The sequence below is a fragment of the Neoarius graeffei genome, chromosome 8 (assembly GCF_027579695.1).
Source record: "Neoarius graeffei isolate fNeoGra1 chromosome 8, fNeoGra1.pri, whole genome shotgun sequence".
Taxonomy (NCBI): domain Eukaryota; kingdom Metazoa; phylum Chordata; class Actinopteri; order Siluriformes; family Ariidae; genus Neoarius; species Neoarius graeffei.
In genome coordinates, this window is record NC_083576.1 from 9,695,008 (window position 1) to 9,811,817 (window position 116,810).

The 116,810-nt window shown below is 42.6% G+C and overlaps 3 protein-coding genes across 7 annotated transcripts; 1 reads left to right on the forward strand and 2 right to left on the reverse strand.

Moving 5' to 3' along the window:
- The first annotated feature begins 3,427 nt into the window (after positions 1–3,427).
- Positions 3,428–19,108, forward strand: nocta (nocturnin a). 3 transcript variants are annotated; one of them, XM_060927264.1, is made up of 3 exons: positions 3,428–3,785; positions 16,445–16,708; positions 17,960–19,108. In XM_060927264.1, the coding sequence occupies exons 1-3, from the start codon at positions 3,578–3,580 to the stop codon at positions 18,802–18,804; spliced, it is 1,317 nt and encodes a 438-aa protein (XP_060783247.1). In that variant the 5' UTR covers positions 3,428–3,577; the 3' UTR covers positions 18,805–19,108. The 3 variants fall into 3 exon arrangements, with proteins under 3 accessions (XP_060783247.1, XP_060783249.1, XP_060783248.1); XM_060927266.1 differs by lacking the exon at positions 3,428–3,785 and adding an exon at positions 9,531–9,705; XM_060927265.1 differs by lacking the exon at positions 3,428–3,785 and adding an exon at positions 9,702–9,778.
- Positions 19,109–21,450: 2,342 nt separating this feature from the next.
- elf2a (E74-like factor 2a (ets domain transcription factor)) lies at positions 21,451–48,294 on the reverse strand. Of its 3 annotated transcripts, XM_060927261.1 has the most exons (9): positions 47,915–48,294; positions 42,547–42,677; positions 39,856–40,054; positions 31,412–31,504; positions 30,094–30,204; positions 29,820–29,900; positions 27,516–27,708; positions 27,131–27,415; positions 21,451–24,619 (listed from the first exon to the last, which is right to left on the reverse strand). In XM_060927261.1, the coding sequence occupies exons 2-9, from the start codon at positions 42,619–42,621 to the stop codon at positions 24,166–24,168; spliced, it is 1,491 nt and encodes a 496-aa protein (XP_060783244.1). In that variant the 5' UTR covers positions 42,622–42,677; positions 47,915–48,294; the 3' UTR covers positions 21,451–24,165. The 3 variants fall into 3 exon arrangements, with proteins under 3 accessions (XP_060783244.1, XP_060783245.1, XP_060783246.1); XM_060927262.1 differs by lacking the exons at positions 39,856–40,054; positions 42,547–42,677; positions 47,915–48,294 and adding an exon at positions 33,789–33,893; XM_060927263.1 differs by lacking the exons at positions 39,856–40,054; positions 42,547–42,677; positions 47,915–48,294 and adding an exon at positions 32,756–32,949.
- Positions 48,295–66,755: 18,461 nt separating this feature from the next.
- On the reverse strand, positions 66,756–107,615 carry mgarpa (mitochondria localized glutamic acid rich protein a). Its single transcript, XM_060926833.1, has 4 exons — positions 107,434–107,615; positions 95,104–95,204; positions 94,917–95,022; positions 66,756–68,108 (listed from the first exon to the last, which is right to left on the reverse strand). The coding sequence occupies exons 1-4, from the start codon at positions 107,516–107,518 to the stop codon at positions 67,756–67,758; spliced, it is 645 nt and encodes a 214-aa protein (XP_060782816.1). The 5' UTR covers positions 107,519–107,615; the 3' UTR covers positions 66,756–67,755.
- Between the last annotated feature and the right edge of the window lie 9,195 nt (positions 107,616–116,810).

Below are 116,810 nucleotides of genomic sequence, written 5' to 3' on the forward strand. Positions count from 1 at the left end.
CTCGTTTTCTCTTTCTCTTTTTCTGTCTGCAACAAGTCAAGACAAGCTGTACTTTTTATGTGTATCCTGTCTTTTAACAATATCTAAAATGAATAAAAAAAAGGGAAAAGTAAATGAAAATGAAACACAAAACTCTGCAAAACATTACAACTTGGCAAGTGAAAATATCTTCAGTCTGAGGAAATATGTTTCTTATTTTTCATTATTAGATTATTGGGAAGATCCCTGCAAATTCACAAAAAACACAGACTGTGCTTTTTCCCCTCCTTAACACTTTCCAGTTTAGACATGTGGTCACATGTGGAGGCCTTGAGAAAGACAGTCACAAATATGATCATGCGAACACAGCCGTTCACACACACACACACACACACAGGTTTTTGGTTTACTGTAAGTTCAAACAAACTGCACAGGATGGAGTTTTTCAGGGAAGGTTACGAATCACAGCTCTGAACTGATGCCAGTGATGCTGTGATGTATTTTTAATACTGTCCACCTACAATAACATGGTGGAAACATATATAGCACACATACTATGTGATAGAAAATTATAGAGGCTGATGGCAAATGAAGAGGAATGAAGGGGAATTGTGAAGAATGATGGGGAATGTTGGGGGAATGATGGGGAATGTAGGGGGAATGATGGGGAATGACGGGGAATATATGAGAAATGTAGGGGGAATGTCAGGGGAATGATGGGGAATGTAGGGTGAATGATGGGGAATGTATGAGGAATGTAGGGCGAATGATGGGGAATGTATGAGAAATGTAGGGGGAATGTCAGGGGAATGATGGGGAATGTAGGGTGAATGATGGGGAATGTATGAGGAATGTAGGGCGAATGATGGGGAATGTATAAGGAATCTAGGGGGAATGATGGGGAATGTATAAGGAATCTAGGGGGAATGATGGGGAATATAGGGGGAATGTGGTGGGAATGATTAGGACTGTACACAGCAAAATCCCCAGTGTTAACACTCAGAGTGTTTTATTTAACACCCTACTGTGTTTATATATGTCCAGTTAGACACAAATGAACTCTGAAAGTGTTAATTCAACACTGGGGAATTCGCTGCAGGGGGAATGATGCAGAATGTACAGGGATGTAGGGGGAATGATGGGGAATGTAGGTGGAATGAAGGAGAATGATGAGGAATATAGAGGGAATGATGGGGAATGAAAGTGGAATAATGAGGAATGATGGGGAATGTAGGGGGAATGATGGGGAATGAAGGTGGAATGATGGGGAATATAGGTGGAATGAAGGAGAATGATGAGGAATGTAGGGGGAATGATGAGGAATGATGGGGAATGTAGGGGGAATGATGAGGAATGATGGGGAATGTAGGGGGAATGATGAGGAATGATGGGGAATGTAGGGGGAATGATGAGGAATGATGGGGAATGTAGGAGGAATGATGGGGAATGTAGGGGGAATGATGAGGAATGATGGGGAATGTAGGTGGAATGATGAGGATTGATGGGGAATGTAGGTGGAATGAAGGACAATGATGAGGAATGTAGGGGGAATGATGGGGAATGTAGGTGGAATGAAGGAGAATGATGAGGAATGTAGGGGGAATGATGGGGAATGTAGGTGGAATGAAGGAGAATCATGAGGAATGGAGGGGAAATGATGTGGAATGAAGAGGACTGGAGGTGAGTGCAGTGGGAATGAAGGAGAATTATGAAGAAAGATGAGAATGAAAGGGAGCACAGGGAGAATGATCAGGAATGATGGGGATGGGATTTGTGGACTATAGAGCAACATGGTAAAGAAAACAAAAACTGAAACATAGCTATTTATACTGCATATGATTACCTAGTTTTATTATTTACAGTAATTATGTTACTCTGGGGGCAGCACGGTGGTGTAGTGGTTAGCGCTGTCACCTCACAGCAAGAAGGTCCAGGTTCGAGCCCCGTGGCCGGCGAGGGCCTTTCTGTGTGGAGTTTGCATGTTCTCCCCGTGTCCACGTGGGTTTCCTCCGGGTGCTCCGGTTTCCCCCACAGTCCAAAGACATACAGGTTAGGTTAACTAAAAAATAATAATAATTGGTCATTACAGCACAAATGTATTACGCATGTATCCAAAATACTCAGTTGCGCAAATCCCAAGAAGCTTTCATACACTCATACAGGTCTATGGTAAGCACTTTGCTGTGCATACAGTCAATTTATATATAATTTCACTGGCCTGTCTTCTTGTGATGGGTTGAAATGATTGACAGCTTGCTCAGACATGCTTTATTTTCATTTCCTGAAATAAAATCCACATCGGTGCCCTTTAAAAGTTCTTTGACGTTGTTTCACAGAGAAGTGCTACTTTTCTAGAAAGCAGTATTTCCCTACAACACTTCCCCACCTTCTATTCTTAGTGACTTCATTACCACACACTGCGTATACAAGGATGGATGAGTAAATCATGGCTGCTTTTATTCCACATTTTGTGTGAGCTCTATTAACTCCCTGGTGTTGACGGGTGTTCAGACTGAATGCTATTGGGGTTTGAAAAAGGTCAGTGTCAGAACTGAGTCAGGAAATGACACTGATAAAGAGTAGAGCAGGGGTCTTCAATCCTATCCGCAAAGGGCCGGTGTAGCTGCAGGCTTTCATTACAGCCAAATTGGAGGCTCACTTGAATGTTGACTGGAGACGAGGGTGAAATGATTAAACAAGTGAAATCAGGTGTAGCTCCTGCTTGGTTGGAATGAAAGCCTGCAGCCACACTGGCCCTTTGTGGATAGGATTGAAGACCCCTGGAGTAGAGGATGATTTACAGATGGGGTTTAGTCTATAAATGTACGTACAAATACAAGGTGTCTAAAAAAAAATAAGAGTGGTATAGAAGGCACTAAGTGTTTATGGCAGTGTTTAAAACCCTGTGATGGGGGGCAAGATAAATAATTTCACTGATATATTTATCATAAACAGTTGATCCTAGGATTAATCTCTCTCACACACACACACACACACACAACACAAATTGTTTTATAATAGGTATATATTCCTTATTATAATAATAATACATCTATCTATTATTTATTTGATATTTATTTGATATTTATTGCTTTCCTGTGACGAAATCAGAAAAGAGAAACGGAAGCGGAATTTCCTTTGCATAATCAGTGACGTAGCCCCCGCCCCTCCCCTCTCCTTTCCCAGAAAGTGCACGGTGTCTTCCGGACTGAACCATTTTGCTCCTGTATAAGGGGGGGAATCCTTGAAAATGGCGACTTTCCTCTTTTAAAAACTTTTAACGCGATTGTATGGTAGCTAAAATGCACCGACTAAGTTTGAGAATATATATACATATTTTATGACAATATTTACAAAACTTAAACCGTGTTTTAATGGGATTTATTTGTAAAAGTGGTTTTGCGCGTCCCCCCCCTTGTCAGATGAATGGAGTGTCTGAGAAGCTGATGAAACAGGGTGGTGGCGGTATACCGGTTTATCACGCGCGGTCCGAGTTTGAGTTTCGGTATTTTAATGGTTGTAGGCGGTGGGTTTTGTTGTTTAGTGGACATTTAACTGTATGGTGAGGCGGTATTGAGTGGTGTGTGGTCGCTGAGTGATGATGTATCCGGTGCGGCGCTGCTCTCCGCTCATACAGAAGGACCTGGCCGCGCTTTGCCGCTCAGCACTGGGAGCCGCTCCGAGACCTGCCGCGGGCGGGAAGCACGCGCTCCCGGTACCCGGTGTGAGGCGCTGTGGAGAGTCCTGTACCGGGCCCAGGCCGCTGAGAACCAGCCGCTCATCTCCATCACTACAGGGGGGGAAAGGTGAGAGTCCACAGCCAGGGTGGCGAGCAGGGAGCTTCCATCCTGAGCTTCCATCCTGAGCTTCCACTCCACACGGAGCAGGAAATGAGATCAGTCTGATGATGATGATGATGAAGGTAGATTTTGACCGACACGTGGTGGCTCTCAGTGATGGAAGCGCCGGGGCGCGTGGCCGAGCAGGTGCGCGTTCTCGGGCACCCTTTTCTTCCATGAGGCTTCCTGGTCACGTGATCAGTTGTAATTTTAAAAAAGTAATAATAATTTTATAGCACTTTTTCACACAAACTGCAGCTCAAAGTGCTTTACATTAAAGGATGAGACAAAAATAGATTTTAATACTTCATTTAAACTTGTTAGCTCGTTTTCTTTATGAACCCAGTATTCAATGCTCTCTCTGTCTGTCTGTCTGTCTGGTTAGCTAGCTGTCTGTCTATCTTCATATCATTCTGTATATCTAGCCATCTACATGTCTGTTTCTCTACATCAGTTTATGTATCTTATTGTCTATTTGTCTGTCTGTCTACATGTCTGTTTCTCTACATCAGTTTATGTATCTTATTGTCTATTTGTCTGTCTGTCTACATGTCTGTTTCTCTACGTATCAGTTGATAGATCTTATTGTTTGTCTGTGTATTTAATTCTCTGTCTGTCTCGCTGTCTCATTCTTGGTTTCTCTCTGTTTCTGGCTGTCCGGCTGTCAGTTTCTCTCTGTCGCTGTCCGGCTGTCTCGTTCTCTGGCTGTCTAGCTCTCGGTTTCTCAATGTCGCTGTCCGGCTGTCTCGTTCTCTGGATGTCCCGCTCTCAGTTTCTCTCTGTCGCTGTCCGGCTGACTCGTTCTCTGTCGCTGTCCGGCTGTCGGTTTCTCATCTGTCGCTGTCTGGCTGTCTCGTTCTCTGGCTGTCGGTTTCTCTCTGTCGCTGTCCGGCTGTCGGTTTCTCATCTGTCGCTGTCTGGCTGTCTCGTTCTCTGGCTGTCGGTTTCTCTCTGTCGCTGTCCGGCTGACTGGTTCTCTGGCTGTCCGGCTGTCGGTTTCTCTCTGTCGCTGTCCGGCTGACTGGTTCTCTGGCTGTCCGGCTGTCGGTTTCTCTCTGTCGCTGTCCGGCTGACTTGTTCTCTGGCTGTTGGTTTCTCTCTGTCGCTGTCCAGCTGTCTCGTTGTCTGGCTGTCCGGCTGCCTCATTGTCTGGCTGTCCGGCTCTCAGTTTCTCGTTGTCCGGCTGTCTCGTTGTCCGGCTGTCGGTTTCTGTCTGTTGCTGTCCGGCTGTCTCGTTCTCTGGCTGTCCGGCTCTCGGTTTCTCTCTGTCGCTGTCTGGCTGTCTCGTTCTCTGGCTGTCCGGCTCTCGGTTTCTCTCTGTCACTGTCCGGCTGACTAGTTCTCTGGCTGTCCGGCTCTCAGTTTCTCTCTGTCGCTGTCTCGTTGTCTGGCTGTCCGGCTCTCAGTTTCGCTGTCTCGTTGTCCGGCTGTCTCGCTCTCTGGCTGTCCGGCTGTCTCGTTCTCTGGCTGTCCGGCTGTCGGTTTCTCTCTGTCGCTGTCCGGCTGTCTCGTTCTCTGGCTGTCCGGCTGTCTCGTTCTCTGGCTGTCCGGCTGTCTCGTTCTCTGGCTGTCCGGCTCTCAGTTTCTCTCTGTCGCTGTCCGGCTGTCTCGTTCTCTGGCTGTCCGGCTCTCAGTTTCTCTCTGTCGCTGTCCCGCTCACAGTTTCTCTCTGTCGCTGTCCAGCTGTCTCGTTGTCTGGCTGTCTCGTTGTCTGGCTGTCCGGCTGTCTCATTGTCTGGCTGTCCGGCTCTCGGTTTCTCTCTGTCGCTGTCTGGCTGTCTTGTTGTCTGGCTGTCCTGCTGTCTGGCTGTCCCGCTCTCGGTTTCTCTCTGTCGCTGTCCGGCTGTCTCGTTCTCTGGCTGTCCGGCTGTCTCGTTCTCTGGCTGTCTCGTTCTCTGGCGGTCCCGCTCTCAGTTTCTCTCTGTCGCTGTCCGGCTGTCTCGTTCTCTGGCTGTCCCGCTCTCAGTTTCTCTCTGTCGCTGTCCGGCTGACTCGTTCTCTGTCGCTGTCCGGCTGACTCGTTCTCTGTCGCTGTCCGGCTGTCGGTTTCTCATCTGTCGCTGTCCGGCTGTCTCGTTCTCTGGCTGTCGGTTTCTCTCTGTCGCTGTCCGGCTGTCTGGTTCTCTGGCTGTCCGGCTGACTAGTTCTCTGGCTGTCCGGCTCTGTTTCTCTCTGTCGCTGTCCCGCTCTCAGTTTCTCTCTGTCACTGTCCGGCTGTCTCGTTGTCTGGCTGTCCGGCTGTCTTGTTGTCTGGCTGTCCGGCTCTCAGTTTCTCTCTGTCGCTGTCTCGTTGTCCAGCTGTCTCGTTGTCCGGCTGTCGGTTTCTCTCTGTCGCTGTCCGGCTGTCTCGTTCTCTGGCTGTCCGGCTGTCTCGTTCTCTGGCTGTCCGGCCGTCGGTTTCTCTCTGTCGCTGTCCGGCTGTCTCGTTCTCTGGCTGTCCGGCTCTCGTTTTCTCTCTGTCACTGTCCGGCTGACTAGTTCTCTGGCTGTCCGGCTCTCAGTTTCTCTCTGTCACTGTCCGGCTGTCTCGTTCTCTGGCTGTCCGGCTGTCTCGTTCTCTGGCTGTCCGGCCGTCGGTTTCTCTCTGTCGCTGTCCGGCTGTCTCGTTCTCTGGCTGTCCGGCTCTCGTTTTCTCTCTGTCACTGTCCGGCTGACTAGTTCTCTGGCTGTCCGGCTCTCAGTTTCTCTCTGTCGCTGTCCGGCTGTCTCATTGTCTGGCTGTCCAGCTCTCAGTTTCGCGGTCTCGCTGTCCGGCGGTCTCGCTGTCCGGCGGTCTCGCTGTCCGGCGGTCTCGCTGTCCGGCGGTCTCGCTGTCTCGCTCTCTGGCTGTCCGGCTGTCTCGCTCTCTGGCTGTCCGGCTGTCGGTTTCTCTCTGTCGCTGTCCGGCTGTCGGTTTCTCTCTGTCGCTGTCCGACTGTCTCGTTCTCTGGCTGTCCGGCTGACTAGTTCTCTGGCTGTCCTGCTCTGTTTCTCTCTGTCGCTGTCCCGCTCTCAGTTTCTCTCTGTCGCCGTCCAGCTGTCTCGTTGTCTGGCTGTCCGGCTGTCTCGTTGTCTGGCTGTCCGGCTCTCAGTTTCTCTCTGTCGTTGTCTGGCTGTCTCGTTGTCTGGCTGTCTCATTCTCTGGCTGTCCGGCTGTCGGTTTCTTTCTGTCACTGTCCGGCTGTCTCGTTCTCTGGCTGTCCGGCTGTCTCGTTCTCTGGCTGTCTGGCTCTCGGTTTCTCTCCATCGCTGTCCGGCTGTCTCGTTCTCTGGCTGTCCGGCTCTTGGTTTCTCTCCATCGCTGTCCGCAGCGCTCGAAACTAACGGTGTCCCGATGTCCCGGGGACCATAAAAAATGTCATCGGGACACAAAATTATCATATCTGGGACAATCCCGGGACAATGGAAAAAAAATAGATCTAGAAAAAAAGTTCTACATTAATATTATTTACAAAGCCGTAACACATACGTAGACATTCACCTAATTTGTCAATTTTAATTTTAAAACGTTAACAGCGAAAAATACATAGTAGCTACACTTTCGATGCACCTGCATCCGTAGGCTACAGAGCAGCGCATTCTGTTCTAGAATCTTCGGCCGGAGTCCGCATTATATGGACTTGGAATGGAATTGCTACCGCACACGCTGCGCCGACTCTCGCCAGAACAAAAATGCTGAAGTGGTTGAAGCGGACCGACCGCGGGGAAGAAACTGAAAGCCCAGACATAACGTCTCCGGGACCTTCAGGATCCAAAGTGTCATCGCCTGGTCTGCAGGCAACGCGAGCAACTGAATGAACTTAATGAACACTGTTAGACACGTTATAAAATACAACAGGAATGATGTGGCTGATATTGACGGAAGATACTGTTCAACAGAATAAGTGAGTTTTCTTGGTGTCTTTCTAGTTCAGAAAGTTTAATCAGTCAGCAGCACAGCTAGGCTCGGACCTGGCAGGTCCGTGTATCATCGTTTTCCAGATTAAATGGAATACTTGAATGATCAGATGATACACGGACCCTGGCACTATGCTGATGTTGCTAACGTTTGCACCCGGCAGCGAAAGTTCATAAAATGGATAACGGAAAGTTCATAAAAATGGATAACGGAAAGTTCATAAAAATGGATAACGGTAATGGATAACGGAAAGTTCATAAAAATGGATAACGGTAATGGATAACGGTAATGGTGAAAATTACAAGTTGGCCTTATAAGTGCCAACAGATATTCAAGGTATAAGTAGATGAAATGAACATAAAAGGGGTCTTATTTTCAACTAAAGTGTACTGCAGATGTAGGGAGTTGAAACATTTTCTGAATGAGCTAGTTGGCCCCTTTAAATAAACGGGTATCTATTCATACAGTGAGATCGCCAAAGTTTAATAAACTGAAAATGCAATAACTGTAATTTTGAAGTAGATGATGTATTGGACATGTGTCGCTTGTGTCTTGTGACTTATTGTAAAAATGATATAAAGGGTTCAAAATCGCATAGTTACAAATATAATAGTAACTTCATATGATAATATTAACCACTGGTTATTTCAGAGAGGAAAAAAATGGGGACACTATTGCTTCCATTCGGGACAATACAACACAGAATTCGGGACCACTGGGGGACACAAAGAAAAAAAGTTAATTTCGAGCCCTGGCTGTCCGGCTGTCTCGTTCTCTGGCTGTCCGGCTCTCGGTTTCTCTCCGTCGCTGTCCTGCTCTCAGTTTCTCTCTGTCGCTGTCTGGCTGTCTCGTTCTCTCGCGCTCTCAATCTTGGTTTCTCTCTGTCGCTGTCTGTCTCGCTCGCTCATGCTCACTCTCTGTCTGTCTGCCTCTCTCTGTCTGTGTCTGTCTGTTTGCATATCCTTCTATCTCTTATTGTCTTATGTCTTTCTATCGGAGTCAATAAATCGTAGACAAATCAGTATACAATAAATCTGATATCTGGGGGGTGCAGGGGTGATAGCGTTCCGGCGCCGCGCCGGATTTCCGGCGTACCGTGGCTGGGGGAAAAAAAAAAATCTAGTTCGCCCATTGTCCTGTGTCATTCTGAGATGCGCAGATAGACAGTAAAGGGAATTCGGAATTCCCTTTACTGTCTATCTGCGCATCTCAGAATGACACAGGACAATGGGCGAACTAGATTTTTTTTTTTTTTTCCCCCCAGCCACGGTACGCCGGAAATCCGGCGCGGCGCCGGAACGCTATCACCCCTGGGGGTGTGATGAAGAATCCATGCAGAAACTGCATTGTATTTCAGAAATGGAAGAAGTATAAAAGTTGAGTGTGGCACTCTGTTACGTTTCCAGAGAAGCAGGACTTTTTCAGGACATAATCATTTTTCTTACGCAGCTGACAAAGGTCTTTTCTCCTTCCTCTCTGATCAAAGTCCTGTTTTTCTAGAAACTGTGTACCAAGCTTCTTTTCTTTTTTTTAAATACTGTGTGTGTTTTTAAACCCATGTCACGTGTGTAGACAGAGTTCTCAGTGTTCACTGGAATATAATATGAGCCAAGTGTTTCTGCGAAATTCAAGCTTAGCATGAAGGCCGCCATCAGAGTCCATAAAATCTGAAATGGACACCTTTGACCTTTTCTCCATAAAGTTGCACTGAATTCTGAGGAGGGCAAAAGATCTCCAATCACCTTTAGAGCCTTTCAGTTTTATTTAGAAACACTTTCACTTTAAGTGTGTAGATCGCCAACTTCCCCTCACAGCCTGATTTAGCTGAACCGTTTAGGACCAAGCAGAACCCGGATGAATTTTGGTGCTTATCTGTGTAGGCAGAATCGTAAGTCTTCGACATTCAGTGTTAAAATGTGCGTCTGCTTTGAGATTTTAGCTCACCACAGTACACACAGGTTTATGTGTTGACCTTAAAGGAGCCATAAATGACTGGGCAGACACTGTGAGGTAAGACGGCGCAGTGACTACGCGGGTGTTTGTCAAAAAATAAACGTCAGTGAAGGTCGCCAGCTCAGCTGTCGTAAGTAAACATGCCGTAGATATCAGTTTTGTGAGTTTGTGTTTGCTTGTAGGTGGTTATTTGAATGCTGTGAGAGCTCCTAGATCAGCTAAGTAAAGTATAAATAAAGCATGTTGTAGGAAACTAATCAACAACAGCGGGCTAACATGGAGCGGAGTTACCATTGTCATGCTTAAGTGAATTATTTTCCTACATCTTAAAGTTCAGGCTCACCACTGAGGCTCTGCTGCGTACAGAAGTGTTTTGGTGTGAAGTACACAGGTTAGACGTTTATTCATCACAGAAAGTAGAGAAATTCCTCCATGTGTGTACGTATGAATTTAACAATCAGTAGTTATGAGGTTACGCTTATTTATTACACAACATCCTGGTTCTTCAACATAAAACCAGAGTCTGGCGTTACGTTTATTGTTGTGGAACGTCCATTAAAAAGTTTCGGTGTTCCAGTACTTATGAAGTCTTTCTCTCACCACCTTCTCTGTTTATCGCTCAAGAAAACATTAATAAGGAAAATATATAGCGTGTCATGTTATCGAGAAACCACAAAGTTGTTGCCATGTCCAATGGACTCGGTCGCAATTTATAATGCACCTTGTCAACTTGAAATCCTCCCTCCTACTCCTAAACCTCATGCCAGCATGGCGTTGAGCCCACCAGTGCTACCAAATTCCACCATCTCTCACGGTCTTGGCTGAGTTCCGGACCATCCTCCTGGCACAAATTAACCTGCTGGAGGTCTTGATGAACGACATCGTTCCAGTGGGTGCGTGGTCGGCCACGAGGGCGTAGATCAAACTTGTAAATGGGTCTTGTGGGGTCATCTGTGCAGCGCAAGATGTGTCCAAGCCAACGAACACAGCGATGGTGCGAAGGATATTTGGTTGGTTAGTCCTCTGGCGGAGCTCCTCATTGGAGACACAGTCCTAGCAACACACCCTCTCATCAGTGGTCCTGAAGGTACAGGTCTCGAAGCCGGGAACACAAGTGGCCAAGGTCTTGCTGAGAGGCCAGGTCTCTGCGCCATAGACAAAACCGCAGCATTGTAGACCCGTAGCTTGGTGCGTCAGGAGATGGCACGTCATCTCCAGAGTGGCCTCCAAAGGCTTCTCATGATGCCTGCTACCAGTCCATGTCACCTATGGGTCATTCCGTGCCAACTCACCTAAGGGTCCCCACATCACCGTCTCAGATTTTGCTCAAAAAATTCTATAATCAAGAATCATATGTTTGTACCACACATGCAAAATATTAGCTCCCAATTCATTGTAGTTTTGGAACTACTGGCCTTTGAAATTTTGATGTCAAAATACCACATGACGAAATGGCTCTTTCCCCAACTTCAGAGACCCATAACTTTTTATTGCAGCTATCTAGACAGTTGTGTTTGCAGATTCTTACTGAATGATACCCACTCTTTTCAAATCTGTTGTCAGAAAGCCTCTGAAGGACATACGTTTTGCATAATGGGAAGCCAAAAATGACATTTTGGCCAAAATCACATAAAATTCATTAAAACTCTAGGGGGCATAGTAGAAATATGAAGCTAGTTAGATTTTTTTCCTCACTACATAGTATTTGTAGGGTTGTTATCTGTTCACAGAAACATATTTTGCCATGAAATTTCAATTCCTGAATTTACAAAAAAATTTTTAACATCTTACGTCCTTTCCGAGGGGGCTAAAATAGGGCATTTTCGCCATCTTATTTGGTCATGTGGCTAGGGGTTTAGGATCTTCAAATTTTTTGTGAAGATGCTCTCATATAAGATGTAACTACTCCCTGATTTTTTTTAACAAACGCCCCTTGCTTCATATTTTAATAATTTTTTTTGTACATGGACAGTTTCATCATTTTTCACTTTTTTCCACATTCAGAACTCTGTAACTCTAAATTGGAAGATTCCTACTAGCAGCTATTTCAGATTTACATACACTGACACACAAATTTTCATATTTTAGTAGTTGTATGCCCAAGAAATTCATATTTTTCTTTCTATTGGGACCTAAAAACAGCTATTTGGCCAAAAATGACAAAAACGCTGGGCAGCTTTTAATAAACAAGGGAATAATAAAGGGGTGTTTTGCACACAAATTAAGGCTTATAAGAACCTAATCTAGGCATACACATTTCCTGAACAACTTTTTCTGTATTGTATATTATTTTTTGCAATTAGAAAATTTTAGGTATAATTGCAATTTTTGTTGAATATCCTTGGAAAATATAGAAAAATAACAACAAAATTCTGGAGTAGTATTTTTTATATACTTCAAGGTTGTGTAAGCACAAAACATTTAGCAATGAGGTTTTATTTACATATTAACACATTCAATGATCCATGATCATGATGTTGAAAAACATCACAAGATTTGTACATAATTTAAAGTCAAATATGGGCATCCGTGATAATGGGTAATTCATTCACAGGCAGTACAGTTTCATGTGATGTGCTAAGACACTCATAAACTGTCATCTAGTAGTACATAAGTTAAAACTTAAGTCTTTCACAAGTTTGAAGTCATCCTCTGTTAGTTGGTAATGGCGTCCCCCACTTTTTATGTTTGGGGCCTCTACCACACAAAGGACATGAAGCAAAGGCACCCAACATTCATCTTTCCTGCTTTGTGGTGGCCATGAGAATGTGTTGCCTCGTCCTTGTCTCATGAAATTGACATACACATCATTTTCTTCTTCATTTCTGGTGACAATATTTCCAATGTACCATTTTCTGTCATAAACACAGGCAATATATTTGCCTGGCTGGTACATATTTGGTGCAGATTGGGACATTTGGCTTGGGGCCTGTAACTGGGACTGTAAAACTGGTGTGGTTTCAGGTCCTATGTCCACTACCGATGATGGTACCACATCAGAAGAAACCCTTCTCATCTCCAGCTGAGTGGGTGCAATTGGGCAGAAGCTGTGATGAGATCTTGTTCCAGGATAGAAAAAGTCACCACATCTTTAATTTATGAGGAAAATAGCCCATTCCCTCCAGAACTTGAAAAATATCGTCAACATTTTTGTCATTTTTGGCCAAATAGCTGTTTTTAGGTCCCAATAGAAAGAAAAATATGAATTTCTTGGGCATACTACTACTAAAATATGAAAATTTGTATGTCAGTGTATGTAAATCTGAAATAGCTGCTAGTAGGAATTTTCCAATGTAGAGTTACAGAGTTCTGAATGTGGAAAAAAGTGAAAAATGATGAAACTGTCCATGTACAAAAAAAATTATTAAAATATGAAGCAAGGGGCGTTTGTTAAAAAAAATCAGGGAGTAGTTACATCTTATATGAGAGCATCTTCACAAAAAACTAGAAGATCCTAAACCCCTAGCCACATTAACAAATAAGATGGCAAAAATGCCCTATTTTAGCCCCCTCGGAAAGGACGTAAGATGTTAAAAAAAATTTTTAAAAATTCAGGAATATAATTTTCATCGCAAAATATGTTTCTGTGAACAGATAACAACCCTACAATTACTATGTAATGAGGAAAAAAATCTAACTAGTTTCATATTTCTACTAGGCCCCTTTGAGTTTTAATGAATTTTAAGCGATTTTGGCCAAAATGCCATTTTTGGCTTCCTATTATGCAAAAAGTATGTCCTTCAGAGGCTTTCTGGCAACAGATTTGAAAAGAGTGGGTATCATTCCTCCCTACACTACGCAGGACAGACACGACCCGGGCTACTGAATTTAGACGCTGGTGTTCTGGGGAAGTTGTGCAAGTCTATTGGAAGTACATTTTGTCCACTGTTCAGGGGTCGTTCCTTTCATTCGAGCTGTTCTCTTTTTAGCGTTACAGTTTTATGTCAGTAATTTAGTCTTATTGAATTACACTGAATTACATTCCAGACCGATGAGGCACACTTTCCTCTGCATGGAGGACATTAGGACAGTTCAGTTATTGCAATTGTCTTGTTATATCCATCTCGTGACTTTCAGAGTGAGCCATTGTGTGCTTATAGATGCTCACACACAGTGGACTATTGAAGAAACCTCTGAGGACACACACACACACCTATAAACTGGACAGTGAAGCTTAGCAGGACTGGACTAAATCTGTGTTTAGTCTTTTCATCAGCAAAGACGTTCTCAGGAATACAGCAGGTAGAAAGGAAGAAGGTTGGGGAAGTGTGTGTGCGCGTGTGTGTGAGAGAGAGAGAAAACGGCTTGACAGTGAGTGAAGGAGCACCTAAAAATCCAATACGTTCAGAGGTCAACATGGTGGTTAGAATGTTGCAAAACATTACTGAAAAGACTTATCAGAGTATAAACACACACGTTATATAACACACCGCTGTTACACGCTATTCTGACCCGTCAGAACGGGCAATAATTCGATCCCAGGTTTATAGTAATAAATTTGACTAAGTTATCGTTTCTATAGCGGCAGCTCATTCACAGGGACTTGGATGGTGGATGCAGCACAGATAAATAAAATAAGTAAATGTGTGTAATTATTGCTATGGTGAAGGCGGATTATTATTATTTTTTTTTTAAAGGAGACAAGTATTACCTTGCCTACTACAGAGTAAGCTGGGCGAGGCATTGTTTTCGGTCGGGTTTCTTTTTGTTTGTTTTTTAACGATATTTCATGAAAACTGCTGGATCAACCTTCATGAAACTTTCAGGACAGATGGGCGTGGGTCTAAAATAGAACCTCCGACATTCTGAGGGTCATCCGGTCACCAAAAAGGTCAAAATCGTTTTTGTTGTGTCTACTGCCTCATATAGAGGCGCTAGCCACTACATCATCGTGCTGTAAGAATGAGTGTAACAATAGTGCATGTGCATACACGTGTTCCGATTAAAATGTCCGGCAAGCATATACAACTCGGTTCACCATTTGAAATAAATGGACTAGACCAGGGGTTTTCAAAGTGTGGGAGAGTCAGCCCCCCAGAGAGCAAATAAAGAACAGCGCCCCCCCCCCCTTACAATTTTTGTTGTTGCTATACTTAATGTTCCATTTGTATTTTTAAAAAAAAATGGTTGTTGTACACACTTTTTTTTTTTCTTTTACACATTTTAAACATCTGTGCTTTTTGAAAACATATTTTTTATACATTTAAAACATATGCGCTTTATTAAACCTTTTTTTTTTTTTTTTTAAACATCTTGTTTTACACGTTTTAAACATCTCATAGCATCGTTAGCTAGCACGTCTTGGCAGACAACACTGTGGCAGTGGAGCATCTTCAGATCCAGTCCATGAAAATCTCATCTCATCATCTGTAGCCGCTTTGTCCTGTTCTACAGGGTCGCAGGCAAGCTGGAGCCTGTCCCAGCTGACTACGGGCGAAAGGCGGGGTACACCCTGGACAAGTCGCCAGGTCATCACAGGGCTGACACATAGACACAGACAACCATTCACACTCACATTCACACCTACGGTCAATTTAGAGTCACCAGTTAACCTAACCTGCATGTCTTTGGACTGTGGGGGAAACCGGAGCACCCGGAGGAAACCCACGCGGACACGGGGAGAACATGCAAACTCCGCACAGAAAGGCCTTCGCCGGCCACGGGGCTCAAACCCGGACCTTCTTGCTGTGAGGCGACAGCGCTAACAACTACACCACCGTGTAAATCCATGAAAATCCAAACTTTAAATAATCGTGGTCATACTTCCTTCTTTTTTTGCTTGGCCCAGACTCTGTTTCCTCACTCACTGTAGCTTTAGGTACTAAAAATCGATCCATTTTGTCTCTGGCAAAGGCTAGCTGAAGTTCGCTAAATGTCCACAATAGTAACTTATTCTGGTTTATTTTTCCTCACGTTGCGCCCCCCCGAAGAACTCTGGCGCCCCCTAGGGGAGGCGCACCCCACACTTTGAAAAGCCCTGGACTAGACTAAAGAAATCGCTTTGACATGTTTATGCTTATTACAGAGGGAAAGTGCGTTCCACTGAGCTCCAGCGTCGGGCCATTTCCGGGAAATAAGAGTTTGGGTCGTGGCGACAGCGTGTGTATGTCAGCCTCGGTTCGGAGGTTTCAGTTTTGAAAACTGTAAGATGTAAGAGTAGAATAATATAAAGTACAGACACTTGGTGTATTTTATGTCTGTTTGTTCATTTTTGTGGCTCCTGCCCCATAGAGTAAAATATATGTGCTATATTTACTGTATGGACATGGGATCAGAAAACTATTTTATTTATAAGCAGTAACCACATGGATCCATAGGGTACCTATTTTTTTTTCGTTATATCTTCTTTCATATTCATCACAAGTGTTGTAAGGAGTTTCCGATGTCAGGGCTTTGTTCCAGTCAGCGGTAAAGATGAGTACATGTGATGTAGGGGATGAGTGTGTAGTGCATTTTATGGTAAAAGGATATACAAAATGTGACCCATAAGCCATTAGAATACATCCACACACACTTTTCCTTAATCTCATGTGGATGATTCATACCGTGTTAACCGCATTTAGACAGAATCAGAGTCATGGGGTCATTATTAAGAGCCTTTTCCTTCTCTTACACAAGTTCATGATGTCTTAACTGAGGACTACGGCGATGCAGGGTGAGGACTGAAGAGTCCGTCTGGATTAACCATTTATCGCTTCTCTCTACTAATGATGCACCAATGTGAAAAGCTAATTGGGTAAATGTAACTGAACTCAAATTTCTGTTAACTGTGTGTGTGTGTGTGTGTGTTTTGCAGCGTTTCAGATGGGTAGTAACAGCAGCAGCATTAGATTCTTCAGTTCTCTGGCTCAGTCTCTGAGCAGCGCGCCGCTGGAGCACACACACACCGCCGCTGAGGAGTGTGAGCTCGAGCAGGCCGACCCCGAGACGCTCCTGCGCGAGTGCGAGGAGGTTCTGAGGAAGCGACCGCCGCGGCCCCATCGAGACTTCATCAGGACCAGAGCCAGCGCCACACACAACCCGCAGGTCCGCGTCATGCAGTGGAACATTCTAGCACAAGGTACAGCCCTGCTATATCTATCTGCTCTTTAAGCTTACTATATACACTAAATGATCTCATCGTAATGAGTGAAGTTGAAGTTATTTTATTTATACGTGACTTTTATTTTTCTGTAGCCAAAAATTTAAGTAGTTTAGGTTGCATTGAGGAAAAGACTTGATTTAACCTCCTCGGGCCTAGCGGTCACATACGTGGACAGCACTTTTTAGAAATTCAGAACAAGAATCCACATATGTGGACATACTTTTTCTCAAAAAGTACATCTTATCAAAGATGATGCTTAGTTTTTATTCTAATCAGGTTCTAATAAGCCCAAATAGCAAAAAAATATAAAAAAAATGCATGTAAAAAAACAGCTTGGGTCTTAGGAGGTTAAAGGAGAACTGAAGGCAATTTTTTTTACCATCAAAATTCTATTTCTCTCATTTTATTAAATATCGGAATGCATTTTTGATCGCTATTTTGTTGCCGCTATAGCAAGCTACAAGTGTTTTGAAATACATTGTAATATCAGTCCGTATGTCAGAGCAATGGCCGTAAACGAGATTCGTCGAGACATCGTAGGATGGAAGTAAAACGTACAGCGGAAATCAAAGCGATCGACGTCTGCCAACGTTGTCAAAAGACGCACGTGCGGCCTCTTTCGAATGCTGACGTAATCAAGCCGGAAGTTTTGTTTGTTTTGATAGCAATCAGGAAAGTTTGAAAAAAGTAGGCAGTAAAACTCGTTTTTGTGCAATATTTCATTTGGAAAACAGTTTTCAAAATGGCGGCACTGTCACTTGGCTGACGCTTTACGTTTCGAAGTCTCGCACAAGTCTCGTAAAGATTGCGCGGATAAGCGACGCCTGCCGTGGACCAAACGAACTAAATTCAACACGGCTACAAACCGAATAGGCCGATAAGTATAATATTTAATTGCAGTTAGTTGCCAATACGAGTCACGATATAAGGTTACGAAAATGGAATTGAATAACACGTTAAGAAATAAAGGAAGTTTAAAAATGACTTCAGTTCCCCTTTAAAAAGGAAAGTGTATTTCTATTTCCTCGTCAGTTGAAGAAGTGATTTTGTACGAATTAATATCTTTGGTGAGGAGAGGAAGTGTGTTTTTATTTATTTATTTTCAATTTTTGTCAGATTTTTTTCCCCCCCATAAGCCCAGTTTATTTTTACACAATAGATATGAGTTTTTAAAAATGTAAATTTTGTGACGATGCTTTAGACATCTCATTTGTGTTCGACCTGCAGCTCTGGGCGAGGGTAAGGATGGCTTTGTGCGCTGCCCGATGGAGGCATTAAACTGGGCTGAGAGGAAGTACCTGATCCTGGAGGAGATCCTGACCTACAGACCGGACATCGTGTGTCTGCAGGAAGTGGACCACTACTACGACACCTTCCAGCCTGTGATGTCCAGCCTGGGCTACCAGAGCAGCTTCTGCCCCAAGCCGTGCTCTCCGTGCCTGGATGTGCGTGGCAACAACGGCCCTGACGGATGCGCCCTGTTCTTCAGTCGCGAGCGTTTCCGTTTGCTCCACGTCCATCACCTGCGTCTCTCCGCCATGGCGCTCAAGACCAACCAGGTGGCCGTCGTGGCTACGCTACAGTGCCAGGCCACTGGACAAGTCTTCTCGGTCACCGTGACGCACCTGAAGGCGAGGAGTGGCTGGGAGACCTTCCGTGGAGCCCAGGGTGCCAATCTTCTCCAGCAGCTGAAGTCCATCTTGAGCTCGCAGCAGGAGGAAGCCGTTCCTCTGCTCGTGTGCGGAGATTTTAACGCCGAGCCGAGCGAAGAGGTGTACCGCCACTTTCTAAACTCTCCGCTCGGCCTCGGGAGCGCGTACAGGACACTGAGCGCTGATGGCGTCACCGAGCCGTCCTACACCACCTGGAAGATCCGTCCGAGCGGAGAGAGCTGCTCCACGCTCGACTACGTGTGGTACTCGCGGCATGGATTCAGCGTGGACGCTGTTCTGAGCATGCCCACTGAGGAGCAGATCGGCCCGGACCGCCTACCCTCGTACCACTATCCTTCTGATCATCTCTCGCTCGTCTGTGACTTCAGCTTCATCCAGGAACCCCATAGGCTCATGTGACTGTCAATCAAAATGGAGCCGGCGCAGCTTTTAAACATTCCCAAACCTTTTCCTGAAACAGGAAACGAACTTTAAGTACCTCAACTCGAACGAGTTCCACAAATAGACTCCTGTTGCTGATTTTAAAACGGATCAGCAGCGGCTTTCTGTTCTGTGCAATATTCCTTAATTTATTATTGGGTCGAGATGATCTCAGGACAGATGTTCGAGATGATGTACTGTTCCTTTAGTAGTAATGCCATTGACTGGTCACAGAAAAGAATGTATCTTTACACTCTAACCTTAATAAAATTAACTTAAGCAACGTACGAGTTGAAATATTTGCTGGACGGAAAACTTTACTGACTTGCTCTCTCGCTTCCTTCATCAGTTTAATTCATGTTTTGGTTCTTTGGGTTTACCTCCTGCACCTTGCCCGTTAAAACACCACCAGTCAAGATAAGATAAGTAATGAAATCTGAGATGGGAGTCTTTGAATGATAAAATGGTCGAAACGTGAGACCAAGTTTACATTAGACCGTATCTGTCTCGTTTTCTTCGCGGATGCACTGTCCGTTTACATTAAAACGCCGGGAAACGGGAATCCGCCAGCATCCACGTATTCAATCCAGATCGTGTCTGGTCCGGTGCTGTGTAAACATTGAGAATACGCGGATACGCTGTGCTGAGCTCTAGCTGGCGTCTCATTGGACAACGTCACTGTGACATCCACCTTCCTGATTCGCTGGCGTTGGTCATGTGACGCGACTGCTGAAAAACGGCGCGGACTTCCGCCTTGTATCACCTTTCATTAAAGACTATAAAAGTATGAAAATACTGCAAATACTGATGCAAATACTGCCCATTGTGTAGTTATGATTGTCTTTAGGCTTGCCATCCTTCCACTTGCAAGTGGTAAGTGATCTGCGCTGGGATCTCACACACAGCGGCTCAGTCCCGAATCACTGCTCGTGCGCTTCACTCGCGTGCTCTGTGAGCTGCGCAGGGCCGGAGTGCGCACCCTCCAGAGGGCACTCGCTGTTCAGGGCGGAGTGATTTGGAGCGCAGGATGCCTGCGGAGCCGAGCGTATCCGTGTATTGGCGTTGCTGTGTGCACGCGAATCGTTTTAAAAACATTAATCTGATGATCCGCTGATACGGTCTAATGTAAACCCCATCTGAGTCCCCAGTGTTAAACACCGTGTCTATCAACTCCATTCAAGTCTGGACAGGCAATTTCCTCACACGCGTGAATGAATCAAACTAGAAAACAAAAGCTGTGTAAAGATTTAAGCACAGGATGAGAAACTCCACTCTGTCACAAAGCCTCGAAATGCAAAGAAAGCTTGTGACTTCGTATATAAAGATATAAGAAGAATAAAAACACACACATTTAAAAAAAAAAAAAAACCTAATGCTAAGTTAAAGGAGAACTGAAGGCAAATTTATCAAAATTCTCTCATTTTATTAAATATCGGAATGCATTTTTGATCGCTATTTTGTCGCCGCTATAGCAAGTTATGAGTTTGAAATATGCTGTAATATGTCAGAGCAATGGCCGTAAACGAGATTTGTCGAGACCTGTGCGAGACATCGTAGGACGGAAGTAAAACGTACAGCGGAAATCAAAGCGACCGACGTCTGCCAACATTGTCAAAAGACGCACGCCCTCTTTCGAATGCTGACGTAATCAAGCTGGAAGTTTTCCCCGTGTCCGAAACCTTAGTGAGGATTCTATGGGAAATGCGCTCAGTACAATATGTATTTATTATTTTGAAAACCCACCAGCTGCCTGATCTGGCACGTTTTAATTGTGCGACAGTAATGCGGTAAATACCAGCGCGACAGATTAATCCTTATCCTGTCGTCTTTCCAACTCTTCTCTACTCCACGTCGGTTCGAAGTCGTATGGAATAATCTCCATGTCACGTCCGCGAGGGAGGCGGATGTATGTGCAGAAGTATACAGTGCGACGATGAGAATACAGGCAAAAGGGTCAGCCGAGGCGCAAACAGGACATCAAGACAGTGGGTAGAAAGGCTCGGTCATGCGTACGTGCGTATTGTAATACTTCGCGATGCAAATGCATCAGCACAGTCCTTAAATAGGCAAACAAGTGCGCGTTGTTCACGGCGTGTCTTCAGGTGGACGCGCCGCAGCGCGCAGGACTGACACTCCGTCACTGATGAAGCTGACAAATCTCGAAATTAAATTGGAACGATATGGCCGCTGTGTAAACGGTTTTCAAAATGGCGGCGCCGACAGGTCACGTTTGAAGTTTCGTGAAGATCGCGCCGATAAGCGACGCCTGCCGTGGACCAAACGAACTCCATTCAACGTGGCTGAAAACCGAAAAGGCTGATAAGCGTAATATAATACGCCAATACGAGTCACGATATAAGGTTAATAAAACCTAATTGAATAACAGGTTAATTAAGAAATAAAGCAACTTTAAAAATGACTTCAGTTCCCCTTTAAAATGCGAGAAAGACCCCAAATGGAAGATCTAACCCATAGACGATGGCTTGCAAATCTGAACAGATCGGACATAAAGAGACCAGCGACAAATACAGTTGTGCTCATAAGTTTACATACCCTGGCAGAATCTATGATTCTTTGACCATTTTTCAGAGAATATGAATGAGAACACAAAAACATCTTTTCCACTCATGCTTAGTGGTTGGGTGAAACCATTTATTGTCAAACGACTGTGTTTTCTCTTTTTAAATCATAATGACAACAGAAATGACCCTGATCAAAAGTTCACATACCCTGGTGATTTTGGCCTGATAACATGTGCAGAAGTTGACACAAATGGGTTTGAATGGCTACTAAAGGTAGCGTCCTCACCTGTGATCTGTTTGCTTGTAATCAGTGTGTGCGCATAAAAGCTGAGTGAGTTTCTGGGATCCAGACAGACTCTTGCATCTTTCATCCAGCCACTGACGTTTCTGGATTCTGAGTCATGGGGAAAGCAAAAGAATTGTCTACGGATCTACGGGAAAAGGTAGTTGAACTGTATAAAACAGGAAAGGGATACAAAAAGATATCCACGGAATTGATGATGCCAGTCAGCAGTGTTCAAACTGTGATTAACAAATGGAAAATCAGGGGCTCTGTTAAAACCAAACCACGGTCAGGTAGACCAACAAAAATTTACGCCAAACAGCACAGAGACAAGCCTCAAAACTTCTGGAACAAGGTAATTTAGAGTGATGAGACCAAAATTGAACTTTTTGGCCACAATCATAAACGTTACATTTGGAGAGGTGTCAACAAGGCCTATGATGAAAGGAACACCGTTCCTACTGTAAAGCACGGAGGTGGAGCTACAAAAGCACAGGAAACTTGGTCAAAGTTGAAGGAAAGATGAATGCAGCACGTTATCAGCAAATACTGGAGGCAAATTTGCACTCATCAGCCCGGAAGCTGCGCATGGGACGTACTTGGACGTTCCAACATGACAACGATCCAAAACACAAGGTTAAGTCGACCGGTCATTGGCTACAGCAGAACAAAGTGAAGGTTCTGGAGTGGCCATCTCAGTCTCCTGACCTCAATATCATTGAGACACTCTGGGAAGATCTCAAGCGCACAGTTCATGCAAGACAGCCCAGGAATTTACAGGAACTGGAGGCTTTTTGCCAAGAAGAATGGGCAGCTTTACCATCTGAGAAAATAAAGAGCCTCATCCACAACGACCACAAAAGACTTCAGGCCGTCATTGATGTTAGAGGGGGCAATACACGGTATTAAGAACTAGGGTATGTAAACTTTTGATCAGGGTCATTTGGATGGTTTTTGTTGTCATTATGATAAATGGCTTCACCCAACCACTAACCATGAGTGGGGAAAAAAGTTTTTATTCATATTCTCTGAAAAAAGGCCAAGAAAGCAAAAATTCTGCCAGGGTATGTAAACTTATGAGCACAACTGTATGTGCAGATCATTTCGTAAAGGACAAGTTTATATAAAAAGATGTGACATACTGTTAGTGATATACATGTAAGCGCTACTCCAATTTATATTGTAGATACAGATGCAGAGCACAAAGCCGCAGTAAAACGTAGGTAGTTGAGCTCGGTGAAACGTTGCCTCAGAACGTCAGTAATGAGGTTGGGGTTTTTTTTTGGTTTGTGTTTTGTGTAACATCTGCCCACATCAGGAACCTACGAGACCCTTACAGTAAACTCGCACTAAACTTTTGTACGCTTTCATCTGCTACCCAGTGACGGAGCTAGTGGTTAACACCAGGAAATTCACGACGTCTGTGTAATTCACGCATCGTCTTCATCGCCGTACGGATCCACCCTAGACGTTCCTTTATCTTTACCTGACCTTGTCGCGATTACTCAATTCGTGATACATTTGCGAAAAATTACAGTTCGCTAACGTCCCACAAAGACGCAACAAAATCAGCGAGCATCATGGGAGATCTGTGCAAACGGTTGATTGCTACTGATAAGATACGGAGTAAAAAGTGACGAGTGGTGACACGTCAGACCATGAGGAAACAAAACGCCAAGAGAATCTCGTTCGTTTGCATAATAATGTCCTGTATATTTAAATCTACTTGGATACAAGCTTGGATAGGAGGAGTACAACAAAATATAGGCTTCAAATACTGAACATTCAATAAAGTTCAGTCGAAAGACACACACATACCTTTTCTCTCCCTTTTTTTTTTATACACAATTGTAAATGAGCCAAAAGAAATGTGGATAAGAGGTATAATGGATATAAAATGCAACAAAAACAAAATCTGTATATAGAAAATGAAATGATTACGATCTACAAAGTTAAGATTTTTTTTCTTTAAGACTGCTTTAAAAAAAAAAAAACACTGCCTGATACAAAATATCAAAAAGTTTATATTTCTTATTTACACTATAAGGAAAAAGTTTAACTTTAACGAAAACTAAAATAAAAATTCAGAAGCTGCTTTACATTTTGTTCACTATGACGATCGAGTCCGTTTATGTACAGCGTCATTGCCACGCTTCCCGTCAGTGCTGGTGGAAACTTTTCTTTCCTTTGGCTGCGTTTTGTCCAAAGCGTCTCAGTCTCTCCGTCAGGTCTTTAGCGGCGATTACGACTCGGTGCCGTAACCGTGACCGCAGTCTGTCTCGACTTTCGACAGGTCAGAAAGCGTCTCGCGTCGTCTCGGCTGCTTCATTTCTGAGCAGGCTGGGTTCAGAGGTCAGTCATAGTGTTGGGACGTGAATGTGAACGTGGGGGAGGGGTTTAGCTGTAGTGCTGCTTTCATTACTGAAGTCCTCGTGAGCACAGTCATTATTATAAAAGCAAATCGATGTGGTTCATATGTTGATTTGACACAAGCGCTGCAGGTGTGTGTGTGCGTGTGTGTGTGTGAACAGCGTCTCAGCTGTGCGTCGTGGCCTGTGCGCTTTGCTCCAGAGTCTCCACCTTGACGATCTTGATTTCCTGTGAGGTCAGCGCTGCCTCCGCTGGCACTGTGACCGTGGTGGGGGTGTTTGTGGAGGAAGACACGGCGAGCTGCAGCACCTGGGTCCCTGTGAGCGGTGCGAGCGTGCGCAGTGTGATGGGCGTGCCCGCTTTGGTTGGGGTGGTGGCGGCAGTGGCGGGGAGCGTGATGAGCTGCAGTGTGATCCGCTCGCCGTTCTGCCCCTGCGTGGGCACCAGCGTGGGCATAGCCTGCAGCACCATTTTACCCGCGCTGTTCCCCCCACTCAGAACGCTGCCCGTCGTCAGGACCGGAGAGGAGCTCGTGGGAGAGTTGAGGGTCACCGTGGAGACCTTTTGACCCTGGGGCGTCGTCATGACAACTGGCACCTGCATGGCTAACCTCACCGTCCTGAGAGAGGGAGAGAGATGAAAACAAGTGAGGAGGAGATACTGGGACAGACAGAAAGAAAGAAAAAAAAAAAAAGAGTATTAGGAGATGAAAAAGGCAAGAGAGAAAGAGGGAGTTGAAGAAAAAAGGGTAGGGGAACAAAAGAGAAAAACAGAAGAGAGGCAGAAAAAAAAAAGTCACAGAAAGAAAGAAAATGGGCAGGCGAAAAAAAAACAGGCATTCAGCAGTAAGTCATTTAGAATGTGTGTCATTCAGAGAGAGAGAGAGAGAGAGAGAGAGAGAGAGAGGCAGTGAGTGCAGGGCTCAACATTAGCACTTGCCCGATGGCCCGGCGGTGTTTTTTACGTCTTTCGGGCCACTAAATTTGGCCAAACAGTGGCCCGGGCGGGCCAGTACGTTTTTGATACAAATTAACAAATTTTATTACCCATATTTTACCCAGAATTGTGAAGAAATTGTTCGTAAAATGCACCTTTTCGATACGAACTCCGCCATCTTTGTTTTTGTCATTCTCTGCTCCGCGACAGAAGTGTGTCGTCTTTGTGCATCTTCGGAGATGCTCGGCTTCATTTTGAACTCGGCAGCCAATCAGAGCGCGCGACGTCACGCTCGGTTTACAACTCGCCAAATCGTAAAACAGCATTTCAACACACGCGCTTTAGCTTCAGATGGTGTAAAATCGTTCAGACTTTGTATATTAATATCAAAATTTCAGGATACACTGCCAAGAAATATGGCTACACGTGTATCAACTTTTAGTGATTCAAGAATTAAGTATAAATGTTGGTTACTATGACTGAAATAGAAGAACAGATAAAATAATGTGGTAAACTAGATCTGATCCCATATATTATATTATTCAAATATCCAAAGATGATGAAATCTATCAAAATAGCCAAACTAGGTCTACATTAGTTCATTACAACAAAAATAATAACTATTCTGACCCTCTCTGGTACAACCAGACCATGCTAAACCCAGCATACCCCCAGTTGCTAGGGTATCTGCTGTTGCCATGGCAACGATTTATGCAAATGAGCTGAATTTGCAAAAATTTACTACTAGTTCCCCCAAGGACATATCCTGAAAATTTGTTTATATCTTGTCTTATTAAAAAAAAAAAACCCAAACATTTCACCCCTTTTTGGCTCACCTGAGCATACCTGTTAATTAGCTAATTAACAGGTAATTAGGGTTATAAATCACCCCCGAGCAGGTAAGGCTTTGCAAAAATCTCACTAGATTATTCCCCAAAGTCCACCCTTTCAGGAAATGTATGGTTTATCAGTGATTCTCATGATATTTTAGTAATTAAGAAATAAAACTTCTTCATGGGCAATAAAAATGCCCATTTAAATCCAGCATGATGAGGGTTAGTATGCCACCCTCACCTTTCATCCAGACTTGGGACTGGCCTGCGTGTGTCTTGTGGCTATTATATAAAGGTGTATGTAAAAAGTTCATTGTACCTCTATTTCTATTAGAATATCTACAGTGGTGAGAACTCAGTATCTACAATGTTGAGAATATATGAGCCAAAGTTGAAACCATGACAAAAAAGGAAAATATGTCTCCATCACACAGGGTGGGTTACAGGCAAAGCTTATTCTATAAACAAGCTAGTTGCATGGTGAGGCAAAACTTAGCTTATTCTAAAACTTATACAAACAATTGTTAATGTAAAACAGTAATCAACAGCATGTGTTAAACGAACAGAGAACAAGAACAAAGGAAATTTTTAAATGTAACTAAGAAATTGATAGAACAAGAAACGCAAACAAAATATCAATGTGAACAAACAATAAAGATATAATAATGTTAGCAAAATATGAATAATCTTATTTTCATTAATTTCATCTCAAAATGCACCAGAATGTACGAATATGAATTGAAAAATCAAAGTTTTCCAGGGGAGGGCCCCCGGACCCCCCTCTTTGTGCAAGCACCTGTGGTGCTTGCAGCGGCTGCCTGTGGCAGCTGTGGTTCGGGTACCGCGCCCATTCGGGCCACCACATTTTCCATTTGGGCCAGTAACTTTTCAATTCCACTGGCCCAATGGGCCACCAGTGGTAAATGCTTAATGTCTAGGCCTGGAGTGAAAAAGAAGAGAGATAGAGGCAGAAAGAGGGAGAGATTTAAACTAAGAGTCAAGAAAGTGTGAAAGGTTGGGGGGGGGGGGGAGTGTTAGGAGAAAACAGGCAGTCAGAAAGAGAGCGAAAGCGGTGGAGAGAAAAAAGGAGGGAGGAAGAAGGAGATAGAGACAAAAGGAGAGAGAGAAGGGAAAGAAAAAGAGAAAATGGGCAGGCAAAAAAGAGGCAGTGTGTGGGGGGAGAAAGGCATCCTGCAGTAAAAGAGGTGGGGGGCAGGGGGACGATGACAGAGAGAAAAAGAGGCCTTCAGAAAGAGATGGCGTGAAAGAGAAAGAAAGGAGGGAGAGATTTAAGCTAAGAAAGTGTGAAATGGTGTTAAAAAGTGCTTCACGTTAGTCATGTCCCCTGCCTCCTGTGTTACCTGGGGCCCGTCGTCGTGGTGACCGGAGTCTGTTGCACAGACACAAGCCTATCCGGTCCGGAGGCGATGCTGATGACGGGCGCGGAGGATGAAACGGGAGAGAGCCTCTCCTTCCTCCGCCTGGGAGCCGTGTAGTCGGCTGCTGTGGGACTCTGCGCTTTGCCTTTCTCCATCCCGTCCTCCATATCGTCGTCAATGAACACGATGTCTTTGGGCATCTCCTTGAACTGGTACACCAGTCTCTGGCCTTCCACCTTGGAAAGAATTCCTCGCTGGTAGTAATACCTACACACACACACACACACACACACACACACACACACACTCCATTAGCAGCACACAGACGTTTTCAGAAGCACATTCTGAAGCATTTCTGTTCTCTTGCCTGAGCGCTCGTCCCATTGTCTCGTAGTTCATGTCTGGTTTGTTCTTGTGTTTGCCCCACAGCTTGGACACCGCTTTGGAGTCGACCAGTTTAAAGATGCCCTTTTCCTTCTCTGTCCATTTGATGTACTTAGGGCAGGTTTCTTTATCCTGAAGGAGATCCAGCAGAAACTCCCATAGGTACGTGGTGGTGCCTGTAGAGGACAGATCACACACACACACACACACACACACACACATCACTCCTGCACATGTACACAGTTTGCCATGCGATGTTGAACTCAGTGGCAACATCGCCACCTTGTGGACAATATGAACAGAGTGCGATTTCACCACGGATCAATTCTATGCAAATTATTTGTGAGGTCATACAGCAACAAGTGACTCATAATTCCTCAGACCAACCCTATGGTGCACTTGTTCTGACTTTTTTTTTTTTCAGTTTCTCACTCACAACTTTAGCTCCTACTTCCCAGGCGCGTAGTTTGATCTCAACCCGTCATATCCGACCTCATTAAATGCGAACAAGGGGTAAAACTGTAAAAACGCTGACCGAGTTAGAAATCCGAGTGGTTTCTAATTAATTACGGATCAATGTTTTTTAAATAAATACCTTGCCAAACACCTCCTTTAAAGTGCTGACACGTTTTTGACATCTTTGGCGATGTTTTATAACATAAAAAGTAATTCCCGATGATCCATATATTAATTCACGAAGGCGCCTATTTTACAAGTTATGATAAAAAACGCGGCTATTTGGGCAAATTTGAGGGGCTGCAGCACCCAGGAGACGAAAGAGGAGGAGGAGCTATATGATGTCAGCGAAAGAACCTTCCTCCTAACTTACCAGTTTATTGTTGATGCGACAGGTGTTCAGTTTGTCATTATTATTATTATTATTATTATTATTATAATATATAGTTATTATGCCTTCGCGTTGTGTTGCCGGCTTTTGCTCCAAAACCCACAAGGATGGGGTAAGTTTATTCAAGTTTCCCAGAGATCCCGAGCTGCATGCGAAGTGGGTGAAGCAAGTCAGGCGCACTCGTGACAAGTGGGAGCCCTCACCAACATCCGTCCTGTGCTCTGAACACTTCGATTTGGATTGTTTTGACACCCTTCCCAGCTTAAAAGAATCTCTTGGGTGTTCAGTTCAGCACAAACGTGTGTTACTACCATCAGCAGTGCCTACACAGTGTTGCCAGATTGGGATTTTTCCCGCCCAGTTGAGCGGTTTCAAGTGCATTTTGAACATATTTTGGGCTGGAAAATGTCAGCAGTATCTGTTGCCAGATACTGCTAAAGTTTTCCAGCCCAAAATATGTTCAAAACCCACCAAAATGCACTTGAAACAGCTCAACTGGGCAGGAAAAATCCCAATCTGGCAACACTGCCAGTATTCTGGAAGGGGTCTACTAGTAGCTATGCCGGATCCAAAGACAGTCCTCCTGTCAGAACATGTGTTGTGAAACGACATAAGATAAAGGTGCGTAGAGCTATAGATTCTACATGATAATCATAAACGTAATCATAAAGTTGGCGTGATATCAGTCATGTATTTGCTCGTGAAAGCTTGCGGCTTTCATGTAACTGCCGCCTAGCAACGAGAGGCAAAGGGTAAAGAGGGTAGGCTATCATAGATTCTATTCGGAAGAGATCAACACAATTCTAGACTCCCAGAAGAGGAAGAGCTAGCACTAGAGAGTTCACCGGCGTTTTCATGCGCCGTTTCCATTGAGTAGAACCATAGGATGTCTATGAGTAGAACAGCCAGTGAACCGCAGCGTGTTCTCCCGCTGACATCACAACATGGCCGCGAGCCACGGACCCAGTTTCCTTGCGCTGTGCAATTAAAAGTTGGATATTCGCGTAACAACAGCTTCTTTTCACGTAATTATAACAGAAATCTAACACGTTTGCCATGTTGTATAGTTTATTTAAGAAATTGCATAGAGTCATGTTCGTGTCATCAGCCCTTTAAAGACCTTACTGAATAAGTGCTGCCTGATGGCATTAAAGGCATTTCAACAACACGGGAGTCCGACATGACTGAAAAATAGTGCGTCTCATTTTCACCCATGTCAGAGAAAACACACAGTCTGATCCTAATGACTTTTAAAAAGAAATCTCAGGCTTTTAGCAAGAGCATGGATTATTGATTGTACATCTTATTTTGTTTAATTTGCCACTGAAGCTAGTAATTAAGCAACTTATCACTTACTTGCTCGTGTGAAAGTGCCATAACAGTAGTTTCTTTTTTTTTTTCTGTAGCCATTAAATATAAAAAGCTCAGACGCACTCTTACCCTTGCTCTCCCTCGATTTCCGCTTATAAATTAAATCCAAGGAGCCGTCGCAGCAAGCCCGCGGCAGTTTGGATTTCCGTCCTGCACAAAAACACCACCGTTTGATATTAACAACGCACATACACACAGTGATCATGGAGTTAGCAAGAACAAGTAATGAATATTTATAAATAATGCAGGATTTTTTTTCTTACGAATTTGCTCAGATCTATTTGTGTGTGAGAGAGAGAGAGAGAGAGAGAGAGAGAGAGATAAGCTTGTGTGCGCGCGCCACCTCTTTTCTTCTTCTGCAGATCTTCTTGCTGCAACACACTTTGTGAATCTTCCACGACATGCCCCATGTCCTCGGTGCTCACTTCCACCTCCATCTCAGACAGGAACTCCTCTACACACACACAAAAATGAAATAAGACAAAAATGGACAGCTCCGGTAGGGGTTAAAATAATTTAATTGGGTTTTGTGTGTTTATATAGCAGTTAAATATCACAGCTGTCCAATGAGACAGAGAGAGAGAAAGAGAGAAACTGTGCACAAGCTGAACGCATGCACACCACCACCACCGGATCAGCGTTTTACTGCCCACTCAGTTTCACACATGCACAGTCAAAACGCACTGTGTGCATGACAAAGTTTGCATCACGCACCGGCATAAACACACCTATGTGTTTCCGTTTCCGGTTGAGAGTACGTCATGCGCATTCTGGCTGCCGCTTCTCACCGGAGCTTTTTTGTTTTATTTTATTTCTTTTCTTTTTTTTTGTGTGTTTGTGTGTAGTTTGATGTTTGTTTGAGCGTTTTCTCCACCGGTTGTGGTGTAGCTCCGGACCTGGTTTTGGGCATCGGTTCCCTCCGGGCCTTGGTTCGCTGTGGGTGGTGCCTGTGCTCCCAGCTGTGGACTGCAGTGAGCTCGCTGCTCATTTTGCATCATGGTTGTCCAGCGCTCTACGCTTTGACGCTTGGCGTGATGTTCTGGGCGATGTTGCTTGGTGGTGTCGCGGTGGCTGTGCAGGCGGTTTGGGACGCGCCGGCGCTCTGCGTGGCAGAGCTTCTCTGCTCGCTTTGTGGATCCATGGCGTGGTGTTCGAGCGATGTTGCTGGCGGCGTCGGTGCTGGAGATGTGGGACTTGTTTTCGTGCGCCTTTTGGTGGGACTGTGGCTGCTACACCGCGGGAATTACATCCTGACTCCTACTTGGTGGACTTCTTACTTTTTATTTATTTATTTTTTTAATTATATTTTTTATTTATTTATTTATTTTTCTTTCTTTGTCTATTATTGTAACGTGTCCTTGGGTTTCTTGAAAGGCGCTATATAAATTTAACTTATTATTATTATGCCACATAAAAACACTGAATAAGATTTAACAAACATCCTAAGAACAGACCCAGTATACGTTTCATCACCGTACTTCCTCTCTCTGCTCTGTGGGCGTGCAAGTTATACATCTTCCTGAAGCAACATAAGCATCAAGAACGTACACCTTAATGAAGCTCCACCCACACACAAGCTGAACATCTAAACTCTGGTTATCTATGAGCACACTGAGTCGTTACGCACTGTTGGGCATGTGTGAGTGCGCGCGCGTGAGTACCTGGGCTGTGGTCACCATGAAGGCTGGCAGGTGAGTCCATGTGCAGCAGAGCCTCGGCCGCTTCAATGGTCTTGTCATGAACTGATACTTCCACTGGAAAAGAAAGGAAGCAGACAAAACCTCTGATCACCATCTTTTTCCTCCTCCTCTTACTACTATAATTATTATTATTATTACTATTATTACATCCTCTTCACTCTAATTAGGAAGTAATTCATTTGCATGAAACAAACGTGTGTATTTCAAATAAATAAATAAATAAATAAAATTTATTTGGAAAAAAAGCCTCACACATCAATTTATTTTCTAAAGCTTGCTTTTAAAAGGTGCATTGGGGAGATCCGTCAACAAAAGGCAAGTGTTTATTCTGGACTAATTACGTTCCAATCCCCCCCAAGTGATTTCTTTTTTTTATTTTGCTCGCTGGAGAAGTACCCTGGCTGCGCTGCCTGATTCCACACCGAGACGATGGGTCTATGAAACAACCGACAGGCTGCCCATCCAAACACAAACGAACGCTACAGAGGGCAGTTTTCCGAAACAGGTTTTTCTCGTGGTTGGTAGGTAGATAAATAAGTCTACATACGTTTTTCCAGGTTAGCCATAACACTAGTAAAAAAAAAAAAAAAACCCATCAACTAGTGCACTTTTAAGCAATTAACAAATACTGTTGCTAAATAATAAAAATAATAAAATCACAGCTTTGCAAAATCAAATATCACTTGTTGACAGTGCACAGGAGGTTTCACACTGCCAGGAATAATTCTACTTCATAGTATTATTATTAAGAAACATAATAGTAACAAGGCATGTTTAGTTTTGTTCGTTTTAACATTTTCATGCATCGAATCCACTTATAGTCAACTTACGGCTCTTTTTTTAATTAATATAAACTTCTGTAACACTGAATTGTCTTCTCAAAAATAAATAAATAAAATATACTCTAACTAGATGTCTAAAAACTGGTTGTTTTTAAGCTAGTGTTATTTTTGGTAAGATGATTTTTTTTTAACCTCATTATGTTAACAATTCTAAAATTATTTTCTAACTATGGCCTAAAGGTGGTTGTTTTTGTTTTGTTTTTTTAAATAAACATTACACATTTCAGACGTGAACATTACACATTTTGGATGCTAGAATGTTTTTTCTCTTTTGTTATTTCAAATTACTATTTTAGCCTCCCTGTTTTATAAACTCATGGACAATTAATTTACCTTTTGATGCCAGTAATATGACATAAAAGAATCTGGATATGCATATGAATAATTAATGCATAAAAAGGTTATCATTTTATATGCACATATAGAGTACCTGCCAAAAGTTTGAAAAAACACACACGCTTACTCATTACTGTGTCCAGACTGGTCTCACTCACGTATGTAGATATGAATAAAGAAACGTTAAACAAAACAAAAAAACACCATCTTTAACTATTTTCACAGCATCCAGACGACACTAACATTTCTCTAATCTCACTCAGAAGCGATTTGGTGTTGAATTAAAAGCTTTAAGAGGCTCGGACTTCCGTCAGAGATCAACAAAAGACAAACTTCCGTGTTTACAAACTCCCTCCCTCCCTCCCTCCCCCTTAGCCACGAGAAACAAGACCCGCCCCTCTCTCTGATTGGCTTCCAGACGGCACAACTTCTGCATTCTGGTGTTCTGATTGGCTGGGCGAGAAATTTTCAAAGAAGTGTGTTCTAGTCATCAGGGGGAAAAAAAAAAAAAAAACCTCCAAAACACTTCCGCCATCAACATCAAAAAGAAACAGACTCGTCTAAACACTTCATCACGATCATAAATGACGTTGAATGGGAATTATTTTCACGTTTAATATGGATCAAACGACAACTAGAGCAGTTTTATGGATCAAAGATGAAGAATAAAATATTCGTTAAAAAAAAAAAAGCTCAATAATGAGATGAATTTGTACAAAATCAGAAAAATGTTCGGGCTTAGATTAATAAAGTCAGACAACAAGAGATGAAGGTAAATAAATAAATAGAAACACACATCCATCTGAACTTCCTGCTTTCCCACTACAACTCGCATCTGTCCCGTTACAGGAGGAGGAGAGAACACACACACACACACATACACACCACCACCAAGAACATTACAACACACACACACACACACCTGCTGTACATAATCCACACACGCGCGCTTATGTATATCCCTAGCCTTAGACAGGAGCAGCTCAGCTCATCTTTTCTTCACGCAGATGCACTTCCGGATTTAAAACACCAAAGCACCGTTGCATCCTGCGCTTCCGAGGGGACACGCACGCACACGCACACACAGAACCGAGCTCACACACAAACTCGTGCAGTACCGACGCTGCTGTATCGCGATGGCTTAAATCGGTGTGCTTTACCCGCTTTGAGCAGCAAGTCCAACTGGTTCTCGGGTTCCTCGTGAATCCGAGCCGCCATATTCCCCGCTGTCTGCGCGAGTAGAGCGGCGGAGCGCGAGCGCACGGACTACTTTCCGCACTCCGGCGCCGGTTCACGCCGCACATCACTGTGTATCCTTCCGCCCGACAGACCAGACAAACAGCGCGCGCGAGACAGACAGACATACTTCCGGTGCAGGACTATACACTCGCTCATTTCTAATCTCCAATACACCGCATAAAACTATTATTATTATGATTATCAATGTTTAATAGTGAACTTTTCCTATTTTAATTTCCAAGCGTGCGCCTTTAACTTTCCCATCTACACTAAACTAAAGGACGTTTTATTGTTCTGAAAGTCTGTCAACACACCAGCAGAGGTCGCTCTCCATCCATCAGAAAGAAAAAGAAAGAACTCGGGCTGTGCTCGTTTGCCATCAGTCACTTTGAAATGTCCTTATTTTTGAAAGAAAAGCACTGTTCTTTTCAATGACGATCACTTTAAACTAATCAGAAATCCACTCTATACATTGCTAATGTGGTAAATGACTATTCTAGCTGCAAATGTCTGGTTTTTGGTGCAATATCTCCATAGGTGTATAGAGGCCCATTTCCAGCAACTCTCACTCCAGTGTTCTAATGGTACAATGTGTTTGCTCATTGCCTCAGAAGGCTAATGGATGATTAGAAAACCCTTGTACAATCATGTTAGCGCAGCTGAAAACAGTTGAGCTCTTTAGAGAAGCTATAAAACTGACCTTCCTTTGAGCAGATTGAGTTTCTGGAGCATCACATTTGTGGGGTTGATTAAATGCTCAAAATGGCCAGAAAAATGTCTTGACTATATTTTCTATTCATTTTACAACTTATGGTGGTAAATAAAAGTGTGACTTTTCATGGAAAACACAAAATTGTCTGGGTGACCCCAAACTTTTGAACGGTAGTGTATATATCGCAATATATCGAGTTAAACGATGTCTTTAATGTATTGTAAGCAGAGGGTGCGAATACGTTTGGTGCCAAAATTATTCAATCAATGAGTCTCGAGACGAGGCCATGGGGGACGTGATTAGTGGCTTGCAGCGTCTGTAGCAGAGCGCCTAATTTCTAGTGCGCAGGCCCTGAGTAACTAGAAGCGCCATTTGTAAATAAAAACATTTTTGGTTGGAACAGGTTGCAAGCATGAATTTCTGTCGATTTCTGGCATGAAATATGCTTTAAATCAAGTGAAAATTGATGACAACCTGCTACAGAACAGAACAGAACAGGCCTCGCTCAAGGCCGTCCCATGTTAACCTAATCGCATGACTTTGGACGAGGAGAACATGCAAACTCCACACAGAAAGCCCCTCGCTGGCCGCGAACCTTCTTGCTGCGATATGCATGAAATGTGTCATATATGGGATTTTCAAGTGAGTAAACTATATCGTATAGTACCCCTGAAAATCGTGCATGATCGAGTATCGCAAGCTGTGAGCACAGCCCTAGAAAGAACGCACAACTTGATTTTGTGAAATTCCTCTTTGCATTTAACCCATCTGAAGCAGTGAACACACACACACATGCTCACAGAGCCGGGGAGCAGCTGGGAATCAGGTGCCTCGCTCAAGGCCGTCCCATGTTAACCTAATCGCATGACTTTGGACGAGGAGAACATGCAAACTCCACACAGAAAGCCCCTTGCTGGCCGCGAACCTTCTTGCTGCGAGGCGACCATGCTGCCCATCTATACTACAACCAGTTCAAAAAATAAACAAGCAGGCCACTTAGGTCTTAGATCAATGTCAAGTGAGTAAAGAAAACAGTTTACACCAGATCAACATCTCTCAAATGTGTTATTTATCTGAATTAAACATACAACAGTTAGTTCCGGTCCACTAATTTGGTCGAACCGTTCCAAAAGTACAGATATTTCACATAACGGCACTGGTACACATCTGTGTCCTGCGTGTAAAATTCCACGTCCTAATCCAAAATCAGTAGTGTTTGAGACATCATGACTGGACATGAGAACTCATCATCTTATTTCAGCTGCTCCTGTTAGGGGCTGCCACAGCGGATCTGTGCATATCCTGGACCAAATTCGTGTTTTTTATATGAATGTCCCTTTACACACTCATCCAGAAGGGTAATTTTGCCCAAGGCCATCTGTCTACAGCAGAAAAAAATAAAATAACAAAACGCGTCTGGAAAAATCCCAAGGGAGTCTGGAGCCAGGCTGATCCAGATTCGTGATGTCACGTGCGGATCCGCCAGCAGGCTGAGAGACAAACACAGGAACACCTAATTTAGAGTATAGTCTCTCTTATTTCTTACCCTGGCAACAGTCAACTTGTGAATTGCCGATTTTCTTGGTCTTTTTCTTGGCTCTGCTTAGTCCTCGGCTTCAAGGGCCTCAGTGGATGCGGCACTTCGGCTTCTGTCAGGGGAGACGAACACGGCTGGCTCCTTTGGTGACGCTAACACAAATGGAGATGGTGTTGCTTTGGGCATTCTAACAGATGGAACTGCGTCTTTTTTCAGATCAAGTTGCTTCTTGAAGCCCATTTCCCACTGCAAATAGTTCTCAAAGTCATCGGGCTTTATGAAGTGAGCCCCGCATATGATGCTGTGGTCTGTTGCATGTTGCCAGTTTTTCCGGGTGCCTCACACGAAGCGCTCCCATTTCTCTCTCATTGTCCGGTCTTTTGGGAAATGATGAGTACTAATCCCATCAAGATTGGTGTTGCTACACCCTCCTACGATACATCTGTTAACCACTTTAATAATTATGTGATAACGTTGAAGAAATTTGCAGAAAACCACCAGGTCATATTCTCATAAACAAACCAACGCTGACATGGGATTCAGAAGGAGGCGTCCCGCGCGCGACGTCACAAAAATCAATGTTTCCCGGGAAATCCAAATGCCAAGTTTTTTCAGAGGCGGACCAATTCGCCTCAAATGGCTTGATTTCAACTAAATTTTTCTGGTATTACACAAGGTAAAAAAACTGCACAAAATGTGACAGATATTTGACCAAAGTTTAATATAAAATAAGAGAATTACATTGATCTTGCTCCTAAATATACCCAAGATGTGCCCTTTAACCTAATCGCATGTCTTTGGACTGTAGGGGAAACCGGAGCACCCGGAGGAAACCCACGCAGACACGGGGAGAACATGTAAACTCCACACAGAAAACCCCTCGCCGGCCGCAAACCCAGAACCTTCTTGCTGTGAGGCGACCGTGCTAACCACTTACACCACCGTGCTGCCCATATATACTACAAATACTGTACACTACAACCAGTTTAAAAAAATAAACAAGCAGCATACCTAGGTCTTAGATCAATGTCAAATGAGTAAAGAAAACAGTTTACACCAGATCAACATCTCTCAAATGTGTTATTTATCTGAATTAAACGTACAACAGTTAGTTCCGGTCCACTAATTTGGTCGAACCGTTCCAAAAGTACAGATATTTCACATAACGGCACTGGTACACATCTGTGTCCTGCGTGTAAAATTCCACGTCCTAATCCAAAATCGTTATTACCGTAGTGTTCGAGACATCATGACTGGACATGAGAACTCAACATCTTATTTCAGCTGCTCCTGTTAGGGGTCGCCACAGCGGATCTGTTCCACATATTCGATTTGGCACAGGTTTTTACACCGGATGCCCTTCCTGATGCAGCCCTCCCTCCCTCCCCAATCTATCCACAGGCTTGGGACTGGCACCAAGTACGCACTGGCGTGTACTGAGTATTTTACCTAATCTGCATGTCTTTGGACTGTGGGGGAAACCGGAGCACCCGGAGGAAACAGACACAGGAAGAGCATGTCAACTCCACACAGCCGTGAAGCTCGAACCTGGAACCTTCTGGCTGTGAGGCGACAGCGCTAACCACTACGCCGCCCTGAATACGAGAAATGATACTCTTCAAAAATATAACCTTTGTCCTAATATATGAAAACACATCAGATGACGATTCAAAAGAAGAAGGGAAGCCGTTTTTACCGGAAGCACTTTTAACAAAGTGGGTGTGGCTTCTTCAGGATCTATTTCCATTCAAAAAATAAAATGAATATTTGGCCACAGTGTGTGCAAAATGTTAACGATATCACACTCGAGGCTGTGCTACTGTACAGAATATCAGCACGGCTGCGATTAGTTACCGAAACAAAGCCGTGCTGATATTCGGTACAGCAGCACAACCTCGAGTATGAGATCGCTTAATTATAGAATTACAGTTAGGAACAGGGGTGTGAAGATCAGACAGTTTGGATCTGAACGCTGATGACTGAAATGAATCGAGGCAACAATCATAAATCAGACATAAAAAAAAAAAGGACGAAACTGATGTTTAAATAAATCTTATTCTGTTTCTTATATCAATCCGTTGCCTGACGAATGTAGAAGCATGAAGGTTAAGATCGAAAGTTGGACTTAAATGCAAAATTTTGAATTTGAATGTTATTTTTAATTCCACTTGAAACTGAATTCTGAACTGAAAGTTGCAGAACAAAAATCTGGAACTGACTTAAACGTACAATCTACTTCAAGCGTGCGTACTTCATTTTGAATTTCTAACTAGAGCCCTGCACTCCCGCGGGACCCGACGCAAAGCAGTGCGGCGCCAGACAAATTTTGAAAGCTCATTGCGGGCGGCAGGGGGAGTGCACAATGTGGGAGCGGGCGGGAGAGGTGATAAGCTGCAGTCCCGCTAACTAAAAACGTGTTTAAAATAAAAGACATAAATTATTAATTTATGTCTATCATATATAATTTGTGCTGGATATTCTATTTGGCATTAATAACATTTTAAGATGCCTAAATTTGCGGATGTGGTCTAATCTCGCGTACGTTTCCGATTCCTTTCCGCTCTTCCGTGTTTGAGATCTCCGATCATGGCAGAAGAGCAGAGCTCCTCTAGTGAAGCTCACAATGAGTATCTCTGTAAAGCCTCAGCTGCGCATGCCGCCTGGCAACGCGCACCCTCGCTACGTGCGCTAGGTGAAGGGTCGGTCAGTGGAGAGCTCAGCTAAGCTCAGCATGTTTAATTCCCCAAGCCAATGACAAGAACTTTCGTGAGAAATAACACGAACGTCTGCTTCATGCAGGATTTGCAGGCAGGAGCGGGACAAAATATGGCAGGTGCGGGCGGGAGCGGGACTGAAAATCATAATTCTTTGCGGGAGCGGGACTGCACAATGCGGGAGCGGGCGGGACTGAAAATTCTGTCCCGCGCAGACCTCTATTTCTAACGTTCAGTCACATCTTTAAGGAGTTTAAAAATTTTAGATTCGGGTTCAAAACTCAACTTCAGATGGTATACGATTTCAAAAATAAAAACCTTCGGATGCTTGTATTTAAATTGAAGCTTCTAATGGTGTGATTCTAAATGCCATACTCCTGAGTGACACGACAGAGCAGTGTTCGAATCCCGATGATGCCGATACACAGTCATCTGTGACCGGGAGTCCAAACTGGCCAGTGGGAGGGGCAAACTCTCTCCTCTGTCAACCATGAGCGTCTGCGAGCTAATGTATGCAGAAGAGGGTGGATAGTGTGTTCCTCCGTTCCTTGTTACGCCACCACGTGACACAGCATGAGCAGAAGTTTGAAAAGATGCGGTTGATTGGCTTCATGTGTCTCAGAAAGCACGTGTTCAGCTCGCTAACGAAACATATCGCTCTATTTTCTCAGAGACTGTGGGACACGAGTTGACTTCACTCATCGTTTGAAAGGTTATTTACCAGACTTTAAGTTGGTAAAGGGACGATCCGGATTAGATAAAGAGTATTTTAGGTTATTTTCAACAACCGGAGTGCGTTTGCTCCTAAATTTCAGCAAATGTGAAATATTCAGAAGCTACAGCTACCGTCGACTCATCTTCCTAACGTCTGTTCGTTAATCAAACCTGGATGAGGTTTTTGAACGCACTCGGTGGACTTGGACGCACTTTGTTGTTATGACAACGGACCTACTCTATCTCCAAACCGTGCTCAAAATTCACCCATCCAGCTCGACTGCACGTGATACGAATTCAAAACCGCTTACCTATGCTTGCGTCTTGCACCTCAGTCTCCACCACCTGCTCCTCCACCACGTCCTGCATCAGGTAGGTGTTCTCATCGTCGCAGACGAGCACCTGAGCGGCGTAGCACTGCTCCACGTCGGCGCTGTTCACCTGCTCCACGATCACCGCGGGACACTCGGTTTCGTCCTCGTGGATCACCGTGTCATCACAACACACCTCCTAATGACACAAACACACACAAATTGATTCGCCATCACTTGCTGAACTCAAGGATGAGATCTTCCGGAGTAGGAATTCCGTGTTGTGTGAAGGACGGTTTTCTACAGTTTTTCCAAAGCACTACTCCAGACAGGATTAAATCTACACCTGGTCCTGGAGTCAATTCCTATTCTACAGGAGCTCATCTGTGATTTTATTTCCATCCTCGTCGGCTACGTCGGTGTTTTTCTCCGTCCTCCTCTGAGAACGTTACAGGCCTACTAGCTTTTTGTCAAACTCAGTGCTCGCTTGAGGATTTTAGTCCTGTCTGGATACACACATGCGTGATTTTCTCTGCAGGTATCGCCTCATTTGGGGGGGGGGGGGGGAATAAATAAATAAATGTCCGACCGCTGCTGCTTGTCGTATTCAGTCCCATAGCGCAAGCATCATCGTCCCTCCCTCAGATATTAAATACTTCGTGAATTTTCCGACACTTCATGATTGCTATTTAATAGGCCATTTGCAGGAATTGGTCCCGTGTCAATTTTCCCCATAGCAACAAGCCCGTGGTGGGCAAGCTAACTTGACATTCCTTGACAACCATAAGAGTTTGACTGGCGATGCGAAGCAATCCATTTCTATAATGGCTGTTTTTGCCTTTTCGACTGTCTTTTTTGACCCGAATTTTCACGTGTACTTGGAAAAAGTTTGTGGTTTTAACTTCTGTTGTAAGTTAAAGCGAATCATTGGCCGTAAAAGAGTAGCCTGGGCCCGCCCATCCTAAGCGTGATGCAACACGAGGGCCTGTTCCGAGCTTAGTCTGGCCAGGCAGGCTATCTACAGCATTTCCAAGCTCCCGAAAAATCGGGAACCAATCAACTTTGAGCATCTCCAACGGCCCGGGGTAGAGGCGTGTTCAAGGCACTGACGTAGTAGAACTGCGACCGGAAGCCATAGATTGTTTACAGAATCTATGCTGGAAGCGCTTCATTCACATCACGAACATGGAGCAGCGGCAAGCCTTTGACACAGCGGTAGATGCTGTATTGAAAGCATTCAACGGGAAGTTCTCATTGAAAACGGAGCAAAGAGCAGCCCTGGAGGTATTTATTGAAAGGAAGGACGTTTTCGCCTTGCTCCCGACCGGCTTCGGTAAGAGTTTAATCTACCAGTTAGCCCCGTCGCGTCGCATACGTCAGAGGAAAGAGTGATGTGATTGGTTTAAGCTTCGTCACAGCCTTTTCTGGCTTCGACCAGTAGCAAACTGAGGCATTTCAGGGAGGCGGGTCAACCACGGGCTCTGGGAAACGGTTTGGCTTAATAGCTTGGCCAGACCAAATGCTTGGAGAGCTTTGAAGTCGCGTTAGCCAGGCTAGTAAAAGAGAGTTTTTTGGACTCAAGTTGGTCGACGCCGAAAGAAATTCACATGCGAAATGGCGGATTTCTCAGGTATGTTTATAACTTATAATTTCTCCTTTTCTACCTTTATCATTCGCTTAATGTGTGAAGATTCTTGAAAATAAATACAGATATATAAATACAGATATATCCGCCATTTCGCACATGAATTTCTTTCGGCGGCGACCAACTTGAGTCCAAAAAACCTCTCTTTTACGGCCAATGATTCGCTTTAACTGACGACAGAAGTTAAAACCACAAACCTTTTCCAAGTACACGCGAAAATTTGGGTCAAAAAAGACAGTCGGAAAGGCAAAAACAGCCATTATAGAAATGGATTGCTTCGCATCGCCAGTCAAACTCTTATGGTTGTCAAGAAATGTCAAGTTAGCTTGCCCACCACGGGCTTGTTGCTATGGGGAAGACTGACACGGGACCAATTCCTGCAAATGGCCTATTGTGTTTTCAAAATCATTTATTAAACTTATTATAAGAATCCGTGTCTTTTCTCTACTCCGGTTTGACTTGGCTTGGAGGCCATGTTGTGAATGGCACATGATCATATGTTGGTCTGATGCAAATGTCTGGGTTTGTAGGAACTCCAACCTGCTATAAACTTGGATGTGAGCGTTTTCTGCCTGAGCAGAGACCTGCGTAAATGAATTTATGACCATGTCCTGCTGATAAACTAATCCAATTTGAATAGGGCTAAAGCGACAGGTCGAGATTTAGTCGAAGGCCGTGTATTATACGTCCTAAGGAGCATGTGCACCATTAGAGTTTGTTTTTATTTATCTATCTTCCGTTCAATACCACCACTTTTCCACAGTTTTTATATTCATTCATCACAATTCTTGTTTTTAGCACTAGTAATTAATGCACATTCACAGATTTTATCGTTACATTTTTATCTGTATATTGTACAGGTCGGCTTGTTCCTGGGATCTTTTTTAAATTCTATTTTATGTTCTACTGCGTGCCTTTTTCTTTTCGCATGTCTGATAACGTGCTGCTGTAACATATAACTTTCCCAGCTTGGGATCAATAAAGTAAATCTATCCATCTATCCGCTTATATTGCAGTGCTCTATAAGTTGAGGACATGTGCCGTACCTGCTGCGCCTCTTCGTCCCCGGTGACATACTCCAGGACGTTCCCTCCACCGTCTATTACCACCACAGAGGTCATGACTCATTCCTCTGTGCCACACAGTCCTGCAGGTCCACTCCGCTTAACCAGCAAACCTAACAGGACCAAAAAAAAAAAAAAGGTTAAAACATGGGTTCAGTGAGTTCATTCTTATTTCGGAAAATGACTCCTGTACTCTGTTTTAAACCAAACTCGTTACTTTAACAGTTCTCATTTATTTGATTATTGTCTCTTTTTTTTATTACAAACATTAAATCCACACCATGACTCACTGAGCGTTGGTGTAAAATGGGAACTCTTAAGAAACAGAGCATTGTGGTATTTAGTGTGTGTAAAATGGGGAGAAAGAGAGCGAGGTGGGGCAGAAAGCAGAGCTGTGACTCATACTCTAAACAGAAAACTCTTCGGTCCCTTCATGTCGGCCGCAGATCGTGTTGGATTGAGCGTGAACACTGGTTAGTTTATTAGGACTCGTGTTTTACTGTAAATCAACAATGGTTGCCATGGCAATGACACTGTAACCTAGAGAGCTAGATACAAACATGGGACTTTTTTTTTTTTTTTGTCCTGCAGATTATATTTTTCCCATAAAGGCAATGTCCAGGCACAGTCCTGAATTTTTGTATTCTGCACAGATAAAGACAGGAGCCACGTGACGTCTGTCTTTCTCCAGGACCAGGGGGAAGTTAAAAAAAAAAAAAAAGTGCTGCGAGATAAAATTAGACAGAATCACATTTCAGGAAATTAAATTCTAATCAGATCTGAAAGCACTCATGAGCATGTCTCAACTCAGAACGAGGACAAAAATAAATTTATTTCAGGGATTTTTTTTCCCTGTTAAACTCATCCAGAACCGATCCCAAAGATCCCACTTCACACACTTGCAGTATTCAAAACTACGCCGACATACATCGGCGGTTCGTTAGTGCAGGTCAGATTGCTGTTTTCCGAGAAAGTGATTTGATCCCGAATCGACCTGAAAACAAGAAGTGAACCAAACATGCCGTGTGTTTTGGTTTGCGGATGATGTTTTTATAAGCCTCGGTCACAACCGGCCGTACGTGCTCCTACGGCCGGTCTACGTGCAAAAAATGCGTGAAACGCACGGAGGGCGCGCGTGTGACGTGTTGATTTTCGAGCCGTAGACCGGCCGCAGAGGTTCATTGTCATGTCAAACAAACTCTACGGGCGCTTACGTTTTTCTCAGGTTGCAAGACAAACTTACGGCCAACGTGCGTCTTTCTCCACGAACAAAAAAAACGCAGCGATTTGGGAAACGGCAAAAATCGCACGGCCAAAAAAATCATACGTCCGGTTGTGACCTAGGCTATAGAGAGCTCAGCTGCGAAACTGAACCAAAGAACAGAGCTGTAGTGCTGTGAAAATGTGACTGATGTGTCCAAGAGATTTGGACTGATGAACAAAAAGAGTGGATCAGATACAAAAACATTTGGAATAGCGATTATCCGGTAATCTACTAAACACGTCTCATGTGTTCTCTGTATTTGGGTGATTTTTATGATTTCTACTGACACTTGGCAACGATTTGCCTTTTTTATCTTTTTGGTTCATTTAATAATGATGATGTGCAGTGAGAAAACAAATCAAACAAAATCAGCAAACTAAGCAAAAGCAGAAATTTCATTCTGAGTCAGACTTAATCCATCTACTGCACTACATGGACTCAGGGAGAACTCAGAAAAAGACAGTACACCAAGCTCAGGATAGAACTAGCAACCCTGTACTCCTTTTTTAAAATGAGTTTTTCCTTTTTTTTAATATAAATTTGCGAGAAAGTTCTCGAACGTCGCTACATTTCTTGAATACATCTCAAACAGAGTTTCAGCCTCATGAAGATCCTTTCATGAAAATGATTTCCCTCCAGCATAAGTGTGTGTTCGTTCACAGAGCCACATATGCATAACACAGAAAAAAAAAAGAGGAAGAGACCTGTTTCCTCTCAGTCCAGTCACATGAGCTGCACTCGTTCTGTTTTCATCCTAAACTCAATCTTTTATGATGTTAAACGTAGCAAAATCTCCCACTCTCTTCACACAGCGCTGAAATCGTAATTCTGTGGAGTAATTGCGTCCAAATATAATTAAGCACAGTTAAACCATGTAGAGAGAAACAAAACGGTGAAGATCAGGTGATTGAACTCTTCGTGTGCGCGTGTATGCCTGTGTGTAGATGTACGCACATCTGTCTCTGAAACGTTTGTCTGATGAGGAAGTGAAAAGAATAAAAAGTAAGGTTGGAGAAATATGAGGCAAAAAAGTGGGGAGGTGGGGCTGGCGAGGGAGGGGGTGAGAACATATTTCGACTTCATTTCCTGCCCAGCTTGTTTACGCAGGCTTTGTTTGTCCTGGATCGAATGCTGGCTTGAATCCACAATTTCCTGAAACTGGTCTGAGGAACATGTTCACATTTGCTTACAGGGTTTTGGGGAAAGAGGTACGCACGAATATATCCATCCAAGTCTAGCTCGAAAATCAACTTTGAGAGAAATAAATATTTTATCACAAAGATGATTTATGTAGGAAGTATAGATTTAAGGTTTAAAAAACAAAAAGTGCCCCAGGAGTTCATGAAGTGCATTCAGAAATTTTTTTAAATTAGAAGTCAACTCAGATCTAACGTGGAAAGGATTCACTGATAGACGGCGCAAAAATTTCAACAATCTAAACATTGAGTCCCAACGATTAATCTTTTTGTAAATGTTTGCATCATCCAAACTGAATTAAAAAAATTTTCCTGGCTTTACAACAGTTCCAGAAACTGATCTTCCCGTTACTGATATGGCTCATTTGCATGTAGCGACGCCCACAAAATTCCATAAAAGGTCACAGACAGCTTGGAGCACAAAATGACCAATCAGGGTAAATTCTGAAACACAGAAGTGGAAGTTATTTTGATTCACTTCTACACCAGAAAAATCTCATCTCATTATCTCTAGCCGCTTTATCCTGTTCTACAGGGTCGCAGGCAAGCTGGAGCCTATCCCAGCTGACTACGGGCTAAAGGCGGGGTACACCCTGGACAAGTCACCAGGTCATCACAGGGCTGACACATAGACACAGACAACCATTCACACTCACATTCACACCCACGGTCAATTTAGAGTCACCAGTTAACCTAACCTGCATGTCTTTGGACTGTGGGGGAAACCGGAGCACCCGGAGGAAACCCACGCGGACACGGGGAGAACATGCAAACTCCGCACAGAAAGGCCCTCGCCGGCCACGGGGCTCGAACCCAGACCTTCTTGCTGTGAGGCGACAGCGCTAACCACTACACCACCGTGCCGCCCACCAGAAAAATATTTAATTATAAATAAGCGAACGCTAAATCTTCCATCAGTTGAGGCTTTTGTTTACTGATTACGCCTGTGAGCACAGACCGACCCGCCCTCTGTTTATACACCATTTCCTCTGTCATAATTGAATGATTAATTTGATTTGTCTTATTTTATGGGTTTGTGCTGGCTCACTTTATTTCTTGAAATTATTATTTATTATTCAAGACCTGTGATGACCTGGCGACTTGTCCAGGGTGTACCCCGCCTTTCGCCCGTAGTCAGCTGGGATAGGCTCCAGCTTGCCTGCGACCCTGTAGAAGGATAAAGCGGCTAGAGATAATGAGAGGAGATGAGATTATGCAAGACATTCCTTGAAATTGTCTTGACCTTGTGATCTAGCATGATGTGTTTTTAATTTTCTGTAAATCTGCTGTGCAACAATATCTGTTGTTAAGAGCGCTATACAAATAACTTGTTTTTGATGGAGACTCAAAGTTCTTTAAAGAGAGAAGTCTCTGTGGATAATGGCATCTAATAAATGCTGTAAAGTCATAAAAATAAGCAATTTAAACTCCACAGTATAATCCAGATATAAAAGTCTCTCTCTCTCACACACACACACCCTTCAATTATTAATCTTTTAGTAAATGTGTATGTAAATATATTTGTACCATCCAAACTAATGTAAATTTTTTTCCCAGATTTACAACAGTTCCAGAAACTGATCTTCCTGTTCCTGATACAGCTCATTTGCATGTCGCAACGCCCACAAAACTCCATAAAAGGTCATGTGTACAGACAGCTAGAAGCATGAAATGACCAATCGGTAAATTCTGAAACATGGAAGTGACTCACTTCTACACCAATAAAAATATTTAACTTATGCATAAATAAGCGAACGCTAAATCTTCAATCAACTGAGGCATTTGTTTACTCATTAAAACTTATGGAAACGCTCGTATCCAGCTAGATAAATGTGACCTAGTGTTTAACTTGGGATTTAAGCAGGCGCAGGATAGCATTTCGTTTTTGGTATTAGTTTAATTTCTATACGTCATCTGTCATTTTATTCTTATGTATTCTCCAACATTACTTTTGTATCATCATGTAACTCTTAAAAAAATTTTCTATACTTATATTTGCATGCTGATATTTTCACAATCAGAGTGTGTTCGATTATTTTACATTCGTTATATATTAGTTTATTTTTTAATTTAAAAAAATTAACTAGTTCCTTATACCGACTAGTGTTTGTGTGTAGTCTACTGTATATTATAATCACTTGAAATCATCTCATACTGTAAATAATTCTAATTATGCTATTCGTTATAATTTTGTATTTTATTTTGTATCAGGATGCCTGGGAGAACAGCTATGCTGAAGTGTGTCTCCTGTACAAATAAAGCTTATTCATGCAAATTTGTACCTTTATTAAAGATGCCATGGGTGTGAAAAGTGCTCTATAAATGAAAAAAGGTTTATTATTCGCTTTTATGGATAATAATAGTAATTCCTTACACTATCTTTATACAATCTCTGTTCAAGATTGTGGACTAATTTGTTTTTATTATTATAATTTCATTTACATTACCTGCTTTCATTTTTTTTTTTTATATGAAACGCAATTTTAAAAGTCGTGTCAGTGATGTGCACAATTAAGAATATGATAAAACATCTTTGATAAAAAAGTTTGCTGAATTCTGACAGCTGTATTTGTTGAAGTATGAACTTGCTAGCTTAGCGGTTTTGTTGAAATGGTACCAATGTGCTAATTAGCTTGTAAAATTGCCCATTTATAAAAATCACACATGTAAAAAGAAAAATATATGTTTAAATAATAATGAATTCATGAGTAGGTGAAGTTGCACACCCGGAATGAAACCCGAACTAAGCAGTTAGCATGAAGGCTGCATTAGCAGGCCAGCGGCTAACGCTTAGCAGCTAAACTGTCAGTTCAGTGTCTTCAGAGAAAACATGAAGCTCTTGAACAATAACGGGCTTGTTTTCTCTCTCGCACTCACACACAGCTCTCACCTCTTTCTGTATTTAATCCCACAGCTCCTTTTTTTTCTTGAAATTGATTCCTTGTTCCAGTTTAAAATGCTTTGCTAGGTTCTCCAGACATGTCAAGCTAACGGCGGCGACGTCGCTACGTAAATAAACAGTTATGCTAACTGCTAACCGCTAACAGCTTAGCTTAGCTTAGCTGCTCACTCCGACCAAATTACTGTCGTAGTTAAAAGTTTACACTTTACAATACAACTGAAGAAAAGCAGCGGAACTCCGCATAAATAAATCCACTATTCTTTCTGTGTAAGCACAGTATAGTGCTTTGCTTGTTTGTTTTATTTTATTTTAATCTGCGGGCTGTTGTTTTTTCTCGCTCTCGTGCACAACCCGAGTGAAATGAAATGAAGCTCCTCTGACAAACACCACGCGTGACGTCACCGCGCACCACAGACTCCTGACGTCATCCAAGACGCCCATGACGACTTCAGGATTAATTGGACGCAAAACAAGTATGCGAATTTTTTTTTTTTTTTGCATTGATTAACAGGGGATCTTCTCCTAAAAACGTATATAAAAACTGAAATTAAATGATCCTACAGAGATTAAGTGATGAATAGAGTGGAGTAGAGGAGAGGGGGATAAAACTCAGACCTCCTCACCACACTATACAATTTTGATTTGTCAGGCAATGATTTAACATTTAACAAAACCATCCATCCATCCAGGGTGGCACAGTGGTTAGCGATGTCGCCTTACAGCAAGAAGGTCCGGGTTCGAGCCCAGCGGCCGGCGAGGGCCTTTCTGTGCGGAGTTTGCATGTTCTCCCCGTGTCCGCGTGGGTTTCCTCCGGGTGCTCCGGTTTCCCCCACAGTCCAAAGACATGCAGGTTAGGTTAACTGGTGACTCAAAATTGAGCGTAGGTGTGAATGTGAGTGTGAATGGTTGTCTGTGTCTATGTGTCAGCCCTGTGATGACCTGGCGACTTGTCCAGGGTGTACCCCGCCTTTCGCCCGTAGTGAGCTGGGATAGGCTCCAGCTTGCCTGCGACCCTGTAGAACAGGATAAAGCGGCTAGAGATAATGAGATGAGATGATTTAACATTTAACAAAACCATCCATCTAGGGTGGTATAGTGGTTAGCGCTGTCGCCTTACAGCAAGAAGGTCCGGGGTTCGAGCCCCGTGGCCGGCGAGGGCCTTTCTGTGTGGAGTTTGCATGTTCTCCCCGTGTCCGCGTGGGTTTCCTCCGGGTGCTCCGGTTTCCCCCACAGTCCAAAGACATGCAGGTTAGGTTAACTGGTGACTCTAAATTGACCGTAGGTGTGAATGGTTGTCTGTGTCTATGTGTCAGCCCTGTGATGACCTGGCGACTTGTCCAGGGTGTACCCCGGCTCTCGCCCGTAGTTAGCTGGGATAGGCTCCAGTTTGCCTGCGACTCTGTAGAACAGGATAAAGTGGCTAGAGATAATGAGATGAGATCCATCCATTATCCGTAACCACTTATCCTGTGCAGGGTCGTGGTCAAGCTGGAGCCTATCCAGTTGACACAGGCTGACACATAGACAACCATTCACACCTGCGGTCAATTTAGAGCCACCAGTTAACCTAACCTGCATGTCTTTGGACTGTGGGGAAACCCACACAGACATGAGAACATGCAAACTCTACACAGAAAGGCCCCCGTCAGCCACTGCGCTCAAACCCAGAACCTTCTTGCTGTGAGGTGACAGTGCTAACCACTACACCACCCTGACAAAACCACTGAACCAGTACAATGCAGTGTTAAACTTCATAATGAAGCAATTTGGTATTGCAATATGATTTCAAGTCACCAAGCAACAATTCGATATTTAATAATAAACCTGTATCTGTAACAATATGACTCATTTTTTTTATTCACTACGGCAACAAGTCAATATTTGATGATACAGCTGAACCTACTATATAATTCATTCTTGATTCATGAAGCAAGCCAATATTTAATGATATAACAATGTTAGAATATGACTCATTTTTGATTCGTAAAGTAATGAGTCAATATTTGATGATTCATCCTAATCGACTACAATATGATTAGATTTATAAGGCAAGGATGCGATATTTGACAATACAACTGAATTTGCCATTGTCTCATCTCATCTCATTATCTCTAGCCGCTTTATCCTGTTCTACAGGGTCGCAGGCAAGCTGGAGCCTATCCCAGCTGACTACGGGCGAAAGGCGGGGTACACCCTGGACAAGTCACCAGGTCATCACAGGGCTGACACATAGACACAGACAACCATTCACACTCACATTCACACCTACGGTCAATTTAGAGTCACCAGTTAACCTAACCTGCATGTCTTTGGACTGTGGGGGAAACCGGAGCACCCGGAGGAAACCCACGCGGACACGGGGAGAACATGCAAACTCCGCACAGAAAGGCCCTCGCCAGCCACGGGGCTCGAACCCGGACCTTCTTGCTGTGAGGCAACAGTGCTAACCACTACACCACCGTGCCGCCAATTTGCCATTGTATGATTAGCTTTTGATTCTTAAGGTAAGGAGTCGATATTTGACGATAAACCTGAATCTATTACAATACGATTCATTTTTCATTCATAAGGCAACAAGTCACTATTTGATGATACAACCGAATCTGTTAGATGATTCGATTTTTATTCATAAGTTGATTTGACGATAAACCTGAATTTATGATATGATTAATTTTTTATTCATAAGGCAGTGAGTTTGTGAGTGAATTTGACCAAATAACTGAATCTGCTATGATACATTAGTTTTTGATTCATAAGGCAGTAAATTGATATTTGATGATACCACTGAATCTACTACAATATGATTCAAGTTACAAGGCAACAAGCTGATATTCGAAGATATAACTGAATTTGTTACGATACAATTAATTTTTGATTCATAAGTAGAGTCGATATTTGATGATACAACAGAAACCATTACAATATTATTAATAGGTTGATGCAACTGAACCTCCTATGGTGATTCATTTTTGATTCATAAGGAAATAAGTTGTTTGATGATACAATTGAATCTGCTATGATGCGATTCATTTTTTATTCATAAGCCAATGGGTCAATATTTGACAAGACCTCTGAATCCACGACAATCCATTTATTTTGAATCTCCTCCAATACAATTCGACACCACTGAATCTGCTGATACGATTCACTTCATAAAGCAACAATTCACTATTTGACAATTCAACGACATTTGTTTTTGGTTCATAAGGAAACAAATCGATATTTGATACCGCTGAATCTGAAATATATATATATGATACAATTCAATTCAGGCGGCACAGTGGTGTAGTGGTTAGCGCTGTCGCCTCACAGCAAGAAGGTCCGGGTTCGAGCCCTGTGGCCAGCGAGGGCCTTTCTGTGCGGAGTTTGCATGTTCTCCCCGTGTCCGCGTGGGTTTCCTCCGGGTGCTCCGGTTTCCCCGACAGTCCAAAGACATGCAGGTTAGGTTAACTGGTGACTCTAAATTGAGCGTAGGTGTGAATGTGAGTGTGAATGGTTGTCTGTGTCTATGTGTCAGCCCTGTGATGACCTGGCGACTTGTCCAGGGTGTACCCCGCCTTTCGCCCGTAGTGAGCTGGGATAGGCTCCAGCTCGCCTGCGACCCTGTAGAACAGGATAAAGCGGCTACAGATAATGAGATGAGACAATTCAATTCATAAGGCAATGATTCAAGAAATAAATCACACAGTATATTAACATTACAATTCTAGATTTACTTTTTTTTTCCTGACAAGTAAATAACACATTTACAAATAAATCACCACTGATGCACACATGCGACAGTTCAGGACAGCGATGAACCAACACAACATATCCCACAAACATGGAAACAAAAAAACTTACACGAGAAACACTGAAATAAATACCTCCCTCCGCATAAGTCAAGGTCAGTTTATTAGCCCTTTTTAAACAGATGTGGAAATTAAAAAAAAATTAAAGAAATGAAACAGAGCTGCGTTAATTAGAAAAGCTTTAAGTCTTTAAACAGCTGTATTTTGGTCATGACAGACTTTACTATTATTATTATTATTATTATTAATGAACTGTGTATAAAATCTCATATCCATATCGAGGATAACTCTGTAAAGCTGAAGCCTTTGTAAAAGAGTAATAAATTCACATGTAGCCACATACTTAGTCAGCTAGACCTCTGTGTAAAATGGTAAAAAAAATAATCATTTTTATTCCTGCGAGGTTTAACAGATTTGAATCACATTTGTAGAGAACACAAGCTCAGTCGATAAAGAAAAACGGAGAAAATGTCACAGATTATGATCATGTAGTACAGAGGATAGTTGGGCTGGTTGCAAGTTTTCGACTAAACTCCACCATGAACGAGTTGCATATCAATCTTTAATAATTATGTGACCAAGAGCATACAAGATTTATTTGGTACTAACATTCTGAATTGATTTTTTTTCCCTTCGCTGACATATTGGTTTATTTCCACTTCGCTGTTTCCTACATGACCCACAGTGCCATGTGTCTACCCACTGATAGTGATGGCAGTGGGATGTAGCCCTCAGTTATCTCTATTTAAAAAGAGCGATGCAGCGGCACTTTAGTCCTTTTGTCTGTCCGGCTCCGTCATCTCCTCAAACAGATAAGCTTCCGAAGCTTCAACGTTTATGCTCGTACTTGACATCTTGTTGACTGCTAACTAGCCGAGCCGTAACTTACATAATCGTTTAACATATCACAAAATATTTCAATACAAAATTTCTCAGGGTGTTTCAGGGTAGAGGTTTTCTTTGAGGTGAGGTAGAAACGAGTCGTTAATAATATAAAAGTTGAGTTACGTCTTTTTTTTTTTTTTATCAGAATTTGAGGATTAAGGAAGATCTTTGACTGATATAGAAGATAACTCCCAAAGATATACGTTTCAATGTCATACACATGCTTGTAGTTTGACCTGAAACCATTCGCATGGCAACGGATAGCTTTAGGCCAAGTTTACATTAGACCATATCTGTCTCGTTTTCTTCGCGGATGCACTGTCCGTTTACATTAAAATGCCTGGAAACGGGAATCCGCCAGCGTCCACGTATTCAATCCAGATTGTGTCTGGTCCGGTGCTGTGTAAACATTGAGAATACGCGGATACGCTGTGCTGAGCTCTAGCTGGCGTCGTCACTGGACAACGTCACTGTGACATCCACCTTCCTGATTCGCTGGCGTTGGTCATGTGACGCGACTGCTGAAAAACGGCGCGGACTTCCGCCTTGTATCACCTTTCATTAAAGAGTATAAAAGTATGAAAATACTGCAAATACTGATGCAAATACTGCCCACTGTGTAGTTATGATTGTCTTTAGGCTTGCCGTCCTTCCACTTGCAAGTGGTAAGTGATATGCGCTGAGATCACACACACACCGGCTCAGTCCCGAATCACTGCTCGTGCGCTATACTCGCGCGCTCTGTGAGCTGCGCAGGGCCGGAGTGCGCACCCTCCAGAGGGCACTCGCTGTTCAGGGTGGAGTGATTTGGAGCGCAGGATGCCTGCGGAGCCGAGCGTATCCGTGTATTGGCGTTGCTGTGTGCACGCGAATCGTGTATTGGTGTTGCTGTGTGCACGCTAATCGTTTTAAAAACGTTAATCTGATGATCCGCTGATACGGTCTAATGTAAACCCCACCTTAGTGAGGCTTGAGGTAGGAAAATAAACTCCATCCACAATGCACTGGTCCACAGGGGAAAAAAAAAAAAAAACAACTGAGGATAAGAACCTGAGGATAAGCTGGTCCTTCACAGTATCTCACATCGCATGCATCAAAAAAGCCATTTTTATCCAAGAGTTACAAAGTTACACCATGTGAAAACTGAAAAAAGTACTCTAAGAGAATAAATATCAAATGTCTATCTTCTACTGCAGGTTCTTAACCCTGGTCCTTCACATTTTAGTGGTTAGAAACCTATGCTCCACTGTGTATTGTAAGTAGTGTATACAGTATATAAGAGTAAACGTGTTTTAGCAACGGCTCATGAAACGGTTTGCGTAAGCAAACACTAATGTCGTATCATACGAAGAGTTTCCTGTGTTTCTGTCAGGGCCAAATCCATCTGAAGTGAAAGTCAGGTCTAAGCGACAGATGTTGATTAAAATGGAGGAAGGCACATCCCTTAATCTTCAACGAGGAACAGGTGAACTATAACAGGACATCTGCTGAGAGAGAGAGAGAGAGAGAGAGAGAGAGAGAGAGAGAGAGATATTTACTTTCGTATTTCACTTTCAGATTCATGTACCCGAAATGTAGCTCATTCGACGAAGAAATGTTTGGTGTCCAATGTCTGATTCTTTAGTTACCAAGATGATGAAGCTGACAAGTACTGAAAAACCCATTCATTTTCTATACCGCTTATTCATTGCGGGTCACGAGTGGGCTGAAGCCAATCCCAGCTGACTTCAGGCGAGAGGCACCCTGGATAGGTCGCAAATCTATCACGGGGTTAACACAGACAGACAGACATTCACACTCTCATTCGTACCTATGGGCAATTTAGAGTAGCCAGTTGATCTAATCCAAGTCTTTGGACTGTAGGAGGAAACCAGAGCACCTAGAGGAAACCCACGCAGGCGTGAAAGGAACCCTGCACAAAAAGAGTTTCACCAGCAGGATCGAACCCAGAACCTGCATGTGTAGGATTATTTTATACCTCAATATTTTTGTTTAGAACTTCAAAACATGTTAAGACTTCTGTTTCTGTCACCATAGTTGTCTTTGTGCCAGGCTCTCTGTCATGCAAGTATCAACTGGTCAAACTGTGGAATGTGTTTTTGTGAGTCACTAGCCTGCTACAAATATTTTTCTGGGATCATTGAGAAACTGTATTGTGGTGCTTAGCCTGAATTTATGGTGCTATACTTGGGGTTTTTTTCCTGTCATTGGGCTCCATTGAGCTGAAAGTCAAATCAAAGTCCCTCCTGCGCCAGGATCTGTTCTTCCCAGGCAGTCTCCTGTCCCGGTACTAACCAGGTCTTGAGGCACATGGGTGCGGCGCCGATCTCCATTTCAATAGAGATCTTGCATGTGACGTCACAGCCGATCCAGATTATAACAGACGCCATCTTGTCGGTCAAACGCCATATTTCCGCCTTCTACTTCTGGTTCTACTTCTGCTTCTACCTTTTCTTCTGGAAAACCCTACTATATACAATTCTACTACAACGGCTACGGCTACAAGCTCTCTCTACCTGTGCACGTTTTTTGTTTTTTGTGTGTATTTTTGCATGTTGTTCGTCTGTACCGGACTTCAATATCCACTACAACCGTATGGACTTACTGGACATTGGTTTCCAGCAGAAAATGACGGTTTGTAGCGATTTCCATCGCATGCACAACATTCCGGACGAGATAGCGAGACCAGTGGGGTCTCCGTGGATTGTTATCGGGTCTGGCAGGCGAAGGAGGCAGCGTCGGGAGAGGAAGCAAAAGTGAGGCTGCAGAGCCGGCCTGTTGACTAAGCTCAGAAAACAGCCACTCAAATCTCCACTGCCAAGCCTCTACCTCTCCAACGCCAGATCCATGGTAAACAAGACGGACGATTTGGAATTACAGCTGGAATTACCTTATTCTATTCTATAATCGGCTGGTCAGTGCTATACTAGATAATACTGATATATCTAGTATCAGTACTAGTACTCAATACTTAAGTGACTTACCCGTCCAATGAGGATTGTTATTTTCTTGTTTACAAGATGCCACATCTGAGGGCGGCTGACAAATCCTGAATTTCTGTAAAGATAACTGTCCAGAGATTTATAAACACGCAGTGCTTCACCACTGAACAGCCAGGGAAAGTTAATGAGGTAATTATACACGTCTGGGTATTCCACCTCTGGCAGTTCAATATCCACTGACACGGTCGTGAAAACTACGTCCGGTAATCGATAAGGGTCACTAATCTGTAGGTCGTTTATTTTAGACATATATCTAGTTATCTGTTCATTAGAAAAATGAGCCGTGTAGTCCGTCGGTTGAAATTTATCCATTTTGTACACGAGTGCAGCAGTATTCAGCAGTGTTTTTTACCGACAAGATGGCGGCTGTGTACTTTCCGGTCACGTGACTGCAAGATCTCTATAGCCCCTGGCCTCTCGCCCATTATGTAGTTAGGGTTACAGTGGGGGGCTGGGCCTCTGGTAACTGCGAGAGTTTGACTTCCTACTCGCCCGATGACAGTGGAGACCATTTTTATGATTGTCTTTGGGATGACCCGACCGCGAGTAGAACTTGCAATCTCCTGGTCAAGAGGTGGACACACTAACCACTAGCCCAGCTCACGATCAATTGAAATGAACCTTGGAGCAATTTATGAGTTCAAATATTTTGAGAACCTTGTGTGTAACCATCTTGGGTTTCTTTGCCACTGGTTGTTAATGTGGACACGCATGGCTCTGTTGGGTGCAGACTCACTGCTGTGTGGTTAGGGCCTTGGGATTATCATGTGGTGGGAGTTACGAGTGGATCTGCTTTATTTCAAATTCAGCTAAAGTTATGCTTTCGCCAGTGAGAAACCTGCACTGGGCAGTAACTCAGAAGTCAGTGCTCAAACAAAGAAAAGTCCTTTCACAATGATTTTAACAGGAGCCGTCGTTTTGTTTCGGAACAGAGTTTAAAATTACTGGTGGAAGACAGAAGAAAGAATGATGGAAGTTTTTGAGCTGTGGTTATGGAGAAGAGTTCTCAGAGTAAGCTAGAGAGACAGGAGGACCAACACATGGATAAGAGAAACAATCGGAGTGCCAGAGAAAGAAGGACTTCTGGAGATGATTAAAAAGAGGAAACTGACCAAGTATAAATATTGGAAAAGGAGAGGTGACAGTCTAGTCCTTGTGACTACTGAGGGACAGATCTGTGCGAAGGGAAAGAGAGGCAGGAAATGGTCGGAATGGGTGGACAACATCAGAAGCTGGAGAAGTGGGATGAAGAATGCTAGGAGATTGGCTGTCAAGGGAAACGCCTACGGCTCTCTTTAGGGCTAAGGCATGCTGAACTGAACTGAACTGGTGGAAGTTTAGACTTCAGTGTGTATCCTGGATATCACTCGGTGCTTGGATTGTCTCATCTCATCTCATTATCTCTAGCCGCTTTATCCTTCTACAGGGTCGCAGGCAAGCTGGAGCCTATCCCAGCTGACTATGGGCGAAAGGCGGGGTACACCCTGGACAAGTCGCCAGGTCATCACAGGGCTGACACATAGACACAGACAACCATTCACACTCACATTCACACCTACGGTCAATTTAGAGCCACCAGTTAACCTAACCTGCATGTCTTTGGACTGTGGGGGAAACCGGAGCACCCGGAGGAAACCCACGCAGACACGGGGAGAACATGCAAACTCCACACAGAAAGGCCCTCGCTGGCCCCGGGGCTCGAACCCAGGACCTTCTTACTGTGAGGCGACAGCGCTAACCACTACACCACCGTGCCGCCCTGCTTGGATTGTTTTATACAATAAAGGCACTTCAAGGTAACTTCTTTCATGCAAGTGTATTTTTGGCTACTTCTGAGGTTCAAACTTCCAAGACGCATACTGTGAGGCGACAGTGCTAACCACTGCACCACCATACCGCCCCCTGTTGAAAATCTCTCTCATTCAAAGTATACGACAAATCTAACACATGCACATGATTCAATACTAAAAAAAACGATAGGTGGTATCAAGTAATGCAGTGGGAGCAAACGAATAAAGCTGCATTCTAAAAATGTACTAATTTTCTGGATCTTTGACTTTAGATTAGCAAATAATTTAAAATAAGGGCACAGTATGTGATTTGATATGGATCTCATGACAACAATCAACAGCAGAGTATGTCAGTATGTTTAAAACCTCCATGTCACTGGACAAATGTGTCTCAGAATAGCTGTGATAAAAACATTTCACAGGTCAACATGGAAACCTGACGGACTGCAATGTTTCGTCTCTATAGCTGTTAATTATTCAGATGTACAAAAGGTACGCGGGCAGCACGGTGGTGTAGTGGTTAGCGCTGTCGCCTCACAGCAAGAAGGTCCGGGTTCGAGCCCCGTGGCCGGCGAGGGCCTTTCTGTGTGGAGTTTGCATGTTCTCCCCGTGTCCGCGTGGGTTTCCTCCGGGTGCTCCGGTTTCCCCCACAGTCCAAAGACATGCAGGTTAGGTTAACTGGTGACTCTAAATTGACCGTAGGTGTGAATGTGAGTGTGAATGGTTGTCTGTGTCTATGTGTCAGCCCTGTGATGACCTGACGACTTGTCCAGGGTGTACCCCGCCTTTCGCCCATAGTCAGCTGGGATAGGCTCCAGCTTGCCTGCGACCCTGTAGAAGGATAAAGCGGCTAGAGATAATGAGATGAGATGAGAGACAAAAGGTACGCAGGTGAGTACATGAGAAATGAGTGCTTGCAAAGCTTCTGCGGAAAGCATAAGTCTTGTCGGAGTCACACTATGTCCTAAAACAAACCAGTAAGCGTGTAATGTCACTGAAGAACAGGAGGTGGCGTGATACTTAAAATCCAAACTGAATTCTAGCTTACCACATCTGCATAATATACCGTTCGCTATGGTTAAATAGGAATCTATTGGCTAAATAGGAAAGGAGACCAGAGCAGGGTGTAGATATTTAACACTACATCTAGATAGAAATTTGAGTAAAAATGACTTAAAAAAAAAAAAAAAAACATATTACCTTATAAACACTCATATCTGACCATCTGAATCTTAAGCAGGTGGCGCGTGACCTGTTGGGGAGAAATTAATTTAAGCTTCGTTTAGGCTTCATAAGATTTCTGACTGGTGGCACGGTGGTGTAGTGGTTAGCGCTGTCGCCTCACAGCAAGAAGGTTCTGGGTTCGAGCCCTGTGGCCGGTGAGGGCCTTTCTGTGCGGAGTTTGCATGTTCTCCCCGTGTCCGCGTGGGTTTCCTCTGGGTGCTCCAGTTTCCCCCACAGTCCAAAGACATGCAGGTTAGGTTAACTGGTGACTCTAAATTGAGCGTAGGTGTGAATGTGAGTGTGAATGGTTGTCTGTGTCTATGTGTCAGCCCTGCGATGACCTGGCGACTTGTCCAGGGTGTACCCCGCCTTTCGCCCGTAGTCAGCTGGGATAGGCTCCAGCTTGCCTGCGACCCTGTAGAACAGGATAAAGCGGCTAGAGATAATGAGATGAGAAGATTTCTGACTTTGCATCAACTTCCAACAGTACAATTTTACACTAAAACTTGATTTTATGTACATCTCAAGACCAGGAACCACAAGCAGTTGGGGATATTTTACATCCATAATTTTTTTTTCTTCTACAACACATGAAAACAAATTGAAAATTAATTATATAAATCTTAGTTTTTTGGGGGTAGGTACTTTTAAACTACTTTATACTGAATCTTCCATTGATGAGTCTCTATTGGTTATTAACGTTATTTCTATAGCATTGCGGGTTATTTTTCTTGAATAAAGTAACTTTTCTCAGCACTTGGAGGTACGTCCTTTACTTGACAACTTTTCATAGGCCTTAAAGCCAGAGAGTGATGTCAATTTTGCATAATATATTTTTTCTGACTAAATATACACTATCATAAATGTGAGTAGTATTAGTATGAATAGCATATAAATAATCCAATGAAATATCTCATCTCATCTCATTATCTCTAGCCGCTTTATCCTGTTCTACAGGGTCGCAGGCAAGCTGGAGCCTATCCCAGCTGACTACGGGTGAAAGGCGGGGTACACCCTGGACAAGTCGCCAGGTCATCACAGGGCTGACACAGACACAGACAACCATTCACACTCACATTCACACCTACGGTCAATTGAGAGTTACCAGTTAACCTAACCTGCATGTCTTTGGACTGTGGGGGAAACCGAAGCACCCAGAGGAAACCCACGCGGACACGGGGAGGACATGCAAACTCCACACAGAAAGGCCCTCGCCGGCCACAGGGGCTTGAACCCGGACCTTCTTGCTGTGAGGCGACAGCACTAACCACTACACCACCATGCCGCCCCCAATGAAATATGAATAATTTAATACAGAACCATTCCATACCTGGTGTTAATTGTTGGAATGATACTTTCTTGCTAAACAAAACTTCATCCTGCCTAGGCTATAAAGTGAATGAGATGTTAAAGCTGATTACCTGTTACCTGTGCTGCTGGCTCCTCATCCTCTGGAGCTGGGATGATCTTACCACTCATGGGGGAAATGCCCAGAACCTTAGGCTTCCTGTCTCTTTTGGGGGCTCCCTCCAGCAAGACTACCAGATATTCATGTTTAGACTCTGGCTCCAGAGCAGCAGAGGGTGCAGTGGCTTCAGCTGAAGTAATCACAACATCTGGGGTAACAGTGGCTTCTTCTACTGCTTGGGTAACTTGTGACCCCTCAACTACTGGAGCATCAGGAACTACTTCTATTGCTGGAGTAACTAGTACCTCCTCAACTACTGGTGCATCAGGAGTTTCTGTTGCTGCTGGGGTAAATATTACTTCCTCAACTACTGGAACAACAGCATCTTTCTCTACTGCTGAGATAACTGGTGCCTCCTTGCCCTCTGGAGCAACAGCTGCTTCCTCTACTACTGGGGTAACTGGTACCCTCCTCTACTACTGAGAAACAACAGCTTCCTCAACTATTGGGGTAACTGGTACCTCCTCAATTACTGAGGCAACAGCAGCTTCCTCTACTTCTGGTGCAACTGGTACTTCTTCAACTACTGGGGAAACAGTGGGCTTCCTCCACTTCTGGTGCAAATGGCACATCCTCAACTACTGGGGCAACATCAGTTTCCTCAACTGCTGATGCAGGTGGTACCGTCCTCGACTGCTGGACAAACAGCAACTTCTTCAATTGCTGATGCAGGTGTATCTCTTCAACTACTGAAGTAACAGCAGCTTCCTTGACTGCAAAGGCAACTGGCTCATCTTCAATCACTGGGGCAACACCAGTTTCCTCGACTGTTGGGGTAACTAGTGCCTCCTCAAATACTGGTGCTTCTTCAGCAACAGGGGCTTCCGCTGGCATTTCTAGCTCAACTTCAACTGTAGTCTCTGTGACAGGAACCACCACTAGCTTATCCATAATCAATGAAGCAGCCAATTCTGTTTGACCCTGGTATCACTGCAAAACAAAACAAGCTGAGTTTATACTGTTTGCCAAACAGTGTAAACTCATACATCCAACAGATTAATTTGCACCTTTGTTCCATTACTAATTTTGCAAATTCTATCAGAAAATGTAATCCCAATTCTTGCTATGAATATAAATGAGTTTCAGCAACGACAGTAGCAACCATCAGTGCTTGTATGTCAGTAAGAGGTTCAGATGATCTGATTAAAAATTACAAAAACTGCTGGAGTTTCTTGTTAACTAAATCTATAGATGGATATCAAATTTAATGAAAAACCAACATAAGTGTCTCGGTAAGGTTTTGGGCCACTAGGAGCTGCCATAATAGCTTCAGTGTGTCTTGACAATGATTCTACAAGTCTCTGGAACTGTAGTGATCAACACTTACAAAGAATACGGTAGAAAGCACTGTGACCCCAAAATCTCCCAATTTGGGTTGAGATCTGGTGAGTATGAAGGCCATGACATGCAATTTATCCATTCTTATTAAACAATTCAGTGGGCCCTCATGCCCTTTGAATAGTAGCGGGGTCATCCTGATCAGAGGATGAACACGATTAGTGAGAAAAACATTGAACTTTGAACAACTAAGGGGACAACTGGAGCCAAACCTGGAGAGCAAAATATAAATAAATACACCCCTCCTCCTCCTCCCTATTGCATAACTGAAACACTATGGGTTTCCCCCCAACCTTCGTCACGTGTCCGTAGATTAACAATAACGAACTACAAAAACTACTATGCATTTTTGACTAAAGATGAAAAAATGAAAGCAAAATCCACATTAAGCTTCAAAATTAAACACCGAAATTAGTTACATTTCTGTTAGTAAAGGAGAGGAAAAATTATTCAATGGAAATATTCTACACAGATTCTATATCGTGAAATCATTTATGGAGTCCAGAGCGGTTGTTCCTACATAGAAACATCAGGTCTGAAGGTTTTATCACCAAATCAATCAATCAACGTGACATTTACTTTATAAAAGCCAAAAGATCAGGCAGCTAATGGAGAAGTTACCGTATCATACTCAAACCTGACTGGAAAGACTATTTGAAGGGTGTTTGTCAGACTTAGGCTACATCCACACGACAACAGCAATGAAATTTTTTTTAGCGGGTAAAAAAAAAAAAAAATTATTATATATATATATATATATATATCGCGTCCACATGGGCAACGGATCAGTAAAATATCAGGTACATATGGCAACGCAACGCTTGCTGAAAACGATGCAATACACATGCCACACCTCTACGTGCGCTGTAAGACGGTCCCATCGGAGACACCAGAACAATAGAAGAAGTAGGACGCATGCGCATAAACCCCTTCTTCTACCCGGCGTGAATGAGTGAGTGCCGCTTGTTCTAGTCATGTGGTTGTGACGTCATCGTAAACAAATCCGTTCTACTCATCCAGACGACTTCGCAACGGCGCCGTTGCCAGATTTTTCCACTCTGGAAACCGTTCTCAAAAAATATCGTTTTGGGGCACCCAAAACGCCGGTGCCGTGTGGACGCCAGGCCGAAACGATAAAAAATTTTATCGGATTCACCTGAATCCGTTGCCATGTGGACAGGGCCTTATAGAGCACAAGGCCTAAAACAGATCCAAGGAGCAGTTTAGAGGACGAACATAGCAATAGGAAAAATGTAAAAACCACAAATAATCAATAGCTGAGTTTAAGTAAATGCATCAACAGCTCCCTCAAGCATGCAAATATACAGTGCATATTACAACATACCAGACTTTACTGCCGAATATCACTAAGAAATGCACACAGCACTGAGAAAAAAAAAAAGGCCCAACAGTGTAGTATATGAAATAACCACAAAAACAGTGTTGAGTTAGGAACACTTTATTAATCATTTGAAGTCCCTTGACCATTCCAAGTTGGAAAAACAGAAATACTTTGGCTTGTTGTTAATCTTATGAGTTGCATTTGGTTTATTTTGTACATTGTAATACTACGTGCATATATATATATTCAAAGAAAAAACAAAAGCACGTTAAATCACAGACACATAGCCGACAACTTTTGGTTTGCATTTATGGCTCATAAGAGCAAAAAGTCAGATTTCAGGACATATACTGTGAAAATTAAAGTTGCACGTACAACTGAGCGATATCTGGCAGAAAAGCCTTAATATATTTTAGAAAAAGAAAAAAAAAAGTACAGTAAAAATTTACAATCCTGATTCCAGAAAAGTTGGGACGCTCTGTAAAACATACATAAAAGGTCCTTTTTGACCTATATCCAATTGAATACCATATACTGTAGATACAAGATATTTAATGTTCAAACTGATAAACTTCATTGCTCTTTATAAATGTACACTCGTTCTGAATTTGACGCCTGCAACATGTTCAAAAAAAAAAAAGTCTTGTTACGGGGGGGACAAAAAAAGTCTGAAAGTTGTGGAATGCTCAAAAACACCTGTCTGGAACATGCTACAGGTAAACGGGTTAATTGGTAATTGGAAAGGGTTAGTTGTTCACCAGCAAGGATGGGGTGAGGTTCACCGCGTTGTGAAAAACTGCGAGGGCAAATAGTCCAACATTTTAAGAATGTTTCTCAACATAGAAAAAGTCCCTCCTACGCCAGGATCTGGTCTTCCCAGGGAGTTTCCTGTACCAGTAGATGGATGGGTGTGGTGCCGATCTCGGTTTCTATAGCCCATGGCCTCTTGCCTATTATAGAGCTAGGGTTACAGTGGGGGGGGGCCAATCCTCTGGTAACCACGAGAGTTTGACTCTGTACTCGCAGCATGCCTTGCTAATAGCACTAGGTACGATGGTCTTCGGTCTGACCCGACCGCAAATTGAACTTGCAATCTCCCAGTCGAGATACGGACACGCTAACCACTAGGCCAGCTGGCGGGTTCTCAACATAGAACTGTGAGGAATTTAGGGATTTCACCATCAACAAGCCATAAGATCATCAAAAGGTTCAGAGAATTCAGAGAAATATCTGCGCGTAAGGGGCAAAGTTAAAAACAAGCACTGACCGCCTGTGACCTTTGATCCTTCAGGTGGCACTGCATTTAAAAACGCACATGACTGTTTAAATAAATGATATTCCTACATGAGCTCAGGAACATTTTGGAAAACCATTGTCGGTAAACACAGTTCATGGCTGCATCTAAAATGCAAAGACAAGTGAACGCCACATATCAACAACGTCCAGAAACACAACCGAATTCTCTGGTCCTGAGCTCGTCTGAGACGGACTGACGCAAAGTGAAGTGTGCTGTGGCCTGACGAGTCCACATTTCAAATTGTTTTTGGAAAATCATAGAAGTTTTGTCCTCTGGATTCAAAAGGAAAAGGACCTTCCAGATTGCTACCAGCATCTATGATGGTATGGGGGTGTGTTAGTGCCCATGGTACGAGTATGTGTAACTTGCACATCTGTGAAGGCTCCATTAATGCTGAAAAGGTGCATATAGGTTTGGAACAACATGCTGCCATCCAGATGGCGTCTTTTTCAGGGACGTCCCTGTTTATTCCAGCAAGACGATGCCAAGCCGTGCTGTGCACATGTTACAACAGCGTGGCTTCATAATAAAAGAGTGCAGGTGCTAAACTGGCCTACCTGCCTCCCATTGAAAATGTGTGGCATGTTATGAAGTGCAAAATACAATGGAGATCCTGAATTGTTGAGCAATTGAAGTTGTCGATCAAGCAAAAATGGAACAGAATTTCACTTTCAAAACTTCAACAATTAGTGCACTCCATTCCCAAACCCAACTTTTTTTGGAATATGTTACAGGCATCAAATTCAGAATGAGTGATTTTCTCATCTCATCTCATCTCATCATCTCTAGCCGCTTCATCCTGTTCTACAGGGTCGCAGGCGAGCTGGAGCCTATCCCAGCTGACTACGGGCGAAAGGCGGGGTACACCCTGGACAAGTCGCCAGGTCATCACAGGGCCGACACATAGACACAGACAACCATTCACACTCACATTCACACCTACGGTCAATTTAGAGCCACCAGTTAACCTAACCTGCATGTCTTTGGACTGTGGGGGAAACCGGAGCACCCGGAGGAAACCCACGCGGACACGGGGAGAACATGCAAACTCCACACAGAAAGGCCCTCGCCGGCCACGGGGCTCGAACCCGGACCTTCTTGCTGTGAGGCGACAGCGCTAACCACTACACCACCGTGCCGCCATGAGTGATTTAAAAAAAAAAAACAATAAAAAGTTTCAGTTTGAACATGAAATATCTTGTCTTTGTATTATGTTCAACTGAATATAGGACAAAAACAATTTGCAAATCATTGCATTTTTGTTCTTATTTATACTTGGATAGTTTGCACTTTAGCGGGCGCTGTACTTTACCGACTGGTGTACTTTATCAAAACTGGTATTTGTCTGTGTTTTGGGATTGGTTGTTTGAGGGTTAGGGTTATCGTGACTTTTCACGCATTTTAGCGTCCGCTAAAGTGCAGTAGTCCCTTATATTTTAACCCAGCAACTTTTTTTGGAATCAGGATTATACAATACAACACCGGAAACACTGGAAAGATTTATGGAGCAAGTGTGTGGTTTGGCATGCATTTAAAGAGAAGAGAAGAGAAGGAAGTAAGGCAAGTTAAAGTTTAGTACTTTCAAGATCATGGATCAGGCGTGTAAACAGTGAACCAGTCAAATGCTGAGTTAGCGCGAATGTGGAAGGGCAAAGGACAGGACAGGCACAGATAAGGCAAGGAAGAGTGCTGGTGAGATTTTTGGTCACATTTCACAGGTAGCATAAAGTCCACAGGGGTTTCTACGGTTCCTGATATTAGCAGACTCATTAATACGAGTTCGTTAATTAAAAGGTAGATCCCTGATGTGGCTTAATAGTAAAACACCTTGTACTTTAAGAACAGTAAGAAAATATTGTGGGTTTTTTTTTTTTTTTGGGGGGGGGGGAGGGTTTAAAGAATATATCCCAAGACTGTCAAGTGAAATATACACCATGTTTTAACTTTATTAACTCTGAAACTTAAAGGGAAACCAACCATTCTCAAACACAACGGACAACAATCAGGTTTGGCCGTTTTCCAAAAAAGAAACATTTTCTACTCACATTCAGTATCAAATTAATGAGAAATCCAGCATACCGTAGCAGAAGTCGTCCAGAGATGGTGAAAATGCTAGACTCAAAGTCCCAGGAGATAATGCAGCTCTATGACACTCACTACGTTTACATGCACATAGAGAGAATCGAATTTTTGCCGTTGCTCGACTGAAATCGAAGTTCAAAATGCCATGTATACACCTTAATTCGGCTGAAATTGAACCGAACTTGATTTCTCGGAATCGAGCTACACGACCTAGTTTATGCGATTTCTGCCGAGCTACTTTGTGCATGTATACCCTATCGAGCTAGTTGTCGAGCTACTTCCGGAAGTGACGAGACCACAAGCGGGAAACACAACAGCCTCGGTCGGCATGACAACGAATCATGACAACGGCATGAATCTTTTCTTTTTGTGGCATTGTTTGCACTGTTAAAATTTAGCTCACTTACTGTATCACCAAATACATCTGTACAGCTGTTGCATAGCTGTGAATTGTGTACATAAACAAGTCATTGTATTTGTGTGTGTATATATGTCCAACATCTGAAGAATGTCAATAAAAACAAAACAACTGAACTTTGTGTTTATTAAGACATAAGTTAAATTGTAAGCAAAAAATATATATTTTTTTTTGTAAGCAAAAAATGGTCTTTAGAAAAATATTATTGTGCAAAATAAGTTGTCTTACAAAACAGTTTGTAGCCATAGTCTGTTAGAGCAAGCCTAACAGCTTGAACACGGAACTACTACTGTTGCCAGATTGGGGGTTTTAAGTGCATTTTAGCGGATCTGAACATGTTTTGGGCTGGGATACGTCAGCAGTATCTGGCAACACTATAGCTCTTCTTCATGACGACAACCGGAAGTGTACCAACACGATGGGGCGTGTAGCGCCACGTGTGGCTCGGGTGCACAATGCACCTTGCACAATAGCCCGATTTCACTTGTGCATGTAGGATTGGATTTCTCTGGCACCCCTGCTGGGACCCTTTGCTCGATTACCAACAGCAGCTCGATTTGGACGTGCATGTAAACATAGTCACTGACTTACAGCAGCGATCCAGTTCATAGCTAGTTAGCTATGATCTATATGAGACGATGAGCGTGACGGTGTTCACAGCAGTATTAGTATTAAAGCTTCAACTTTTCTTTTTTTTTCCGAGCAGTGTTTAGATAGATGAAGACGTGAGACAGTTGGACAGACTAAAGCGCTGCTGCATCGCTGTCTTTATGTACAGACCGAGTGAGGGCTAAATCCCACCGCTATCACCAGGTCGTCATGTGATTTGTCGGTAACGTCCGCAATCGTGACATGAAGATAGATTAATAGGTCAATGAAAGAAATTTAAACTCAATTTTATTAGAAAATAAATCATGTTGATTCGAAAGAGAGAGTAATATGGAAGTCGTTCATGGTGGAGTTTCCCTTTAGGTCAGAATATAACTATAATACGCTAAATCTTTAAAAAAGACATTTAGCCGATTTATCTCCAGCTTTAATAAATAACTATAAAATACACTGGAATCTTTTAGATGCATTTATTTTTTTAAAAATTGTTGAAATAATCTAGTCTTTATAATGTGTTTGCAATGTGTCCTTTTACCATTTAGGCCCTATACCTTTTAAACTTTGTGTGTCCCCCCAACACCCCTCATGCCTCTGTATTAGCCGATTCCGTAACCGCCTCCTCCTGTGAGGCTGCTTCCGTACCATTGCTCTTAGCGGTTGTTTCCTCCACAACAGGAAATGCAGACGTTTCCAGCTCCTTGGCTTCACCCTCCACTTCCTCTGCTATCTTCTCCGACTCGTGAGCCACTGCAGCCACTTCATCTGTCTCCTTGACGATGCCAGATGCCTCAGTAACCGCCTCGGCAACCGCCTCCACCACAGAGGCCGGCTCCTCCTCTTTAGCTTCAGCGACGAGCTCCACAGGCACCGGTGCTGCCTCTTCTGCGTCTGCCTCAGCCGGAGCTACCTCGACGGCTTCCTCTGCTTCATCAGCATCTTCACGTGCAGGAAGACAGAGAAGGAAAAACGTTCCATGGTTACATGGTCAGTAGCCAAAACAGTACAGGACGACAGATATATAATATTTCCTGTCGAGTGCAAAAGTTTGCACACCCTCTGGGAAAAATTCATTTTTAAAATCAGCTGGTTTTACAGATTGCTTCAGGAACAAAATGGTCAAAGAGTGTATATTAGGATATTGGATATTAAAACAAACAAAAAAGGAATCATTTCAAAAGTTTGCACTCCCCCCTCCCATTCTGAATTTGATACAATACTCACGGATAACTCAAGCACCTCCTGCCTCTGACCTCTTATCATCTGAACAGCTTTTAAATCATCTGCATTGTCATATTAACATTTTAAATCCTCAAGCTTCTCCGGATTCGCTGGTTGTGGCATAAAATGTGTAGTATTTTAAATACTATCGCTCTCTCTTTTCCTACACTTAAAGTGGCATTCCACCATTGGATGTATTCTTTGGCATAAAATACAATATATTTTATGACAACATGACTAGACAGAGAAATCTTTTAGCTTCAAAATGATATATCAAACATAATTTTTTGACAACGACAAGTATATTAATTTTGCGACCAAAGTCACCTACCCTTTTAATTTCCGCGCGGTAGTGAAACATGATGTCATCGGCAGGTTCCCCTTCTTGTGTACCACGTGTCGGTCTATTTTTAGACCAGGAAACCCCCAAAGTGAGAGAGTCATTTCTCCTCGTATATGGGGGCCAAAAAAATTGCGAAAAAATTTTGAGTTAATCTTTCAGTTAGCTAGATTTATTGGTATTAGCTAGATTTATTGGTATTATTTTTATCACGTTCTATCCGCCATTGCTGATAATAATGTGCCACGTCACACGTCACGTGGTACACAAGAAGGGGAACCTGCCGATGACATCACGCGCGGAAATTAAAAGGGTAGGTGACTTTGGTCGCAAAATTAATATACTTGTCGTTGTCAAAAAATTATGTTTGATATATCATTTTGAAGCTAAAAGATTTCTCTATCTAGTGATACCATTTATATATGTTGTCAAAATATATTGTATTTTATGCCAAAGAATACATCCAATGGTGGAATGGCACTTTAACCTTCGTCCAAGTTTCAGCCCATCACTAGTTATAACTATTACGATTTCCCAACTTCCATTCTGGCATCTGTTAGACGTTTGTTCCACTATTCATACTGTCACTAAGTCACTTTACATTTCCACTGTCACTTTACATCTCACTCTAGCATGGTGCAATACTTCGTCTTGATTACCTTTGCCAACTTTGTTGGAGGAGGTTGTGTTTTTGCCTCCGTTTGGTTCTTTGTCTCTTCCCAACGTTACTCAAAAAGTAGTGAACGGATTTGGATGAAATTTGGAGGAAAGGTGAGCCATGGGCCAAGGAACAATTGTTTAGATTTTGATGCAAATCCGGCTATATAGTCCTGTGCAAAAGTCTTGGGCACATGTAAAGAAATGCTGTCGACCAAAAATGGCTTAAAAATAAAGAAATGAAATGTTTCAACATTAAAACAGTGTTGCCAGGCAAAACAAACCTCACCCGGCAGCACTTATTTTATACCTATATGTTGATAATGGTAATATTTCTCAATCATCAGCTGTCATGGTTATACTCCGATGAAAATCCATAACCTTGAGTTTGACATTTCAAAAAGTCATTCAAGGTTAAAGGTCATGGCAGCAACTGAAAGCCCATATGAGACTTCTTATATTTTGATCACGGTAAACATCTGGCTATCATGAACCATTTTAAGAAGTTTTCGCCCTTTGAAAATCCATGACCTTAAGTTTGACATTTAAAAAAGTCATTCAAGGTCAAAGATCATGGTGCCAAATGAAAGCCCATATGGCACTTCCTATAAGTTGATAATGGTAAATATCTGTCTACCATCAACTGCTTTCAAGTTACGGCCCTCTGAAAATCCGTGACCTTGAGTTTGACCTTTCAAGGTCAAAGATCATGGTGCCAAATGAAAGGCTATATGGGCGTTCCTATATGCTCCGAATAGTAAACATCTGTCTGTCGGCATGTTATTTTGACCGATGACCTTGACCTCCCTGACCTTTAACCCCCAACCGCTATGGAGACTGTCCAAGCTACCCCATCATGCAGCACATGGTTGGAAGCAGAACTGAAGTCAAAGTGATGAATCTGAAGGTTATCGAAAAAAAAAAAACCTTTTGACCTTTCCAGTGACCTTGACCCGATCACCTCTAAAATTTAATCATGTAATCTATGGACCATTGCCCACCTACCCTGAAAATTTGAAGTCAAATCGGTGCAACTGTCTAAAACACTAGATTGTTACACACACACACACACACACACACACCACACTGATTACAATATCTTGCCCGGCTTACTCCGTCGCGGGTGAGGTAAAAATACTATAAGCAATAAGAAATAATAAATGAAACAAAGTCAATATTTGATGTGCGACAACCCTTTGCTTTAAAAATAAATAAATAAATAAATAAATAGTCGTCTCGGGTACAGTGAGTGCAGTTTTATAAGAAAATGAGCTGAATCTTTATTTCATCTCATCTCATTATCTCTAGCCACTTTCTCCTGTTCTACAGGGTCGCAGGCAAGCTGGAGCCTATCCCAGCTGACTACGGGCGAGAGGCGGGGTACACCCTGGACAAGTCGCCAGGTCATCACAGGGCTGACACAGACACAGACAACCATTCACACTCACATTCACACCTACGGTCAATTTAGAGTCACCAGTTAACCTAACCTGCATGTCTTTGGACTGTGGGGGAAACCGGAGCACCCGGAGGAAACCCACGCGGACACGGGGAGAACATGCAAACTCCGCACAGAAAGGCCCTCGCCGGCCACGGGGCTCGAACCCGGACCTTCTTGCTGTGAGGCGACAGCGCTAACCACTACACCACCGTGCTGCCCATCTTTATTTCATAATTTTTGCAAATTTATTTCTAAATTTTAGCGAATAATTACAGGTCCAGTGTTTGTTAATGCAGAAAATTCCCCTCGCACATTTGTCAAGCTGATTTATTTATCATTTGCGCAGTATATCAAGACAGATGTCTATTAAAATGCTTAAGATAAGTACCATTCTTACACATGAATCAGTAAGCGAATATACAAAAACACGCAGCACAATCAGCCTAATTAGAATTAAATAATAATAATAACAACAACAACAGTATACAGTAGGGTGCATCAGTTGCCCCCTAAAAATGAAAAGTTCCTCCGATCATGATGCATTTTTGTATTTATGTTCCTTTTGGTAAGAAAACACACTGGGTGAAATATTTTGACAAAATTCAAAAAGTTTAATGGTGGCACCAGGAGCTCAAAGTTATGGAAAAAGCTGCTATTTTATGACTTTTATGACAAAATTTCGATCACTTTTTATGAAACATTATGGCACCTTATAGGGTATACCAAATATCTTATGCCGCTTATCCACTGCCAACGCAGCTGAGTTGGGCTGAGCCGTGCCGTGCTGAGTCGGGCTGAGTGGGGCTGTTGGAGTTGCATTTCGACTACAACCGCGCTGAACCGTGCTGGCTGGAAGTGGGTGGACACATTGGGTGGAGTTAGCGAAAGTGGGTGGACGTCACATGATGTCGTTAGGCGGCGCAAACAGTGACATCAGTGACCTTTTAAGCGGTAGTCTCATGACCCGGATAGTAAACAATAAACATGGAGTCATTAGTGTTGCTGGTCTTGGTGCTGTGGCTTGTTGTCACCGACAACGCCAACAGATACTGGCAAGAGCGTATAGATGAGGCGAGGCGCATAAGGCTTCAGAAATTCTCGTAATTCGTAATTCTTCTTCTTCCGGGTTTACATATCCCAGCGTGCTCGCAGGGCGTGTGTGGGCATGTGAGGACACTCCTCCTCACCAATCAGTGCACAGGGGAGTGTGTCCTCACGCCCCTAGCCCCACTCGGCTCGGTTTGGCTCGCTTCAGCCCTACTCCAAAACCGTGCGAGTTTTGGGTGCTGAGTAGGGCTGAAGTGAGCTGAATCGTGCTGCTCTGAGGTAGTCGAAACGCGAGCTGTGTCGAGCTGAAGTGAGCTGAAGTGAGCTGAAAAAGGGTAGTGGAAAAGGGCCATTAGATACACATTTTTAGTCCATATTCTAAATATATTATCAAGCACAGTTTGAGTTTTAGCTGTTCATTGAATCATTGTTCAACTACTTTTAAACAATACAAATGTATTATGAATCACATTAATGCTTCTCAATCCCTTGCAAAGGTTCTTAACATGATCTCTGGCTCACAAGAAATCAATAAATGGAGTCCAACATTGTGATTCAAACCTTACGCGAAAACATAAAATAAGCGTTTTTTTGGCAAAAAATGAACCTCATGGTGCCACCATTAGACTTTTGAATATGGTCAAAAAAATTTACAGGAGGTCTTTATTGGTGAAAAGGAACACCCAAACAAAAATGCATCAGATTTTATGAAAGTGAGGGCAAATGATGCACCCTAGTATACAGCGTGAGTAAGTGGGGAAAATAATGAGTAAATGAGATCACATGGTAGAGTGTATATCTCCACCAAGCCACACTATCAACATCAAAATCAAATCAGTGGAACGGAGGATAATACTAAAGTTGGACACCAAATTTCATCCAAATCCATTCACTACGTTTTGAGTTACGTTGAGAACAGATTAAAAAAAAAGGGGAAAAAAATCCTGAACCCATACACAGTACTGTGCAAAAGCCTTTGGCACCAAACATTTTAGAGTTCCAAATGTTCATTTTGTTTTTTTCCCCAGCACAAAATTAAATGTTGCAGAAAAAAGTTTGTATCTGAGCAGCATGTTCCATAAGAGAGCACTTTCTTTTCAGATTAAAAAAAGAAGACATAATGAAGGCTACTGGGTTTTGGTGCAAAATGAAGAAGTGAGTGTGACAAAGTGCCCAGAAGAACTGTGGCTGGTTCTGTAAGGGTTGCGACAGCTTGCGACAAATCGCGAACGTCATTCGCGAGAGGGTTTCAAAAGTGTCTTGAAACATTCGCGGGGCTTCTCAATTTCCTCGCATGAGTCGCAAAGTGTCGCTCCTTCGTTGCTGAAATTTTGAACATGTTCAAAAAATGAGTGCGACAAAATTTCTCAAAATAGCCGCAAATGCGTCGCTGGTGTCGCAAAGCCGTCGCGAACCCTTCTCAAGTCAGTTTCCTTGAGACAGGAAGTGCGAGTTCAGCCAGTATCTCACTGGGCTGCGACAGCCTGCAACTAGCTGGAGACACAACAATTGCGGTAAAATATGCGAATATCAATTCAGTGTGATTCCAAGTGAAAATTGTCGCCAATTCACATATTTTATCGCAATTGTTGTGTCTTCAAGATGTTGCAGCCCAGTGAGATACTGGCTTAAGATGCTCAGTAAAACCTACAGCTCATTTCCTTATAAAACTGCACTCACTGGACCAGAGACTTTTTTTTAAACAAAGGAAATTTCATCTCACACCAAATATTGACTTTTTCATTTGTTATGGCTTACTGATTACTGTTTATAGTATTTTTATTTTTTACGTTGAAACATTTCATTTCATTATTTTTAAAGGAACAGTCCACCATACTTCCATAATGAAATATGCTCTTATCTGAATTGAGACGAGCTGCTCCGTACCTGTCCGAGCTTTGCGCGACCTCCCAGTCAGTCAGACGCAGTCAGACGCGCTGTCACTCCTGTTAGCAATGTAGCTAGGCTCAGCATGGCCAATGGTATTTTTTGGGCTGTAGTTAGATGCGACCAAACTCTTCCACGTTTTTCCTGTTTACATAGGTTTATATGACCAGTGATATGAAACAAGTTCAGTTACACAAATTGAAACGTGGCGATTTTCTATGCTATGGAAAGTCCGCACTATAATGACAGGCGTACTAACACCTTCTGCACGCTTCGGCAGCGCATTGATATCTGAGCTCCGTATCAATGCGCTGCCGAAGCGCGCAGAAGGTGTTAGTACGCCTGTCATTATAGTGCGGACTTTCCATAGCATAGAAAATCGCTACGTTTCAATTTTTTTAACTGAACTTGTTTCATATCACTGGTCATATAAACCTATGTAAACAGGAAAAACGCGGAAGAGTTTGGTTGCACCTAACTACAGCCCCAAAAAATACCATTGGCCATGCTGAGCCTAGCTACATTGCTAACAGGAGTGACAGCGCGTCTGACTGCGTCTGACTGACTGGGAGGTCGCGCAAAGCTCGGACAGGTACGGAGCAGCTCGTCTCAATTCAGATAAGAGCATATTTCATTATGGAAGTACGGTGGACTGTTCCTTTAAGCCATTTTCAGTCTACGGCCTCTTTACACCAGTGGCGGCTGGTAGTCTTTCAAACAGGGGAGGCTGGTCGGTTACGATATTTCCAGATTTTAAAAGAAAAAACACATCAGTTTTGCCCATACTCTTGCCTCTGATCTGGCTGATTGTTGGCAGTGTCACAAACTGAAATAACAGGTTCTTTTGGCCCATTAGCCGACTGTCCAATATACATGGTGGTGGTGTTTGGGGGGGGTATATTTTAACATTTTATATTTTAAAATTGTGGCATGTTGTTTAAAAATTGATCATTATTGAAAGCAGCTCTTTGTCAGGAACCTCAGCAGTAGAGCTGGGCACCACACATTTCATTCAATGACACTTTCCCTATATTTTACTTATTTTGACTGAGAAATGTTTTATTGACAATTTTGATAACCCTTCACTTTTAATCCAGGTCTGTAGTGTGAAATGTTCTCGGCTGTGTTTTTGTTTAAAAATGTTTTCCAAATTGTAGCTGTGTTTAATTCATATCCAGAAAAAATATATATTCCAATATAATATACTCAGCATAAACATTTTAAATAGAGTCTATATTTTTGGTCCATCCATGACATATTACTAAAGTAGCCTATTTACTGTTGTTGATGTGGGTCACTTGCTGTTAGCCAATTCACTTTCTCGTACCAGGAGAGCTGAAAGGAACGAGTATTATTCCCTACCTTTTTCACCAAGTCAAATTGAGGCGTTGGTCTACCCTGCTCTTTAATTTTAATTTTTTCCTCGAAAGGAAGACTGGCAAATGGCTTCGCCAAAATTAAATCAGCAATGCTTGGCATCCGTGCGCAGCTTTCTTGCTAGCTGACTAGCCCCCTCAAGTTCAAGTTCAGTCACTCAAATAAACGAAATTTCTGGAACTAAGCTAGCAAACTTGACAACACTATATTTACACTTTATTTACAATGAAAATATATACAAACTAAAAAAGCTGGTAGAAACCGTATGTAATGAATGAAATCGAAATGTAAGCTGATCTCTTACAATACACCACAGCACTTGCGAATCCGCATGGGACTGAACTGAGATTCACCACTGCCTGTCTATTGTTGAAACGAGCTGTCAATCAAATAAAATATCCGGCCGCTTTCACCAATCACCAGTCTCCTCGCGGAAACTGCCATGTCCCTCCCACTGTGAGGCTCGGAGTCCGTAGGCGGGCGTTTTCGCAGTATTTGTCCAATAACCGTCTTGCATTTTGAGATTGAAAAGCGCATAGCTCCCAAATGCCATTGAAGTCCACTGAGGCTGGGAGTCCGTGGGAGTCCGTGGGCGGGCGTTTTCGCAGTATTTGTCCAATAATCGTCTTGCATTTTGAGATTGAAAAGCGCATAGCTCCCAAATGCCATTGAAGTGCACTGAGGCTGGGCTGCATCGCGCTGTCACGAGGGGGAAAAACTCACGCACACATTAAAGTTATAAGGGAATGATTTCGCACTGTAGTTGGGTTGAGCACATATATTTCTATGATTCTGGATCTGAAATAGCAATGTTATAAGGTCGGCTATAACATAAGCCTAGCGCAATTCATCCTACACGATGTTCGTCATTTTTAGAGGAGGCTGAGCCCCCCTCGTTGTCTTAGAGCAATCGCCCGTGCTTTACACGTACCCAAAGCTTTTTCACAGCACTGGACATATGTATATGGAATGAAATGTTTATTACATATCTAAACATGCTGCTCCAAATTTTTCACTTAACTTTAAAAAAAATTCCCCAAACCTCTCTCACACACACTTCATCTTCTCACAAACCAAATCCATTAATTAAACTGAAAACCAGTTACGACAGATATTATACAGGAATAAACGGCATGCCAAAGAAAGGAAAAGAGATGAAAGAGAAAAATCAAGCAAGGTGCAACAAGAAGTGAGAGGAGATATAAGGAACACACAGACGACAGGAACAGGAAGCAGTTAATAAACCCGATGATCTGCTCAAAGCTGATATCATCAGTGTATGTATAAAAGTCCACGACCACACAGACACGTGTTTGTTTTGTAGGTTTAATGAAGTGAAAAGGGGGAAACGTGACTTACACTGCTTTCCGGCAAGAACCTGAAAAGCACAGGCAGTGGAAGAAGTTACGAGCTTGAACTTCTAAAGACGAGACACCAAGCAAAAAGAGAGAGGAAGAGAGGCAGAGGTTTTGGATGAGGGAGATTGCAGGGCAGGACAGAGGGCAGGAGTGCAGCAGGGGGAAGACGGGCAGATCCAAAGAGCGACGGCGGCTACAAGCGCAGAGTCTCGACTGCCCCAGTTAGTTAATCCTCTGGAAAGAGTCAGAAGAGAGACAGTTAGAAAAGAAATGAAAGAAGAAAGACTTGCATGTGTGACTTAGTTTCTAATAGAGTTGAAATTCTGTAATTCTGCTATTAATCCAGAAGAACCAACACTTCAGCGCTGGATATTTAACCAGTTATTCCACGAAATCGAGTCGTACATGAGCTGATAGCGGCTATAAGCCATGTACGACGAGATTGACTGGAATAACGGTTTTATTCCATCAACATTTCACTGGATTTTGAGAAACAGAGCATTTATATTTTTTGCAAGTTCACGAAATAAAAACTTTATACAAAACAGCCGACAAAATCATTTCCACTGGTGAAATGACAGGAGCAATTTGTGGAAAATGCAATAATTCTTGAAAAAAAAAAAAGTTCTTACCATCAAATACTTTTATTACATGTTTTGTTGCTTTTTTTTGGGGGGGGGGGGGGTGTCTTCTTCTTTTGGCATTTGACAAACCAGCTTAAAGATGCACTACCGCCACCAACTGGGCTGGAGTGTGGAATAGGAGATATTTTGGGAGATACACACACAGACATATAAACATAGACGCCGCATTCTGCGTAGAATCATACGTCATCCTCGCCGCCATATTGGATGTGGCAAAGTGGAGATTCTTCAACCGTCTCTGGTATAGCGTCTAGACAGTAGCTGAGAATAAAGATGCCTCATTCATGTGCTGCGTTTAAGGGCCTCTGCATGCTCTTGCGACAAGGCTTTCGCAGATAGCTTTTCGCAGATAGTTGTAATTTATCGTTGAGCGTGGAGTAGGCGTGCGCGATGTTATTCACCGCCACAACGCAAGGGGGCGCGAAGTCGCGAAATCGCTAGGAGTAGTTGGTGGGTGTGGTTAGTGGAGTGTTTATCCTCCGGTTACTTATAATGACTAGAACTGGAGTCGTATAGATGTACGTACTTCCTCACTTCCTCGATCAACCGCTCTTCGTGCTGCTCCATCTTCGCTTGTGTTTTTAAAAATGGCGGTAGTGAAAACAAACCAAACCGGGAAAGTAGGGAAGCGGAAGTGCGTGTACAGCGGATGTAGAGTGGACCAATCAGAGCCCTCTTGTCTGCGACGCTGTCTGCGAGGCTTCTGCGGTGGTCACAATTTTTGGGAGGTGCGCGCAGAGCGTCTGCGAAGGGGGGGGGGCTACACAGACGCCATCTGCGACGCCATCTGCGAGGACTGCGTTGTCAGACAGTCAGGATCAGAGAGGCAGCTGTTCCTTCAGTCTTCAGTTTCCCAGCTCATCTCCACCGGGTAGGTGTAGCGTTATAAGCAGTGAGAATTAGAGAATACAGTGCCACACTATGATGAACGTTTTTGAACGTATGATGAATGTTTTTAACCTTTCTGAATGTGAAGGAATCCGTGATGTATTTTGTTTTGGCATGACGTTAGAACCTGGCCGAACTCAGTTTGGCGGTCATTCAGCTCACTTTATTCAGCGAGAGTAGGTCTGTGCGGTGACTCAATAAATAAAACAGTACATTTTTATTTTCATTCACTATTTCCAGTTTTTCCCCTATTTCCATCATTTATCATATTCAGTCTTGTAGGTTGGTTATTGTGGCCTCAGGTTTTGGTAGCTTGCTACGGTATGCTGACTGATTAGCTTACCTGAGCTATCTATCGCGTATCTGTCGCTAGTTTGCAGTGTACAGGGTATTTCGCACACTATTTATAACCATCACATTAAAAGTTATATGTGTTGTTTTGATGCCCGTTTGTTTCCCAAATATATACGTGTGTGTCTTAATGGGTGAATAAAAGGCATCGAGTTAAATATTATTGTAGAAAGGGGCTTTATGAAGTTCAGTCCATTTACTTGCATTGGTTTACGGGGAAGATTTGCCACATCCAATATGGCGGACACTCTGACGTATCCCAGCAACGGGGCCACCAGCTCAATGCGGCGTCTATATGTTTATATGTCTATGGATACATACATACATGTAAATTTTTAGCCATTTCTGTTTCTTTTAAATACTTGATCACAATTTTTTGTGCTTTTGTTTTCGAGTAGACTTTTTAATTCATCCTTGGTTGGTTCAGCAAGCCATGTACGATGAGACTGAGTGGAATAACTGTTTTATTCTATCCATTCACTGGATTTTGAGAAACAGAGCATTTTTATTTTTAATTTTTGCAAATTCATGAAATAAAACCTTTATGCAAAATGTCCGACAAAATCATTTCCGCTTAGGATGTAAACAAACCAGCAAAATGGCAGGAGCAATTTGTTAAAAATGCTATAATAATTCTTGAAAAATTAAAAAAAAATCCCAAAAAAAAAAAAAAAAAAAAAACACCCCACACGGTCTTACCATCAAATACTTTTATTCCATATTCTTTTCCTTTTTTTTTCGGGGGGTGGAATAGGAGATATTTGGGGGGAACCAAACCAAAAAGAAAAAAAAAATTTAGCCAGCGGCACGGTGGTGTAGTAGTTAGCTCTGCCACCTCACAGCAAGAAGGTCCAGGTTCGAGCCCCGTGGCCGGCGAGGGCCTTTCTGTGTGGAGTTTGCATGTTCTCCCCGTGTCCGCGTGGGTTTCCTCCGGGTGCTCCGGTTTCCGCGACAGTCCAAAGACATGCAGGTTAGGTTAACTGGTGACTCTAAATTGACCGTAGGTGTGAATGGGAGTGTGAATGGTTGTGTGTATGTGTCAGCCCTGTGATGACCTGGCGACTTGTCCAGGGTGTACCCCGCCTTTCGCCCGTAGTCAGCTGGGATAGGCTCCAGCTTGCCTGCGACCCTGTAGAAGGATAAAGCAGCTAGAGATAATGAGATGAGATGAATATGATTTTATATCCTCTTTTGACTTTATGATTTCATGATCGATTTTACAACCTTTTGTTTGAGTTTTACGATTCTGTTTGACTTTATGTCTTTAGTCTTGCCTCATTATTTCTCTCCTTCCATTTTTATTCATGCCTTTTATGTACTGAATTGCATTGCATTGCATTGGCCTCGACCGTAAAGCACTTTGGGTCAACCCCTGTTTTTAAATGCACTGTAGAAATAAAGTGACTTGACTCGGAGCAAGTCAAGCAGCTTTGGGACCAAAAAGGTCACCGGTTCAGTTCCCTGAACCAGCAGGAACGGCTGAAGTGCCCTTGAGCAAGGCACCTCACCCCCAAATGCTCCCCAGGCTGCTCTGGGTGTGTTGAACGTCGCTCTGGATAACAGCGTCTGCTAAATGTCCGTAATGTAACGTAATGAACCGCTGTGATGGATATTGATATAGTGACGTGTTAATTCTTCCAGCCTACACAAGCACAATGCTTCTATTCAGATATCTAATAAATGTGATCTGTCATGTTGTTGAACCACAGATCTGCACTGAAAGGGGAAGGAACGGTGCCAAGCTTCAGAGGACACCAAACTCTGGCTTTTCATTCAGAATGCACAAAAACAAACATGATGTAGAAATTACAGGGTTATCAAACCTCTTGGAGCGAAGAACACGTTTTTAAAAAACACAACAACAAGTTGCCAGGCAAAACAAGCCTCGCCTGGCAGCACTTATTTTATACCTAGATGTTGATAATGATTTTATACCTACAGTGGATATAAAAAGTATACACACCCCGTTAAAATGATCGGTTTTTCTGATGGAAAAAAAAAGACCACGATAAATCATGTCAAAACTTTTCCCACCTTTAATGTGACCTATAGCCTGTACAATTCAATTGAAAAACACAAATATGTTCGAGGGAAAAACATAAAAAATAAAAAAACGTACAATAAGCTGGTTGTGTAAGTGTGCACACCCTTAAACTAATACTTTGTTGAAGCACCTTTTGATTTCAATTACAGTGTTCAGTCTTTTTGGGTCGGAGTCGATCAGCCTGGCACATCTAGACTTGGCAATATTTGCCCACTCTTCCTTGCAAAAGCGCTCCAAATCTGTCAGATTGCTGGGCGTCTCTTGTGCACAGCCCTCTTCAGGTCACCCCACAGATTTTCAATTGGATTTAGGTCTGGGCTCTGGCTGGGCCGTTCCAAAACTTTTTGGAGTCATTGTCGTGCGGAGAGATGAAATTCGTCTTCATCTTCATCTTTCTAGCAGACACCTGAAGGTTTTGGGCCAAAATTGACTGGTATTTAGAACTGTTCATAATTCCCTCCACCTTGACTAAAGCCCCTGTTCCAGCTGAAGAAAAACAACCCCAAAACATAATGCTGCCGCCACCATGCTTCACCGTGGGTATGGGGTTCTTTTGGTGATGCGCAGTGTTGTTTTTACACCAAACATACCTTCTGGAATTGTGGCCAAAAAGTTCAACCTTGGTTTCATCAGACCATAACACATTTTCCCACATGCTTTTGGAAGAGTTTATGTTTTTTTTTTTTGCAAAATTTAGCCAGGCCTGGATGTTTTTCTTTGACCCTACCTCATAGTCCAGACATATGGAGAATACAGGAGATGGTTGTCGCATGTAGTACACAACCAGTACTTGCCAGAAATTCCTGCAGCTCCTTCAGTGTTGCTGTAGGCCTCTCGGCAGCCTCCCTGACCAGTTTTCGTCGTGTCATCAATTTTGGAGGGACGTCCAGTTCTCGGTAATGTCACTGTTGTCCCATATTTTCTCCACTTCTTGATGACGGTCTTCACTGTGCTCCATGGTATATCTAATGCCGTGGAAATGTTTTTGTACCCTTCTCCTGACTGATACCTTTCAACAACGAGATCCCTCTGATGCTTTGTAAGCTCTCTGTGAACCCTGGCTTTTGCTGAAGGATGCAACTGAGTAAATGTCTGAACTTTATTTGGGGTTAATCAGAGTCATTTTAATTGATGGTAGGTGTGAACCCAAAAAGACATAATGCTGTAATTAATTATGCAACCAGCTTATTGTACATTTTTTAATTTTTGTTTTTCCCCCCAAACAGATTTGTTTGTTTTTCAATTGAATTGTACAGGTTATAGGTCACATTAAAGGAGGGAAAAGTTTTGAAATTATTTATCATGGTCTCTTTTTTTTAACATCAGAAAAAACGATCATTTTAACAGGGTGTGTACACGTTTTATATCCACTGTAATATCTCTCATATTTAGATTTTGAATCAGAATTGTATGTTTGTGAAAGAGAGCATTACGCTCAGAACCAGAATCGCGTGTGTTTGTGAGAAAGAGAAATAGAATCAGAACCAGAAGGAAGATATCATGAAAAAACCAATTTTGACTTTTTGGTGACCTTGACCGGATGACCCTCAAAATGTTGGAGGTTCTACTAGTGCATCTCAAAAAAATAGAATACCATGAAAAGGTTCCTTTTTTTCATAATTTAATTCAAAAAGGTAAACTTTCATATATTCTATATTCATTACATGTAAAGTGAAATATTTAAAGCCTTTTTTGTTTTAATTTTGATGATTATGGCTTATAGCTCATGAAAATCAGAAATCCAGTATCTCAAATTATTAGAATATTCCCTAAGATCAATCAAAAAAAGGATTTACAATACAGAAATGTCCAACTTCTGAAAAGTATATTCATTTATACACTCAGTACTTGGTTGGGGCTCCTTTACCATGAATTACTGTATCAATGCGGTGTGGCATGGAGGTGATCAGTCTGTGGCACTGCTGAGGTGTTATTGAAGCCCAGGTTGCTTTGATAGTGGCCTTCAGCGTATCTGTATTTTTGGGTCGGGTGTTTCTCATCTTCCCCTTGACAATACCCCATAGATTCTCTATGGGGTTCAGGTCAGGCAAGTTGGCTGGCCAATCAAACACAGTAATATCATGGTCAGCAAACCATTTGGTAGTAGTTTTGGCACTGTGGGTAGGTGCTAAGTCCTGCTGGAAAAGGAAATCAGCAACTCCAAAAAGCTTGTCAGCAGATGGAAGCATGAAGTGCTCTAAAATCTCCTGGTAGATGGCTGTGTTGACTTTGGACTTGATAAAATACAGTGGACCAACACCAGCAGATGACATGGCACCCCAAATCATCACAGACTGTGGAAACTTCACACTAAGCTTCAAACACCTTGGATTCTGTGCCTCTCCACTCTTCCTCCATACTCTAGAACCGTGATTTCCAAATTAAATGCAAAATGTACTCTCATCTGAAAAGAGGACTTTGGACCACTGAGCAACAGTCCATTTCTTTCTCTCCTGAGCCCAGATAAGACACTTCTGACATTGTCTCCGGCTCAGGAGTAGCTTGATATTAGGAATGCGGAAGTTGTATCCCCTTTCTTGAAGATGTCTGTTCGTGATGGGTCTTGATACACTGACACCAGCCTCAGTCCTTGTGAAGCTCTCCCAAGTTCTTGAATCAACTTTTCTTGACAATCCTCTCAAGACTGCGGCCATCCCTGTTGCTTGTGCACCTTTTCCAACCACCCTCTTCAGCAATGACCTTTTGTGGCTTACCCTCCTTGTGGAGGGCATCAGTGATCATCTTCTGGACAACAGTGGGTGGTAAAAGAGAGCAACTGGACTTGCTTGAAGATTCTTGAAGACGTTTCACCTCTCATCTGAAAGGCTTCTTCAGTTCTGTCTGACTGGTAGGGAGTATCAGGTATTTATCCTCTCATGGATGAAAAGCTCATCTAAGGTGTCGTTGAGTCATCCTGTTGGTGTGGGTCACTGGGGGCTGAATGTGAATGGCCTCGAGAGTCGTTAGGGTGATCAATGGATTGCCCGTTAAGGTGATCAATGGAATGCTGATTCTCTCTGTCCTCCTGTGAGCCACTGACTACGTTTACATGCACATCCAAGTCGAGCTGCTGTCGGTAATCGAGCGGAAGGTCCCAGTAGGGGTGCCAGAGAAATCCAATCCTACATGCATAGTGTTTAAATCGAGCTATTGTTATGAGGTGCATTGTGCACCCGAGCCACAGGTGGCGCTACACGCCCCATCGTGTTGGTACACTTCTGGTTGTTGTCATGAAGAAGAGCTATTCAAGAGTATAAACAAAGTGACTACAGGCGGAAATTAGCATGCACTGCTATAACCTGGTACAGACATCTGTCCTTACCACAAGGATAATGTTTAATTTGTACACTGTCCCTTTTAAAAATAAAATAAACTCTAAACTCTAAGAAGAGTGTTTGTAGTTTGTATGTACGAACAGAAGTGTTCCTAATAAAGTGGGCGGCTAAGGTGAAGTGTCATGCCGACCGAGGCTGTTTTTTTATTTCGACACAATTCACAGCTATGCAACAGCTGTACAGATGTATTTGGTGATACAGTAAGTGAGCTAAATTTTAACAGTGCAAACAATGCCACAAAAAGAAAAGATTCATGCCGTTGTCATGATTCGTTGTCATGCCGACCGAGGCTGTTGTGTTTCCCTTGTGGTCTTGTCACTTCCGGAAGGGGCAGTGCTGAAGTAAGTAGCTCGAATACGTAGCTCAATAGGGTATACATGCACTAACTAGCTCGGCAGAAATTGCATAAACTAGGTCGTGTAGCTCGATTCCAAGAAATCAAGTTCGGTTCAATTTCAGCCGAATTAAGGTGTATACATGGCATTTTGAACTTCGATTTCAGTCGAGCAACGGCAGAAATTCGATTCTCTCTATGTGCATGTAAACGTAGTGACTGAAAACAGCTGGGTTTTGGTGGGCATTCAGTTGTCTGGGAAGTGTGCCAAGGACTGCATTGTAGGTGGCTGATAAATTATGTCTTAGACCCCCACCTCTGTTCAGTGATGGCCGTTCCAGGTTGACAAAAATGGCTTCTTTAACTCCTCGCTCATACCAACGATCCTCTCTGGCTAAAATGCGTACGTTGGAATCCTGAAATGAGTGTCCTTTGTTGTTAAGATGAAGGTAGACAGCAGAGTCCTGGCCTGAGGAACTGGCTCTCCTGTGTTGAGCCATACGCCTGTGAAGCGGTTGCTTGGTTTCACCAATATACGAGTCCGTGCATTCCTCACTGCACTGAATTGCATACACCACGTTGTCCTGTTTGTGTCTGGGTATTCTGTCCTTAGGGTGGACCAATTTCTGCTTCAGGGTGTTACTGGGTCTGAAACGTACCGGAATGTTGTGTTTGTAGAAGATCCTCCTGAGTTTCTCAGATAGACCAGAAATGTAGGGAATGACAATGTTCTTGCGTTTGTTCCTGTTATCCTCCTTGTCCGTTATGTTCCTTTTCCTGCTCTTGAAGAAAGACCAGTTGGGATACCCACAGTTCTGAAGTGCTTTCCTGATGTGATTCTGCTCCTTCTCTTTTCCCTCTACAGTTGTAGGGATGTTCTGAGCCCTGTGTTGCAAGGTCCTAATGACCCCCAATTTGTGTTCCAGTGGGTGGTGCGAATCGAAGAGTAGGTACTGGTCCGTGTGTGTGGGTTTCCGGTAGACCTCGATGCTAAGGCTTCTGTCTTGTCTAATGTGTACATCACAATCCAAGAAGGCTAGATTATTCCCACTTACGTCCTCCCGAGTGAAATTGATGTTGATATCCACTGCATTGATGTGTTTAGAGAAGGCTTCCACTTCATGGGCTTTGATTTTAACCTAGGTGTCATCCACGTATCTGAGCCAGTGGCTGGGAGCAACTCCTGAAAAAGTGGTCAAAGCTTTATGTTCCACTTCCTCCATGTAAAGATTGGCCACAATAGGGGACACCGGTGAGCCCATGGCACATCCATGCTTCTGTCTGTAGAAACTTTCATTAAACTGGAAATAAGTGGTAGTCAGGCAGAGGTCAAGCAGGGTGCAAATCTGGTCCGTGGTGAGGTTCGTTCTGTCCAGTAAGGTGTTGTCTTGAAGGAGTCGTTTTCTAACAGATTCAACTGCTTCTGTGGTGGGAATGCAGGTGAAAAGAGAAGTGACGTCATAAGGAACCATGGTTTCATCTAAGTCCAGTTTGAGGTCTGCAACTTTAGTAGCAAAATCTTGGGAGTTTTTGACGTGATGTAGCGTATTCCCAACAAGAGGAGCCAGGATGGTGGCTAGGTGTTTGGCAATGTTATAGGTGACAGAGTTTATACTGCTGATGATAGGTCTGAGTGGAGCTCCTTCCTTGTGAATCTTGGGGAGTCCGTATATGAGAGGAACGGCTTCCCCGGGGTACAATCTGTAGTACAGAGATCGGTTGATGGCTTGGTCCTTTTCTAGTTGTTGCAGGCAGCTAACAACTTTCTTTTTGTAACAACTGGTGGGGTCCCGCCTTAAGGTTTCATAGGTGGTTGTGTCGCTGAGGAGACTGGTCATCTTTGAGTGGTAGTCCGCTGTGTTTAGCACCACTGTGCATCTCCCTTTGTCAGCAGGAAGGATGGTGATGTCCCGGTCTCTTTGAAGCAATGTAAGAGCCCTCCTTTCTTGGCTGGTGAGGTTGGAGGGGAGTGCTTTTGCACCGGACAGAGCAGCTGATACCTTCAGTCTAAGTTGTTCTGCCTCTGTGTTGGTCAGGTTGTTGTTTCTGATGGCTGACTCTGTGGCTGTGATGAGATCTACCACTGGTATCCGCTCTGGTGAAACTGCAAAGTTACAGTTGAACTCAAAATTATTAGCCCCCCTTGTGGAATTGAACATAATTCTTGATTTCTCCATGAAAATGACCATTGACAACAAATGTTTTTATTCTTGAAATAAATGCACTATGAAGACATTGTCCAACAAGTTTCATTACGATATCTTATTATCACACTGAGTTTCAACCAAAAACAGCAAAAGTGAGATGTTCAAAATTATTAGCCCCCTGACCATTAGTAGTCAATTGTGTACCCTTTTTGACCCACAACTGACAACAACCTCTTGGAATAGTTTTTCACTAGGTTGGCACAGGTCTCCTGAGGAATTTTGGCCCATTCCTCCATTGCAAACTGTTCCAACTGGCCCAAATTGGATGGTTTTCGTGCATGGACGTTCTTTTTCAGCACTTGCCACAGGTTTTCTATTGGATTGAGATCTGGGCTCTGTGCAGGCCACTGTATGACGTTGGTCTTGGTATCCTTGAAGTATTGCTGGACTATTTTAGATGTATGCTTTGGGTCGTTATCTTGCTGGAAGACCCAACGACGACCTAAGCGCAAAGTGAGAGCAGACTTCTGCATGTTTTCCTTCAGTATTTTTAGGTAATCTTCCTTTTTCATGGTGCCATGCACCCGAACCAGACTGCCTGTACCTGAGGCTGCAAAACAGCCCCACAGCATGATGCTGCCACCACCATGTTTAACTGTGGGAACTGTGTTCACAGGGTTGAAGGCCTCTCCCTTTCTTCGCCATACATAGGCAATGTCCATATGCCCAAACAGCTCCAATTTCGTCTCATCTGACCAAAGCACAGACTTCCAAAACTCATCTTTCTTCTTCAAGTACTCACGGGCAAACTTTAGTCGGGCTTTGATGTGACGATGTTTTAGTAAGGGGGTTCTTCTGGGACGATAGCCCCGAAGCCCATTCCGATGAAGAGCCCTCACAACAGTGTGCCTTGACACACAAACTCCAGAAGAGGCCAGGTCAGCAACAATTTCCTTTGCAGATGTACGGGGCTCTTTACAGACATCTCTGACAATTTTTCTTTCCAGAGTTCTTGAGATCTTACACTTGCGTCCACGACCAGGTTTGTTCTTGACCGAATTTGTCTCCTTGTACTTGGCAATGATGCACCGAACTGCAGTTCTGGAGACTGTAAACCTCTTCGAAATGGCAGTGTAGCCTTGGCCCTTGTCATGAGCCTCCACAATCTTTTGTCGGAGTTCAAGACTTATTTCTTTAGTCTTCGGCATTGTGACAAATAGTAATCCTCCTCATTCATTCAAATGCCCTGTTCCTTGGAGTCCTTTTAAACTGTTGAATGGAGCCAACTGACTACAGGTGTTGCTAGGAAGCCAATTGATTGCACAGGTGTTGTTTAAAAGCTGATTGGTTAATTAACTGTGTTTTAAAAGCAAGAATCCACATGGGGGCTAATATTTTTGACCAACTCATTTTTACCATATTTCATATAAAGACAGCCTAAAACTAATTTCATATTCCAAAATGCACCACAAACATCTGAATAGTACTGGTGATTGTTTGTGTATATCAATTTTTATCAATGCTTTAAACATTTGGAGGATATTTGGGAAAATGTTCCAAAATTTAAGGGGGGCTAATAATTTTGAGTTCAACTGTAAGTCCCTTGGATAAAACATCTTTCTCTGGTTGGGTGAGTACCCTGTCAGATAAGTTCTTCACCCATTTCTCTTCTATGTCCGGTTGTGTAACCTGGTCAGATTTCTTCCTCCAAGTCAGCACTTCTGTCTTCCTGGAGGAGGTGGTTTTAGACAGCAATGTTTGGAATTTGCGTATCTGTCGTTCCTTGCCTTTGGTATGTTGTGAAATCTGTGCCTTCTCCGCGAAATCAGAGACTCATTCCAAAACTTCACTGGGAAGAAGTACTGCCAACTCTTCAAAAATCATTTCAGTCTTGTTCTGGAGAGCATCGATGGTGAAATGTACTTGTCTCACTCTCTCGTTAAGAAGCTGCTTCTGGGCTTTCTGTAGGATCATTTCAGCTCTGTGTCCTTTGACCATTGAATGCAGGCGTAGGCTAGTGGGGATAATGTTGGATTGTCGGCATCTCAGGTTGAAACGCAGGTGGTTCCTGTAGTCTGCCAGTTTTCTGGAAGTCCTCTCATAGGTTGTCCTTCTGGACAACAGTCAAGTCAGCAGTCTTCCCCATGATTGTGGTTGTGTGTACTGAACTAGACCGAGAGATACACTGTGTTCATACTGTTTTACTCAAACTCGAAATGAAATATTCGAATATTTTGAGATTTTTTTTTTAATGTTTTTGTACTATATGCCATACTGATTAAAATTAAAAGAGAAAAATGGTTGAAACATTTTAGTTTGTGTAATGAGTCTACAATGTATAACATTTTCACTTTCTTAAATAACTGATGGAAAATATTGAACTTTTTCACAATATTCTAATTTTTTGAGATGCACTAGTATATGAGACCAATGCCCATCTATCTTGAAAAGTTTCATGAAGATTGGTCCAGCTGTTTTCCCGTAATGTTGCTAAGAAAAAAACAAACAAAGAAACCCCACCGAAAACAATACCTTGCCCCCTGGTGGACTCCGTTCCGGGCGAGGTCTCATCTCATCTCATTATCTCTAGCCGCTTTATCCTTCTACAGGGTCGCAGGCAAGCTGGAGCCTATCCCAGCTGACTACGGGTGAAAGGCGGGGTACACCCTGGATAAGTCGCCAGGTCATCACAGGGCTGACACATAGACACAGACAACCATTCACACTCACATTCACACCTACGGTCAATTTAGAGTCACCAGTTAACCTAACCTGCATGTCTTTGGACTGTGGGGGAAACCGGAGCACCCGGAGGAAACCCACGCGGACACGGGGAGAACATGCAAACTCCACACAGAAAGGCCCTCGCCGGCCCCGGGGCTCGAACCCGGGACCTTCTTGCTGTGAGGCGACAGTGCTAACCACTACACCACCGTGCCGCCCTCCGGGCGAGGTCATAATAAGAAAAAGAAGAATTATTCACTCATTTATTTGAACATAACACCACTATTCAAAAGCAAGCCATGTTGTGTTAGTTGTATTTATTTCCTCCCATAGAACACATTTCTGTTAAAATTGCCACGAGAATCCAGTCGACGACATTTTTCTGCTACAAAATGTAAAATAAATAAAATAAAAAATTGTGCACCCACAGAACTCGACATGAACTTTCAGACAAGCAGCGAGATTTTTCACTCGTCCTGACCATAAACTTTTATTCACCATGTATTTACTAGTCCAGTGAAAGTGTTTAACAAAGTTTATCAAAAAGCAGGTATAGTTATGATCATCATTATGCTTTAATTATTCATAATTTTTTCAGTAAAACTCAAACTTTGACTAACAATAAGCAAAAACGATCCAATGCCCCATTACGGTGCGTGTTTTGTTCTAACCCATTACCTGATCTGCGGTTTTTAGAGTTCAACTCACCCAAATTCAAAGCTTCTGGAGGGAAAAAAAAAAAAGTTAAATCTTGATTAATCCAGCAAAACGTGAAGTATAAATTAATTTAAAGAAAACGAGTTGGACATGATAAGGGTGACAATCATCTTGTGAATGAAAAACCGTGAGTGAGTTCGGAACGGTCGTAAAATTCCCACAAAATATTTAACCACATTTGTGACGGTTAATGTGAACCATACAAAAGAAAAATACAATAAAATGTCTGAACGAAATGAACGGAAGACTCACCACAGATATTTATTTTATTGAGGTATTTGATCACCATTTCTCTGATTTCGATGAAGTCTAATAATCTAGATATTACAACGTGGTTAATTTTACACACGCACCTGCTGTACTCGGCTTCCCTGGAGCTTCGTAAACAATAACACGGCCGGATCACTGACGGGATTGAACTAGTTTTGTTGAAACGTTACTTTATTGATGTAACTCTTGAATAATTACTATAAAAATGGTGACTTTTTACAAATGTTCAACTCGTCCCGTCAGACAGGCAGATGCGGATTTGACTTGTCCGGACCAAACATTTGGTTGTCTCGGACAGTCGGACTACCGTTAAGGCCGAGCTCTGGGTCACTTTCAGAATAAATGTTTGACAAATCAAACCAACAATTCTTTTATTTCCTCAAAAATATACTTCGTCTCTGGTGCTGAAAAAAAAAATTAACAATTAAATATTTAACACACAAAAATTGTAAGCATATTTCATTGCTAACTCAGATGTGTTACATTAAAGCAAGATGATGCAAAGTTTTAAAAGAAACCACTAATTCATAACCAGTGGCTTATGACATTTTAACTAGTTTTGCTCACTAGGAGTTGATGCAGTGAGGATAGTTTTAGGCTCTAGACAGGTGGTTTAAGGTGTAAACCTTCAATAATAACCTACAGAACAAATCCCTGATCCTTGGAAAGAGTTTCCAGCCCTCAGTCAAAACCCCTGGCTCTGCTTCCTTATCTACACCGTCACTGATCTATACACATTGTAACAGAGATAAGAGGGCGTAATTGCGGTTTAGCGGAGATCCGGTGTATTTAAAGATGTCCGTCAGCGGTATGGGACAGTGTAATGAAGTGAAATGAGCTGTGACAGAGTCCTAACTGCTGTTTTTACCTGGAGAAAACAAACAGTAACACAGGAAGGATGAGGCCGTGTTTAGGAGATTGCTGGATCGAGGATGCGTTTGAAACAACAGCATGTGCATCATCACACCATACCTTATGTACAGAATGATAATTTAAAAAAAAAACAGAACGTCAAGGATGTAGTATCTCATCTGGCCTGCCATCAAAACCACCATTATGACCAAAACATCAAACAGAGCTGAAACGTGACGATGTGAGAGAGGACCGACCTCCACGACAAACTGTTTCCAACAAGAAAATCAGGAAAGGAATACATTTTTTTTTCCCCAGAGAAGATCGACCCAAAACATCACTCAGAACTGAATTTGCATGATAAGAGAGGAGATACAATTCTAGTCAGAAGTTGACCTGATTACAAATTTGTTCGCAATAAATTGACAATACCGTGACCAGGCGTTGTGCAGAAGGTCGAGTTCTTTCAAGTAAAACAATCAGAAACTGAAATCCACTGAGGACTGAAGGAGGGAGGAGGCACGATTGAACTGAAAATAAACTAAGTTTTAAAAACAGGAAAATCAACAACCAACCAATCAAGTTTTGTTCCTCATGTGAAGATCAACCCAAAACATCGATCAGAACTGATATCAGATGATAAATGAATTGCGAGAGGAGATACAATTCTACTGAGAGGCCTGGAAAATTTATTAATTTGTCCTAATTAGTAACTCGTTAGCAAAACACAACTCGTTGACAAAACAACGACCAAGTTTTGTGCGCAGTGATGAGTTCTTTCAAACAAAACAATTGGAACGGAAATCCATGGAGAATCGACGGACGAGATACGATTGAACTGAATTGTGGACGACGGACGATACGCCATGGCAACAGCTCACAGCCAGATGAGTTAATAACAGGGTCACGCTGTTATAGGAAAATAATCAATCAATCAATCAATGACAGAGTGATGCGACGCAGCTCTGATGCGAAGCAGAGATACAGTGACCACGCTAAAAAAGTTTCACTGGATTTACTTAGTTCAAATGCATAAAAGGGTTCCGCGTGAACCAATTTTTCATACAGCCAACATATACGGTACCAGTCAAAAGTTTGGACACCCCTACTCTACTCATTCGTAGGTTTTTCCGTATTGTGACTACATTGTAGAACCACACTGAAGACATCAGAACTACGAAATAATTCCATCTATGTAGATGTTATGTCGTAAAGAAAAAAAAATACATATATGTGTGTGTTTGATATTTTAGATTCTTGAAAGTATCCAGCGTTTACCTTGATGACACTTTGTACACTACTAGCATTATCTTAACCAGCTTCCTGATTTAGTCACCTGGAATGCTTTTCAGTTAACAGGTGTGTCTCATCAAAAGTTAATTAGCGGACGAGTTTCTTGCCTTCTTAATGCGTTTGAGATCAAACAGTAAACCATAAACATACTACAGTGGTGCTTGAAAGTTTGTGAACCCTTTAGAATTTTCTAAATTTTTGCATAAATATGACCTAAAACACCAGATTTTCACACAAGTCTTAAAAGTAGATAAAGAGAACCCAGTTAAACAAATGAGACAAAAAATATTATACTTGGTCATTTATTTATTGAGGAAAATGATCCAATATTACATATCTGTGAGTGGCAAAAGTATGTGAACCTCTAGGATGAGCAGTTAATTTGAAGGTGAAATTAGAGTCAGGTGTTTTCAATCAATGGGATGACAATCAGGTGTGAGTGGGCACCCTGTTTTATTTAAAGAACAGGGATCTATCAAAGTCTGATCTTCACAACACATGTTTGTGGAAGTGTATCATGGCACGAACAAAGGAGATTTCTGAGGACCTCGGAAAAAGCGTTGTTGATGCTCGTCAGGCTGGAAAAGGTTACAAAACCATCTCTAAAGAGTTTGGACTCCACCAATCCACAGTCAGACAGATTGTGTACAAATGGAGGGAATTCAAGACCATCGTTACCCTCGCCAGGAGTGGTCGACCAACAAAGATCACTCCAAGAGCAAGGCATGTAATAGTCGGCAAGGTCACAAAGGACCCCAGGGTAACTTCTAAGCAACTGAAGGCCTCTCTCACATTGGCTAATGTTAATGTTCATGAGTCCACCATCAGGAGAACACTGAACAACAAATGGTGTGCATGGCAGGGTTGCAAGGAGAAAGCCACTGCTCTCCAAAAAGAACATTGCTGCTCGTCTGCAGTTTGCTAAAGATCACGTGGACAAGCCAGATGGCTTTTGGAAAAATGTTTTGTGGACGGATGAGACCAAAATAGAACTTTTTGTTTTAAATGAGAAGCGTTATGTTTGGAGAAAGGAAAACACTGCATTACAGCAGAAGAACCTTATCCCACCTGTGAAACATGGTGGTGGTAGATCATGGTTTGGGCCCGTTTTGCTGCATCTGGGCCAGGACGGCTTGCCATCATTGATGGAACAATGAATTCTGAATTATACCAGCGAATTCTAAAGGAAAATGTCAGGACATCTGTCCATGAACTGAATCTCAAGAGAAGGTGGGTCATGCAGCAAGACAACGACCCTCAGCACACAAGTCGTTCTACCAAAGAATGGTTAAAGAAGAATAAAGTTAATGTTTTGGAATGGCCAAGTCAAAGTCCTGACCTTAATCCAATTGAAATGTTGTGGAAGGACCTGAAGCAAGGGGTTCATGTGAGGAAACCCACCAACATCCCAGAGTTGAAGCTGTTCTGTACGGAGGAATGGGCTAAAATTCCTCCGAGCCGGTGTGCAGGACTGATCAACAGTTACCGCAAACGTTTAGTTGCAGTTATTGCTGCACAAGGGGGTCACACCAGATACTGAAAGCAAAGGTTCACATACTTTTGCCACTCACAGATATGTAATATTGGATCATTTTCCTCAATAAATAAATGACCAAGTATAATATTTTTGCCTCATTTGTTTAACTGGGTTCTCTTTATCTACTTTTAGGACTTGTGTGAAAATCTGATGTTGTTTTAGGTCATACGTATGCAGAAATATAGAAAATTCTAAAAAGGGTTCACAAACTTTCAAGCACCATTGTATAAGTAAATAACCCTATTCAACACCACAACTGTAGTAATCCGTACAGTATTATGTCAAGAACCGAATAACTAAGTAAAGAGAAAAGACATCCATTATTACTTTAAGACATGAAGTGACTTTTAATTTAAAAAAAAAAAACAAAAAAAACACTGAATTAGATAGAAAGTGTATCCAAACTTTTGACCGGTTCTGTACTTTCAGAACCCTGAATAAAATCTAACTCTGTGCTCTGACTTGAACTGAGGCTCAAACTCGAGTTGCTGGCGTTCCGGAACAGCCACGTTACCGCTGTGTGATTCTACCACACGGATTAACCGCTTTAATCCACAATCATCTCCCACCATCCTCACGAGATCTCAGAACGTTACTGGTTTATGTCAAAATTACGTGACTTGATCACACTGACGCTACATAATGCAATCTAATAATTAGAAATTATGTTTCATATAAATAATGAAATCACATTTTGATGAAAAACTCATTATTAACTGAGCGCGAGGTCTTTACGGGAAAATATCAGACCGAGATCCATACAAAAAGACCTCGGTCTTATATTTTGCCATAAAGTCTGAGCAAGCGATGTTAATAAGGAGTTTATTATATGGCTTTTCTTTATTTCTAAGATTAAAATAGACGGTCATTATAAGGAAGCGTGACGCTGCTTTCAGTCATGTCATATTTGTAACGTGGCTGAGTCACGCATGCAGAATAAACAGCTAGCGGCTTCAAAACTGAATTTGTCAGCAGTTAGCGGTTTCTGAGTGCTTTTCGTTACTCATTTCTCGAATAACTCCGTGACTCGTTGTCTTTCGGACGCTTTTGATTTCCAATAAATCTTTTTTTTTGTCGTTTTATTTTTGTTTTTTGCAACATCAGAAGCCGGCGCCTTGGAAAGAAAGTCCGTAATCGCCCACGGGCATTACAGGAAAATTCTGCCTGCCAAGGAACCAATCAGAACGGACAATTTTCCAGGAAGTAGCTTGTGCCATATAATAATTTTATGTTCTCTTAATTCTGACCGGTTTGTTGAGGAACACTACGCTCTCAGGACTTACTCTTTGGTGGCCAAGGTTTGGGCTTCCAGTCAGTCTTGGGTCGTACCGTGATCTCTGTCAGGCGGTCGGTAAAACGAGTGCTGTCTGTAGACACCGTCCTGTAAGCCTGCAAATAAAGCAAAACATGTTACACAATCAAGTAAAGCTGCTTTTCATACTCACAGGCCTGAAACTATGAAGAACTTACATAAGCCATGGCAGCCACTAACGCTCCACCGCAGAATACTACGTAAAACAGGTTCTCTCCGGTTCCACCAGGAACCGAGGACATGAGCCTCCGAGGAACGACTGCAGAAAAAAAAAAGTTTTTAAAACAAAAACAGGTGCTGCTTGGGCTTAATTGTATAGACCAATGGTTATAGATCCCTTCGCAGTAAACGTCATTCATACGTAAGAGGAAATTGCGCACGCAGCCTGGACTCAAAGACTCAGCAATGCCTAGTTGTTGTGTTGTCGGGTGTCAGAATCGTAGCAGTGATGGGGTTAAAATGTACAGAATTCCAGCAGGATCTCACCCATTCCAAAAAAAAATCGCCAACGTCTATGACTACAAGCCATCAAACGTGTAGACTGGGATGAAAGCACTATCAAAAATGCGTGGGTTTGCAGCGCCCACTTCATCACAGGTAAGATCAGGCTATTTATTAAATCTTTCTTTTTTATTCTTTCCAGTCTTCGTTTATTGATGTAGCAAAATACTTTGGTAACGTTTGTCTGATTAGCTGGTCATAGTGACACAATGTAATGAATATTGTTAGCATGTTAACTTAGCTTTGCATGCAATTTTGTTTGTAGGAGAGGTCTCGCTTGACTCAAGCAGTCCAGATTTTGTGCCATCATTATTTGTGTTTGCCGAAAATCACAATTTTAAAGCAAGGATGGAAAGGTAAAATTGTGTGTCCTCACTCTAAATGCCAACTTACCGTACGCTGACTGCTCTAACCTAGCTCCCGCCCCGTTCAGTTTCATTTCTGCTCTCTACCTCTCGCTTTTTACGCAGCTCTGATTTCTCTTAGCTGCACTCTTTACACTATCATTCCTTTCATGCCGTTACCTCCTGCAAATTGCTGTTTAGTGTTGGTATTTGCTGTTGTAGCTAAAGCCACATTGCCATCACATCACTGGCATAATTTGATCAAAACAAAATGAATATGAATGTCCCATTGTTAATCAAGTTGTACATGCCCGCACATAACAATCATATGCGTCTAAAGCAGGGGTCACCAAACTACGGCCCGCGGGCCAGATCCGGCCCGCCACCCCCCTTTGACCGGCCCCCAGCCCCTCTGCCCCCCATCACTTGAACTGGCCCTATGAGGCAATCCCCAAAAGTGGTCATGGCCTATTTTTTTAAATTGCTTTTTGGCAAATAATAACATGTCTGCATCTTGTATTTTGTTGATTTTATCAATTAAAATTGATATTTAGTTATAAAATGAACTATTCATATTTTCCGAATTTTCATCATATGCTCGCGATCAAGCAGTGACGGGCAGCGCATGCGCAGAGAACTGTCAGTGTTCAGGACCGCAAAATGGCGAGCGGTAAGCGAAAAGCTGACAGAGAGTGCAGAGTTTTTAAAGAACAGTGGACCACCGATTATTTTTTCGTTCAGTGTAAGGACCGTGCAGTTTATCTTGTATGTAAAGAAAGTGTGCCAGTTTTCAAAGAATATAATCTGCGTCGTCACTATGAAACCCGCCACAAAGAGTATGCTAGTTTGCGAGGGCAAACAAGAGAAGACAGGATTCGGAGGATGAAATGCGGACTGGCTGCACAACAGAATGGATTCCTTCGCCAAACCCAGATCAACCAGGCTGCTGTCCGAGCTAGCTATAAGGTAGCTCACCTACTAGCTACCCATGGAAAGCCGTTTACTGATGGGGACTTTGTTAAAGTATGCATGCTTGCTGTGGCCGAGGAGGTGTGTCCCGACAAGAAGGATGCGCTCAATGCGGTGAGTCTCTCCACACCTACTATGACCAGGCGAACCGAAGATCTGGGGGACAACGTGTATGACCAGCTGAATGAGAGAGCGTCAGAATTCGAGTTTTTTGCTTTGGCCATGGATGAGAGCAATGACGTGCAGGACACAGCACAACTGCTGTGATCTATTGCTCATATTATTATAATTTCACTGTTTTTTAAAATGTATTTATTTTATAGGCCTATTTATTTGACCTTTATTAAGTGCTACATACAATTATTATTTATATTATTAATAATATCAACAGGCCTACCTACAATTTATAATTTTCCACTCACCTTTGCCAGTGTCAATCACCTCAAATAGGCAGATGTTTCTTACCTTGACAGCTTTGATGTTATTTTTATTAGAAAATAAATAAATGGAATATCAGTGGTATTTCAAATTAAAACAAAGTGTGAAGACTTGATTACTACTTTTGCAAACCACTAGTAAAGATAAACAAATATGTGCCAGGAATCAAGTGTTGATCTAGTAGTGTGGATATAGTAGTGGGGATGGCCGTGCCAGGCTAGTAATCTCTACTACACAATGAGGCCTGCTGGTGGTCATATTTGTCTGGGTCATACAATTCTATGTGATATAGCTGACCCGACCCCGGCCCCCATCACAGTCAGGAACGACAATGTGGCCCCCAGAGAAAAAAGTTTGGTGACCCCTGGTCTAAAGACTTGTAGGCACGAAGTTTTTCGTGGGTGTACACTGAAGTCTTGTCAATAAGGTACGAGTATATATCTGGCCATTGTATACCAGGGAACTTGCTAACATCGTCCGTCCACTCTTTAATTAAATGCGGATCCGGTAGGTGATGTCCACTTGTTACAGTTAACTTATTTATGTAGCATTCTCGATCTTGTAACGACAATTGTTTGGCATAATCTGACAGCTCATAATGCCGGTCTATGGGCAGCGCCATTGTTTCTGAGTCCAGGCTGCGCGCGCATCCTGGCAACGGTCGGTTTGTTTACAAACGTGCGAAGGGGTCTATAGATGTTCTCAGAAGCTAAATGAATCACATCAGCTCTTGCAAAAGATCAACAAAGGCTTTTCTGTGCTTTTTAATGGATGACAAAATCATTTGCACCAAAAGCAAAGGTTCATCCAATAATCCTTACATGAATACGTAAGTATATCAAGAAGTAAGTCCTTTGTATCATCTCAGCAGAACAGCGTCATGACCGCCATGCTGCATTAAAGACAGAGTGCAGCAAGAACCATGTGTGAGGTGGTCCAGAAAACCCATCAAATGTTGCTATGGCTACATTATACAACAAAAACAGCCGAAAAATAACAAAAAATTTTGGTTTGACCAAAATTGAGCTTTTCTGCCAATATCTTTTGTATATAGTATAATCAAAGAACTGATGCAACTATCCAAGACATGTTTGGTGTCCAACATTTGCTTCATTTTTCTTCCCCAAATCTTCATGTACTTCCCACAAATGACCTCATTAATCTCCATCATCTCATCTCATTATCTCTAGCCGCTTTATCCTTCTCCAGGGTCGCAGGCAAGCTGGAGCCTATCCCAGCTGACTACGGGCGAAAGGCGGGGTACACCCTGGACAAGTCGCCAGGTCATCACAGGGCTGACACATAGACACAGACAACCATTCACACTCACATTCACACCTACGCTCAATTTAGAGTCACCAGTTAACCTAACCTGCATGTCTTTGGACTGTGGGGGAAACCGGAGCACCCGGAGGAAACCCACGCGGACACGGGGAGAACATGCAAACTCCGCACAGAAAGGCCCTCGCCGGCCCAGGGGCTCGAACCCAGGACCTTCTTGCTGTGAGGCGACAGCGCTAACCACTACACCACCGTGCCGCCTAATCTCCATCACCACATTTGTAAACTATTTCTCCACTCCTTGATTGCCTCCACCAAGGAGATCATGTTTTCAGTGTGGTTTGTTTGTCGGTAAGCAGGATTGTTCAAAACCTACCAATCTCATTTCCATAAAACTTGGGAGAAGGTTCTAGCATGGGCCAAGGAAGAACCCGTTAAATTTCTGAAAAAAATCTGAGTCACAAGGCGGGTCCACGGATTTATTTTCCCTGTCGCTAATGTTGCAAGATACAGCATTCACCATCCATCTTATTCCAATCCTGTATAAGGCAGGCTTGTAGTACTCGAGTCCGACTCGTGCCTTAATTTTAAGGACTCATGACTTGACTTGAGCACTGATGACTCGGACTCGTGCATTAACTGCATTCAGACTTGTAAATTGGAGACGAGGACTCAGATTTTATCTTTATTTTTTGTAACATGCTGTAATAATTTGGCATATTTATATCTATACTAATTTCGTGCAAGAGAATGCACATTCACCTGTTCAGATGTCATGTTCAGGAACGAACTAACGTTAATGGCATTAAAATGTCTGCAGAGAACGCCGCTAGGATTGTCCGCTTTGCTTCTACAGACTTCTCGTGCAGTGGGAAAAAAATGCACTGTTGTGTGTTCCATATGTAGAAGAACTATCGAGGAGACGACGAGGACAACCTCGAACTTCAATAGTCATTTGGCAAGACTCCACCCAGAGAAGGAAGTGACACGCTATGTTCATTGCTCTGTTGATAGTGGGTGGGGCTTGCTTGCTGAGTGATGAACTAGCTAGTGTTAACCCTCTCTCATGTTATTTGCCTTGTTGATAGTGGGCGGGGCTTGCTGAGCGATGAACAAGCTTTTTATCTGTAGCCTGTTAACTAAAATGGCGCAGTCGAGCAGGAACGTTAGTCCGACACAGTAGCAGAGACACTTTCACATAAAGGCAGCAACAGCCACCATCAAATGGTGCGGATGGAGTCTTGTTCTCAGACTCGACTTGAAATTTTCTTGAATGACTCGGACTTGAACACTGGGGACTCGAGACTGGACTCGAGACTGGACTCGAGGTTTAGTGACTCGACTACAACACTGGTAGACAGCAATAACCTTCATTAGTGACAAAACATAGCCAATGTAGAAACATGATGACTCCATAGCACAATCCACATTCATGAGTGCCAGTAATCCTCTGGGATAGACATATAAGCACATAATTCTAATAATTTTGGAAATAATATCCAGACATATAACGTGATTGGATAATACAAACAAAACCCTCAACCCCCAACTACAGCCTGCGTTCTTTACGTTTCCAGTTTAGTTAAAATAAAATTAGCCCGCAGTGACCTGGCTTTCAGTTAGAAAGCACTTTCAGAAGCGTGTCCTGATCCACTTCTTGCTTTTATACTTGTCCATAAATAAGGAAGTAAGTTATACAAAAGATATTGAAATACATACAATCCCTGTGTCCGAAATCACTCACTCGTTCACTACTCCCTATATAGGGAATTACTGTATAGAGGACTATACAGTGAGCTCATTGGTAAAATGAAAAAAAAAAAGAAGCTTTTGGACACTACGCCGTCGCACTGGTATTTACGTCATTACTGTTAAACAATTAAAACCTGCCACATCAGGCGGCTTTTCAAAATAAACACGCATGTATTTTTGTGATAAATCCATATTATACTGAGCGTATTTCCCACATTAATAAATACAAAGTACCTGCATCTTTCGGTTCTTTTAAATCAAGGCCGAATACTTTCTTCTTTGCCGCTGCCTTTTCTCATTTCATCTCATTATCTCTAGCCGCTTTATCCTTCTACAGGGTCGCAGGCAAGCTGGAGCCTATCCCAGCTGACTACGGGCGAAAGGCGGGGTACACCCTGGACAAGTCGCCAGGTCATCACAGGGCTGACACATAGACACAGACAACCATTCACACTCACATTCACACCTACGGTCAATTTAGAGTCACCAGTTAACCTAACCTGCATGTCTTTGGACTGTGGGGGAAACCGGAGCACCCGGAGGAAACCCACGTGGACACGGGGAGAACATGCAAACTCCGCACAGAAAGGCCCTCGACGGCCACGGGGCTCGAACCCAGGACCTTCTTGCTGTGAGGCGACAGCGCTAACCACTACACCACCGCGCCGCCCGCCGCTGCCTTTTATTAAATCAAATTTGAGACTTTTAATTTGATTTCTTTCAGTGCGACCGCAATGCATGATGGGATATATTGCTTTGGTTAGTGACCATCGGTTGTACACTACTTTTCGTGATGCATTGTGGGATACTTTGAGCGCATTACTGTATATAGGGTGTAATAATCCTCACTATCATTTCGGACAGCACTACAAAATGGCGTCCTCACTATATAGTGCCCTATATAGTGAGTAGGGAGCGATTTCAGACACAGGGAATACCTCTGAGGAAAAAGTCTATTGTAACAAAATCTATCACAATAGCGATGTTGTATTTAAATAATACTGGCTGACTTTTTTCATGGTATATCAGATATACAGTGGTGCTTGAAAGTTTGTGAACCCTTTAGAATCGTCTATATTTCTGCATAAATATGATCTAAAACATCAGATTTTCACACAAGTCCTAAAAGTAGATAAAGAGAACCCAGTTAAACAAATGAGACAAAATTATTATACTTGGTCATTTATTTATTGAGGAAAATGATCCAATATTACATATCTGGGAGTGGCAAAAGTATGTGAACCTTTGCTTTCAGTATCTGGTGTGACCCCCTTGTGCAGCAATAACTGCAACTAAACGTTTGCGGTAACTGTTGATCAGTCCTGCACACCGGCTTGGAGGAATTTTAGCCCATTCCTCTGTACAGAACAGCTTCAACTCTGGGATGTTGGTGGGTTTCCTCACATGAACTGCTCGCTTCAGGTCCTTCCACAACATTTCCATTGGATTAAGGTCAGGACTTGGCCATTCCAAAACATTAACTTTATTCTTCTTTAACCATTCTTTGGTAGAACAACTTGTGTGCTTAGGGTTGTTGTCTTGCTGCATGACCCACCTTCTCTTGAGATTCAGTTCATGGACAGATGTCCTGACATTTTCCTTTAGAATTCGCTGGTATAATTCAGAATTCATTGTTCCATCAATGATGGCAAGTCGTCCTGGCCCAGATGCAGCAAAACAGGCCCAAACCATGATACTACCACCACCATGTTTCACAGATGGGATAAGGTTCTTATGCTGGAATGCAGTGTTTTCCTTTCTCCAAACATAACGCTTCTCATTTAAACCAAAAAGTTATATTTGTTCTCATCCATCCACAAAACATTTTTCCAAAAGCCGTCTGGCTTGTCCACGTGATCTTTAGCAAACTGCAGACGAGCAGCAATGTTCTTTTTGAACAGCAGTGGCTTTCTCCTTGCAACCCTGCCATGCACACCATTGTTGTTCAGTGTTCTCCTGATGGTGGACTCATGAACATTAACATTAGCCAATGTGAGAGAGGCCTACAGTTGCTTAGAAGTTACCCTGGGGTCCTTTGTGACCTTACCAACTATTACACGCCTTGCTCTTGGAGTGATCTTTGTTGGTTGACCACTCCTGGAGAGGGTAACAATGGTCTTGAATTCCCTCCATTTGTACACAATCTGTCTGACTGTGGATTGGTGGAGTCCAAACTCTTTAGAGATGGTTTTGTAACCTTTTCCAGCCTGATGAGCATCAACAGCACTTTTTCTGAGGTCCTCAGAAATCTCCTTTGTTCGTGCCATGATACACTTCCACAAACATGTGTTGTGAAGATCAGACTTTGATAGATCCCTGTTCTTTAAATAAAACAGGGTGCCCACTCACACCTGATTGTCATCCCATTGATTGAAAACAGCTGACTCTAATTTCACCTTCAAATTAACTGCTCATCCTAGAGGTTCACATACTTTTGCCACTCACAGATATGTAATATTGGATCATTTTCCTCAATAAATAAATGACCAAGTATAATATTTTTGTCTCATTTGTTTAACTGGGTTCTCTTTATCTACTTTTAGGACTTGTGTGAAAATCTGATGATGTTTTAGGTCATATTTATGCAGAAATATAGAAATTTCTAAACGGTTCACAAACTTTCAAGCACCACTGTATTCCATTCAGCTAGCACGATATCGAACAAGTCGAAGACGAATGTGACGTCATGTTGTCTTGACAACCGTGCAATATCGTAAACCATATTCAATGCTCATTCTGCATTGGGTAGAGTGACGTAATACACGTAGGATAATCGATATGCTAACAATACTGCATGCTATCGAACCAAATGAATGAAACCCGCTCGAAGGGAATAGAACACGTGTTTTTATTCCATCGAAAAAGTGTCCTGTATGTGTAATAATTCATCATATTGCCCAGCTCTATACATAAGATTTATTTATAACAGGTTAATCTGTTAATCTTTCAGGAGTCAAAGGGTTCTCGAACCTCCCCCCATCCAAGCACACACACACAGTACATGTTTGTCTAAGACCTGGCATGTGGTGACAGATTAAACCAACAGCTTTCTTTCTGATGAAACACCGAGTCCTGCTATCAGTGCTTTCCAAAGTTCTTTTGCTGTACCAGTTCTCCCAGCGTGGACGTTTCAAATGTTAAACTGGCCAGTTGTTTTTGTGGGGATGTTCTAATGCTAGTCAATGATAAGCGGTGATGAGGGAATTTAATCAGAAGGTTAATGTAACGTAAACACCCCTAGAAAATGAATAACGAACTTGATTACACCGTCTAAGTTATATTTAAGAGATAATGTACAGCGAGCTGGTCATTATTATGAAATAAACCCTGTAGGGTGTATAATACCCCGCTTATGACACAGCTACTTTCTAAAGAGACCAGCACTTTGAAACACATTGATTTGAAAATTTTTTTCTGCTAATGATCCACTCCATACTAACATACCTGACCAATCAGAATTGAGTATGCAAATGAGCCGTGTAATAAGAAATCAAACAAAACAGAGTGTTCTATTTTCAGAAAATAAACAAAACACCTGATGAGAAACTTCTACAGTCCTAACGTGTTCTATTCTTCTTCCACGACAGCAATTTACCATCATTTACAATTTTTTTTCAATAATTTCTTACAGAAAGTCAAGCTGCACTTTTTAGTCTCTTTGGCCCTGTCCACACAGCAACGGATTCAGGTGACTCTGATACAATTGCTTATCGTTTAGGCCTGGCGTCCACACGGCACCGGTGTTTTGGGTGCCCAAAACGCAATCTTTTTGAGAACGGGTTCCAGAGTGGAAAGATCTGGCAACGTTGCCGTTGTGAAGTTGTCTGGATGAGTAGAACGGATTTGTTTACGATGACGTCACAACCACATGACTGTGAGTGCTTCATGCCGGGTAGAAGTGTAACGAACTCGATGCGAGTTGTCAACAAATACTATAACTTGGTTCATGAAACGCGCTTACAAAATATTTTCACTGTGAATATTTATTGTGTAATGGTGCAAAGAGAGAGAGAGAGAGAGAGAGAGAGAGAGACTCTGCCCTTAGGGCAGAGTCAATCCCGCCAGCAAAAATAGGTAAAAAAAGGAGCGATCTCACCTCTTCAGATGTTGGTTTAAGTCCTACAATACATTCCTCAAAAAGGGCGTAGAAGAGCAAATTAATCCATCAAAGTGTAGCATTCAATTTATTCCGGACCATTAAAAACGCCGCCTTCCACGTAGAATCATACGTCATCCTCGCCGCCATATTGGATAGGTCAAAGCGGAGAATAAAGATTCATGTGCTGCGTTTAACTGTACCAACAGGTTTACCGTCCAAACGAGATCACATGGGATTACCTTTCACAGGTGAGAAACAACAAATTAATCCATCAACGTGTAGCATTCAATTTATTCCAGACCATTAAAGACGCCGCCTTCCGCGTAGAATCATACGTCATCCTCGCCGCCATATTGGATAGGTCAAAGCGGAGAATAAAGATTAGCTGCGTTTAACTGTACCAACAGGTTTGCCGTCCAAACGAGATCACATGGGATTACCTTTCACAGGTGAGACTGGAAAAATACTTTTCATTGTATTTGGTTATTATAATGTAATTTTACAAACAGATTTTCCTGACTTTGTGGCTAATATGAAGTCTCACGCATAATAGTTTATGCGCATGCGTCCTTACTTCTTCTATTGTTCTGGTGTCTCCGAAGGGACCGTCTTACAGCGCCCCTAGAGGTGTGGCATGTGTATTGCATCGTTTTCAGCAAGCGTTGCGTTGCCATATGGACCTGATATTTTACTGATCGTTGCTCATTTGGACGTGATATATTTTTAAATAACATCTCGTTGCCGTTGTCGTGTGGATGTAGCCTTTATAGTTACATTCTGGGTGTGATTTGCTGGGGGGGATGGTGGGGATCATCCCCCCCTCTGGTTTTTATCTCTGCTGAAAAAAAATCCTCGGGGACAAAACCCCGTCAATAAAACAAACAAACCAAAAAAAAAAAGTTGACATGACAGGCATGTTGTGACACAGTTTTCTATGGTCTATATTGCACTCGCTTTCAAAATGACCCGAAGTGGCAGCTTTGATGTTCACGAACGTCCCCAGCAAATAGATACATTGTAGATAATAACAATATCCAGAGTGTGAACGTGGATTTAGCGCCATGAATCACATCCTTATTGATGAGCGCAACAGAATGAATGTATCCACACTGACAGCCTTCTTTTCCTCGCTGTCAATGGGCCAGACGTGCGTTCCTTCCCTGCTGAGAAATTCGCAGAAATGTGGATTAAAGAAGGGCGAAACACGGCGGATAGCGCACCGACGGGAAAGCAGAAAAGGCCACATGAATTGCGCCATCAGAGCAAACTGTTCATTTAGTATTCATGTATTTTAGTGATTTTTGAGTCACTGTCCATTTAATCCGGAGGGAGAGAAACATCACAGCAACGCGACAAGCAATGCGAACTTTGTTGTGTGTTAGTGTTCGTGTATTTAGTCAGAGAGATAGGAAGATGAATTTACTATCTCTGGTTTAGTGTTTGTTTTCATTTAGTGTTATTCATTTGATATCATTGGATGTTATTGAGCTGTTAGCCTATTGCTACCTTAATTTTGTGACGTTTCATGATTAAAAAAAAACATCCCCCCTTCTGGTTTTTTGACAAATCGCACCCTGGTTACATTCAATGTTGCTCAACATCTGCGAAAACACCTAGGCTATCACTTCCTTCACTCGACTCTTTTTGTCTCTCTCTTGAGGTTAACAGGACAAAAATCTCGCCTGTCACTTTACCGGGAAACTGGAAAGCATAGAATAACAAAATAATCTGTTCTAAAGACTATCCTGGGGTGGAAAACGTATTTTACAAAACACTGACACTGGAGACTCCTTCCTGATAAAACAAGCTGTTAGTATAGAAATGAACCAGCGCATTAATATAAATCTGTGATTTGAATTACAGCCCGAACTACAGCCTTGTCAAATTAATCAATGCATTCTGACCAATCAGGATCGAGAATAGTGCAGATTGGTTACATGGCTAATTTACATATTCTATCCTATCTTTGCTAACTTTCTATATCCATCCATCCATCCATTATCTGTAGCCGCTTATCCTGTGCAGGGTCACAGGCAAGCTGGAGCCTATCCCAGCTGACTACGGGCGAGAGGCGGGGTACACCCTGGACAAGTCGCCAGGTCATCACAGGGCTGACACATAGACACAGACAACCATTCACACTCACATTCACACCTACGCTCAATTTAGAGTCACCAGTTAACCTAACCTGCATGTCTTTGGACTGTGGGGGAAACCGGAGCACCCGGAGGAAACCCACGCGGACACGGGGAGAACATGCAAACTCCGCACAGAAAGGCCCTCGCCGGCCCCAGGGCTCGAACCCGGACCTTCTTGCTGTGAGGCGACAGCGCTAACCACTACACCACCGTGCCGCCCAACTTTCTATAATAATTTATTTCATGCAAATTAACATTTAAATATGATCAAATGTACAATTCAGACATTAATAAATGCCTAAATTACGAAATATTCTTATATATCTGTATTGAAAAAAATAAACAACAAAGTAAACAATAATGACATGCACCAAGTTGTCAGAAGACATTTTAAAAGCTGACTGGGTTTATAAAAGGTTGGTTTCCAGATGGTTGAATTTAAAACACACTTATACGTTTCACACTCACACACCCATAAGGAGCCATTTTTTCCAGCCATGTCCTCCCCAGTGCCCTCCCAGGTCTAATGAAGGTCATAAATGTAATATCCCACCAAATCACCAAAGCAAATTCCTTGTAGTATGTGAACATACTTGGCAAGAAACTTAACTCTGGTTCTGATTCAGGCCATTCTGCCTGAACTCCAATTAAAAACACAACACTATTTCATCCACCGATACTTTATGTATTAATCCTGCTTAAATAAATAAATATCTTATTAATACATTAACAAGCATGCAGCTCTTGCAAACTGACCAGTGATCTGACCTTCATCTCCCCTTTCCATGCATGCACAGTTGCACACACACAGTGTTTGCTTTTACTTAAACAAACCCAAAAACTTCACTTTCCACATTTACTACATGCACTATTATTATTATTATTATTATTATTATTTTAGATGCTACTACAGTATAATGACAACCTTATGATGTCATACAGCCATAAATGCATGTTATTCCTCACCCTCTCTGTGCAGGATTGCACTGTGTGTGATGGAGTGTCTGGCAAAAGGAGAAAATCTCTGCAAAGCTACCCGGCACGGATACATCCCTTTTTCTTTCTACAACCACAGGAGGAGGAAAGCAGAGAAGAACAGCCAGCAGATGCACCAGCTCAGGACTAAACCAGTGGCAAGAGACCTGAGCTCTATAGTAAAGGGGGTGTGATGATAGCAGTCCTGATGAGTCGGCTCTTTGAACCGGCTCTTTTAGGTGACTCAGAGTCGACTCATATACAAGAGAGGTTCATTACGATCTAATTGAATCGAAACTCTTCACTAAAACGCAGGAGTGCATAAAAATGTATAAAAAAAACATGCACTGGTTAGAAAATCGTATTTTACCTTGGTTATATTTTTTTAAAAAATGGTCACGAACCTGTTGGGAGGCCAAAGAGTCGGCACTTTTTCGTGAGCCGAGCCAAATGATCTGATCTGACGCACGACGTCATGACGTCACGATCGTCCCGGAAGTGGAGTCTTCATTCTTTTTAGTTTTATTTTAATAGACTTTTAAAAATAAAATATTTATTGTATCCATAATTTGTGCTGTATTTTGTAATTTTTTTTTCCTGAACCGTATCGTGATATTTTTAACACATCCCATAAACATTTGCTCTGCTCATCTTTGCTAAGTAGCAAGTTAGCTCACTGTCTTTGGCAGGATATTACTGACCAAAATGGAGAGTCTCTCTAGATTAATTTATCCTGCGTATTCCCTCCCTATTTCAAAAAGAATGATAAAAAACATTTAATAGATTAAACTTTAACTTCATTTGGAAGAACAAATGTCACTAGACTGGACAATTCCCCGGGGGAAATTGTGAGAGGATGCAGTGCGCGAAGCAATTCGGTCACGCATGTTCGCTGGCCGTGAATGTGTGACCTGCAATGATGTTTCAATGCAATGATTATGTGTGTGCTTGAGACAGCAGCCGTCATGAAGAAGAGCTATTCAAGAGTATAAACAAAGTGACTACAGGCGGAAATTAGCATGTACTGCTATAACCTGGGACAGACATCTGTCCTTACCACAAGGATAATGTTTAATTTGTGCACTGTCCCTTTTAAAAATAAAATAAACTCTAAACTCTAAGAAGAGTGTTTGTAGTTTGTATGTACGAACAGAAGTGTTCCTAATAAAGTGGGCGGCTAAGGTGACGTGTCATGCCGACCGAGGCTGTTTTTTTTTTCACAAAAAAAAGAAATTCACAAAATTCTTTCACAGTGAGCGCTAGAAGGGTCTCCTGAATAAACTGATGTAATTTTTTGTCTGTAGTGTTAAAAATGAGGACACTAGAGCGAGTTAAAAATGAGTGACTTTTCTCTCACGTTTATAATGGGTGTCAATGAGGCCTGTCAGCTGCCCTGTCCTCAGTTTGACGCTTGTCATTCAAAAACTGTAAATCCTATCGTTTAGGTAGACACATTGTGTGAATCAGGACAAGTTTTACTACTACTTTTGAGAAAATCATGTCTGTAGAGTGAAATTTGTGGCTGAAAACACAGTTTAAGCGAGAAAGTTTGAGCTTTTTTTTCAAGCTATCTCCACGAGCTTCACTGGTGTGTAACGCAATAGACACCCATTCAAAAGCCGGATTTTCTCCCGGAACCCACATGGCGTTTGAGCCGGGACTGATCCGAAAGTGTAGAACCTAGCAGAAAAGTTGAATGCCAGATCCACAGAGGAGAAGTTTTCCTACGTTTTAGAGTTTGAATCACGTCTCTAGGTGAAAGCATGCCAGAGCAGCGGATGTTTGAAAAAGTGCTTTTCTTTCAATTAATTCCATAGAAATGAATGGGGTTTTTTGGGGCGATTTTTTCGCGACTACGTTGCGAAAAAATCGTATTCTGTAGAGAAAAGTAATAGCATAGCGAGTCCGATCGAGCCACACGTTTTGATATATTGTTTGTCTGTGTGCAACGTATGGTTATTGAGTTATTCGAAATCAAAATTTGCGTAGGAGGAAGAAGAATACGGAAGAAGAAGAAGAAGAAACACGTAGAAGAACAATAGTTTTAGTGCTTTGCACTGCAACCTATGGGCTCCAGGTTGCTGTGCAGCAGCACTGCATCCTAATTATATAGGTAAAGATGATCTAATCAAACCCTATGGTGAGGGAGGGGGAAATGCAATAGATTTTGACATCATGAACGGTGTACTAAAACTTAAATGGCTAAAGTCTTTTCTAAATAATAGTCACTCTATCTGGTATTACATACCCAACCTCATTTTCAATAAGCTCGGTGGAATCGACTTCCTATTAAAATGTGATTTTGAGTTAAATAAACTTCCTCAGACACTTTCTGACTTTCATCAACAGGTCCTCCTGTTAGGACTAGGACTGTTTTGGCCTCTAGAGGCCGCTGTTATTTCCTTTTCTTGTCGTGTTTATTTTGGCCTCTAGAGGCCGTCACTGTTCCTGTGTTTTGTGTTTGTGTTAATTGCCTAATTATCTTCACCTGTGTCCTTAATTAGTTTGTCTATTTATACCCCTGAGTTCAGTCCTCTTGTCACGGAGTCTTTGTGCTGTTATGTTTATCTCCAGTTTCCTTTGTACTGTGTTTTTTGATCTTCTTAAGCTTTTGAATTTTTGCACTTTGCTTTTCTTTTGGATTATACTCTTTGGTTTTTTTTGTCTTTTGTTTTGCCCTGTATATAGTGTATATAGTTTAAATAAACCTTTTGATTCTTTTTCTACTTCCGCCTCACGCCTCTGCATTTGAGTCATCCCCCTGGTGGCCTAGTGGGGGTTTGCTGGATTATCACACCAACGAACCAGGTTCGAATCCCAGCAAAACCCTAACACCTCCTTTATTGGAAAATAATATTTAAGCATAATTTTACCCCTCATAATAGCCCAGTGTGGAATAATAGGTATATATTGGTTAATAGAAAATCTATTTTTATGGAGGAATGGTTTCCAAAGGTGTGTGGGCTATTGCTCACTTTATGAATGATGGACAGATTTTACAACATGGTCATTTCTGTCAGAAATTTCAGATTCAATGTACAAAAAGAAAATACAACCAAATCGTAAAGGCTATTCCTGTACCAATCCGAGCTATGGTGGAACAGGATATGGTGTACTCTGATATCTCTCCTAGACTGAGACAACTTTGGATTGAAGGTGTCGAATTTTGTAATAAAAAGTGCGATAACAAATTTTTAAGACGTTCCTTACAAAATATTTGCTTTCCTAATTCTGTCAAAAGAGATTACATATTAAAAGATTTTGAAACAGCAGAAATTAAAAAGATTAGAACTAAATATCTCTCCTTTCTAATTCCCTTCAAAGCGAAAGAAATACAGTTCAAAATTTTGAATAGAATTTACCCAACCAAAGAATTTCTTAAGAAGAAATTTAAATTTAAAACTGGTAAATGTGTGTTTTGTGAAACAGAGGAGGAGGATTTGGAACATCTTTTCTTTCTATGTGATTTAATACAAAGATTTTGGATTGATTTTCAGGTTTGGCTACAGTCTAGGGGGATTCAGTTTGCCCCTTTATCCCATCTCATCTCATCTCATTATCTGTAGCCGCTTTATCCTGTTCTACAGGGTCGCAGGCAAGCTGGAGCCTATCCCAGCTGACTACGGGTGAAAGGCGGGGTACACCCTGGACAAGTCGCCAGGTCATCACAGGGCTGACACATAGACACAGACAACCATTCACACCTACGGTCAATTTAGAGTCACCAGTTAACCTAACCTGCATGTCTTTGGACTGTGGGGGAAACCGGAGCACCCGGAGGAAACCCACGCGGACACGGGGAGAACATGCAAACTCCACACAGAAAGGCCCTCACCGGCCACGGGGCTCGAACCCGGACCTTCTTGCTGTGAGGCGACAGCGCTAACCACTACACCACCGTGCCGCCTGCCCCTTTATCCATTAAAGAAATTAAATTTGGAGTGTTTTTAAATAATAACAAAATTGAATATGCTATTAATAATTTACTACTTTTAGGTAAACACTTTATTCACAAATGTCGTTTTTTTTAAAACTAAACCTTATGTTACACACTGGAAGAATGACCTCAAGCTTTTTGCCAAATCTTTAAAGTTAGTTGAAAATAAGGATGTTGGTTATTTTATATCCTTTTTGGATGACTTTGATTTACTCAATTAAGATATGTAAAGATAGTTAAGTAGCCCCTTTCTTGTTCATATTTTTTACTTTATTGCTATGTGTGTGTTTTACTTCTTTGATGTTTTTTGGATCTGTATATATATGGTGCTCTATTTGTTTGTATTTTGAATGTTTTTGGAAATAAAAGAAAGAGAAAAAAAAAGTAGCAAGTTAGCTTGTTTGTAGCAGGCAACCTTGACAACATTCTGGTTTTTACACACTATCTATCTATCTATCTATCTGTTTGCTTGTTTGTTTTAAAGGTTTTCATCGCATTTATTTTCATAGCTATGTAGCTTGTGAAGGTTTGTAGAGCCATAAAGTACCCGGATGAAACGGCGGCATCTGATTTGTCCAGATGAACCCACGTGACTCTGATGACATGACAAAGATGTCATTTTTATGTTAATAAAACAGACAAAATACTGTACAAAACTCACTTTTTATGTCCAAATCTGCTCTTACACATTACAAAGAAATATAACTTTAGAGAATTTTATTTACTTAAAAAAATGTTAAATTACTTTTCTTCTTGTCGTCCAAATGTTTAATACTGGATCTTTCTATGCTGATGATACTGATTCAAACTATTGATTGAAGTTGAATGAGAAGCCATTTTGTAATTCAGAAACATACTGAGGCTCAAATCTTACATTTAGATTCATAAAGCCCCGTCTACACGATCATACATTTGTCCAAAACATTATCATACAAATGTATGATGATGTTCAAGTTTGTATGATCATGTTGTGGATTTCTGTCCTCACGATCATACATTCGTGGACATTTGTATGATGAAGTATGAAAGAAATTGGACGGAAATGACATCACACATTCCTTCAGTATGGAGGCTGAAGATTCCCTGAGTTTAATGAGTGGCTCAGCAGCTTTGCTGGTCATGTCTTTGGTATACTTGAGAAAAAACAAACAAAAAAAAGACAAAAAGGTTATGGACCAAGGACTGGATACAGCGGAGAGGGACATTTGGGGCATATAATTCATTGCTACAAGAATCTGATCTTGGTAGCTACAAAAATTTCTTAAGAATGGATGAAACATCATTTGAAGAAATTCTCGCTAAGGTGGAGCCTTCAATCAGAAAGGCAGACACTACCATGAGACAGGCAATATCACCAGGAGAAAGACTTGCACTGCCATTTTGTATGTCACATGACAGGCAGTGTAGATCACATGACCCGAATTAACAATCTGATTGGTGGATGACCCAAAATGTTGTAAGATGTTGTGAACATTTGTTGGAAAGTAGAAACACGATTCTAAAAATTTGAACATCATACAACGTCATACAAGTATGACGTTGTTCAAGTTTGTTGGGAAAACCATCCACATGATTATACATTTGTATGACGATGTCCATGGACAAATGTATGATCGTGTAGACGGGGCTTAAATCTTTGACAGAACGATGTATCAGGATGAAGTGTGTGCAGTTACCGGTGTTACACTGCGATTCAAATGAACAGCTTTTTAAAACAGTGTAAAAAATGTTGTACTGGTCTCAAAAACATTAGTTTTTGGGAATGGTGCAAAGTTCACAGTACAGTCTGACCAATATGAAATGACACAGGTGTTTATCTATCTTTCTGCTTGCTAAATATAGACATTTTGAGACATTTTCAAGTCAAGTTTGTTTGTGTAGCGCTTTTAACAATAGACATTGTCCCAAAGCAGCTTTACAGAATCTGACTGACCCAAGACATGAGCCAATTTTATCTCTAATCTATCCCCAATGAGCAAGCCCGTGGCGACGGTGGCAAGGAAAAACTCCCCCAGACGACACGAGGAAGAAACCTCAAGAGGAACCAGACTCAAAAGAAGAAGAAACCTTTATTTTGTCACATGCACACTTCAAGCACAGTGAAATTCATCCTCTGCATTTAACCCATCTGAAGCAGTGAACACAGAGCAGTGGGCAGCCACACCAGAGCGCCCAGGTACCTTGCTCAAGGGCACCTCAGCCCAAGGCCACCCCACATCAATCTAACTGCATGTCTTTGGATTGTGGGGGAAACCGGAGCACCCGGAGGAAACCCACGCAGACACGGGGAGAACATACAAACCACACACAGAAAGGCCCTCGCCGGCCGCTGGATTCGAACCCGGAACCTTCTTGCTGTGAGGCGACCGTGCTAACCACTACACCACCGTGCTGCCCGCCAAAAGGGAACCCATCCTCACCTGGACAACAACAGACAATATGACTATAACATTAACAGTTTTCACATGAAGTCAGTTTCGTTGATGTGATAAACTCTTCATTAATGGAAACTTGAGTGTAAAACTGTTCATGACAACCACAGTCCCAAAGTTAGCAAGCCAGCTGTATTCCTCAGCCACAAAAGCATTACTGTAAGTGTCCAGAGCGTCTTCCAAGTGTGACTTTCAACTGTCCATATGAGGGCCGTCCTCCACAGGAGCGATGTGATGAGACTCCAACCAGACACAGGACATCAGGATGGATCAGGCAGGTCCGAGGAGCAGAAGAGGTCAGGACCTCAATCCCAGGATTGCCATGTAACTCAGAGGGACAGACTGGAGGAGGGGAGAGAGAGAGAAAACACAGGTTGTTAGGTATGCCCAATGACACCTGAATAAGTAGGTACAGTATACATTTTGCGCTGAGTACAAGCAGGGACTCTGGCAAAACTAACTATGACAGTATAACTAAAAGGGGAGAACCAGAAGGTAACACAGGCATGAGGGAGCCCCGGGACATAAAGCAGCAGCCGCTACACTGTCAACAAACTCGAGTGAGCAAGCGAGTGGGAGACTGACACCATCCATACATCCCAGTTTACCAAAACACTCTATGTCTGAAGACCCTCCAGATCGACGCCTTTCCCTCATAAACACCATTAACAAAAGGCTTGACTAAACAGATATGTTTTCAGCCTAGATTTAAATCCTGAGACTGAGTCTGATTCCTGAACACTACATTTTGTCCTTTGACCTTAAATAACTAGTCTGGGATGTTCTCTTTTCAGGGGTACCGGGTCTGTTCTGCACCTCACTGGAATGCTCCATGATGCAATACACACACACTCATCAGTCTTCAGTTAAAACCACTAAGGTGTTATTTCATTACATTACAGGCGTTTAACAGACACTCTTATCCGGAGCGACATATGAGTCTATACACACACCCAGGGCCTGAGGAGCAGCTGGAGTTAGGTGCCTTGCTCAAGTGCAATTCAGCCCTGGATTTTCCTGGGAATCAAACCAGCGACCCTTTAGGCCCAAGGCTGCTTCTCTAACCTTTAGGCTTCATTTCAACTTCTGTCCACCTTCCTGCTTTTATACATACCTCATTTAACTCCCAAAAGGATCCGTGATTCTCACTGCACCTCAGGCAGCTTGAATATGTCCAGCTTCTTATATTTCATTATAGTTTATAGTTTAATCACGATTATTAACACCACAGTCCAAACAAAAAGTTACAGAATAGCAGTTAAATACAACCCCGATTCCAAAAAAGTTGGGACAAAGTACAAATTGTAAATAAAAACGGAATGCAATAATTTACAAGTCTCAGAAACTGATATTGTATTCATAATAGAACATAGACAACATATCAAATGTCAAAAGTGAGACATTTTGAAATTTCATGCCAAATATTGGCTCATTTGAAATTTCATGACAGCAACACATCTCAAAAAAGTTGGGACAGGGGCAATAAGAGGCTGGAAAAGTTAAAGGTACAAAAAAGGAACAGCTGAGGACCAAATTGCAACTCATTAGGTCAATTGGCAATAGGTCATTAACATGACTGGGTATAAAAAGAGCATCTGGGAGTGGCAGCGGCTCTCAGAAGTAAAGATGGGAAGAGGATCACCAATCCCCCTAATTCTGCACCGACAAATAGTGGAGCAATATCAGAAAGGAGTTCGACAGTGTAAAATTGCAAAGAGTTTGAACATATCATCATCTACAGTGCATAATATCATCAAAAGATTCAGAGAATCTGGAAGAATCTCTGTGCATAAGGGTCAAGGCCGGAAAACCATACTGGGTGCCCGTGATCTTCGGGCCCTTAGACGGCACTGCATCACATACAGGCATGCTTCTGTATTGGAAATCACAAAATGGGCTCAGGAATATTTCCAGAGAACATTATCTGTGAACACAATTCACCGTGCCATCCGCCGTTGCCAGCTAAAACTCTATAGTTCAAAGAAGAAGCCGTATCTAAACATGATCCAGAAGCGCAGACGTCTTCTCTGGGCCAAGGCTCATTTAAAATGGATTGTGGCAAAGTGGAAAACTGTTCTGTGGTCAGATGAATCAAAATTTGAAGTTCTTTATGGAAATCAGGGATGCCGTGTCATTCGGACTAAAGAGGAGAAGGATGACCCAAGTTGTTATCGGCGCTCAGTTCAGAAGCCTGCATCTCTGATGGTATAGGGTTGCATTAGTGCGTGTGGCATGGGCAGCTTACACATCTGGAAAGACACCATCAATGCTGAAGGGTATATCCAGGTTCTAGAGCAACATATGCTCCCATCCAGACGACGTCTCTTTCAGGGAAGACCTTGCATTTTCCAACATGACAATGCCAAACCACATACTGCATCAATTACAGCATCATGGCTGCGTAGAAGAAGGGTCCGGGTACTGAACTGGCCAGCCTGCAGTCCAGATCTTTCACCCATAGAAAACATTTGGCGCATCATAAAACGGAAGATACGACAAAAAAAGACCTAAGACAGTTGAGCAACTAGAATCCTACATTAGACAAGAATGGGTTAACATTCCTATCCCTAAACTTGAGCAACTTGTCTCCTCAGTCCCCAGACGTTTACAGACTGTTGTAAAGAGAAAAGGGGATGTCTCACAGTGGTAAACATGGCCTTGTCCCAACTTTTTTGAGATGTGTTGTTGTCATGAAATTTAAAATCACCTAATTTTTCTCTTTAAATGATACATTTTCTCAGTTTAAACATTTGATGTGTCATCTATGTTCTATTCTGAATGAAATATGGAATTTTGAAACTTCCACATCATTGCATTCCGTTTTTATTTACAATTTGTGCTTTGTCCCAACTTTTTTGGAATCGGGGTTTTAAGTAAAGCTAAACGATCGCTCAAATCCTAATGCAAGTATTAATTGCTTTATTAAAGGTGTTTAGAGGTATTTAGCCTTTTGATTAAAGATTCAGACCATACTATTGTAGTGTTAAGTGTAAAACTTA

Coding starts and splice junctions, on each gene's coding strand:
- nocta (XM_060927264.1), top strand. CDS start 3,578: ATGATGTATCCGGTGCGGCGCTGCTCTCCGCTCATACAGAAGGACCTG. Junction 3,786..16,444: donor ATCACTACAGGGGGGGAAAG/GTGAGAGTCCAC, acceptor TGTGTTTTGCAG/CGTTTCAGATGGGTAGTAAC. Junction 16,709..17,959: donor GTGGAACATTCTAGCACAAG/GTACAGCCCTGC, acceptor TTCGACCTGCAG/CTCTGGGCGAGGGTAAGGAT.
- elf2a (XM_060927261.1), bottom strand. CDS start 42,621: ATGACCTCTGTGGTGGTAATAGACGGTGGAGGGAACGTCCTGGAGTAT. Junction 30,205..31,411: donor TCATGGTGACCACAGCCCAG/GTACTCACGCGC, acceptor GTGTGTGTGTAG/AGGAGTTCCTGTCTGAGATG. Junction 29,901..30,093: donor TCTGCAGAAGAAGAAAAGAG/GTGGCGCGCGCA, acceptor GTTTTTGTGCAG/GACGGAAATCCAAACTGCCG.
- mgarpa (XM_060926833.1), bottom strand. CDS start 107,518: ATGTATCCGTGCCGGGTAGCTTTGCAGAGATTTTCTCCTTTTGCCAGA. Junction 95,023..95,103: donor TAGTGGCTGCCATGGCTTAT/GTAAGTTCTTCA, acceptor CTTTATTTGCAG/GCTTACAGGACGGTGTCTAC. Junction 68,109..94,916: donor CAAACCTTGGCCACCAAAGA/GTAAGTCCTGAG, acceptor CTGCACGTGAAG/ATGCTGATGAAGCAGAGGAA.